A 144,179-nucleotide genomic window follows, 5' to 3' on the forward strand; every position below is an offset into this window, starting at 1 on the left:
TAGAAACGGGGTATACCGGGTGGGGATGGAGAGAGGGCAATAGAATGTGTCATGGAGGATAGAAGCTGGAACAGAGAAAAGGGGCGGGTGTGGGGGGGTTTGCTTGGGGTAAAGAAGCTGAGCACAGTAAATCCTGGAGCATTAATATAACTCCAAAAGTGTAAAAATTTACCCTTATGGGTTTTGCAATTATAGCAAAAAAAAAAAATAGATACAGGAGTATAGTCAAGTTATAGCAAGTAGCACGTTGTAGGCATATGTGAGACACTGATACTATAAGTGAGGAACTCCCATTCGTTTTTTTGGGCCGTGTGTGAAATGTGTGTCTTTAGATACAGGCAGCATTCCTGTAGAGATAAACCCCCAGGCCCCCCCTCATCCCCCCTAACCCCCCTCCAAACACCCACCCTCCCTCGTCTCCCCTCCCACTAGGGCCCTGCTTACTCAAGTGTGGTTGTCTGGGTGTGAGAGCGTGTTTACGTGGGACAGGGTCTCTGTGCCCAGTGCCACAGCACTCGCAGGGGGGGCAACAGAAAGACAGTCGCATATTTGCGGAAAAAGGAAACAGAGAAAAAGACGGTGAAGTGGGAAGAGAAGGAGAGTGCTGGGCCAACAGGCATGCCAGTCAAGACTGTCACCTTTGGAGTGAGTACTAGAAACTCTGCTCTGTTCTCCATCTCACCTTTTATTCCCCCCTACCCCGCTCACCTCTAGATCTCTTTCACCTCTTGCTCTTTCTCTCTGTCTGATTCCCTTATTGTCTTTGTCTTAGTCATTCGATTGTGTTTTCCTGTTTATTATTATTATTATTATTATTATTATTATTATTATTATTATTATTATTATTATTATTATTATTATTATTATTATTATTATATTGAGCATAAGCATATTTGAATGTTTTGATTCTCAGTCCATTTTAGGGTGTCCTAATGTTTTATTCAGCACACATGCTTCTCTGTTTGCACTGTTCCAATTCGGTACCATGCTGCTCTCTGTTTTCTATCCCTTTCCGTACACACAGCTATTTAGAGACTACTCCCTTACTCAGAACCTTGCTGTTTGGTCTTCTTTTCATTCATCAATATGCCCTTGTCCTTTCTGACTAGTAACTGACAGAGAAAAATGAGAGAGGGAAAGAGAGAGAGAGAGAGAGAGAGAGACGGATGGAGGGCAAATGAGATGATGCCACACAGTGTAAACACTGGCTCTGCTCAATAGGAAGGTGAAGTGTCTCAAGGTTTCACCAGACTAACCGTATAAGGCAAAGGGACATCAACTTTTAATTAAATAAGTAGAATTGTTAAATTAATTGTTCGCTACACGCAGAACCAGGGCAGAACTCTTCTACACTTGGCCTCCCATAGCAACGTGAGGGGTGGGAGCCTGGTTGCTTGGGAGTATCTCAGGGAGTTGTTATGCGTGTGTGTCAAAGATTAGCAAGCTGCATCTTAAGTGTACGAACATGGCTCTGCAACCTGTTTTGTCCTCCCTAATCTTGTTTCGGACTTCCTTGGGTTATCTGCTTCATATTCAGATTGTTAAGATGTTGACCTAGTATTATGTTTGGTGGTCGGTGCACTGATTAGTGGGTCATTAATGGTTTGTTTTATTATTGTTTCGCTAAGGTATTCCTCAGTGTTAATTTAACTGTGAGAGTGTAAAAACCTATCCGTAAACATGGACCCAAATGGAAATGATCTGTAATCCATTTTGTCCATTTTGACTCGCCCAAAGTTATGAGTTATTTTGGGCCAATAGATTTGGTGACACACAACAGGCCTTACTTACCCAAGTGAGATTGCTGATGCGGCACTTCCCAGTGCTAGCACAGTACTGCAGACAGATGCAAGGTTCTAGATGATGCAACCTGAAGAAATAAGAATTCACCAACTATATGTGGTGGACTTAATCTGACGTATTCCTGATTTCCTGTAGAGCCAGTTTACTACAATATCTCCAGATTACATTTATCTCACATCATGGGCAAATTTAATCATGTTAAATGTCCAGCAAAGATCCAAGTATAAACAAAGTAAACACAGTTGTTGGAATTTCTAAAGCAATTCAAACGGTTTCATTCCTTTAAGAAATAAGCAAAATATTGATAAAAAAGAGACTAGCCAATTATCCCCCCACCCTTTTTCCTTCCGATGTAGTCAATGTGCCAATGAATTTCTCCCACTGCTTGCCACTGCTTTTACCTTACTGGCTCGCTCACCTGCCAGGGAGGAGTCCCCATGGGGAGGACGTAGTGCTTCTCTCCTACTCCTCCCGCTCAACATTCCCTGACAGGCTCCACCCCACATCGCGTATAGAGTACGTGCAACCTCTCCACCCGGCTTCCCTCCCCAAAGATAGCCAATTGTGTTCATAGACGCTCGGCCAAGCCAGATGCACCACAGTGGATTGCCCCCTAGACCGCAGTGGTGGGCTTACCCCTGCGCCACCAAAGGGCCCTAAGCAAAACATTCATAACAAAGAGCCTGCCCAATGCTCATCGGAGTTGTTAGTTTCAAACTCATATAACTGAGGCTGAAGCAACTAATAACTGCTCAAGACAACTGCACTAGTTTATATGGATTTCTGTGGTCTTTATTGGGTCTAGCACTGTTGTTATATTTAGGTACCAGTATAGACCTGAACTTTAGTTATTCCCTTGATTTCACAGATGGCAACAGGCTTGTATCACGGCATGTCTTGCCAGTGGCCATGTTTACACTCAAACATCTAACTGCAGCACAAGCAGCCAATTCGGAATTTCATGCACATTTTAATTTGGTACAAGTCCTGCGCTTGTACATTAATTATCTCCCACCTGCTTTATTTGGTTTAATTACTTTTGATTAATTAAATAAAACACAGTATGTTTACCACCACTTTCCCCCACACCCTAGCTTCTATCACCACTCTATAGCTCAGTCTCGCTTTATCGCTACACAAAAGAATTCAATAACCATGACAATCTCATCTACAACTGTGGAGGCCAGAATGGGGGTGTGTATATAAAGAGACAATCAGAGAGTAAGAAGCAGAGAAGCAGTGGAATACAGGGAGGGAGGGAGAGAGGGAGGACTGCGAGAAGGTAAATAATAAAACTAGGACAAGATTCTTTGCCAGATACAGGGGGTGGAAGCATATATGGAGACAAAAAGACAGATGGACACTTGGACAGACAGACCAACGGAGATGAGTGGGAGTGGATTTAACAGCTCCACCTCAGAGCTTCCTGTAAATATGTCCATATTGTAGCTGAAGGATCCCAATGGCCTCAAGCAGACTGACTCTATACTTACTACATCAGTACGGGCGGAAACAGAACCTTGGCTATACAACCACTTCTGAACATTTGAGAGATGAAGGGAGGGACAGAGGCCAGAGGGAAGTAAAAAAAGGAAATCAATTTCCAGAACGAATGCTAGTCAGCAAGATCAGGAGATGAAATAGCTGTTTAAACCGTAACAGTGCTTTATGACCTGGACAGAATTTCCAATCATATTGAGTGTATACTATAAAGACATTCTGATTTTAAACCAGCTATTTCTGCACCTCAAATTCACCTCTTTCCTGTGTGCACAAGAAGCTTCTCCGCCACTTCAAATATTTATGATTTGCACCTGGTGCTGTCCTTGCAAATTCATAGTGTTCCGTAATGTGTGCGTACACGCATGTATCTATTTGTGTGCAAATGCAGAGGCATGCACAAACTGTGTATGTACGTAATATATGCATGTATTTAAAAATAACTTTAACAACTTTAACAATTGAACAAACTATCTATCTCACATGTGCACGCGCACACATGCACACATGTGCGCGCATGCACAGCATGCATAAGCTTGTCCTTTCAAGGAGCATTGATTAATTCACCAGTGTTAATGTATCTTTATGTACTCCAGCCCTTTGCAGACTCACCAATGGTGGTTCCATCCGCTGGGAGCAGGTCAGTGGTTGTGGTGGTTGTACTGTAGTGTCAGCTGCACATAGAGGTCTATGGGGACCAGCGGAGGAGGGGTGGCTTCAGCTGCACATAGAGGTCTATGGGGACCAGCGGAGGAGTGTATAGGAGGGGTGGCTTCATTAGGAGGTCTATGGGGACCAGCGGAGGAGGGGTGGCTTCATTAGGAGGTCTATGGGGACCAGCGGAGGAGGGGTGGCTTCATTAGGAGGTCTATGGGGACCAGCGGAGGAGGGGTGGAGGTCTATGGGGACCAGCGGAGGAGGGGTGGAGGTCTATGGGGACCAGCGGAGGAGGGGTGGCTTCATAGAGGTCTATGGGGACCAGCGGAGGAGGGGTGGCTTCACATAGAGGTCTATGGGGACCAGTGGAGGAGGGGTGGCTGCACATAGAGGTCTATGGGGACCAGCGGAGGAGGGGTGGCTTCATTAAGATCAATATGTTGCTGTCCGGTGGAAACCTTGTATGTCCAAAACTGTTACTTTTCAGTATAGTTACTATTTTGTTACTCTTGTTACTAGTATTTTTCATTGGTAATACATATTTATGAGCTCCACAGACTCACTTAACTACTTTCACAATTTTAAATAGCGAAAATAGCTGATCTACACTAATGTTTCAGTGCGACACATTGTGAGCTTGTAGATATGCTATTTTTGTTACTTTTCTGTGACACTAGTATGATGAAGTAGGGCATTCATTTACGAAAACAAACCCCCCCAAATTTTACGGTTGAAATATGGAGATACAAGGTTCCTGCCCGACAGAAACTAATAGCCCAGCCCCTGTGCCCGTCCATGGGGAACGAACCATTGACAACAAGACAGCTTGATACTGTTTCTCCACTTCCTACTCCCCTAATCAATGCAGCCTACTGCTCCTCAAAATACACTCACACTGTCCCATCTCTAACTGAGCACACACACGTGAGCACGCACACACGTGAGCATGCACACACTTGTGCACGGGCCCACTTGTGCACGAGCGCACATACACTCACACTAGATTCGGTGTGAAAATAATCATCCCTCAGGTGTCACACGTATTACTACGGTGAGAAACAGTATTCCCTGGGTGAGAATTCTCATGCCTTGGATGCTAATCTTGTGTGTGAAACTCAATTCTGTTCAGCAAAGCACACGCACACGCACACGCACATGCACGCACACACACACACACACACACACACACACACACACACACACACACACACACACACACACACACACACACACACACACACACACACACTCACAAACACGTCACACACACACTCACAGTACACACATAACTGGGTTTTCTCACTGCAGTCTAGCAGCGGGAGATGATGTCATTGAGTCTGCTGCAGTACTAGCAGATTAAGCTAGTGAGTGAGAGAGAGGAATGAAAGGAGCACCGGGATGCAGAGGGAGAGGAGGGAAGGAATTGATAACAGATTTAAGTACTGTAAGAGAAGGGAGGCTGAAAATGGAAGTGAGACCAGGGGATTTTCCGTAATGTGATGAGGGATGAATTTTCCTCTGTAATACTGAGCCTCAGTGCAGTATAAACTCCCAATCGAATGAACGAAGACATTTTGTGTAGAGGGAAAAAGGAAGCAAATGGATCAATTAACACGGAGGACTTCACTGTTTGTGAGAGATGCACAGCAACATTCTTATCCCGGGGACCTAGCTGCTCTGTGTTGGTGTTGCTCATGTTAATGTTAGTGCTGACGAGCAGGTCATTGTCTGTTTCTTTGCCTCCAAGCCGTATGATTAATGTGCTCGCTCAGCTCCTCTCAGCCCCAGAGCCCAAAGCCTGTCCCGTCTCTGTGGGACTAATAAGAAAGAGTCACATTCATCTAACTCACACTGGAATGTAGCGAATGTAGAGTCACCACAGAGCATCTTTTAGGCTGCTATTTGAGTTACGTGTGTAATGGGGGGAGGGGGGGGGGGGGGGTGGGGGGTATGCATGCGTATGTGTGATTGTGTGTGCATCTGACCATGCTTTAGGCTGGGTGTGGGCCTCCTATGTCCTTATCTCAGTGGACCACACATTGAGCTCTCCTCAACACACGCATTGCATGCACATGATGATATATTAATGTTACTACAGTAGAGTACGTTCCATTCAGTAGTACTGTTCTACATTTCTGTTTGACCGTGTTCACATGCAATGAAACATTGCACTTTTTACACAGCTGAGACTTGGCCTGAACCCATGTTGAGCTACAGTACCTGCCTTTTGAAAGACGGCTAATGTTGATGTTGATGGACATTGTGACAGTAGCTCTCATACCCATGTCAACAGATGACCGTATTGCACATTTGTTGACCACTTGAACTTAATGACCTGGCTGTGAACAGGCTGACCTCATATGGTGGATTCTACAGTGTGACTAGCAGTACATCTCCTTAATGCCAGCCGACCGCTCTTGTTGGGGGGTGGAATTGCTTGTGTCCGAGGAATTGAGAGGCCATCAGAGGGGGCCTGCAACTATGGTTGGTCACCATGGCGCTACAATGACACCATTTGCTCTTTGCTTGGGAGTGTGAGGGTGTGTGTGGGTGCGTGTGCGTGAGTGTGTGGGTGCGTATGCGTGTGTGCGAGTGCACCTGTTTTCTCTGCATCCCATGCATGGCACGGCCTGAAAACCTTTTACACTGCCTGGTGCAAAAATCAACTGAATTAGTATCTGCACCATGATATCATCAATATAAAGCATCATATGTGGGCAAATCCTCACTGTTATAGGTCCATTTATAGTTTAATTTTGTACACTCGGGCGCCTGCTGGCCTAGTGGTCCTGGCTGTCGGGACTCGAGACTGGGAAAGCCCACTGCATGCACACTCGCCACAGACACTTCTGAGTTCTGACTTCCTTCACGTTATTAGCTTACAGCCTGGGAACGAGGCTACACTCTACTAGAGGAGAGCTGTTGGGGGAGGAGGGGCACATGTGTGCCTATGCATATGGTATGGTGTGGCTGTGTGTGCTAGCAGCAGCCACCACCAGGCTCCGCCAAACTTTGTTCAACTCAACTGTCATTGCATCTCTGTATTTTATTTTACAGGCGGCATGGGTGGGCGGCCGTGTGCCCCACTTGCCTCTGGGCCCCCACGCAGTCGCGTTGTCTGCGTCACGGTAGTTACGCCCCTGACGTTGCGTGTTCGAGTCCCGTTCATGCATGTCTCTCCCCTTCTCTCTCTGCCTCTTTCCTGTCCGTCTTCACTGTACAGTAACTATCAATAAAAGGCACAAAAGCCAAAAAAAACTAATCTTTAAAAGAAAAATACATTGCACACTCAGTTACACATGGATAAATGAACAGGATGTTACTGTGTAGGCCTCTTTGAGGATAATTGGCTTCTCAGGCCCATGGGCACGCACACACACACACGCACGCACACACACACACACACACGCACGCACGCACGCACGCACGCACGCACGCACGCACGCACACACACACACACACACACACACACACACACACACATACACACACATCTATCACCACACAATGAGTCTGTTTGCATGCATTGATTGATTGATTGATTGAAGAATTTATTAACAGTTTGCAGAATTACAGTACATTTCAAGCACAAACTCAATACAAAGGCTGTTAACTGTGAGTGGACGACCCAATTAAGCATTACACTTGTTTCCAACAGGGTCCACCATGTTCAAATCATCAAAACATTTAGAGACGTACAAATAGACACTTCTATAGACAGAACAGGAATTCATCAAAAAGGACAGCGTCATTAAAGATGTTGAAACAATGTCTATTTCTGTGTGTGTGTGTGTGTGTGTGTGTGTGTGTGTGTGTGTGTGTGTGTGTGTGTGTGTGTGTGTGTGTGTGTGTGTGTGTGTGTGTGTGTGTGTGTGTGTGTGTGTGTGTGTGTGTGTGTGTGTGTGTACATGCAGGCTGGTGTGTACAGAACATGGAAGTGAAAGGATTGGAGGTATTTTGTGGTCAGTTTGCTGTCCTGTAACAGTTTGGAGGGAGGGGATTGGGTGAAAAAGTAAAAGTGAATGAAGGAGAGAGAGAGAGAGAGAGAGAGAGAGAGAGAGAGGAGTATGGTCGTAAGAAGAGGGAGAAACTATGACTGACCAAGAGAGCTTAGCCACTGTGAGTAAATGAATGGGTTTTAATGTTACACAGAGCACATTAGAATACCAACTAGAAAGACACAATAGGCCTACTACTGGGTATTTTTCCTTCATTAGTTACATATAGTGGTTTGAATGTTGAATGATTAGAATATGTATGGCTTTTCGGTTGGAGCACTGTGAGAAACACTGGCGAACATTTGTTATTGTTATTTGCCAGTTTGTGTGAATTGAATAGGGGGGGGGGTGCTGATGATTAGTTTTGGGAAAGTCTCTATATACTTCCTAAAAAGCAACAGGATTTGTGTGTGTGTGTGTGTGTGTGTGTGTGTGTGTGTGTGTACAGTCTGATGGGGTTTGTATGACTGCAACTCGGCTATCATGCTTTAAGGTCTTCAAATGTATCACTGAGATCTTTAGTAGATAAAATGCTAAAAATGCTAAAATGTGCCTTTTTTTACACATTGGATTAAAGTGGTTTAAAATGATGAGGAGATCCTCCTGTACAAATGTTTTTTAACCACTTCAACCCAGCCGTCATTATATTCGGGGAAAAATGTAAAATAAATACGTGTGATGCGTTAAATGGTTAAAGTGGTCTCTATTTGCACAGTGCCGTGCCACTGGTGTCATGCTGAGAGTGGGCTGGTGTCATTTGTTGCTATGCCTCCAGCTCGGGCATGCAGACCTTTCTCCTCTTTACCCAGACTGATTCAGCGGAGGACTTATTAGATCTCATGTGATTGTTGGTTTGTGTTTATGGTCATATACAGTAAGGCATGAATAGCAGCCTTTACTCTAGATGAGGATGAGATGGACTTTCCTGACCAGAGTGTTGAGATGACTCTGCTGAATAAAGGTAGAAGATTTGCCGCAGAAAGATTTCTCTCTCTCTCTCTCTCTCTCTCTCTCTCGCTCTCTCTCTCTCTCTCTCTCTCTCTCTCTCTCTCTCTCCATCTCTCTCCCTCTACCATCCCCCCTCTGGTTCTCCCTTCTCATTCTCTCTCTTTCCCTCAGTCCTCCTCTTCCTCTCCTCCCTCTCTCTTCCCCCTGTGCCGCATGAGTGATCCATTTTCTGCAGCAGCCCTTCCTGGGGGAGGCATGCAGCCCTCAGACCCCTTCCTGGGGGAGGCAAGCAGCCCTCAGACACAAACAAAACCCTGAAACACAAGGCATGTGCTGCCGGACCACGAGCCAAGACACTCACCAAAATAATGCTCTTGTTTTTGCAATCTCAACATCTCTCAGTCCCACTATGTCTCTGTCACTCTGTCTCTCTCTCTGTCTGTCTGTCTGTCGGTCTCTCTCTCTCTCTCTCTCTCTCTCTCTCTCTCCCTCTCTCTCTCTGTCTCTCTCTCCTTTTTATCACATACAAGCACACACACAACATGAGCCCACGTACCGTATACGTCTGAGCAGAGCAGGTGCAGTGGCAATCATATGATCCCAGTTGTCTTATCACCTGCATGGCTCCATCTGTGGATGGATGTTTGAGGCTGAAGAGGGGACAGGATAGTCTGATTGGTTTACATATGGAGTCAGGGGGACATCTGTATGTGCTTCTATCATGCATGCACCGTTACAAACAGTACGCGCACGCACGCACGCACGCACGCACGCACGCACACACGCACACACACACACACACACACACACACACACACACACACACACACACACACACACACACACACACACACACACACACACACACACACACACACACACTCTGTACACAAGTACAGTATGCATGGTCTCCTGCACTTCAGCCTTCGTCTGTGTGCCTAGTAGGAATTTGGTACTGCTCTCTAACTGAACATTCCAAAACCTCATGAGGGGGGCTGAAATGAGAGGAAAATCAGTTATTTGGCTTCTGATATAGGTTTAAGTCCTGTAAATGTTTATTTATTTATTTTAAATGAAAATAATAGACCTCTCTACCTATCTCCTTCTTCCTCTTCCCTTACACCTCTGCCCTGTTCCTATCCCACTTTACGTGTGTCTCACTCTCTGGTACACTCCTGTCCCTATATGTCTTCTCCTCCTCTCTCTGTCTCGCTTGCAGGCAGATGCTGGCAACAGTTTTCTGCGGGCAGCCCGTTCTGGAAACCTGGACAAAGCTTTGGACCACATCAAGAATGGCATTGATGTCAACACAGCCAATCAGGTGAGAGAATTAAACGGACTGAAGCTCCAGTAATAATATACTGGCAATTCATCGTTTTCCATTTGTATTGACGACAATCTCCTATGAATTGATCCTCCATAAAATTGCATCATAGATGCATGCAAACAGACTCATTGTGTGTGTGTGTGTGTGTGTGTGTGTGTGTGTGCGTGTGTGTGTGCGTGTGTGTGTGTGTGTGTGTGTGTGTGTGTGTGTGTGCGTGTGTGTGTGCGTGTGTGTGTGTGTGTGTGTGTGTGTGTGTGTGTGTGCGTGTGTGTGTGCGTGCGTGCGTGCGCCACAATATGTGTGATACTAAGGCACTAAAACATGAGAATGTGACAATAGAGCATTTCTCAGCATCAGATCCAAACTGAAATGCTACAAGCTTGATGAACAACTAGATATTTCACAATTCTGGGTAATTGCAAGTGTGGTGGTTGCTAAGTACAGTATAATGATGATGTATGATGATGATGTATTAACCCACATGACGTCACAAGGTTGCTCTATAAATGAAGTCTGGGAATTACCCTGTTTTTGCCCAGTTAGGCAACCAGACTAACTAGTCAATTAATACCTATATACATGATTAGTCTTGGTATTTAGTGTCTGAAGTTGTGCTCTGTTCACCAACATTAGTATGAGGCAAGGAATATTTTGAAATCTGCCAAGATTTCTGTTTCGAGCAGAACATACAATGTTCTGCTCAAATATGTCCTGTGTATGCTACTACTACTATACTGTACATTGTGTGTTTCTACTATATTGTACATTGTTTTGTTTTGTTTTGTGTGTGTGTGTGTGTGTGTGTGTGTGTGTGTGTGTGTGTGTGTGTGTGTGTGTGTGTGTGTGTGTGTGTGTGTGTGTGTGTGTGTGTGTGTGTGTGTGTGTGTGTGTGTGTGTGTGTGTGTTTTCTAAAAGAGCATCTAATGTGCATGACATGTCTATAACCATACCGATTGTTATGTGTTTACGTGTACCCTTGCATTAATTCAACTGTATATAATGCATGCTGCTCAGGTAGGTAGCTTATCAGTAGTATGACAGGTACAGGGTCTCCCGGGAAGTTTTTAAATAGGGCAGGGGCTTCTCCTCCGCCCCATCTCCTCCATCCTGGCTCTTTTATCCTGACGGCAGATCCCAGGGTGGTCAGGGCCAAGCACACTGCTAGTGGACTAGGGCTACTGCTGCCCACAGGCTACTGAAACAGGGCCAAGAAGTGTGTATGATTGTCTGTGTGAGTGTGTGCATATGATTCTTTGGGTCATTAATCTAACATAGACATGGTTTCCCTACCATTCACCAAGGCTGTCCCCAGCATTTTGCCATAATTGTTGTACAGTATTGCCGCTATCACAGGATAGTAAACTCATTCACAAGAGGAGGGCACACAACAACAGTGTTTTATGTAAACTGACATTTTATACCATTATCTACTGTATAGCTATTACTGGCAATTTCCCCCAAGCTGATGAAGGGTGACACCCTATGGACAAAATTAGAACTACAGACAAAATAATAAATTCTCACAAATTTCTCATTTTGTCTTATTGACAGCATGTTCATATACTAGTCATTTTAAATGATATTGTTTTGATGTGGAATGTGCCTGTGTTATGTGTGGTGGTGGTGTAGTAGTGTATTGGCTATGTGACCATGTCGTTTTGTGACGCTGTGTGTAATATCTATGAGGTGTCCGTCTCCTGGGAGCAAGGCCAGGTGGAGGCTTGGGTGGCAACCACATCTTTAGTTGTTGTCCCCTAGTCCCTGTGAGTGGATACCTCCTACCGCCATGGCTACAGCCACTGGCCAACCACACTGCCTTACTCCCTCGCTTCCTCCACAGTCCCTCACTTCCTAATCTCTCTCTCTCTCTCTGTCACGTTTATCATCCTCTCTGTTCTGTCTCTCTACGTCTCTGCTATCCTTTCTTCTACTGTGTGTGTGTGTGTGTGTGTGTGTGTGTGTGTGTGTGTGTGTGTGTGTGTGTGTGTGTGTGTGTGTGTGTGTGTGTGTGTGCGCGTGTGCGTGTGTGTGTGTGTGCTGTCTTCTATCATGGCCATGTTTTATTTAGTTTGTATTATTTTCACGTTCCTTTTTGTCATTCCTATCCCTCATCTCATTCTCTCTCTCCCTCTCTCTCGCTTTCTCTCTCTCTCCCTCTCCCTCTCTCTCGCTCTCTCTCTCTCCCTCCCCCTCTCTCTCTCTCTCTCTCTCCCTCTCTCTCGCTCTCTCTCTCTCTCTCTCTCTCTCCCTCCCCCCCTCTCTCTCTCTCTCTCTCTCCCTCCCCCCCTCTCTCTCTCTCTCTCTCTCTCCCTCTCTCTCTCTCTCTCTCTCCCCCTCCTCCCTCTCTCCTCTGTCTGCAGTAGAGTGATGGTGTGCTGTGGTCTCCCCCACTCAGAGGAATAATATCAGTGATGTGGGAAAGGTCCAACCTCACATGTCCTGTGCGGCTGAAGGAAGGCTGTGTGAGGTCAGACCTATCCCACACGGCTCGTATTCTTCCCGGCCACGAGACCGGCGGCGTGCCATCCCCCTCCCTAACCCCTACCCCCTCCTCCTTCCTCCGACCCGCTCCCCCTTCGTCTCTGTCACCATTAATGGAGTGATAACGTTCTCCATGCCGTCATCATGCACCATGGATGTTGTTAATGCTAATGACTGCATTTGGTTTTGGAGAGCACTGCATGTGTGGTGTATTATTAGGTGGATTGTCGTTCCAGTGTAAGTACTTGTTGTCTGTTATGGTTTGTGTGTTCACTTACTTTGTGGAGGTTTTTTTTCTTCTTGTGTGTGATGTTGATGAGCTTTTTCATTAACCCATTAAAGCCGGGCATCTGTGTCATTTTAGATCTTAGCTATATATATAGCAACGTAGGTTTTTCAGAAAACAAAACAAAAATAGCAGATATACAGTACAGATATACAGATATACAGATATACAGATATACAGATATACAGTACAAGGCAAGTTCACAGATACAAGATGTGAGCTTGTACATCTGCCATTTTTCAGATGTTCTCCCTATTTTTCTAGAAAAATAGGGAAAAAAGTGTTATATATATATATAAATATATATCATGTCAGGGATCAACCTTGGCAAAATTTAGAAGGCATTTGTAGAATTGGCCTCAGGTCTTAATGGGTTAAGATGCTACAGTATAATGTATAGTGTATACAGTATGTACTGTACACTTATGTGTATGTGTTTGAATATGCAGCAGATCCAGGCCTTCAGTCTGTTTAGGTCTCTTCAGTGTGGGGTTTTGCTTTGCTCTCTCACTCAGAATGGCCTCAACGGATTGCATTTGGCCTCTAAGGAGGGCCACGTCAAAATGGTGCTGGAGCTGCTCCACAATGATATCATACTGGAGACCACCACCAAGGTAACCACACCACGGTTCATTTAGTTTATGGCCATAATATTTCGAATAACATTTATTTTCATTTAGTCATATTTTTGTCATCTAAATGGTTTTTCTTTCAGTCTAGTTTTAATCGAATAAACAGTGGACCACTTGGCCAGCAGGTGCCCCTCCCCTAACATTTTTGTCTAGTTTCTATTTGTTGACGAAATTGTCAATATATTTAGTTTTTTTATTTATCCGTTTTAGTCATCATAGCGTAGTATTTTTTTCCCGTTTTCGTCAGTGAAAAAGACGAACATTTTTTGTCATCGATTTATTCAATGAAATTAACACTGAACCACACTTACCAACAACACCAACAGTTCTTCTCAGCTCAAGCCATCACAATTTCTCTTTCTCTCTCTCTCTCTCTCTCTCTCTCTCTCTCTCTCTCTCTCTGTTTACTTGCACTTTCAACAGAAAGGGAACACAGCGCTGCATATCGCAGCCCTGGCAGGGCAAGAGCAAGTGGTCGCAGAGCTGGTTAACTTTGGGGCCAATGTCAACGCTCAGTCGCAGGTGAGACCCCCAAGCTTCTCTGCTACCCCAATACAGCCATGGTCACAGGACAATCACTCTATATTGCAATTGCAGAATTGGACTTGAAACCAACTGGATGTCATGTCTGCCATTCTTTCTATTAACGTGTCCTTCTGCCTTCCTATGTCTGTCTGTCTGGGCTTTGTTCCAATCATTGTGTGTGTATCTGTTGTGTTGTTGTGCTGCTGCTGCCGTGCTGTGCTTGTGGCTCCTGCTGGCATATGGGGTGTGTGTGTGTGTGTGTGTGTGTGTGTGTGTGTGTGTGTGTGTGTGTGTGTGTGTGTGTGTGTGTGTGTGTGTGTGTGTGTGTGTGTGTGTGTGTGTGTGTGTGTGTGTGTGTGTGTGTGTGTGTGTGTGTGTGTGTGTGTGTGTGTGTGTGTGTGTGTGTGTGTGTGTGTGTGTGTGTGTGTGTGTGTGTGTCCATACATGTGTTTGTCTACAACAGAAGGGCTTCACTCCACTCTACATGGCTGCACAAGAGAATCATCTAGAGGTTGTGAAGTTTCTACTGGAGAACGGGGCAAACCAGAGCATTCCAACTGAGGTAGCAGAGGAAAAAATGATTTTGATAAATGATCTTCCAAGTAGCACTTTGCTTGCTTTTTTGCAGGCTCATTCTCTTCTATTCCCTCGTTTTCTTGCAATACCGTACTGTCCGAGTCAGCATTGTCTTCATTCCTTATACCCTGTGTGTGTGTGTGTGTGTGTGTGTGTGTGTGTGTGTGTGTGTGTGTGTGTGTGTGTGTCCTGTATGTACCCTGTGTGTGTGTGTGTGTGTGTGTGTGTGTGTGTGTGTGTGTGTGTGTGTGTGTGTGTGTGTGTGTGTGTGTGTATGCACGTGTGTGCGTGCGTGCACGTGTGTGTATTTTCCAGGACGGCTTTACCCCTCTGGCCGTGGCTCTTCAGCAGGGACATGAGAATGTCGTCGCCCTGCTCATCAACTACGGCACCAAGGGCAAGGTCCGCCTCCCGGCACTGCACATCGCGGCGCGCAACGATGACACGCGCACCGCCGCAGTGCTTCTACAGAATGACCCCAATCCTGATGTACTCAGCAAGGTACTGTACACATTCAGTCTGCATACCAGGGGGGGTCAGATGTGCTAGGAGTAGGAGTGTGTGTGTGTGTGTGTGTGTGTGTGTGTGTGTGTGTGTGTGTGTGTGTGTGTGTGTGTGTGTGTGTGTGTGTGTGTGTGTGTGTGTGTGTGTGTGTGTGTGTGTGTGTGTGTGTGTGTGTGTGTGTGTGTGTGTGTGTGTGTGTGTGTGCGTGCGCGCATGCATGCATGCATGTGTGTTTGTGCTTAGTGAATAATTAAATAAGTAACAGCCTCAGGTACATTTTAAAGGTGTTCGTGAATGACATACAGTGTGTGTCCCTGCAGACGGGGTTCACACCTCTCCACATTGCTGCACACTATGAGAACCTGAACGTAGCTCAACTGCTGCTCAACAGAGGAGCCAATGTCAACTTCACCCCTAAGGTACTACAGGGAATTATTCTCGTCTAAAGTTTATGGCCGATTATTTCAGTTGCTGCGATGTGTGTCCCTGTGGTCTTATACCGCCAGTTCCTGGCTAACTGTCTTGCTGGATGTGTGTCTGTGTGTCTGTCTGTCTGTCTAGAATGGAATCACACCTCTGCACATTGCGGCTAGACGGGGGAATGTCATCATGGTCAGACTGCTGCTGGACAGAGGGGCCGAGATTGATGCCAAGACCAAGGTGCTTATTACCTTCATGCAATGTCTTCTCTCCATAAATCCTCCATTCTCACACACACTGACTGTCATTTCTGTCCAGGATGAGTTGACTCCTCTGCACTGTGCATCGAGAAACGGGCACGTGAGGATCATCGAGATCCTCCTGGACCATGGAGCTCCCATCCAGGCCAAGACCAAGGTACAAAGAGTCACCTCAACTGCTGTTGCTATAAACATTGTATAAGTCCTGGGTTTTGTCTCTCAGAACCGGAGGACGTTTGGAGTAGATCAACACCTCATCTCACTCATGTGTTTGTTTGTTTGTTTTGCACCTTGCAGAACGGCTTGTCTCCAATCCACATGTCGGCCCAGGGCGACCACATGGACTGTGTCAAGCAGCTACTGCAGTACAATGCAGAGATTGATGACATGACCCTGGACCACCTCACCCCTCTGCATGTCGCGGCCCACTGTGGACACCACAAAATGGCCAGAGTACTGCTGGACAAGGGCGCCAAGCCAAACTCCAGAGCCTTGGTTAGTTAGAGGAACATATGCCCTCGACAGACCCACACACACACACACACACACACACACACACACACACACACACACACACACACACACACACACACACACACACAATTGATCGATTTATTGCATCCAACTATAATGCTTTGTGGTAATGGTAAGTTGTTCCTCTGTGTTTTCAGAATGGCTTTACTCCTCTGCATATTGCCTGTAAAAAAAACCACATGCGGGTGATGGATCTCTTGCTCAAACACTCTGCATCACTAGAGGCTGTGACTGAGGTGAGGGAACAGGAAGGGAGAGCGACATTGAGGCAAACAGATGCTAAACATTGATCAAAGAACAAAAACATGGTTAGAGGGTTCTTGGTGTGATTACTGGATGAATTCATTGACTTTCATCTCCCCTCTCTGTATAGTCTGGCCTGACTCCCTTGCATGTGGCTTCATTCATGGGTCATCTCAAGATAGTCACGATCTTGCTGCAAAAGGGAGCATCCCCCAGTGCCTCCAATGTGGTGAGTTCACATCAAAAGGTTTATCACAGCTGTAGTAACCGGCTCTCTGTTATAATGAATACCGCTTATTTGATTGTGTTTTTGCCTGAATGTGCTCAGAAAGTGGAGACTCCTCTCCATATGGCCTCTCGGGCGGGACACTGTAAGGTGGCGGAGTTCTTACTTGAGAATGCGGCACCAGTGGACGCAAAAGCTAAGGTAGAGATTTCATTTTAACAAATGCACAGCACAATTCACACCCATGCATGAACATGAACAACGCTCATACTTGAAGCATGGTATAAGTGAAGTATACAACACAGACTAGGAACAACCACATATCTGTCAAAACTGTCAATTGAAAACCTGTCATTTGGGGCGTCCGGGTGGCACAAGTTCCTGCCCACCATAGTGGAGTCTGGGGTTTGATTTCTCCTTGAGGTTGGGAAGGAAGGTGGAGAGGGCAATCTTTTTGCTCTACTAGCGCCTCCTGCAGGGGGAAGAACTGGTGACTGCCTGAGACTGGCAAGTAGGGGGTTGGCAGTGACAGCGTATGTACACATGGCATTGAATTGGCAATGAATGAATGAATGAATTGGTTTAGTTTCACACATGACAGAAAAAGGTACTCTGCAGTCTTTAGAACGGCATCTGGATGTGAATGAATCAAGTCTATACCAGAGAAGCTATATAAGCTTTTAGAAGGTAGCCTGAAACAGCCTAAACAAAATTGGAAAAACTAAAACTGTTGAAATCCTGTTGAAACAAAACCAAAACCATCTAATCCAGTACCAAACTTGTGAGTTGTCCTTGTTATTACTCTTCCTTCCCCTGACAGGATGACCAGACACCACTGCATTGTGCATCTCGGATGGGCCACCAAGAGCTGGTGAAGCTGCTATTGGAGCATAAAGCCAATCCCAACGCCACCACCACGGCAGGACATACTCCCCTGCACATTGCTGCCCGTGAGGGTCATGCACAGACAATAAGCATCCTCCTGGAAATGGAGGCTCAACAAACCAAGATGACCAAGGTAAAACCTTACAGACATTCAGGTTATTTCCATGCTGTTTTATCTAGGGCCATATTTTACCTGAATTAATGTCTACCTTTATGTATTTTGGACCATGTGCTCCCAAATTGTTAGTGTTCTCTTAATATCCTGCATGTCCATTCCCATTGGTATCTCTGCAGAAAGGCTTCACCGCACTCCATGTGGCCTCCAAATATGGCAAAGTGGACGTGGCAGAGCTATTGTTGGAGAGCGGCGCCAATCCTAACGCTGCCGGCAAGGTAGTAGTAAAAGTGTAGTGAGGCTTAAAGGACACATCTGTGTGGGATAAATGGGTGTAGAGATGAAAGTGTGCTGTGATAAACAAACCTTTGCACAGTGCAAATGGTGTAGTAATGTGTACCACTTTTACTCTCCAGAATGGTCTGACTCCGCTACATGTTGCTGTGCATCACAATAACTTGGATGTCGTTAACCTGCTGGTCAGCAAGGGAGGCTCTCCACACAGTGCAGCCAGAGTAAGATAGTCCCCAAAAACACGCACGCACGCACATGTACACACACACACACACACACACACACACACACACACACACACACACACACACACACACACACACACACACACACACACACACACACACACACACACACACACACACACACACACACTGCTGAAAAGCCATTTTCTGTTCACAAATAGCTCTTCCTTGTCTCTCTGTAGTCATGCATATGCGCATTGCACAACATACTGTATTGTGTGTTTCAGAATGGCTACACTCCACTACACATAGCATCCAAGCAGAACCAGGTGGAAGTGGCCAACAGTCTGCTGCAGTACGGAGCTTCAGCCAATGCCGAGTCCCTCCAGGGGGTCACGCCTCTACACCTGGCTTCACAGGAGGGACGGCCCGACATGGTCACCCTGCTCATCTCCAAACAGGCCAACGTCAACCTGGGCAACAAGGCAAGCACTCTGGAGATGATGCAGGGGTTGATGGACTTTCTTTGTTGATTTGGTGATTTAAGTAAAACATAATTAAAAGTCATTATATCTGTGAAATGATCTTTACTTCTGGCTGTGTTTTTAAGTATTTGTCCGTTTTACCCCCTCCAGAGTGGACTGACCCCACTCCACCTGGTGTGCCAGGAAGGGCATGTCGGCATTGCCGACATCTTGATGAAGCAAGGAGCCTCAGTCTACGCTGCAACGCGGGTATGGCCCTTTTAACAAGCATATTTTGGGAAAGATGACGTGAGGGAGTTCCAGGGGGTCTAAATGATAGTTTGGAACCAAATGTGGGTCTGTACTGTACTGTACTGTACTGTACTGTACTGTACTGTACTGTACTGTACTGTACTGTACTGTACTGTACTGTACTGTACTCCATTGTACTGTATTCCATTGTACTGTACTGTACTGTACTGTACTGTACCCACTATTTCAAAGTCGATTTTGAAATAGTCGACTTTTAAATTTCAAAGTCGACTTTGAAAGTTCAAAGTCAGAGACAGTGACGCAGAGACAGTGACGCAGAGACAGTGACGCAGAGAGAGTGACGCAGAGACAGTGACGCAGAGACAGTGACGCAGAGACAGTGACGCAGAGACAGTGACGGTGACGCAGAGAGAGTGACGCAGAGACAGTGACGCAGAGACAGTGACGCAGAGACAGTGACGCAGAGAGAGTGACGCAGAGACAGTGTATAGCATGCCGTTTTTTCATCGTTTTTGAGGATTTGAAAAAAAGATGAAAATCACTCCGAGTCACTATATATAGCCCATGGACTTGTAATACACACACGCACGTGCGCACACACATACACAGGGCACAGCAGCACGGTACAGCACAGTATGCTACAGTACAGTACAGTACCGTATAGTACAGTATGGCACAGTTCAGTACGGTACAGTACAGTACAGAAGAGAAGAGAGCAGAACAGAGGAGTACAGCACAGTGGAGTACAGTACAGTACAGTGAAGTACAGTACAGTGGAGTACAGTACAGTACAGTACAGTACAGTACAGTACAGTGGAGTACAGTACAGTGGAGTACGGTACAGTACAGTACAGTGCAGTGCAGTACAGTACAGTACAGTACAGCACAGTACAGTACAGTACAGTACAGTACAGTACAGTACAGTACAGTGGAGTACAGTGGAGTACAGTACAGTACAGTGGAGTACAGTACAGTACAGTACAGTACAGTACAGTACAGTACAGTACAGTACAGTACAGTACAGTACAGTACAGTACAGTACAGTATAGCATTGAAGTGAATGACTGGCATAGAAGTTTTTGAACACTAGATGGCAGTAAAGGATTTAATAACATTATTATTGCAACAGAGGATAAACCAGGGGAGAAGTATAATTTTTATATATATATACATTTTTGATAAATTGTGAGAAGGAGGCACTCAAATAAACAGAAGGATAAAACCCTACACAAAGCAAAACGTGGTGCATGTTAGCAGCCCTAAAATGGTTACTTTTGTCTTCTGTGCTCATTTGTGTCTAGATGGGCTACACTCCTCTCCATGTAGCATGTCACTATGGCAACATCAAAATGGTGAAGTTCCTCCTGACGCAACAGGCCAACGTCAACAGCAAAACTAGAGTGAGTCTCTCCAACTTCATGAATGTACGTACAGTAGAGTCTGGCAGTTACACAGTCAAATATTAATTAACTAGTCTATGAGAGTCCACAAGGGATACCAAATTGACATGTAATGGTCATTTGGTTACCTTTGTACAGGGTACAAATCATATGGTACAACTGTAAGGGTACATTTGTACACTCTCAGGATTACAAATGGGTCAATTCATTTTTACTGCTAAGGCCCCAAACTACAGACATGCATAGTGATTCACTGAAATGAAAAGGAATTAAATAATGTATTACCTTAAAACGTTTTTCATTTGATAGGAGAAATGGTGGTCTGCAAAAGTAATTTTAGACGACACCGAAATAATAATTATGAAATATTGAGCTGTAGAAGAAGTGTATATCTGTACGTCTTTAAATGTTCTAAATGTTCTGTTCCTCATAGCAGTTTTTGTATTGACTTGTGCTTTTGTTTGAAATGTGCCCATTCTACATACTGTGAATAAATATTTCAATCAATCAATCAATCAATCAGAGTCATGAATGTGACATTTGTAGCTGATCAGAAGAAAAATAAACATTATAAACATACCCCCTTTTCCCTTCCAGATTGGTTACACTCCCCTGCATCAGGCAGCTCAGCAGGGACACACAGAAATTGTGACTTTACTTCTGAAACATGGAGCTGAGCCCAATGAGATCTCAACAGTGAGTAACTATGTATAACCCAGTAAATGTGGGAATGTCTAGATTTCGTTCCTAGCAGACTGGGGAATGTGGATTAAATAAAGCTCTAAGCACGGTGACACTGGATGACATGACACTCACTGACACCCACAAGAGAGTGGTCTGTCAGAATGCTCTGAGGCAGTCATGGCTTCAATTGGATGGGCCGTAGAGATTTGGAGAGCTCATTTGGATACACTCTCAGCTAAATAGAGAATGGTTTTATATGCAATACTTTATACATCGAGAAGGTAAGCCATGGTGGAAGGAATATGTTATTATCAGCTATTTCAAAATACATACGCAGGAAGTTTTAGTGAAAAATGTTTTTGAGTGGTGCTAACCACACATACGTATACGCAGTAATGTGTGTCCCTCTGTATGTATGTATGTACTGTATGTATGTATGTCTAAGCACGGAAATACCGTTTTTTCACCACCAAGTGTCACTGGTGCGCACCCTAGCACGCACGCACGCACGCACGCACGCACGCACGCACGCACACACACACACACACACACGTACAAGTACAAGTACAAGTACAGTACAGCACCACTCAGTTCAGACGAGTCTGATTTTTTTATATGACTAGTAAAATGATTGCTCCTCTCACTTGTCTTTGTGTGATAGAACGGTCTATCAGCCTTGGCCATCGCTAAGAGGTTGGGGTACATATCTGTTATTGATGTCCTGAAGCTGGTCACAGAGGAGACGGCTTCAATGGTGAGAAGTTCTGCCGCTGTGTGCAGTCTTAACACTCCAATGGCATTTATTGTAGAATATGATAATCATACTACTGTAGATACGCAATCAACCAATGCATTACCTTACACCTCTCTCTTACTCTTTGTGCCCTCAGACTACCACAGAGAAGCATCGTATGAGTTTCCCAGAAACAGTGGATGAGATATTAGATGTATCCGAGGATGAAGGTAACACACACACACACACACACACACACACACACACACACACACACGCACACGCACACGCGCGCGCGTGTATTACGCGTGCACGCTTTATGCCAAACAATGTCTTTTTTTGAGAAGTACATTTCTTGAATTGTTGCTGCACCTTATTTTGCTTTCAGTTTATGAGGCTTAATTCATGATATTTGAACTGAACACATAAATGCATCCATCTATGTGTGCAGAGCCTCCTAAACGAGTCCTTTTTTGCCTTTCACTTCCCTTTTTTTGTAGGAATTGCACAGCTAACCATAGGTATGACGGTCTCCTTCTCTCTTCTCTGTGCGGTGCTTATAGGTCGTAATGGTCGCGTTTGTCTGGCTCCATTTCAAGCTCTCCCTCTCCATCTTTATCTGCTGTCTGTCTGTCTGTCTGTCTGTCTGTCTGTCTGTCTGTCTGTCTGTCTGTCTGTCTGTCTCTGTCTCTGTCTCTGTCTCTGCCTCTGCCTCTGCCTCTGTCTCTCTCTCTCTCTCTCTCTCTCTCTCTCTCTCTCTCTCTCTCTCTCTCTCTCTCTCTCTCTCTCTCTCTCTCTCTCTCTCTCTCTCTCTCTCTCTCTCTCTCTCTCTCTGGTGGCGCTCACTGCGAAAGTGGCTCTGGTTTCTCATTGGCATGCACCGACAGCACTCGTGTCTGTCCGCTCAATGACATCCTCATTCACTAACTCTGTAGATATTTTTCCTCCATGTTACTGAGACTGGCAACAGGACTGTCGTTCCCAGTAATGTTTCCCCATCAGTGACATGACCTTCACAATCTTCACCAAGAGAAAACCTGTGTTGTTGGGTCCACACTTTTACGCTTAATCTCACAACCCTTTTGAAAGGAGACGAGGTATAAATTATTAAAACCATGACTTTAAAGAAAATGAACTTAGAGACAGGCTTCTTTGGTAAAACAAAAATGCAAATGTTCCAAAGCTGCTCTGTATCAGCAGTGTGTTCACACTGGTATGTTGTCATTGTTTTGATGTGTGCAATAGGTATGTGTATCCATTGTGTTGTGGATCATCTTCTGCATCAGTTTAGGAGTGCATGTCTCATTTGTTCTAGTTTGTGCGTGTGTGTGGAGGGGGGGTGGAATTGTTTCTTATCAATGGGCAAAACAATTAAAACACACCCTTGTGACAATAATAAGCCTCTGATAATTTAACTGACAGATTGTCGCCGTTGAGCTAAATTTAGAAAGTAGACTTGTTGCTGTCTTATAGACACATCTCACATCCGGATTGCGGAAGGGTGAAACTATAGCGGTACATTCGTCTTACTCAGACGCACGCACGCACGCACGCACGCACGCACGCACGCACGCACGCACACACGCACACACACACACACACACAGAGAGTCAAACATAGCATCCATGACTCTGGACGGCATACAGTATAGGAACACACTTAAAACTGCACACAGGCTATGCTAACTCTTCTCACGCTGATACTGTACATTCACAAATTCTCAACAGTTTTGTTTCTTTTGAGGGGGTAAGTAAAGGGTATAACACACATTCTGGGTATATCTATACATCAGTTACTAGCAAGACAGCCAAATAAGTGGAGTAAGATGAATAGAGTAAAGTCTTGAGACAAGAGAAAATGCTGTTTTGTTCTGATTATTTTGGTTTAGTTTTGTCAATTTCTGATGTTTTGGGGTATTTTGTGTGTGTGTGTGTGTGTGTGTGTGTGTGTGTGTGTGTGTGTGTGTGCGTGCGCTCGTGCGAAATAATTATGTATATTAATTAGAAAACTGAATGTATTTATTTGTTATCTTCATGACGCACACTTATGAATGACTATGAGTCTACCGCTGCTGTTCACCTATACACAATGTTATATTCTCTGACTGGACTTTTTGTGTTACTCTAGATTTGGTATGTTTAACTGTACAGTGAAGTGAATACAGAAGTGAATATAGTGGTCTACTCTAGTGCCTTCTCCATGTCTAAATGTCCATCTGTTTTGGAAGTCTGTATATTATGTAGCCAATATTGGATGTTTTGCCATTGACCTCACCGTATGTAGCATTGTCACTAATCGCTACGCTCGGCAACAGCCATAACTCCTTAAATCCTGGATTATGTATGTCGTCTAACTGTTCTAACAGCTTATTAACACTGCTTGTTCTGTTTTTTTTCCTCCTTCTCTCCCTCTTGCTGTTTCACCAACCTGACCACGGTCTGTTGGCTCTCTTTGGCATGTTGTTCTCTGAAGGAGAGGAGCTGTTGGGGACGGAAGGGGCCAGGTACATGAAGACGGATGACATGAAAGACCACGATGACGATTTCCTCTCCCCCAAGAAATCACTGGAGTACGAGAGAGGGATGGGCACTGGCTAAGGGGGCAGGGCGGGGAGCAGGGGGAGAGTTATTAACATAATATACTGTAACAACTACTAGACGGACAGATTGAAATGACACCATAGATGGATGGGATGAGGAAGACTAGGTTGAGGGGGGTGTGGAAATATCAGGACGGTCTATTGTTTTTCACTTGTTTTATTGTTTCATTTTTTTCCTCGACAGGAACTATTCCCCATCCATTCCCAGGATCCCCTGTGTCTCTCCAGAGACCGTTATATTGCAGGAGCATGCGGTGGATCAGGTATAACACTGGTTCCCAAACCTTTTCGCTCGTGAACCAACCGATACATTTGGTGTCTGCCAGGGACCCAAACTAGCCCTTTATCAAAAATTGTTAAAATTGCCTATACAAGCTCATAAGTCATAACGCATCACAACGTGTCACATCGCAACGCAATGTGACACATTGTGGAAATTGCATCAAGTGTTGGGTATCAATATATTATTATTTGTATACGGTTTTGGTAGATATAAGTAAAAAAATATAAAAACAACTACCGGTATACTTCAACTTGTATGAATGTGTTTTACATGATAAATTTATTTGTATTAGTGCGGTCTGCCTCAAAAACAATAAGGTTCCAAATGTAGTGGCTTTTGTCTTCAATGCCTATTGATAACCTGAAATGCTTTACAAAATTTGTCCAACAAATGTATGATAAAGGTATAATTTGATTTTGTTTTAAATATATCACTTTTGGGGCAACAACAGCAAACAACCTAAAATGTTGCTTAGGTTTTTACATTGCCATAAACAACAAGACTTTCTTTCCGTCTCTCTTAGCAACACACTCCACTTCCACTACCAAAGGAATATGATGATGATTCCTTGATCCCCAGCAGCCCAGCAACAGAGACATCGGATAATGTCAGCCCGGTGGCCAGTCCCATACACACAGGGTCAGAACAGTAAATATGCAGCCCATCAATTTCTTAACCACATTCACCCTAGTGGCCCACTTTTGGGCATATAGTTACGAAATAATTGAAGAAATTTGATATGAATAGATCTATAAACTCACAGTGATTCGCGCTGTGACACATTGTCAGCTTGTAGATGTGCTATTTTTGGGAGACTTTTGTCATTTTTGGTGGTTGAAGGTTCATTGGTTAAAGGACAAGCTTGTTTGTGATGAGCTTTGTATGAGCATGAGCTTGGCCTGTTCTAGGTTCCTGGTCAGTTTCATGGTAGATGCTCGTGGTGGCTCCATGAGAGGCAGCAGACACAACGGGCTCCGTGTCATTATACCTCCGCGAACATGTGCCGCCCCCACCCGCATCACCTGCCGCCTGGTCAAGCCCCAGAAATTGACCACCCCACCCCCACTTGTTGAAGGAGAAGGACTGGCCAGCAGAATCATCTCCTTGGGACCAGCCAGCATGCAGTTCCTGGGGTGAGAATATTGTTTAAACTCCCAATCCTCTGTTGAGGTGCAAATAGCATAATGAAAACAATTTTTTCACATGCTCATGCTCAAACACAACCTGTGTGTCCGTGCATCAGACCGGTCATCGTTGAGATCCCGCACTTCGCTGCTCTGGGTCGTGGAGACCGCGAGCTAGTGGTGCTGAGGAGTGAGAACGGCTCCGTCTGGAAGGAACACCGTAATCGCTATGGTGACGATGTGCTAGAGACCATCCTCAATGGAATGGATGAGGGTAAGGAGACCAATGTATTGTGACACATTTGTCTGACATTTTCTGACACTACAACTGACCTCATTGAGACAGTGACCATTTTGCTCTTATATCTTACATCACCCTGATGAGATTTCTAACCTTTCAGAACTGGAGAGTCAGGAGGAGCTTGTGAAGAAACGTATCCGTCGCATCATCTCCACCGACTTCCCGCTGTACTTCGCGGTCGTGTCACGTGTCCAGCAGGAGAGTGACCTGATCGGACCGGAGGGAGGCTCGCTGACGAGCAAGCTGGTGCCCCTGGTGCAGGCCTCTTTTCCTGAGACAGCGGTCACCAAACGCGTCCGCCTGGGACTGCAGGTGAGATGGGAGGATGATGAGGAGGAAGGAGAAGGAAGACAGAATCCTTAATACCTGAAAACATGTTCGGTGTACTTAAGTTGAGCTGTGGGCAGCTTATCAGAACAGGTTGCGTTAGGATTTATTTTCTTTTTTCTTTGCATTTTTAAGAATTGTTTTCTGGACCTTTTTGTTTTGTATTTCACATAATGCACCTTCACGTTTTGTCTTCTTATGTGTTTTGTGTTCATCCTACACCATTTTCACATGTTACAAATATCTGTTTTTAATTTACTATTTTCCGATATCTTTTTTCTGATTCAGTGAAATCATTTTTTTATCAGTTTAAGCATGTTTTATAATTTCCCAGGATAATTGATTTAGTTTGGGTATATTCCTGTTGCTCAAAGGTTTTAGGTCTGCATAATGTCTGGTGGACACATGTGGCCATGGAATTATAAGGCTTCATTTGCCTGCAGTTATGTTGAGATAATGACCATTTCCACATTATCCCACATACTGTAGCAAAACTGATACAGTAAAGGCACTTAATAATGAACTTAGGTAACTTACCAGGGCAACTATCCCAACTCGATATTGTAAGCTGGCTAAACCAATAAGAATCATATAAGGATCCAACTAAGGGGGAAATTATGAATTGAACAGACAATTAATTCAATTCAAGTTTAGTAATTGAATAATGATATGACCAAATCATATATCATGTAAAACTTTCTAGTTTTGCTAATTACAATTGAATCCAATCGGAAATGCTTCTCTTTGTTGCATATGATAATTTGAAAAGTTATGTTTTTGAATGCTGGGTAAACACCAATCAATTTCTTTATTACATTATCTTATTCTCATTTTATGGTCTACTTGATAGCATAGATTAGTTGACTATTTGGGAAAAGAAAATAATACGATATTGTGATATTCAAATTTGGTTAACTACAATATAAAATATCTAGTATATAACTTAATATATCATCAGATTTATTCCTTTGTTCTATAAAATGGTTATGTAGTTATCTGTCCTTGGAATAGTGAACACCTAAATCACCATGAAACATTCATTACAGCAGTGGGCCTATAGGAAATGGAATATGATTTACCATACAAATCAAGCTGTAGCTACATTATCCTTTTCCATAATTACCTTATTCAGCATTTCTTGAGAAATATTCTTGGATCACAAATAAAAAAGTAATAAGTATCTATAGATACCAGTAAGACGCCCTAAAGGGCGAGGTCGCGTGCATGCATCCGCCTGGGCGATGGCAGACTGCTGGGCGAGCTCTGGCGCTTTGGCATGGGGGTCCGATCAACATATGGAATGTCAGAACAGGTCAGCTCCATATATGGAGATCTAAGGGTGGCAGCGGGGGCAGTGCAGTGTACAGGGTTTCATGAGGTCTGGCCATATGGATCGTGTCTTGAGTCTACAGGGTTTTATGAGGTCAGATCAACATATGGAATGTCAGAACAGGTCAGCTCCATATATGGAGATCTAACGTTGGCAGCGGGGGCAGTGTCTTTAGTGTATTTGATGAGGGCCCAGGTTGGCGCGGCTGCACTAATAACTTTGGGGCGGGCCTGGCTAGTGGGAATGGACAGGTATCAGTCAAAAGATCGAAGAGGAAGGACAGGTGGGAAAGGATCAACATATAGATTGTCAGAACAGGTCAGCTCCATATATGGAGATCTAAAGGTTTGAGGTTTGAGGTCAGGTTTGAGGTTAGATGTAGAATTGCTGGCCGGCTCCATATACCGTATGCAGATCTAGGTGATGATCCAGTCTTCTCCATGTATGGCTATCCAGGGTTTGATAAAGTCATTCTCGTGATTATTATATTATATATATGGAGATGGACATATATGGAGCGTGTCACAAGGCGTGATAGACTGACGGCCATATATGGTGGTGTGACGTGTCTGACGTGAATTTCAAGGTCATATGCAATAAATATGGTCATATACAATACATTGTAAGGGCATAAAATATATGTAAACGTCACTTGAATGGGGAGCACAGGATAAATATAAATGGACCTTCAGTTTTATATTTAAATATATATTTATAAATATTATATTATTATATATATTATATATATTATTTCAACAGCTGTCTTTCAGTTGAACGTAGACATAGCTCTATTTATAGCTTTATAAGCCATGTATTCCATGCATGGCGCATTGATTGCATACATACAGTACTATGCTCTCAACTTTCAAAACTAAATACAGTGACAGTTAAACTGAATGTAAATAAAGATAAATAGATATGGTTATAATTATCTTTATTCCCTCATATGGCTTTCCCCTGACCTGTTACAGTATATTGTATTATTTTATCTATGTTCTACATTAGATGTGCATATACAAATTTTATTACATTAACATGTTTATTTTGTCTGCTTGTTTTGTGCAAAACACCTATGCCTTTTTATTTTATATTTGTTTTGTATGAATATTTGTAGAATTATAATGTTAACACGTTTTGTTACATTTACAATAAACACATCTAAAAAAAAGAGAAGCAATTTGTGTTGAAATGATCTTTTAGATAGATTGTATAGCACAATCAAAGTAGGACACATTCTATTCACTATGGAACTCTTTCTCTCCCATTTGGTTGTCCTTTCTTCATCTTTTTTTACTCTTCCGTTGAACCATCGGACATACACATCCCACCATCTCCTGTTCTCACTTCTTTACCAAACTTTGTGTCTGTCAACATTCTATGTTGCCCTTTATTTCACCACCACCGCCACCACCACATCATCATCATCATGATGGTGCCTATATCATGCACTCCCTTCCCCAAAATGTCTTCTGTCCTCAGGCTCAGCCAGTTCCAGATGATCTGGTTGCCAAGTTGCTGGGTAACCAGGCAAACTTTAGCCCTGTGGTGACGGTTGAGCCCAGACGACGCAAGTTTCACCGGCCCATCGGCCTTCGCATCCCCCTACCTCCATCCTGGAAGGAGAGCCCCCGAGACTCTGGGGAGGGGGACACAACCAGTCTACGTTTGCTTTGCTCCGTCATAGGTACTGTGCACTGGGGCTGTGTGTAAGAAGAGGGATCTGATTAACTCAACAGTGTAATTCTTTGAGACACACATACAAGTTTGGTGGCGTGTACAAATCCGCCATTGCCTTGGAAGTGCAAACAACACAGGTATTAGCGTTGCGTTTGTGAGTATATAATGTTAAATACACGGTAGATATATTTTTCTGTCCTACAGTGTTTTTCAAGTTCACAAGCCATGAAAAGGAGCCGAATCCATACAAGAAACACCTCCAACTCTTTTGCAACACACGCATATGACAATTAATTCCCTTTTTCTTTCCTGAGAGTGAAGATTTATGTATCAAAAGAATCGTTTTACTATCGTGAAACTTGTCAGTTTGCAAAAAAACATAATTTGTCTTTCATTCCAGGACATGTCGGCATAAAAAGCATGCTCCATAAATCAAGCGCAACCTCTCACCGGAAATAACGGATTTCCATGTGTCCCTATTTTGGGCATATCACGCAAAAAACGCCTAGGCTTATATCGTCTCTGTCGGACAGAAACCTTCCAAAACCGTTACTTTTCAGGAAATGGAAAAAAGAATCTGTGTTTCACTGGATCCAATGTAGTTATTATTTAGTCACAAATCTCTGGTTCTTATAGAACTTTATACTTAACCACTTACACTTACACTTACACTTTAAAAAAACCAAACATAAAATAGCAAAAAATAGCCAATCTACAAGCTCACACGTGAGCTTGTAGATTTAGCTAATTTCGCGTGACACTGCAGTATGACGAAGTTTCTGCCCGACAGCAACAATATGCTTAATTTATACTCGTCTTACGCCAGTGTCGTGCGGCGAAAATAGCAGATCTACAAGTTCACAACGTGTCGTATATGGCGATGTGTTGTGAGCTTGTAGATCACCTATTTTCGGAATACAACGGTGTCAGGCTTAGGTGGTTAACCAATATGTCCCTCCTGCTTGCGCCACAGGTGGCACAGCTCCAGCCCAATGGGAGGACATCACTGGAACCACAAAGCTCATGTATGCCAATGACTGTGCCAGTTTCACAACCAATGTGTCAGCAAGGTAGGTCAAAGGACCTACAGTACACCTGTCTTATATCTATATATTTATCTAGGTGTATTACCAAGCGTTTGACATTTCCCAAACAGCAGCTAGGATATAGCTATTTCCTGACAAGTTCAAAAACAAACTCAAAATTTAGTTTTATGTGTGATGGTTAAAACACGTATTGTTATTCCCTCTCAGATTCTGGCTGGCAGACTGTCCGCGAACAGCCGAGGCTGTTTCTTTTGCTAACCTGCTCTACAGGGAGCTGTCAGCTGTACCCTACATGGCCAAGTTTGTGGTGTTTGCTAAGATGAATGAGATCCGAGAGGGCCGCCTACGCTGCTATTGCATGACCGATGACAAGATGGACAAAACCCTGGAACAACATGAGAACTTCACAGAGGTGGCTCGAAGCAGAGACATAGAGGTCAGTAGGCAGGCAGAAATACAGACATAGAGGTCAGTAGGCAGGCAGAAATACAGTGTAGTTACAAACCAAGTATAAAACAAAGTGGTTAATCAGAATAATGTCAGGACCACGCCCATGCCCTCATTCCAGAGATCATCTTCTCCAACCTACTAACTATACACACCTGCTCCTCATTAGTCCACACCTATATAATCACCCCCTCTGCCACTCCACTTCAGTCAGTATTGTTTGCCTGCACTAGACACTAGCCACTCCACACGGTCCCGGCCATTTATAGCTTTTGTCAGTGTTTGTTGCTTATTCTAACTTTGCCTTTGACTACGCCTTTTGCCTATTCCCTTGCACCTTTGCCTGGATTTATTAAACCTGCGCCTGCATCCAAGAATGTCATTACAAATAATCTATTTTGTCGACGAAAAATCTACGAATTGTATTGTGTCAATTCATTGATATATGAGAAAATTAAATGGCAATATTAAAAATATCGGTTTCAATATATTTTCAGTAAATTGCCCAGCACTAAATTGAAATGAAAGCATCCTGCTTCACTGAATGGGTTTACAGACCAATCCTCAATTCTAATCCTGATGTCTGTAAAGAAACTAGGCCTATAGGCAGCAATGTATGTATTTTTTTGTATTATTATTTTTTAACTTTGTCAGCTGCGCTGGCTGAAAAGGAACAAAATATGGAGTGACAGAAGGATAGACATAAAGGAATTATGGAAAGGCTGCAAGTTGAAATCCTAGAAAAGCTGAGAAACATTTGCCAGGGAAACTCTCCTTCTTCACCAACTGTTTCAAGGTGCCCATGCAACAAGCCATGTGACCCCTTGTAGTGCTGCTCAAGGGCCAGCAGTGAAGAATATATTTCCTCAAAAGAATATAGGTTTAAAATTCCCACTGTATATAGCTTATCTTTATACAATTTCCTGTTCAAACCAACACCTAAGAAGATTGATGTCACAGTTTGTCACTGATGTCCATTGCTGTGGACATCAGTGATAAGGACACCTAATGTTATTATTTATTTAGTTTAGATTCGGAATCGTGAATGTTTCTCACACTATTGCTTCCTGCCGGAGCCATTTTGTGCTGTCTGTGTCCTCCACATTGGTTGATGCTAGTATCGCCCTCTACAGGTGATGGAGGGTATGCCGCTTCACCTGGAATGTTCAGGGAACCTTGTGCCGGTGAGGAAGGCCACCCAGCAGCCTCGCAGCTTCTGCTTCCAGGCTTTCAAAGACAACCGGCTCCCTGTCTCTGTCAAGGTGTTGTTCACATTAGACCTCACAACAAATTCCCCCTGTGTCTGAGGCTTAATAATGCCCAGCACCCACCCCTGATGAGTGTGTATACTGTATGTCTCGAGCATGCTTCTGCTGTTTGTTTGTCAAATTAAGGTGAGAGACAGCAGTAAGGATCCGACTGGATTTCTGTCTTTCCTGCGCAAGTCCACCAAGTATGAAGACAGTCAACATGTGCTTTGTAACCTCAACATTACCATGCCTCCGTGTATCAAGGTACCGACCTAGTCAAACACAGACATGATGATATTGCATCTCGTGTTCCTTGAGAAGACAGATTTCAGTGCTTGCTTGTGTTTGGCAGATTGTAGGGAGTGAAGACAGGAGGCGAACTCTGACACCGCTTGCCCTAAGGGAAAGATACAGTGCCCTGAATGAGCCTGCTATGGGTATGAGACTCTCCCAACTGAAAATGCCTGCACATGCTTATTTGCTTATGATGTCATCTATAGCTAGATGACAATAAGTAAAATGCCTGTTTTGTTTTTCCTTTAAAGTTGCACGTTTCTAATCTTACTACTGTATATACATATCTGTCCAGAGCAGCACTACAGCATTTTACAGCATTTAAGATCCCTGCATGAGGCATGTGCCTCATGCAGTGAAAATCACTACTTTGATTGTATTGTCTCACAATGTTGAAGATCAGTTGTGGTCTGGTTTCTGCAGCATCAATGAGTGCCATGGAAAGGACAGAGTTGAAGATGGCTTTGATTGCAGAACAGTTGGGGCTGAGCTGGGCTGGTGAGTGAGCGAGCGAGCGTGCGTGCGTGCGTGCGTGCGTGCGTGCGTGCGTGCATGTGTGTTTTCCAAACATGTTCCAGAATATTGCAAAATATAAAATTATTTGTATAATTCCCTCTCTTGCTAAATCTTACCCTTCCGTATCCCTGTCTAAACAGAGTTGGCACGAGAGCTTCAGTTTAGCGTTGATGACATCAACAAGATCCGTGTGGAGAATCCTAACTCACTGCTGGAGCAGAGCTCTACACTGCTCAACCTCTGGGCTACTCGTGAAGGAAAGAGGGCAAAGAGTCAGTATAAGAGATGTGAGACTGTTCTAAACTCCATTTGACCTCCCATATCCTCCCTGATAGTCATATGTATAACTTTAACAACTTGTCCATGATGTCTTTTTTTGTGTCCCCTTAATGGTATTGCTATTTATCCTCGGATACCCCAACTTTTTTCTCAGTTTTGGTACGGACCCACCCTGCTTCTTTGTCTTGCCGTGCCTCCCCCCCTCTGTCCACGCCTGCCCCCGCCCCCTCTCTCTTCCATCTCCTCTCTCACCATCTCTCTTTCTGTCTTCTTTCTCTATTCCATCTGTCTCCATGTTTCTTCATCACAGTGGAGAGCTTGTACGTGGCTCTAAAGAGCATCGACCGCATGGATATAGTCAGCATGTTGGAGGGCCAGCCTCCTCAGGCTGGGAGACAAGGCCGTGAGCCTAGCAGACGCAGACACAATGACAGAGACCACCTGTCCCCAGGCATCACCAATGGTAAGTGCCCCCGTCCTCCCAAAATGCAGCCCTTTTTGCATACTCTTTGTCAAGTCCCACCCTTCCAGTACAAACGTTCCGCCTCCCCAAATGCATACCGTGGATGGTTTTGCTCTGTATCTATCTATCTCTCTTTTTTTTGCCTGTTGCTCCTGTTATGTATTCTTCATAAACACAGTTCTGTACAAACACTGCCACAAATGTCAGACTTCTACAGGTTTTTACCCCTTCAACCTGGAGAGAGACTCAGGACACTCCTACAAATGCCTCTGTTGTACTTCCATGATGTGTTTATTCACTGGGTGGTTGTTTAAGACAAATACAGTGAAATAATAAATAGAAAACCTTTAAAGTTGTCAATGAGGCTAAGATCTTACTGATGTAAAGACAGGTCAGATTTGACGCTGTCAAAGAATCAGTCAGATGAATTACTTCTTTTTGAACATCCACTAAAACCACAAAGTCCCTTTTATCTTTTATATGTCATAACCTATTGTAATGCACCATTTTAATTAATATTTAATACAGGAATATGTTTTTCATCAATTATTTGAAAAGTAATTGATATGGTAATTGATGTGGTAAACATTTCAGTATGTTATATGGACTGTAAAATGACTCATAAAATGACTCATAAAATGAATCATTGCCATACATGATATGAATCTGCCTTTAGCGTTAAGTGTACCCTAACTGGCGCTCACACCAGTTGTCAGAACTCAGTCTTTTACTCCTTTACCTCATGGTTTCCTTTACCACATGCATAACATACATCTGATTGACTCCAGTTTCACCTCTGGACCCGTGTGAGCTCCTTCATCACTGGACTGACCCTCACTGGAGAGCACTGGCCTCTCTTCTCTGCTCTCGTGTCCAGTGTGGCCGTGGGTCATTCCAACAGGTGCCAGGTCCTCTCTGTGCAAACTGGAGCAATACCTGGTGATGTAATGATGCATAGAGACATGACCATGAGGCACAAAGGTTCAAAAGGGAGACATTCAGATCACAGCTGCAGTGAATCTGATACCTGTCCGTCTGTCTGGCTGCCTGTCTTATCTGTGTTGTCTATACCTGCCTCCCAAAGGTCTTTTGCTTTGACATAACTTTTGTCGCACATTTACCGGACAATACCTCCATCAAGGCTGGGAGTTGACCACATCCACACGGTGGCCATTTCTGCTCTTGTGTCATACTCGTAACATGTCCCACACACCTGCCACCCTCCAAAGTATGCTGTAAGAGCACAATGGCACACATGCAAATTTGGTCAACTGCATCTTCAGCTAATCACACCATGATTACAAAGTGGTTTATGATTTTCTATCCAGGTTTATGAATCAAATGGCAGGTGCACATTTGTATCATCTGAGGAACAGTGTGTTTCAGCTGCAGCAAGTTTTAAGTATCATCTAGAGTAGGAGAATCCGTTTTACAGTTCCATTCAGACTAGCCATCTGTATCTCTTATCTTTATTCATTACCAGTTTTTTCAGTGACTCTTCCTTAAGTCTAGTAGTTCACTGTCGTCGGTATAAGCAATTCCAGGTTAAGATTCCAGGTTTCCTTCACAAGCGTTGGCAGTTTTCAAAGTAATAAGTGAATAAGATCGTTACAGAGACAACAGGACAGCTTACAGACTTAGCCTTCTCTAATGGGATATTTCAACTCTGTCTGCCTGTGTTTGCATGGGGTGTAGTTTGAGTCTCGTCAGGGTTGCTGATGTCCTGTTGGGAGCCCTGTACCGGTCCCTGTGAATTTCTATCCCTCTCTCTCTGTGTGTGTTTCTCTGGACATGTCATCTGCAGCCCAGCCGCCCTACTCTTCCTCCTTCTCAATCCTCCTCTTCGAACTCTGACCTCATGCTGACCTCATGTTGACCTATGGCCCTCTTTTTTTTTAAACCAGTTGTTGCATTTTATTCCTTTTTCTTATTATTATTTTTACTCCTGAAAACTCCACTTTTTTAATTGTCTGCTCTGTGACCAATTCCCCTCACACACTGTGTATTCAGCACCCCCTGGGAAGGGGGAGGTGTCCCTCGCTCTCTCACTCTTTCTGTCTGTGTCCATCTCCCCTTTTAATCTCTCGCTCTGCCTCTTTCCTCTTCTTTTCTCTGTTCCCTCTTTTCTGTACCTGTCTTTCTGACTATACCCCTTCCTGTCCTATCCGTCCTCTTTTCCCATTCCCTTCTACCCCTGCATTCTTGCCTGTCTGCATGTTGGATGAAACCTAGCCTCATTTCCTGCCTTCGCCCATGTTTGCCCTGGAGACAAACAGTAGTGCAGGCACAGTGGCTTAATGGGAGATGACATCTAGGTTGTCTGGATGCATTTTAGGCATGACCTAGAGTTTTTCTTGTTGTTGTTGCATGGCATGCATGTCTGAGAATGACCTTACAGCCTGGCACCTCCGTCGTCTTCAAATTTCTGTCCTCTATGGGGGGGGGTTAAAATAATAATAAAAAAAGGTTATCAGAAAACCTTTTTTTGAGAATTGTGACTGCTCTGTTCATGTATGAATGTTGTGACCTGTTTTGTACACCTTTGATTCTATGTACTGTATATCCATTTCTAAGTATTTTGTGTCTTTGAGGTACATAGCCAACAGAATAGTGTCCACCCATGGTTTAGTTCCCCCTTACTGTACATGTGTTTAGAGTGTCTGTGTCTGCTCATGTGAGTGTGTTTAAGTGTATTTCAATTGTAATTTGGAGATTGTCCTGTGTTTCTGTATTTGTTTGTGTTCATGTGCCGTTATTTATTTTTTCTGTGTGTGTGTGTGTGTGTGTGTGTGTGCGTGTGTGTGTGCGTGCGTGCATGTGTGTGTGTGTGTGTGTGTGTGCGTGTGTGCGTGTGTGCGTGCGTGCGTGCGTGCGTGCGTGCGTGCGTGCGTGCGTGCGTGCGTGCGTGCGTGCGTGCGTGCGTGCGTGATTGCGTCTCTTCACTGTATTTGTATGTGAGCTTCAGGTGCATTTCTTCCCTGTGTTTTTTGTTTGTCTTTGTCTCATGAGGGTCAGGTCATCACATCCATGTATAATCACCACCACTGACTGCATGACTCCACCTTTCCTCACTGTCTTTTCTTTCTACTCACAGGAAGAGAGACGATTCACAAATACATAGTCATACATGAATTCAAAATTGTCATACATTAAAAAAAAACACACAAATACAGTTCAGTCAGATAACTCTAGATAACTAGATTGAACCAATATTTTATTATATCATGAAAATACAAGTGTGGATATAATCTTTTATCTTGGCGTTCAGGCTCTGCTAAATTTTTCTTCCTGCTCAGCACAATTTCAGATAGATAAAAACAATAACAACCCCCATGGGTAACAGAACTAATAGCACTGGTGGTGCTGGGGTGGCGGTGGGAGCAAACATACGCATATGCAGAAGGAACGCACAAAGAACACAGACTCCTGTGAGCTTAAATAACCTGATTGCCACGTCAGCACAGTATATGACGTATGCCGTATGGGACTTGCAGAACACTGTATACACCCACATAGACAGTAATGCACAATCATGTTACCCTCTCTGCCTGAACTAACATCGCAAGCTATGTATCATTAATCACATTTACATCAGCAATATAAACTGTCAGGCTCACACCGACGCAGCCAAGTTTTAGCAACCTTACGCAAACTTCCAGTTGAATTTAGAATTAATTTTTAGATTTTGACTTCATTTAATGCTTTAAATCAAATTTACAGATATTCAAAACTTCCTAAGCCTTTGCAGGGGCGAAACGGCAAAATTGAGGTGTGCATACTTGAGCTGCAGCACCCTCTGATAGTCAAATATGCAGTCAGTCACAGTGTTCAAGGTTCAAGTTCAAGTTCAGACATGACATGACATGACATGACATGACATGACATGACATGACATGACATGACAGATTACAATAATCTTGCACTGAGCCACTTTGCAGCTCAACCAACAATTCTAACAAGGGAACATTGTAACAAACTGGCTGAACAAATTTGATCAGAAAGCTTTATATTAAGATACAACTTTACAGTACTTTAAACAAACTTGCTTTGGTGTTGTGCTTCATATTATGCTGTAGTCATATTAGTGTTTTGTGAGTCAGGGGGTTTGTGAGTTAGGGACAGTGACACTAATATCCTCTGCACTCTCAGCAGTACTCACTGACAGTAATACATCTCTCTCTCTCTCTCTCTCTCGCACGCACGCACGCACGCACGCACGCACGCACGCACGCACGCGCGTCGCCACATGTTGCCACATGCCATGCACACATGTCAGATTAATGGCCACATAGCTGCAGACCTCTCTCTTTTATATTCTTCACAACTTCATCCGTTGTTCCGTGTATGTCCCCTCCGACATGTCACAATGCTTCCTTGCCATTTATCACTACACAAAATGTATTTACTTCCAGTTTGTGTGCTCAGTATCACTTGGATACAAAATGGATGCAAAATAGATCATTTGTGGTTAATGGATAATAGGATTGAAAATCTAAATTACTAAGCCATTCAAATGAGGGTTTCTGAAAATAGCATTTTCCGTAGCGGAGAGTTCACAGAACTCTACTGTGCAGTTTTTATCTGACGTCTACCAACAAACAACATACAGTTGCAACACCATGAAAAAACTGCACCCGTGCCTTGCTTTCTGTGTGAGATGTCTCTGAATGCATTACAGATGGTTGTGGAGTGACCTGAGTCTGTTAATTAACTTTTTGAAGTCTCACTGTTAGATATAGTTATATACCTGTATATATATATTTTTAAACTGTCTACAATGATGGCACTAATATAAGATTGTTGTTATAGTGTGTGAGTGAATTTGTATCCAGTGAACACCAAAAATATATGTAAATAGTTTTTCTCGAATAGTTTTTTTTTTTTTTTACATTTCCGTGTATGGATGAGTGAGGGGCGTGCCGTGAAACTGCAATTATAATTGTGTGACAGATAACAGGAGAATGAAATAATGCTCGCAGGAGAGAGAATGACTTTGCCTGCATGCATGCAATCCAGCCTGACTACAATATGTAAAAAAATAAATAATAATAATCTACTACATGCTTGTATGCGTGCATGCGTGCGTGTGAGTGAGTGAGAAAGAGAGACAAAAGAGAGCCGGAGAGAGAGAGAAAGATGTATGTATGGCATGAGTACGTGTGAAGAAGTGTTTTCCCTGCTGGACAGGTGTGTGTCCCGGCCCCAGGATGGGGGCAGAGGCAGTAAACCCTGGTCCTCTACCTGCAGTCAGCAGAGCAGCATCAGCCACTGCTGGGTCAGCCTGGCTGTGACTGCTGCTGCTATACTGCTGCACTCACTGTCAGTGCTGGCAGATCTGGCTTGACACACCCCTCTCCCCCCTTCCCCCTAAAAGCTGCCCTTGCTCCCCTGCCCTAAGTCCCCTGCCCCTTTTATTCCCCATTTTCCCCATGAATCCCCCGGGCTCCCCTCTGCCCCCTCCCCTAAGTTGGGGGCACTTCCCCCCCCACCCATGGGGTTCCGGTGCTGTGGGGGTGAGGTGGGGAGCGAGGCGGGGGGCCCGTGTCAGTGTGCCTCTCTCTGTCTCGCTCCAGGTTACGGAATGGTGCCGGAAGAACTACTCTCACCCGCCTCCATGCAGTACAGCCTGCCCTCCCCGCTGGGCGCCGAGCCCTACTGGCAGGAAGTCTCCAGCCTAGACTGTGCGCCCATTGCCACCACAGAGGAGGACACACTCATGGAGATGTCTGATGTGCAGGTGTGGCCCTCAGGTAACAGCCCCTCCCTGGTGGCTGTGGAGGACTCCTCACTGGAGTGCAGCAATGCTGATGATTCAGAAGGCCTGCTGGGGCTGCCGTACGGGAGCCTGGGCCGACCGGCCAGTGCGGCCAGTGCGGCCAGCGGAGGGGGTGGGGGCTCCATGGATCTGGCCGAGGATGATTCAGAGATGGGCGTTGACTCACTCAGCACTGCCACGCCGGCCTCACTCGGGGGCACCCTCCCCGGGATCAACCTAAACGGGCTGAACAATGGTCAGGGGTCAGAGGCGGGTTCGGAGACGTCAGCACTCACTAACACAACACAAGGTGGAGCTGGAGGAGTAGGAGGCGGAGGGGCAGGCTCAGAAGAAGGGCTTTCTCTTGTTGCAGGACAACAAAGGGTGTACGCCCGGCTGAGCGAGTCACCTGGTCTGAGCTGTGTAGCAGATCGAAATGGAGACAGGTGAGCCAGACTCCCATGCATCTACTTCTCACCTGGATATTGAAATATCAATCATCTCTCTGGTAGGCGCTCACACAGCTGACAAAAAAATCACTATAGTTAAATCGTGTTGGGGTCCGCTTGTAATTCCGACATCCCATTATTCCGACTACATTGGTAGAACAAACATTCCAACCTGACACTAAAAAAATATAAATGTCAAAAGCATAAAGAGCCATTCATTAGATAAATCCTATATCAATGCAAATAGAAATTTAACATCATTGTAATGGTTTGAGCGGTTTGAGAGGTGTGGTTTTTAACTAATATCAAATTGATATTTGTTGGTCTAATGTATGAATTTGTTTGTGTTTTGACACTTTGCACCAAAGGATGGGTATGAAAAATAAGCAGTCCGCACTCCACAGTGGAAAGTGTATTGTTGTGTTTGTCCGCTGAAATATTAGTACATAATGTAATGTACACCGTACATTTCAGGATTTATACACAGTAAAATCCTCAGTGTTCATTTATCCATTTACACGACCTGATAGCCGAGTGGTTAGAGCTCCATGTCACTCGCCTACTAGGTTGGAGGAACGAGCCATTTCCAAGGACTAGAGGGGTGGTTTCGCTGGAATCCAACACCGGCTCCCTATTGCCTTACCAACTTATGTGTCCCAGTCAGCCCACCTAGCACCTTGAACTTATTAACAATTCTAGGATATATTATTAACCCAGCAAGCCAAATTATGACGTTATGATAACGTCCTCCGGTGACGTTCAGGACGTTCAGGACTAGGCCAGATCACAGCCACTATGGGGATGATATTTACATCATTTCCACAACGTCTTCACCAGTTGAAATAATATAGCTTATTCTGGGCCAGACCTGACTAGTTATGATATGACTTAAGTTGATCAGACTCTCTCTGATTCATCCAGGGACATCCGTCTTATTGGGCAGATTTTATGTTGGTTGAAATCAAGTGATATTCTGGGCCAGATCTGACTAGTCATGGTTTGACTTGATCTGGCCCCAATCGAGACTAATTCACTAATTTGTCCAGGTCCTGACTGTGCTTGCTGGGAATTATGCCATTATGCCACGCCTGCAGGAACAGCCCCTCATGATGAATATGCTAATATGCAATGCAACATCCCTGGAATCAACTAAACAAACAAACAAACAAACTGAGCCTATAGAAGTAAAAAAGTCTACACAAAGTTTTTACACAATCACAGCCAACAACGTGCCACGCTCGCACACAAAAACACACACGCACGCACACACGCACACACACACACACACACACACACACACACACACACACACACACACACACACACACACACACACACACACACACACACACACACACACACACACACACACACACACACACACGACTAGATTCTTTCACGTGTTTCTATTTACTTCCTAGTACCAAGTCTGCTTCCTGCTCTTGCTGTCATGTGGGAATATGGCAATCAGAGGCTGAGTACAGCCATGAATTATGCAAGGAATTTCAGGAACACTGTATGCATGCCTTTGAAAAGGATTTGATTGGCATGTCCCTGATGACGCTAACGCAGTACCTGAATTTCATGTCACGTGCCACACCTGCTTTCACAGAGAGGGCAGTCTTAATTTTGGAGGTAAAAATCCATATATGCTTTAGAGAAAAGCAGAGTGCTAATAGCCACCAGGATTATATTAGATAAGCTTCAAAAACACACTAAAAACTCCACCCAAAAACATGATTTTGGGTGGAGTGTGAGCAATGAGGATTGTACTGTGCAGTGTGCACCAACAAATCCTCTGCCATTTCCTCACTGTTCCCTTCTGTCCTTCTAGGTCATCTAATGGTAGCAATGGAAGTGGGAGTGGCGGTGGCTCCTTCCTGTCCTACCTGCAGGAGCAGACAGGCCCTGGCTGGGTCCCCGTCACTGACCCTACTCAGGCCTGGGTGGGCTCCCAACCCAAGCCCAGACAGGCCATGGATACCATGATGTCATCAGTACGCAATGCAATGGATGGAGACCAGTCCCGGGTATCCCAAGAGGCTTTGCTTCAGCCAGTACGGGACATGGGACATTCGGAAATCCTCAGAGGGCACTTCAGAGGTACCCAGCCATTTGAGAAGGGGCTGGGCTTCCCTCACAGGGTACCAGAGCTGAGAGCCTGGGACGATGTGCGCATGAGGGGGCAGGTGAGCAAATCACACACACACACACACACACACACACACACACACACACACACACACACACACACACACACACACACACAAACACACAGACACACACACACACACACACACACACACACACACACACACACACACACACACACACACACACACACACACACACACACACACACACACACACACACACACACACACGAGCGGCGGTGGCTCAGGGGTAGAGTGGTTGGATGGTAACCATAAGGTTGCCAGTTCCTCCCAGAGTTAGTGTTGAAGTGTCCTTGAGCAAGACACTGAACCCCTAATTGCTCCTGATGTGCTGGTTGGTGCCTTGCATGGTTTCCGCCGCCATCGGTGTATGAATGTGTGTGCGAATGGGTGAATGTAATGCACAGAATCTATGTAAAGCGCCTTGGATAATTTACCACACACCTGCAAGCAGCGACGGCTCCAGAAAATTGTGAATGGGGGTGCTATGGAGGGGCTGGCTATTTAGAGGGGGGGCTAATGAATCTTGGTTTACATAGAAGTCAGTCAATTTGGCTTGTTTGGAGGGGGGCTTGGGGGGGGGGGGGGGGGGGGGGGGCTAAGCCTCCACCAGAGGGGGCTAAAGCACCCCCTTGCCCCCCCCTGGAGCCGTCCCTGCCTGCAAGGTGTGATTAAAACAGTTGCAGCACAGTTGCAGCACACACACACTGGGCCCAAGATGGGCACAGACAGCAGCATATCTTGCTAAATATAGCTTGCATTCTCACTTTACCACTCTGTAACATGATCCCCTATCCCAGCCCATCACATGTGTCAACTTTCTGACACTCCAGCACCACCACCACAGTGCCCTTCTCACTGGGTGAGGGGGTGCACAGTACAATCTTGAGTGTTCATTAAACTCTGAGGAGTGTATAAATGGTATGTTTTGTTACCATTTACACTGCCTGTATTATGTTTACTTTTAGATTATATTTTTTTCATTCATCTCATCCTTCCGCAGCTCTGCATGTTGTACATTTTTTGTTTTTTTTTAATAACAAGAGACGTGCAGTGTTCTGGTTAATTCCTCCACGGAGGTCACAATGGAAGTCAAAGTTGACCTTCAACGTCATTTTATCAATAGTTATTGTTTCTACCTTATGGCTTTGTATGATTCGTAGCCTAATTTTTTTTAATGGACTGTATGAAGGCATTAGACTCCAATCAGACTGATTTGAGCTGCCTGTTTTACAAATATACCATACCATAACTATACCATCCTGTGTTTAAACTTTAAGTAGAGTACATGAGAGAGACCATTCCACACTACACTGAACCTCACAGGAGCAGCCAGGGGTATTTAAAGCTGACACGTCACATGTATACGAGAGAGAGAGAGAGAGAGAGAGAGAGAGAGAGAGAGAGAGAGAAGAAGGGGAGAGGGGTGTTTTTAGAAGTGTGGAAAAGAGAGGTTGACGGGGTGGAGAGGGAGAAACAGAGCAGGATTGAGAGAGCAAGAGGGAGAGAGAGAGGGTGGAGAGAAACAGAAGCCTCCCAAGATTGCTGATGCCGGATTTGATGTCATGGGTCGGCCATTCCTCTGTACCAACTAACAAAGGGAAACCCAGAGCGGGAGAGAAGGACCAGAGACCAGTGGAAAGGGCCCACTGCCCCAACTAATGGACCAAGGATAGGAGTTGAAGGGCAAAAACGTTGTGCCACTGACGTGCGTCAGAATCACTGAGACAAGGCACGGGATTGCAGCAGCTCGCTTTTTGTTAACGACAAATTTGTTGAAATTGGGAATCACAAGTGAGACCAGGGTGTGTGGGTGTGGGGCCGTGTTGGTTTACCATTGACTGACAACGGTGGTGCAATGTGGGCCCTGGTGACCGAGCTTCTCTTCAGCTTTGTGCTGCTGGCTTTTCTGGTTATCAGCTGCCAGAATGTCATTCATATAGCCAGTTCTTCTTTGCGTTCGGTACTTGCCTTCATACACGCTCAGCTGGACCGAGAGCTGGGGGAGGTGGATGGACTGGCCGATGAGGAGGAGAATGTTACCACCAGAGTGGTCCGACGGAGAGTCATCCTCAAGGTACCAGCGAACCATACAACCACGGAAAACAATTGACAGTGGTAGAAAGGGGACCAAGTCACTAAATATAACGGAAGTAGAAAGGAATAAAAACACATTTGGGGAAACCTGAGGGGCGCAGTGCGTATTTAAGTACTATAACGAAGAGATGATACAGGGATTTTCTGGATAAATGTTTGGACAAGACTCTGTTGAGTTGAGGGGCATGTTCCAGCTGGCAGTATTTCTAACTATTTAATAATAATGGAAATGCTTTAATTGGCAATAACATACAAATGGACATGAACATTATAAGGATTAATGGAGGCTGATTAAGTCAATCTAATATAATGATTTTTTTTTGTCATGCACTAAAATGATATACAACCACAGAAGGGGTCAAATTTAGACTGTGGCTAAGTTTGTCTTATTCTGTTATGGATGTGAACAGATTTTCCCTGGCTCAACCAGTTGGGATTCCAGCCTTATGGCATTTTGCTTCCTTTCCCACCCCCCACCCTGGTCTCAACAAAGATAATGACCCATGACTCTGTGGATTTTGGAGGATAGTGAGGCTTTACCTCGGCCTATACTACTCCCTGTGGACTTGGAGTGCTGCATTTGTTTTTGATCTCATAAATAGCCATGTTGGCACCCTAATTATTAGGAGGAATAATTGTATCATCATGAACCTCATCAGCTGTAATTACAGGTCCTAATGCCACAGAACAGCACCATTTAAGTGAGCTCATGATATTGTTGCTTCTAAATACAACCCCCTCTCCCCCTATTATCTCTGTCTCTCTTGGGAGTGGGTTTTTTGCCATGACGGAGCAGCTGTATACAAAAATAACTATGCGATTACTGATTTTCATACTAACTACGCAATACAGTCTGTCGCAGGGTTATTATACCGGTAGTTAATTAACTAACGAAAACTAGAAGCTAACGAAAACTAGAATTGACAAACCATTTTAGTTCAGTCAGAAAACTCCTGAATAGATTGAGACCATTAATAGCTTCAGAACATTTTATTTATGAAATGTTAATTAAAGTGTGAATATTATATTTGATATTTGCATTCAGGCTCTGCTATACATTACTCCCTGCTCAGCATAAATAAAAGACCATTAGAGCAGGGAGATAATACATCTACTGTACAACACCCTCCCCCCCAGGGGAAAACGGAACCCGGCTTAAGCCAAGAAAGCAGAGCTTACTGGTGGTGCTGGCCTGGGGTGGTGGTGGGAGCAAACAAAGTGCATACAAACATTCAGTGGTAGCACTGACAGTGAGAGGAAGTACAATAAAGCAGGTGAGCTTAAGAAGTCCTCCAATTTGGTGATCTGCTTGACACGTCACATACAACATTGCCCACGTAATGCTGCACATGCATATAAACCTCTCGAATCTATCTGCCTCTACTAGTTCTCAAGCTACGTGTCATTTAACAGAAGAAAAAAAGAGGCTTAACAAAAAAAAGAACTAACTGAAACTATATCTTGTGATAACAGAAGGAACTAAAACTAGCTCAAATCTGAGAGAAAATGTCCTTCGTTTTAGCATGTCTTTGTCAATTGCCAATATCTTTCTTCAAGAGTAGTGAAAATAGTGAAAATAGTCATCGTCCCTGACTACCCCATATTGCAATGGAAAACTAACACAAAAACTATTAATTGAATACAAAAAGGTCTAAACAACTAACGCAAAATGATAACCTTTGTTTGTTGATCCAAAATATTCAAGCGCTGCCACAGTTCAAACCCATTGATGGATTGATGGACCCATTGAAACGTGTAACGTTTTAACTTGGATCTAAATGTATTGAAAAACATGGCAGACTTTGTAACTTTGTAATATGAATCACGTGCTTGTTGACATGTAAATGATGACGCTTACTACAGAGGCATTTTAAGGGTCTCTCTAGATTCCACTTTGATTATGTTTGCTGACACCAGACTTTGCATTGTCACCAGATAACCTACAAGGCAGTTAAGAGTCAACTGTCTTATACATTATGCATAAGAAAGGTTTCATCACTGAAGTATGGCTTATTCAATTCAATTAGCCTTTATTGTCTCCGAGGAGAAATTTGTCTTGGGCACCAAGAGACAGCATTATACATTACATACATACACACACAGTTCATAGTACGTGGCAGCGGTGGCCGAACGGATAGCGGCGCGGTCTAGATACCGGAAGGTTCCCAGTTCGAATCAGCCGTCCGACACGTTAAAATTACCACCGCTGAAATGCCCTTGAACAAGGCATCAACCACTACGATGAAATGTGTTCTATGAGCAGGGCCTGAAACAAGTTCTTGAGCTTAGCCCAGATACCCTGGGTAAATATAGATTTCATTTCATTTCATTTCACAAAAAATACAGTTCATAGTACAAAAAATTATTATCCTACCCACACTGTGCAAATATATCAAGAGGTTCAAGTATTACAGTATTGCACTCTCCCATCATAAGGTCTTCCCCGTTCCCCCCAGTAGTTAGTTATCTGTTATTGAGTGCTTTGATTGACAGTGGAACAAAAGAGAATTTATATCTGTTGAGCTTATAGTATGGTGATCTGTACTGTCTGCCAGATGGCATCAACTCATATTCACCTTATATTCCATTCCATTTCATTCCATCGTGTAGAGGTGGTGATTTGTGCTTTTGCAAATGGCAATATTTAACATGACAAGTGCTTTTTTCATCCACAGGGTGATGAGGCAGAAGACCTTCCTGGAGAACATGTCAGTGAGGAGCAGTTCACAGATGAGCATGGAAACATTGTCACAAAGAAGGTCAGTCATACTAGGATGCTGTCTGTATTGTAGACTGCCGGTCTGGTCAGAGCCATAGAGTAAGACAGAGTTACGACAACTCTGTTCACTTCATGGGGCCAGACCTACTACATAGACTTATATTGAATGGGGACATCCAGAGGTTTACAGAATGCATTGGAGTCTATGGGCTCACGCGAGTACATGAACCACGTGACCAGACTGTTTTCTGCCCCCTCAATATCGTAACTCTGTCTTACTCTATGGCTCTGGGTAAACGGTTTCCTCACAATGCCTCACAAACCAGCCAATACAAATAATTATACCATTAATTATCATGAGCTGTTCATTAGTAATAATCATGTTCATTGCCACATCACAGCATGGGAAGATGTCCTTTTTATGGCGTGTAGTGCATAGCAAGAGAGGTGCCTCTTCCCCTTTAGATTTGTAGATGATTGGCTCATCATCATCTAAAATGTATTGATTGATTCATTGCTTGATTGATTGATTGATTGATTGACTGACTGACTGACTGATTGATTATTTCCATTAGCTTAACTGTACTATGTGTACAATGTTAACTACAATGCTATAAATTCAACATAGCTTTCCTTCTCGTCACATTCTCACTTGTATTGTCTTCCATCTACTATTCTCTCTCTCCTCACTACTCAATGCTTTCATCATCAATCTCTCCTTCACCTCTCTGTATGCTTGTGTCTGATTCGTGTACGTACGTGTGCTTGTGGTCGATGTGGCAGATTGTGCGGAAGGTTGTGCGCAGGGGAAAGGGTTCGGGTGAGGAAGGGGTTCAAGAGGTGAGCGTGGAGAGCTCTCTGCAGGATGCTAACGAGATGGAGATCGATGCTGAGCAGTTCATGAATTACGCCATCCTGGGTCGCGACAGCAGCAAGGTGGGCTACTGGTCTGGCCTGTCTGTCTCCCAGCCAATGACGGGCTGAGGCCTCAGAACATCTGAGGCTCCCCATTTGCTATAATTGTGGGGGAGGGGGTAGATGGACGGAGTTGTCCAATGGACTGAGTTGAGTTGCATTATATCGCCTTATGGTGGCCTCCTTTCTAGAATCTGTTGAATTCATGTTGTAGATGGGTTGGACTATATTGAATGTTGAAGTCATTGCCTGCAGCAAATTACTAGTGTGTGGTTTTAAACAAGAAACTGTGTGCCACACTGAGCTTGAAAGATTTGCCTGACCCTGCTTTGCCAGCCTACTACTATCTATAGGTGGCTTAACCTGCATGAGCTATGGAACAGTGTAGGCCAAGCACAGTGTTTGTACTGTGATTATAATGCTGTTTCATTTGACATCAGTCCTAAATCTGTACAGATTGAATGAGTATTGTGGTTGGATTGTTGTGTGCTTGTTGACCATATTCCTTCCTTGTTGGCCCATATCATTCTGTAAGACACACTCACCCCTGCTTAATTTTATCATGTTTACTAGTGTCTGCATTTAGGCAAACTTACTGAACCTGCTTTTGCGCTTTGCTGTAGCATCATAGCATTAGCTCACCTGTTGTTTCACTGGGTCGGCTGAAACAACAAACAGGGCTCATACATTATTGGCTTCATATAACCCCATGCAGTATTCCTGGATATCAGTAATATTTGTGGCCTGAAAACAGAGTGAGTTCATACTGTATTGTAAGATTGAATGTATGGATTGTGGTTCTTGTTGCTCTGGTAATGTAATCCATTTTCTTCCCATCAGTAATCCCATTGACTGACTCTTCTGTCCACTAAGCCTCCATTAAAGTTTGTGGTCCTATAACTGTAACTGTGTGCTGTATCACTCCGACCTGCAGGACTCTCTAAATAAAACCTGAGTCCAATTTTATTTGTAAATAATTATTGGATATTGTTTTAATTTATACTGGTGTACCAGGATACAAGGCAATTGTGCCCGAATTAGGACGATATTCAGTAACTATAGTCTCAGTTAAGTTGTCAAATGTCAATTGCAGAAAACTGTCCTCTGTTTCCAGCATTTTCTGTGATTGTATAACGTCGACCTTTCTGGCACTTAATCATATCCATATGGCACCTAAGTAATCTAAAACAAATAGGATAAATCATTTGCAAATACTATTTGACCCAGGTATTTTTCATATCCAATCTGGATGTTTCTGATACAGTTTCCCTCTTATCTTATCTCCTGTCTTTCCTACTATCTATCCTATTTGTCCACACTTGGCTGTCTGTATATAATTTCTCCCTGCATGCTCTCCTTCACTCACCTATATTTGAAAACAATTCTATCTTCTTTTTACTCCTCCTTTTTTTCTGTTCTATTTATGTCCCCTTGTTTATCATCTCACTGTGGCGCTCATCTGCTCTCCCCATCTTCCTTTCTTTTCTTGCTCCATTTTATTATCTTCCCATTATTTTAAACTACTAATATCCCCCACCTCTCCTTGTACTTCCATCAATCCTCCTCTCCTCCATTCTGGCTCTCTTGCATCACTCCTGCTGCCCTTCCCACCTGATGTAGCCGGATATTGTGGATGTGAAGAAGGGTGCTCAGATAGTGAAATGTGCCAGTCTGCGGAGAGTAAAGCAGTGAGGCAGACAGAATGCCACTTCCCCGCAGGTACGGGACTGACCCACAGAGCCTCGTCTGACCTGTGGGCTAGACCATTTAATCCTGTCTCTCTGGATTAAATGCTCCTGTATGTGCCTTTAATTCAGCACTAATACTGACAGTGAAGTTATTAATACAGGATGACATTTGATGTGAATCAATAATTTAACTACTGGTTAAGAATGTTAACATTACTGGCAAGAGTGCAAAAGCACCCTTTCCAGTGCTTGAAATTGTGGATTGGCACTTTTCTTATGCCTCCAGATTAGTCTTCAATTTATTTTTGACTTATTCTGCTTTGGTTAGGAAACATGTACCGGTATGGATATATTCAAATAGATTTTGTTTGGTCCGGACAGCTGGCGTAGTGGTCCGGACACCTAGCCTAACAGCATGTCGTGTGTTTGAATCCCGACTACCTCTATTTTACTTTAAATGTTGTGAACCAGTGAAGCTCTCATAGGCTCAAAATACACTTTGACCTCCCTTGAACCATAAAGAATACTAGAAGGTTAGGGTTATTATAAAATGATCTATAAATGTGCGGAATCTCTGCGTTCTTGACTGTCCCTATTAAACAGGGAAAGCGTATCTCGAGAACCGTTTAACTAACTGATCGATTTCAAACTTGGTGTGTATATCGCTGAGGACCGGAGGGGGAGTCAGTGGTCCTTGAACATATCTATAAACCCACAAATCCCATACATGAAGATCCCTGATGTCATGAATATGATGTCAGAGTAATGGCATAATAGGCTGGCCTCCAAGTACTATGATAATGGGTACTGTACTAATATAAGTACTCTGACAACGGTAATTGGTTATTCTGACAACAGGTACTATGGATATTGCATAACCGGGGAACATGCATTCCCAACAAGCATAATTACAATTTCCGGCAGCTGTGAAAACCAATGATATATTTGGACATTTGCATTCTGGATTTTGACAGCACCAGTCTTTTAATGCCGACATTGGTGACATTTACAGACTTGATTTGTTGGACTTCAGTGCAGCTTTTGATACCACTGGTCATAATAATTCTTATCAATAGAGCGTCGCAGTCCCGCCCCCTTTCATGACGACGCCAGGCCCAGGAAATGATTCCCAATGCATTTTTCCCATAGACATTTCAAAAAGTATTTATTTAAAGATGGTTACGCCAAAGCCAACTCGAGTCGTGACAACTCATGACAACAAACACAATATTTTGGACCAAACAAATAATTACAAAGAAGAAAAACAACAAAAAAAGTGTTGTAACCTGCCATATATTTCTCCTTGGTCACATTATGGAGGCAAGACATCTCCTTCCATTGTTATGCAGACTATACACAATTATATCTTCCAGTGAAGCCTGATAAAATCCTTTCCTTTAATTGAACATATTACTCCTATTTTAACTTCCTTAGATGCTAGCCTGTCTGTTCTAGGATTGATTTGGAGGTTAAGGCACATGGCCTGGCCAAAATTACAATTTGGAGCAAACCTATCCCTCAGATATCGTCAGGCAGGAAACTTCTGTCTGTTCTTGAGTTTGGTGTGATTTTGCTTTCAGAGCCCCTCTGCTCAGGTATTACCTGCTAGAGGAGCTCAGGCTAGTTAAATCTGTGTCTTTGTTCAAATCACTTCTAAAAACATGCTTTTATCAAAAGATCATTCATAATTGAAAGTTGTTCATATCTCACTGTACATTTTATTTGTTCAGTTTTATGTAAAACAAAAAACAAAAAAAACGTTTTAATCTTGTTTTGAAAAGTGCTTTATAGAGTTATATTATTAGTGATTATAATCATCATCATCATCATCAATTAGAAATGCTAAATGTTGTGGCAATTATAATACGAAGAGGTTGTTTGCTTTGTTTTCTACTGCTCTAATGCTACATGAGTGCCATAAAGCATGTTGTGCAAACTGTCTGAAGCTGAACAGAATGCTAGTGAGGACTGTGTGTGTGTGTGTGTGTGTGTGTGTGTGTGTGTGTGTGTGTGTGTGTGTGTGTGTGTGTGTGTGTGTGTGTGTGTGTGTGTGTGCGCGCGCGCGCGTGCATGTACATGTGTAAATGTGTAATCTACTATTCTATTTTTTAGACTGACCTGTCCTTTCTAAGTTTAAGCCCCTGGCATTCCTCACTGGCATTTCACAGTACTGAATGGTAACCTCCGTTGTCTCAACTTACAACGATATTTAGCAAAGGTAAACTGCAGTGACAAGTTAGCTGCAGTAACATTGTGTTACAGACTCCGGGAAGTGCTGTTTGGCCTTTAGCTGAGAACATTTGTAAGACAGACAGATTGATAGCAACACATGGGTCTGTTTTTAGACTATGTCTAATTACAGACTGAAAGGCTCACACACACTTTTAAACCAAATTTATATTTTGTTGTACAACTGTGTCACTTAACCCATTTTTGAGTGAAACGGTTGGGTGACAAAGTATAAATTATCCCTTTTATCGACTAAAAGTTTGTGTTTTGCAATATAGATGCATGTGACAGCTTTGATAGATTTCTTACGGATGCATATATGTTTGCACAGGTGTTGTTTATTAATGAAATGTATGTCTTTATCAGACTTTTTCTCCTCTATCCACAGGGTTCTCCACAGGACACAACCCCCTCACCAAAATCACCGTACTTAGACACATGACCGGCAGCAGGTGACCGGAGGATGAAGGCCCATGAAGAGGCAGACAAAGAGAAATGAACAGCAACTCAATCATAAAAAATCCAGACGGCTATGTCAACTATCAGCACGCACCAGAAGAGAAGGATATGGATTTACTTGTAGTTTTTCTTACCTTTTTTTTTCTTTTTTTAAAGAAAAGTCAAAACATCTAAAACAAAGCTATAGAAGCATGATTGTTTCATATAAAACAAAAACCAAACAGAAAAAACAACAACAAAAAAACGAGCAACCAAAACGTGCTTCCTGTTATCTGTATCAGCATGAGTGACTGCTGCCGCATGGCCTGTCTTTAAAATAATGAGGGAATATGGGGTGGGAAAAGGGTGGGGAGGGATGGGAAAAGGGTGGGGAGGGATGGGAACAGCCGAACAGGCCACTCCTGTATGGGACGGGCAATCGGGCATGCAATGTAGGGTAGGCCTACGGCGACACTTGCCCGTTTTTGAAATAAACAGGACAAGTCTGTCAAATTTAAGGAAAAGTGAAGCTGTAAAGTGTAAATTAATGAGAATTGCATAATCTCTAGGCAACAGGTTACTCCCCCTCCTCCCTGCCACACTGAAGCCTAATTTATCCTTCGCTGTATGTCCATGTTCACTTGGAAATCAGTTATTTTGGGCCAGAGCACGGTCATACAGCATAGTATAAATTAGGCTTAATATGACTCTTCCAGCTACAAACTTCACAAACAAGTTTCAAACTACTAAATGTCCCAGTGCTCAAACGTCAGTATGCTACACTATCACCCAAGGTTATCGGTGTTGTATATAATATGGTATGCACTAAAATGCTATACGTGACTGTGTGTTACGTGCGTGTTGTTTGTGTTATAAGAACCCTATGCGATGCCAATGATGCTGCTGTTCCAGATACTTACGGTATTCCTCCCTGTTTTTCTCGTTTGGTTCATTCAATCTGAACCTATATATTATTCTATATATCTTGAGGTCTTTGTGGGTATGAGAACAAACAATTCAAACTGTTGTGTCGCTCTGCCTGTTTTATCCGTCAGTTTTTTGTGTGGCAGGTTGTTTGTTGATTTGTGATTTCCATGTGCTTCCACCCTTTTGCTTCTGACATGTCGGAGTTTAGAGGGCACTAACAGAACAGAACAGGTGGTTCTGTGAGTTTCAAGGGCGGGGCAGGCTTCTGGGTTACAATTCTACCTATCTGTCCAGAGAGGTTCCTTTTTGTAGAGTGTGATACGAGAGACAGGTGTCGTGAAATATTATCTCTAACTCCTTGCGTTAATGTGTACTGTGTCCTCATGGTACCTGTAATGATCAAGTCTCATATATGAGCCAAAAATCTGTTACCTGTGTTCTCTCCCTTCTTTTGTTTGAATTCTGCCCTGCCCAGTCCTCTTCCCCAGCCCAGCCCAGCCCAGCCCAGGCAGCCTCTCAGAGTAGATGTAGCAGTCCTGTCCTGTCCTTGTCCAGCAGGGGTCAGGATCACCTTCATTTTAGTAGCAGTGTCTCGGTGTTGGGCCATAATGACCTCATCATTACCTGTGGGTAGAGGAACTGATGAAACACTGGGAATAATGTAGCGTTGAGTCCGCTGGAGAGAGGAGAGAGCGTTGTGTTGTGGATGTGTTGAGTTCGATGTTTGTTTTCTTGGCTCCGTGGAGTGTAGCAAAGACAGCCAGTCACCAATCACTGTGATGAGAAACTGTAATACTGACCCCACGACTGTGAGCCCGAGTAGCTCTTCCCAAAACCCAACAACACCTGTCTCTTGTCTCAGTCCTTTCCTTATTGTTATGCCCTCCTACATGATTTACTGTCTTAACTTCACTACAGAAGAAGCAATAACACTTATAAAAGGAGTAGAACTCACGTGTGTGTGTGTGTGTGTGTGTGTGTGTGTGTGTGTGTGTGTGTGTGTGTGTGTGTGTGTGTGTGTGTGTGTGTTTGAGTGTGCATGCATGTGTGTGTGCTCACTTGCGCATGTGTGTGCGTGTCTGTCATGATTTCATTATCATAGTTCATCATCTCCTTAAGCTTGGGCGTTCGATCTGTTAATCATAGCTTTACTTCAATCAGAGATGATGTCAAAACATTAGTATACACTTTGTTACTTTGCTTGTTTGGAGAAAAAAAAAATATATTTTAGTCATAAGAAAGACAAATCAACATATACTGTAGTAAGACACTGCTGCTCTTGTCCTCACAGAATTTAGGGTTTTATTCCTGTGTGTTCTGTGGACTCAAAGGATTAAAGGTATAGAACTTCATACCAGCCATCCCATCTGTTTTTGTTACTCATTAAGTGAATGGAGATTTGTGTCCGTCACACCCATACTTTATTTAAGCCTTAACGACATTCATATTCACCAGAAGACAAATTATTACTTGTGTGTGTGTGACTGTATGTCTTGACTGTATGACTGTATGACTGTGTGACTGTGTGACTGTGTGTGTGACTGTGTGTGTGTGTGTGTGTGTGTGTGTGTGTGTGTGTGTGTGTGTGTGCGTGTGCGTGTGTGCGTGCGTGCGTGCGTGCGTGCGTGCGCGAGAGAGAGAGAGAGAGAGAGAGAGAAAGATGTATTCAGTATTGGGTATGCAGAGATAGATTATGATGTGATATTACAATTGGGTGTACAGAAGAGACTCCCAGAATATATATAATATATATTTCAGATTCACAAAACATTTTTTTTTACTGTTGATTTACCTCAATAAGTGTGCCATCCATTCTTATTACCATTACACATTGCTTCCTAACTTTACATTAGATCTCCAATATCATCATAGAGACACGTGTAATCCATCAACAGTCCATTGAAATGTTGCAATAAATAACCATCTATTAGTCAGGTTTTGTAGCCAGAAACTATGAATGTAAGGTCTGTGTATAAGCTACAGTAGGTATACATTACACAGTATGTTAGAATGATGATGGCTATCAATTCTATTATTTCAACTCAGGTTCTGCTGTTCCTCAAACATTTGTCTTAATTCCTAGTTCATCTGAAGCATACATGCATAAGAATAACATATCACCCATGCAAAGTAAGTGGAGAGAGTAAAATGGAGTAGCCTCAAAATAGGTTGTTATATTTTAACAAGTTACTTTCATCAAAGATTATCTTCATTTTTAACCCTGCTCCACAGAGTTTGGAAAAATCGTAAAGTAAACTGTTTACTGTAATGTAAATCCTTTGCTTCTAGACAGTAAAATCCACATTGGTAAATCTGTGTGTATAAATGGAACCAAGTAAGGTTACGGGTAAATGTGGTTCCTTTTGTACACTATCAGTTAAATGAACACTGAACAGTTTACTGTGTAAGTGTGTTTTGTTTAACCAGGGGCCACTTAACCTATGAATCCAATGCTGATAGGGGACATCTACAGATTTAATGAGGGCAGTCTCAGCAGCCACTGTTTGTGGTGAGGTAAAAGTTAGATAGCACTGTGGGGCGACGTGGTGGCTTCAATGGCTAGGCTTTCAAGACGACAAGCATTTTCCCTCAACACAGCCCACCCCTGATCGATTGTTGCCCCCCTACCGAATAGGACATTGAGCCAGTTCTAAGGCTTCCACATGGTGACGGCTATAGAGGAGTTTGGAGGAGTCCATTTAAGTGCAAGAAGAGTGGTTACATTAGACAAAATGACATGTAATAATGGAAAACCCTGCACTGAAGGACTACTGAGGTGATGACATGCACCAAGTTCATGCAAAAATATTTACTGTTGCAAAAACTAGAGGACACATGTATATTCGTTTAGAATGAATTGAAGACATTATTAACGCAATAGCATATTACTCAATACTAAGGAATGCAAATGCGCACATGCACAGAAAGTGTTTTTAACATAAAAGGCTATATATATGGAATATATGAAAAAGTATATATATATTTACTTAGAATGCTATGCACCCTTACTTGTCAACTGGGATTCTAGTTATGTTATGGATGTACTTTTAGCATCATACAGCTGTAGCTACCAAGAGACTGTTGAGTTCTGGGTAATGCCTGCAACATGGGGAAAAGAGGGGCCTTGTGGGTATTTTAAATTATTTTGTTTGCTTTTTTTTATTGTTATGGAGGTCAACATGAAAAAATACATGTAAAAGCCTTTTAATTCAATGAAATCAGAAGATATCTATTGACAATTTACCCTGTACACCAGCTCAACATTTACAAAATTAATAAAGAAATGAAATGTCTTTTTGTTTAGTGTATATGTTGTTTAGTCATGTGACATCACATGATTATGTGTAACTACTAACTTTTAACTAGACATTGTGGTTCAAATAAATTATTACAAAAACAAACATTATAAACAAAAACATAAATTGGCCCTATCCCTTCACCTTAACAGGCCCCTGCTCTGAGGTTTCCACTCTAGAATAACATTGGGTCGTACCACGCTAGAGCCCACATGAAAATAAAATAAAATAAAAAAGCTTTCTAGGAATTGATAGCTAGTTGAGTCATCCTGTCTGTAAGTTTGATTGATGTATGTGTACATTTTCAATATCTCTCCATTGGCTATTATTAATTTAATTTGTCAAAATGAAATGCACTTAAAAGTTCATGCCACAATAGTACAATGTTCTTACTTATGTGGTGTATGCAGACCATTTACCTTGTATCTCTTCAGAATGGAATAGAGTAGAGTACAGTAGACTACAGTCACACACACGAGCACGCACGCACGCACGCACGCACGCACGCACGCACGCACGCACGCACGCACGCACGCACGCACGCACACACACACACACACACACACACACACACACACACACACACACACACACATTCATTCATTCCAATCATCAGAATAAAAAATGCTCATGTAAACACCTCAATTGGAATAGAATATCCCATTCCGAATGAATTTTCATTCCGGTCTGGAGGGGTGATAGGCCTATATATATCGTTTGAATCGGTATAGATCACCATATAAACACTTTATTCCGAATGCTACTGGGAGTTTGGAAAACATGTATTATTTTACACATGTCTGCCAATGGGAGTGCTTTATGCCCATGTCCAAGCAGGGATGGCCATTTGGAGACATTTTATGTGTGCAGAAATGCGGTATTTTACCCATTGGAAAAATACAAATACACCAGTTTTTTTCCCCATAATAAAATGGGCTATTTACAAACCCATCGGCGGTGCCAATTGCCAATTGCAGGGTGTATGGATGCTGTGTTTTTTAGTTTTTTTGATTGATTGATTGAAATATTTATTAACCGTTTGCAGAATTACAGTACATTTCAAGCACAAACTCAATACAAAGACTGTTAACTGTGAGTGGACGACCCAATTAAGCATTACACTTGTTTACAAGAGGGTCCACCATGTTCAATTCATCAAAACATTTAGAGACGTACAAATAGACACTTCTATATAGTCAAAGAACAGAACAGGAATTCATCATAGAGGTAAAAAGGGAAAAGAGACATATACAGTGAGGGGGAAAAAAAGGGGGGGGGGGGATTCAGATTTTTACGGGGGCCAGTTTCGAATTGCAGCCGGTGCCCTTTGAGAGCGGTTTTGAAGGAGTCAAGGGATTTGCATGTCTTAATGACTGTTGGTAGGGCGTTCCACTTTTTGGTGGCATAGGAGCGAAAAGAATTTAGTCCCTTGTTTGTGCCGAATCTGGGTTGTACATGGTTCGTTGCACTCCCTCTGGTGTTATGGGTGTGGACTTTGTTAACATTAAGGAAGTATCTGTACATGGGTATCTTGGTGGAGTATCGAATCTTGTGGACCAGACCCATTGCAAGATGCTGTACTCTGGCGTCGACCCTAAGCCATTCCAGTCTGTCAAAGTAGGCAGGGGTGGGGTGGGTTCGGGGGGTGAGGCCAACTAGGAGCCTGACCAGTTTGTTTTGGGAAGTCTGGAGCCTAGTTTTAAGGGCCTTTGAGGTGCTGTGGAAGTTCTGAGTTGTTTTGGGTGGAGGTCGCGTACTGTGTTTGCAGGGACAAAATATATTTTTATTTTATTTGATCAGATAATAGCTGTTAGTGTTTGTCGGTTATTCATTTCTTAAGGGATAACGGTTATGGGTTGGCCATCTCTATAGTCCAAACTTATATTCCGAATGAATGTTTTGGTCATAAACAATTGAGGAATAGGAATACTTGTATTCAGGTTCCATGTAAACAGTTGGGTATGAATCTCTGTTCGGAATGAATTCATTCATTCTGAATACATTTTGTGCATGTAACTGAGGCCAGTGAGTAGACTACATAATATCTCAAGGTGATACTATTCACATTGTATTCCATTACAGTACATGACCTACAGGTGGTGTAGAGTCACAACTCACAAGGCCAATTTTCTCCCACGATATCAGATCAACACTTTTTGAGAGTGCTTTAGATACTTTTATATTTGAAAGCGAGGTTAAATAAATGCATTCATTTCATTTATGACACTGACACCCCTGGCCCCTGGGTGTTTTAAAAGGGTGATTTGATACGAGTAGCCTCGGAAACCCAGCTGTTTTATTTCCTGGAAGAAAGAAGATACGGAGTTATCACAATCTTTAAGACACGCTTTACCATTCTACATCAACAGGGGGCGATATGACTCTAGTTTTGTCAATCCCACGAGTCTGAAGCATAGAGTGTCTGAAGACTGAAAACGTTTTCCTGTCTTGTCTGTGTTGTTTTTGTGTGCGTGTAGCGCGAGAGTGGAGGAACGTGTGTTCAGGTCCTTTTAACAAAGAACCTGGCCACTTATGAGTTTGCATGTTGTAGTATGAAAAGCTTAGATATTATTTGCACTTATGAAAAAGAGGTATTTATTTTTATTTATCAGAAAGTAGCCATTTTATTGAGCCAAAGCTGAACCAGGCGCGATAAGTGGCTTTGTTTGTGAAAGAAAATATTTCTGTCTGATAGTATTTAGTTAGCTAGATATATAGTTTATTAAAGTGAACGAAGATGTCTACAGGCTGCCAGCAGACCAGTGCCACCAAGGCCATTCCAACGACCAGACGGGTGGCTATCAACGACGCAGAGCACATGCCCCACGACTACTGCACTACTCCTGGAGGAACACTGTTTAGCACGACCCCCGGCGGTACGTTTAAGCACAACTACTTTACTGTCTGCACAAAGACTTGAAATTGGTTATTAGTCGAGCAAACCAAACGTTTGAGTTACTTTTCCAAACAGTCACGTGGAAATCGATTGCCATTTAAAACCCCATCGCCCACGAGGTGCGCCTACTGTCAACAACAGCACTTTTGCCCATCTGGGGCAGCTAACGGTGCTAAGCTTAGCTAACCGTAGCCCTTGCTGTATGGATGTAGCCTAAGATTTAAACTAGGCTAGTGTGGCTGCAAGCTATACATCAAACAAAAGCCTGGCCATGATTTGGCAAAATTGGCATGATGGAGATGGATGCAAGCATCCAGCTGTACAGCAGTGCATTACCTACAACAACACGGCCGTCCAGACTCACTCCACGGCAATAACATGAATGCATTTGCTTGCTATCACTACCGTATACATTTTATTTAACAGCTGGCAGCAGCCATCAGTGCATGCGCATGTTGTATCCTATGCTACACACAGGCGCGCGTGGGTGACCGTGGCGTTCTTCAGCAACGTTTGCTTAGTGAATTATGATTGGTCAAAGCCAACATGATCACCATGAGTTTGGGTTTTTAAGTCGTTTATTATGGTCAATGGCCAATGCGTCTCCTGGCGCATAAAGCCGCATCAGCGTGTGCGATCCCCGTTGAAAGTTTGTGTACGCATTTAACTTTACACTTCCTCATTCTTGTCACGTAGGCCCACTTTCCTCTTGCAGCTTGGCACAGGGATGATTAACAGCACCTAAAAAAGCATCCACCATCTGTTTATGAATCATTATGAGTATGACCCTGCTGTTGCAACAAACTGGTCGCCTACTTAACTATAGGATTGTAGGAACACATGGCCTACTTCTGAAGTCAAGTATCTATCTGTCTGTCTGTCTGTTTTTTTTGATTGATTGAAATATTTATTAACTGTTTGCAGAATTACAGTACATTTCAAGCACAAACTCAATACAAAGACTGTTAACTGTGAGTGGACGACCCAATTAAGCATTACACTTGTTTACAAGAGGGTCCACCATGTTCAATTCATCAAAACATTTAGAGACGTACAAATAGACACTTCTATATAGTCAAAGAACAGAACAGGAATTCATCATAGAGGTAAAAAGGGAAAAGAGACATATACAGTGAGGGGAAAAAAAGGGAGGGGGGGCGGTGGGGGATTCAGATTTTTACAGGGGCCAGTTTCAAATTGCAGCCGTCCGTAGGTGCCCTTTGAGAGCTGTCCAAAGCTGTCTGTCTGTCTATCTGTCTAGTGAAACATTTCCAGTTTGAATAACATGACATGAGTACTATCATGTAGATTTTTTTTATTGACCCCCCCCTTCTTCCTCCTTTTCTCTTAACAAAATAACGAAATGATGTAGCTTGCACAAACATGGATTTTACCCACTGTTTTGCACCTGTGATGTGTGACATTAAAGTAAGTTGTATCTGATTAGGTAGGGTAGATTTACATAATTGTCTAATTACCTTTACTCTGGGTGTTTGATTTGTTTATTTAATTTTATTTTAAAGCTTATAAATCTATAGTAGCAAACATGCTGCCCTGTAGCCCTTCTATACTGTTATCTATAAAATGTGGGAATATCAGGCCCTGGACACACCTGACCTTGCAAAGCTTACGCAAAATATCGCCTGCCCGTTCTCTTAACATGAACCCTAGCGTTCCTATTTGGAGGGCAAACATTCAACAAATAGCAGATCTACTATTTCAATGCAATTATGTGTTGTCTGATACATATGATTGTAGACTGGCCATTTTCACCGAACATGTTTAGAGGCACCCGCTTCGAATGTTATCAATATCTACTGATAATCACCAGTATGTCACTAGTAGAGGGAAAAATCACTTGTGTGAAGTGAAGGACGCCTCAATTATTTAATCAAACATTGTACTCTGTTTAAAGTGCTCTAAACAAACATTAGAAAAAGTTCATAGACTTGGCTGCCATATGGCGTAATTTCCAAAAGCAGACGTTGGAGGGTCTAGCGCCCCTCAAGAAAGGAGCCACAGATCTGACTGCTGGCAATGTGCATATACTGTATATGGGACCAACCGAACTTCAAACTCAGCGCATGGGACCAACCGACTTTGGACATCTCCTTGGCCACAAAAGGGACACAGACGGGTACAAGCGGTACTCTGACAAAGCCCCCAACATTATGACTCAGGCATATTGGTCGGATCAGCAGTACGATGTAGGTGTGAGGTGTGCACGCCGTGAGTGCATCTGTTTGGTCCGACTAGTCATTGGTCCGAAACACGACAACCCACCTCAAACCCTAACCTAACCATAACCGCAAGCACGGGAGCAGGCGCTAGTCCGAGGTGCGGATGCATGTCGAACCAATGCTCCGTCGGACCATAGTATGCCTCCCGCACGCCGCATGGTGGCCTGAACCTCTGCTATACTGTATATCTCACAAGGTCCCAATACTCCTAGGTATGTACAGTTTGGCGCCCTCTTATGTATTCTTACTTCTTAACCAAAGGTACGAGGATCATTTACGACCGAAAGTTCCTGCTGGAGTGTCGTAGCTCCCCAGTGACCAAGACCCCCCCACGTGGCCTGCCTGACATTCCAGGGGTGACCAGCCCCACCTCTAAAGACCTCATCAATGAGAAGGCCCATACGGGAGAACCACTGAATAACAACATCATCACTGCACCTGATAACAAGAGCACTGGTAAGTCCATTGACACTGATACAGGCTAGACGGGTCTACACTGACTACGCTTTGTACACTACACAGGAAAATCTTCAGTGTTAATTTAACACTGAAGATAATAAACAAGAATAAACAAATGTTGGATTTGTTTTTGAGGGGCGCTAGCCCCTCCTATATACATCTTTTTGTCCTTAACATTTGCCATTGACAATGAAAGGAGAATTTACGTCATATGTGTCTGATCAAAGCGGCTTTTTGTGGCAACACAAACATTAAATGCCATTGACAATGAAAGAAGAATTTACGTCATATGTGGACGAGCAAATTGGCTTTTCTAAACACAGTGCAACTGTTTTAATTTCAGTTTGGGGCATATATATATATATATATATATATATCACATAAATTCAGTTGTCCTCTTACATGATCATGGTGAAAAGATGAGGTTTTTTAAAAACATTGTATCATGGTTAAAAGATAATAACATAAGTTGACAAATAAATTCATGAAGTATATTCATTTTTTATTGGATGATGTAGGACGACAAGCGCCCCTCACTTCACATGGGTGTGATTCTTTTTTAGACTCTAGACACTGAGATGTGGACACTTTAAAGTAGGTTATGTAAGGTGCACATGAAATTAACATCCCTAAGAGGTCTGTAACTGGGATATCTGGGATAGTATTCCAGATATTGTGTGCATCTGACCTGTCAACTAACAGAATAGATCACTATCACTAATAAATAAACATTTGTTTTAAATATACATACAAAAAAGGCAAATGAAATCCCAGATAGCCATTTAGATGGATAATTGTGACTAGGGATGATTGTATTTGTGATAATTGTAAATTAAAATATTGCCATTAATCATGAGTCGTCATTACTGAGAACAATATTATTTTAAATTGCATTATGAGAAAGTTGCTGTAGGTATATTCCTTTTTACAAGCACTATGCTTTTTCATGTAATCATCTATGCTTTTATTTGCATATGGTGTTATGTAGTGTACTAAAGTATGTGAATCATTTGTCATTTTTAAGGTGACGATGCACAGTTTGAAATGGATATCTAGCTTAAGCTGGAATTTGCTGTTGGCTGAAGAGATGTGAGCCGCCTTATTACCCACAAGATGCTGTAGAGGAGAGAGACTCAGGAGCTTCTGCTTTCCCATCCTTCATTCCATGCTCACAGAGCAACTCTCTAGTCTACACAGTACAATCCTCAGTGGCCCTTGTAGGTCCATTTGGTTCCATTTGTACACTCTCTGAATAATAAATGGACAAATTAACACTGAGGATTTTACTGTGTACTGTCTTTGTAAGAATGTGTGTTTAATCCCATTTGAAGTAAGCTTCAGTAATATTTCCCTGGCTGCCTAAACAGAACAAACTGGTTCCAATGTGAGCATCAGCTGTGCCTTCTTAAAGTTACACATTTATGTTAAACAGTTCGAAAGACTTTGTTAATACCTGCAAATTCAAGCAGATTCTTTGACTTGTAGCTAAGGGGCTATGCATGTCTACCCGTTTTCTGTTAGCTCTCTTCAAATATTGCTTTCAGATTCTCATAATACTTCATAATTTGTTAATCAACCTTTCATACAGAGAATGTAAAATGTGCTGTGATGGTGCTTAAACACAGATTTTTCCACACAATTTCTAAGGTGACAAAGCATTAAAGCAACAGAAAACGTACTGTATGTTTTCCTCTCGTGTCAATTCATTTTAATGCAGATTGAATTACATGAAATCTGTTTTGAACAGGCAAAGTGCTGTCCTTGCGAAATTGGAAGAATATCTTACGACCTGTCCCCGTCCCCCCCCCCCTTCCCGTCCCACCCTCACTAACCAGGGTAGTGTCATTGGATCAGCTGGCAGTGTCACCCAAATACACATTTACTCAGGGCAGTATTATCTGTGAAAGTTAATGACTCGTGAAGTGTTTATTCTGACGTTGATAGTCTTGCAATAAAACGCCACTTTAAACAGGATGAGATGCCACATTTACAGTACCTGTATATTGGCTGTTCATTTATGTATTTGAACTAATATAGTGCCTCATGACGTACTATAGGAAACTTCCATGGTGCTCTTCTGGTACAGTGAAAACAATAATGGAATTAGCTAGGACGGGCACTAGCTATTGATAACCTTTCTTGTCCAGTGGCCTAGGAGGAGAAAGGTCAATATACAGCTATCCCAATTCACAACCAAAATCCACATACACAGGGTGCATAGTTGGGAGAATTCCTGTGATAGCAAATTTCATTATGTAGTGTCCACTTGTATGATTGTGTAGTGATGCACAAATGCTCATGTCAGGCTTGAACAGGTGTTTGCAATGTATAGTAGTTTGAAATAAACGGGGATAGAACATGCACAGAACATGTTTTCAGTTCTGCTGCTTAATGGCTTCAAGATTGACCAAATGTTTTTATGTTCACAATATTTTACATAATTTATGTTCAAACATGATAATTTTCCCATTCACTGTTACATGTGTATAATATGCAGAAAAACAACCAGACTGAAAAGAAAAGGAGCATTTCCCAAAAGACTAAACAAATACATGCTTACAGCCTATAGCACTCTTGCTGAGCAGGACGTTTGGCATAAACTTGTTTGTAGGATTTCAAGTATAGTGTGACAGTGTGACTACAGTTTTCTTCATTTCAACTTGTATATTCGAGCCTTGCACCGTAAGGACTTTATTCTAACCTGGAGTGTTGCAGGTTGTCTGCTTCGGCAGTACTTTCTTGCTCTGACTACAGTTACCTCAATAGATACAGGAGAATAAAAACCTGAGGATTGTACCATGTAGGGCTAGGTGCACTGGTTATCAGTGTAAATGGTGGACACTAATTGGTACTAATCCCTGCACTGTAAATCTATTCAGTTCTTTGCCCACCAGGGTATTAGGCAGGGTGAGGGACTCCAGAGGTATGTGAGAACTGACACATGATTTTAAAGCTTGTAACACTTAACTCCTGCTACTGTAAATTCCATACTGGCAGTCACAACCATAAGATTCTATATAAGTGTTATCAACTTATTACATATCATGTTTGTTGTGTTTTCATTTTTGATTATCTAGACAATTTTTCAATAGCGCAGGTGAAAAGAAAAATCACCTATCGTTATTTGGTTAATTTAGGAGAAATCCTGAAATCACCAGTTTCTCAAATTTCAAAATTCTCTCAGCATCATGTTTTCTATGACAATAAAATTCATGACCAAATGAGAGTGGTAAATCTATGGATGGGTGGTGGTGGACTGGACAGTTCTTAAATTATATCCCACCCTATCTTCACAGTAGCTTCAGCATCTTGATGTTTACTCTTCCTTACTCATTGCTTTCCAGTCTAGTAGTCATAGTCTAGTAGGTCTCCTTGTCACCTCTGCTTCCTTACACCCCCTAAAATAAACACACCCTACTGCTTTCTCTTCATCATTCCTCCATCCCTGTCTCCTTCAATTTGCTTTTTTTTGTTTTTCCCCCCCACTCTGTCCGCCTGTTTGATCACAATCAACAAAATAATGTCCATCAGCCTGTCTCCTTCAATTTGCTTTTATTTTATTTTTCTTCACCCTACTCTGTCTGCCTGATCACAATCAACAAAAAGTCTGATCCTTTATTTTGGAAGAGCCGCCCACCTTGAGATGTGTATTCAGTAATAAAGCAAATATAAACAAAGATGTGAATTTGAGGTGATGGGGCAAACAATAACCATTAGTCAGCAGTTGTCAGTTGAAGCCATAAATGTGCAAAGTGGACTGAGGTATTAGAGTATCTAGGAAAGAATAGGTTCAAGCGCCTCAATAGCCCTATATTCTGATAGTAACCATTTCGGTAAGACTTCATATTTAAGTCGGGTCTATAATCACATTTATTATGCATTATAATGCACTTATAATATGTTATAGCACTTTATTTATAATTATGCATTACATAACCATGTTTATAAAGTATTCTAATTTATGCAAGTGATAATCTACCCGGCACCGGTCGTTGTAGATAAATAACCCCGACAGGATGATTAAAACACTGAGGCAAAAGCAGAGGTGTATTATCCCGCTTATTACACGGCTAGTGTTCCATAACGGTCGCATTGGAAAACTAGTGTTGATAAAATAGAACACATCGTCTATTTCTCGCTCCAAATGTTTTCAAAAACATTCTTGAGAGAGCAAGGTATTATGTTTAACTGTAAATGACATTGTGTGTTTGTTTACATGGCTATCATGTTGGATACAGCATACAATTCAAGCAGTGCAGCAGGTGCTGTGAGCCTTTGATTTATACAACGGGCTATTATTGAATCCATCAAACATTATTCAGAAATAAACACTGAATTCAGCTATTGACTAATCAAAATCAAGCATTCAACCAAGCCACGTAATGAAATAATATAATTTAGTGCTGATCATAATAATCCTCATAAGCTACCAGGTAACACTTTATTTAAAGGTTGGGTCTATAATGCATTAAGCTTCATGACACTCATTATGTAAATGTTGCTTATAAATGTTATAAGCAAGAGATGATATACGGTAGTTGCTGAGAAATAATGCCCAACAGGATGATTAAACACAGCCGAGGTGTTTAATCATCCTGGCGGGTGTTATTTCTCAGCAATAAATAAATATACATGTGCGTGTGCATGTGTGTGTATATATACACACATATATATATATATATATATATATATATGCGCCAATTTCAGCATAGAATACACATTTATCAGCTTCAAATTTAAACATTTCCAGTTCCAATTTTGTCTGTTCATTTCTTTGTGTTATCACTTCCAATTGAATACTTTATAATAGACAGAAATGCAAACAGCACGAGTCTACACTTGGTCTAAAAAGGGTAACCCAAAAGGTCCTGTGGACTTGTTTCCATTGAGGTCCTAGGAAAGAAGACAAGTGAAAAAGATTTCACTTGTTTAATCTGTGTCCTATGTGAGTTTTCTCCCCTGATTGGATAGAATTGGCTTATGAAAAATAAAGAGCTTCAGAGACATGGAGACTCCTGTTACTCTAGCAATGAGTACTATCAGAACATACCTGATTCTGATCATTGATTGGTTAGACAATGAAAGTGAAATATGACATCTCTGATATCAAAATAAATTGCTTTAATATATATTTTTACATTGTATGTACAGAAATATATAATCTAATGCATATGCATGCATACAGTATTTACAAAACATTTGCATGGCACCTTGTAATTCTTGCTGACAACAAAAGACTGGGTGAAAGTGTTCCTTTTTTCAATTCAACCAACTTAAAATGTGATGAGTCCATGTGATACCATGACAAAAAAAAACCATTTTAAAGTTTGTGCATCTGTGTACACACAGAAACTAGGCTGTGTTTGCAACGGGTCAATTATAGTAATTTAATGTTTGGATTGTTTTCCCCACGAGTCATTTTTATGCTTGATGAAGAGCCAATAATGGGAGGTCAGTGACAACCACACTCCTCCACAACCATGTCCTCATGATGCCGTAGGACCACGTCATCGTCATTGTAATCATAGTACAGCATGGACAGTGAGCTGAGACGAGTGGGCACACAGGATGGGCAAGACACTCTTGCTGGATGGTGAAGTTTCAGGAGGCTCTGCAAAATAAATGAGAAGCACATGAGCAACGATACAAAATGTTGCAACTCAATATATTTCAAGCAATACATGTGTAACAAAGTCTTATGCACACCTGGTCGGCTCATAGACTGGTGCGTAGGCATCAGGGATTAACGTATTAAAAAAATGTACACAATGACCAAAACGTTGCTTAAATAATAGTGTTCATATTGCAAGTGTACACGGTGTGCAGGTCATTGTATACACTGTGCATTTATTGAATAAGCCAAATACCAATATTTTATCTCACCTGCATGTATGCATGGTTTGTTGGCTTGAAGGATTCGTCCACTGGAGTAGGGCATTCTCCCTCACAGCGATAGGCGTTGTAGCGCTTAGGATGCACAATCCAGGCATCCCAGCCAAGTTGGTCAAAGTCTACCCACATGTCTACCTTACGACAGAGTGGTCGCTGGATGGTTTCTTGTGGTGGCCTGGTAGCCGGAATTGAACCGGTTAGTCGCATCCTCTCCATTCGCTTGTGACGTCTGCCTTGCATGTCACTTCTGAGCCTGTGCATCATGACATATTTTGAGTGCTGCACAGTTTGGATTAGACTGTGTGCTCCATGGCCTTCCTGAGGCAGGTCATGTTTGGAGAAAACTACCATAATGACACGGTCCACTGTTGGATAGCTTGTCTTTCTTTGCCTCCCTAGATACCTGAATTGGGTCTTGCCAATGACCTCTCCATCATCCCCTGAACCGCTGCCATGGTCCGCCTCCTGTGCACGTTTTAATGTAGCGTCTTGGTTCATCACAGCGTCTCCCTGGTACAGCCAGTATTTCAGAAGGGCGGTAACATTAAAAACCTTCCACGATGGCCTTGTGCTATTGGGAGATGCACCAAAGCTCCCCAAGAAAAGGCGCTCCTCCGGGCATGTTGAGCTGTCCCCCTCACAGCTTTGCTTTCGGGAGTGATATATGTCCAAGGTGACATGCTTGGAGGCAGAGAATTCTGGTATTCTGATCCGTAGCTCTGCTAGCTGGACAAGGTCGCTAGCGGAGATGGAGGACATGTCGAAAGCAACGGTCCATTTCTCACCAACTTGATGGCAACCTAAAAGAGTGGAGTGACAGTTTATTGGCATGACAAAGTGACACAAAACCAGTCATCCTCCTCCTTATAATTCTAGACAAACCATATTCCTGGACAAAACACCAGAGTGAGTGGGTGGACAGGATGTGTATTGAAACCCCCTGTGCAAAGACGTCTGAGGAGCTAATACACACACACTCTCTCACACATAAAACAGAGAAAGCCTTTTAAGTTGAATAAGCAGTTTGACACTTCTGGGTTGTAAAAGGCCAGGGTCTGATAACACAGATAAGGCATTAACCACAGAGCTGGTGGTGAAGCATGAAATAGGCTACAGAGAAACTAACACACAAAACTGACAAATCTGTGTAAAAAGCATTGAATTCGATTGCATACAAATTAAATGAATTAAACTGAACCAAGAATGTTAATGCTTTACATGTCAAATATGTAATAGCAGTCTAAATAGTTACAAATGTACAGAAAGGTGCAAACATTGTACACATGTACATCCTATATAAAGATGACTAATGCAAAGCTTTTAAATTAGCTCACCTTTTGCCATCAAACTTAAGATGGAATCAGAATTGTGTAGCGAGGGCTTGCCGTTATGTGAACTAATGCTGTTGAAAGCTATGGATGATGGAGAATCTGCTGTCCTTAAGGAGTGGTACAATTGCATCATGTACATAGGAAAGCTGGTGTGATGGTGAGGGGTATTCACATATCCCAAACGTGTCTGAAGATCTCTTGGAAAGCTGTGATCCTGTGCTGACACAACTTTGAAAACGCAGATCAAGAGAGTGCAGAATCGTGTGAGCGCTCCACCTTCCATGCTGTATCAGTTCCAACTAGTTAACAAAAGACAGTTCTAACAAAGATGAGATTGAGAGTCAGAAATGAGCTCCTTCCTCCAGCTCGTCCGAGTCTGAAATGATGCTGTCCTGTGGTGTCGTGTGCAGAGTGAACCCGACAGTCCCTTTTATAGTGGACAGCTGCCCTTTGATGACCCCTGGCCATTCCAGACATCTGGACAGCCCTCTGATCTTCAGAGCATGTCAGACAAGGAAGAACTACATTTAGCCAAGGTCATTGTCCTGTCACACTGTGTAGGCTTTTATATTACTAGACCATAATTCCATGTAAAGCAGAAATGGACTAATATACGTTAACTTAGCCCATTCAAACCTGAGGATGATTCTACCAATGCCTTCTAAATCAGTAGTTCCCAGCCTTTTAGTGCCAAGGACCCCCCAAATTGATGTGTATTTGGCTATCTGAAAATGTCTTGTGCCAGCTAGGGACCGCCAGAAGATTTGTGTATTCAATATTTTTTTAACACTTTCAAGATTTTTCAAAAATAGAAGATGTACAAGCTCGTTAGCGCTCACATTATTGAGAATCACTGTTCTAAAGAAGTTTTCTGACAAACGTATGTTGCTATATATGTATATAGCTAAAATCTAAAATGACAGGTGCTTTCCCGGGTTTAATGGGCTAAACTACAATAAAACTAAAGAAAGACGGGGTTAAATGTGCTGTCACAATAATACTGTCAATATGAACAAATAATTACTAGGAGTCAAATATTAAAATGTGTGTGGATTAATAATTGCAAATATAGTACTGATGAATACAAGACTTTGGCATTTGGGACATCTGGGCACCATGTTTTTGGGATGACTGCATGCGCACCTGGATGAGTGGGCACCAAACCCATTTGGGCACTAGGGACATGTGGGCACCTGAACGAGTGGGCACTTATAGGGGTGGAGACAACTGGGCACCAAACCCATCTGGGCATTAGGGACATGTGGGCACCTGGAGGGGTAAAGACAACTGGGTACCTGGACGAGTGAGCACCTGAATTACCTGATTTTTTTTAAAGTTTACATAGCATGCTCCTTTGTTGTTGGTAAGTGATATTTTACCCACTATTATTTAAACCCTGAAACAACACAAGGTCAAAAGTACAATATAACAGTTTATTTGCCGAAATAGTACTGAGGTCAAGGTGCATTATAACAAATTGAACTTTAAAGAACTATTGTCCTGAAACAAACAAACAAAAAACTCTCCAAAGAGCACCGGACCCATGAAGCGCTTCTTTTTTCTGTAAATTATAACAATGTTTCAAAATACGAGTGCCCACTCATCCAGGTGCCCAGTTATGTCCACCCCTAAGTGCCCACTCGTCCAGTTGCCCACATGTCTCTAGTGTCCAGATGGTTTTGGTGCCCATGCAGTTGTCCCTAGTGTCCAGATGGCTTTGGTGTCCTGTTACCCTTGTGATCCATTGAGTCTAGGATCTACCAGTGGGCAGCAAATGAGACAATTGGCCACTTGACAGCTAAGAAACCATACAGCCATGGAGGTAATGACAGCTATGCCTGACAGCTAAGCCATGTAGTTTAACAGAACTTTCATTCGGTAGCTGTAAAATATTGATTCTTCAGTGTTGCAATCATACATCAATTATACACTATAAATCTAAATCAGTGTGATGCTGTAAAAAACAAAACTCTTTTCTTAAGTGTCCTTTTGGAATGTTAATACACAGTGAATTCCTAAACTAATTCACATTATGTAAATGAGTAACCACTCACAGTAACAACACAATATATAAGCAAACAATGAAAGCAAATAATTATTTTGTGGCAGATAATACACTAACATTGTCTTTTTTATACTCTCAGGCAACACAATCTCACTGAACTGCAATTAGTCCGGCAGCCAGGGTTGCGCAGTGGGACATTTGATATATAGTCTCTTTATTTTTATTTTTATGTCTATATACATACATTCATGATGAATCCACTTGCTGACCGGCATTGAGCAATGTTTTTATAGGGGTTTATATGTGACCATACCATTAACATCCTACATGAGGCAAGATTTTCAAAATTTCATTTTGCTTTATGTAGCATGTGACATATCAAACTAGGGGGTTTTCATGATTTTGAATCCACTTCAAGCATTAGTTTTGCAAACACTCCTTGGGCTAAAACGGCCAAATGTGCTGACCTCATCACATTTGTGATGACGGCGATGGTTTTTTGTGCAAATCTGTGTGGAATGGATGGAATCATGAAAACCCCCTAGTTTGACATGTCACATGCTACTTAAAGCATAATGAAATTTTGACATTTTTTATGTGGTATGGTCACATAAACCCCTATAAAATAAATTATTCAATGCTGACAGCCGGTCAGCAAGTGGATTCATGAATGTATGTATATAGACAATATTTTAGGCCAACAAAAAAAGACTATATACCAAATCTCAAAAAAAAGAAAAAAAAAGAAGCCTGTTGACTGATGGACTAAATTATGGTGCATCAGAGTTGTGGTACAGTTGTGGTCAATCAGAATTATTTGTTTTTATTATTTATTAATTAAAACTTTAAATAATAATCAAGTCCAGAAAACTTCACAAAGCAGCCACACGTCCATCCAGATGACTGACTGAGGTCAGGCACATTCACAGCTTGATCCAACAGGTTGGTGCAGTCAGTTGACTTTTCATAACCTTTCGAAGAAGGTCTTCACCTGAGTACAGAGTACAAGATACCTGTTCTTAAGGATCTATTTGGATGATCTGAAACTTTTATATTAGGAATGTTAATAGTTAATCAATGAATCGCTATTAAGAAATTAGTCGGTTAAACTTAATAACTAATAGAATTAACTTTTCATTTGATTCTATTGCACTTTCCATTTGATTCTATTTCTCATACAAAGATGCCATTGCCTCATTTGCCTGGCCCTGTATTACAAATGGTCAAATAACTATTTGATTAAGGAAAGCCTTTTGTATTCTTTCTGTATATCAGCAAAGTGTAGTTTTATGTTAGACACTGAGGGAAATTAAGATTCTCCAATATATATTTTTTAAACGCCACTTATCAACTAACCAGTTAATCAATTGATAAGCTTATCAAAACGTATCGATTAACTATTAATGCATTGATCGATAATTCCCATCCCCAATTTGAATCACATCAAACATAATGCCAGATTGCAGAAATCCAGTTTGCACTGGTCTGAGATGAAAGATCAGTCCACAGAAAGTAGTTAGACCAGTGCCCCCATGTGGTTAACTGTGGTATAATAAGGTGCATTATGACACCTCTCTTAACAGTCATTTTACATACCTTTGTTACAAGTTCCTCCTGCACCTTGGGGTCGTTCTCAAACTCTACACCAGCATCCAGTATTAATACAGGTACCTGTCCCAACCTTTCAAAATGTAATCTGAAATGACAGAACCAGTCCTCACCTCAGTGTTGATTTATCCATTTGTAATGCTGCGTACAAATGTATACGGTGTATACTTATTGGGTTAGGGTTACTGTATGTTTAAGTTTGTTATTTTCATATCTCAAACAAGTAGTGTAATATATCATAATGCAGCAGCTAAACAAGTCTTATATGTTAAACTGTAATTTACATTTGTATTGTGCATTTGATCAAACAGCAAGTACTGCTCTTGAACTGAAGAAACAAATATGGTGAAGTAAGAAAATGCCATACTTCAATGGTCTTCAGTTTCACCTTGATTTTAGGTTTGCATTTCAGTGGAGGTCTTGTTTAGTCTTACATTTAAGTATTATTCAAGCATAAAGACATACAGTATTTAACAATAACCAGTTCACACTCATTAGCACATACTTAGTGCTTTTCTCAATGAGCCACTTTTCATGCTGAGTGTGCAGTTTATCTAGGTAGTCCAATTGCACTCCTTCCTCCTCTATCCTCCCCCGACTGCCCAGACGTTCCATACATTTCTGAGGAGACAATGTAATTACATAAAGTATCACACAACTATTTCCTCTGCAAAAATGTCTTGTTACAACCATGTTGTTTATAAGTGCACAGCACACAATAAGTGTGAATATAAAATGATCCCTTTGTGATGTGGATGTACTATACCTGAGGTGGGGCTCTGAGATAGATAATGCCCTCCAGCTCCACCTGGTGTCCAAACTGCTCCACTAGGAAGGAGTGCCATTCCTGGTAAACTGCCCACTCTGTTGAGTTGATACATCCCAACTCAAACATGGTTAGGGCAAAAATATACCTGGTGGGAAGAATGGCATGTATAAGGTACTGTATGTCACTTCCCCCTATATCAATGGCACCCATAGCTGAATGGGTAGCGACTTGTGGGTCTAGTGACTGACTTGCCCACCTGGGAAGCATAAGGTCCCCTGATTCAATTCCTGGCTGCTTATTATTTATTCCCCCTAAATGCTCCAACCCCTGTGCTCCCCATATTTCCCCTGTGGGCTGAAATAGGTCTAATAAAATGATTAACTTCAAGGTTATGTTTTCTTTTCACCCCATTTGTTTGTTTGTCTGTGACTGACCAACATCTTGAAAAGTAACCGCTGCATTGTCATAAGATTTACCATGCACAAGAACATTTTTCAGGGACATCCTTTAGTGCCACTGTGAAGCCTAACTAACTACTACTTTAAATAAGAAAACCGGGGAGATCTTTTTTTTATGGTCTGCAATCTACTGGGTGCCTTCTTGTTTTTTGTGTGTGTGTGTGTGTGCGCACGCGCGTGTGTATCTTAAATACAATGCTTTATATGTAAGTAAGTAATGCATTTAATATTGCAATTAGTACACAGGCATCATTTTCATGTATTTTTCTGTCTGGTCCACACTTGCTCACCTGTCACTGTAAATGGAGCGCTCAAACACCTGTACAGGTGTTTTCTCTGAGCTAAGGAGTTCAGCTGGAGGAGGCTGCAACTGTGCTCTCAGGCGGCTCATGCATGAGTATGTCTGGAAGGTGTACGACCAACGCTGAGGTTCCTGGTACATCATCTGGAGCAGGTTACTGACTGTTTTCTGAGTGCAGAAGATATCATAAGATCAAAGATGTCTGTCATTTAATCATTTATTTATTACCCTGGGCATACGTGAACCTGACCTTCGTGCCATCACCGTCGATGCTCTGCCACTTGCCCACGGGCTCAGGGACCAACTGCCAGTCCTGGTTTGCCGACTGTAACATCCTCACAAAGGTCGACTTCCCAACAGCTGATGAAGGTATTAAGTGTGGGACTATTTTAGCAGAGGACGTTCATTTATTAACATGAGTTTATTTTATATACATGCTTAATTACTGTAGCACTAGCAGCACATATCTTACCGATATTCCCCTCTATAGATACCCGCTTCACTCGAGTTGTTCCATGTAGAGTTGATGCACCACCAAATGCAGTACTTGAATTTAACCGTAGCTTACATGCCATGTTGGCCATGCTTAACAAATGACTTGTACTGACAATAACTGACTGTCCAACACGTCTGCAGCTTAATTCACGTCCCTTCCACTCTTGAGGATGCCGATTATAAACAGATCCGTTCCTAATTGAAGGTGCTTGGGGTTTAATAACTCTGGAAACCAAGCTGAACAAAGTGAACCGATAACACAAGGAGGAACACATTATGGAATGTCTGCGTCTGCTTGCATGTGTCTGTCGATTAGTGCTAGCTAAAGTTGGAAAACAGTAGATCAATTAAAATTTGCTAACCGAATGGCTTGCTCACCCTCTCTGTGATGTCTGCTATTATTAAATATGCTAGTAACAGTATATTATCAGTGGCTCCTTTCGCACATGCACACTCTGTGGGCATAGCAGCACTGCCTCCGCCAGAGCGCTCCAACAGCTTCCAACACTAAACTTCCGGTACGAACTTTCAAAATAAAATATAAAGTGATAAAAAAAGAACGTAAGTATTAAAGTAGGGAAAGAAACACATGATTTGGTGTTTTAAAAAACACCAAAGTAATTTTTTCACAATGTATTCACAGAACCTTGGGCCTAACCCTCTGATGGAACCACATAGGCATAATGAATGCACTGACTTGAAAAATCTATAGCCTACAAACTAAATTCAGAGAAAATATAACTTTATTCAAGTACTCAAAATAATGTACAGTAAGTAAATGTACTTTCCTTACTGTCCATCACTGGAGATGACAATTAACCATATTTGAATACCAGACGACTCGCCCCTTTACCAACTCGCCCCCGCGAAGTGTTAATGTAGTTAACAGTTAATTTAGTATTTCCCTCCCTCCCTGAAATCTGAAATTATCTTGTATACAGATTTATTTGATTGTATAGTAGTCGATCTCTATACTATATTGTAAAATCAAGGAATAACATGAGACAGAGAAGGTGACTGCTTCATTAAGTTAATTTAGGACCTTCTAGCAGTTAATTTCGTTTTTATTAAACACATTTCTTCCATATGTAGCCCATGTTTTGTTATGGAATCATGATGCTATTATGCCCATGGATATACAGAGTGAACTTAACAATTATAAATTCATATAATACCTTTTATATAATCACCAACATGAATTTATGTTTGTTATTTACAGCTAGGTAGAGTAGTGGGGCGAGATGGAAAAGGGGTGACTGTACCTGTTACCCCATATTTAAGGCACACAGGCTCAAGGTTTACGTCAGAGAGGGCATGTGACAGAATTGTGGCATATGGTGTAACAATACTTGACTGTAAGAGGATAGAGATGCCCTCCCCGTACTCCTGCAGAGCAAGATGATGCAACCTCTTAAATAAAACATGTTTTGTAGCCTATTTACTTATGTTTTATTTGGAAGTTAAATAGAAGGTTTTCGTTTGGCTCCTTCATTTCTTCATTTCCTGCAAATACAAATTAAAGAGCATGTTTTTAATTTCTTAAATGGATAGTTCACCAAAAAAATGATCATTTCCTTTTATACTCGCTCTATGAGCCCTTGAATTCATGGAGATTATTTCATTTTTGTTCCATTCCTGAGCCAATAATCCAATATTTGACTAATGAAACTAGATTTTAAATCCAGTCCCACTGATCAGAGCAATGTTCACTGAGTTATGTCCATTTGAAGTGTTATAGCCTACTGATGCAACACTGGCATCAGTAGGCACTAGGCAGTGGTCAGACGTGAATCTGACGTGAATCTTTATTTTTTTGCCTCCGGCCAAAAAAAGTCTGGTCGAATAGCCAGACTAACACTGCTGTAGCGTGCCATGTGTGTGCATTTGAGGGTTTTTTGTGTGGCTATTCTTTGTCTGGGGGCCCCTAACCTAGCCCCTGGGGACACACATGGCCCCTGGTGTGACTATTTTCATGCCAGACCCCTGGGGTGGCTATACTGATGGCAGACCCCTTCAGTGTTTGTGCCATGGTGTGGATCGGAGGAGCGGTGCACCTCCCAAATTTGCAGGTTACATTTGTGATGTCCACTGTCCACCCAGGATGAGGCCAAACTTCGCAAGAGCAAAACTATTGACCCTGGACCATCAGTAGGCCTCCCATTGATTACACTGAGTTGTTTTGGAGCCCCTCCTATATACAGGTTTAATGTCTTTAGTTCAATGTTTGTTTAATAAACACCATTGACAATGAAGGGAAAACTTATGTCATTTTGTAACTCATTACGTCATATTGTCTCTTTATTGTCAATGGCATTTAATGTTTGTGTTGGCACTGTTTGTTTTACATCACCATTACATCACCTAATCAACATGAGTTAGACTTTAATATATTAGCGCCCCTCACTTCACACGGGTGTGATTTTTTTGATAGGATATAGTTTTCGAACTACTGACCCTAGGTGATCAAATATTGGAATATTGTTTCAGGAATGCGACGAAAAAACAAAATCTAAATTAAATCATGGCTTCATGGGGTGAGTAATTTGAGTGAACTATTCCTTTAACACATTCACTCTAATGAAAGGAAAGAAAATTATATATAAACTCACCTTTAACCTGTACTCCAGTAATTCAATTTCCAGTTGTGTTTTTCTTATTTTAAGTTGTATATGGTCCATGTCAAGGTCACAATGTTTTATTTGCTTTTCCAGATGGACTTTGTACAACTCATTTACAGGCATCTGGGCAGGGATTAGACAGACATATTGTTAATCATGAACTCAACTAAATTAAAAATAAGATATTAAAAATAAGATAAATGATTCATTGATATTATATATATATATATATATATATATATATATATATATATATATATATATATATATATAAATGAATGTGCTTCGACAGAATAATAAACTGAATATTGCTATTGCAGCCATATGTGTCTCATTTAATGATTTAAGTTAAAACAGTGATTAAGAGACTAATCTTACCGTGCTGAGGTGGTCTCTGGAGTTGCATGGCGATTCTTCATCCACAGGAGAAGGAGAATTGCTGGTCTTGATGACTCCTTCAGTCACTGCAGGAAAATAGTGGTTATTATTATTATTATTGATTGTTGATGTTATTATAATTATAAACCTACCGATTATAAAGGCGTTTGTGTCCTGGGGCTGGGGGGTAGTTGACGCTGATGAATTGTCCCCTGGGAATAGGATGCCATCCATAACTTGACTTTTTATGATCTCCTCTTCAACTGGACTGAAAGGTGATGTTGGAGACCCTGGCCCTCTATGGGCCAACTTCCTCCTGTTGGCTATAAAGTGAAATTCAACTTTAATGCCCATATGCTGCCTATATTTATTAATGGAAAATGACCATAAAGCGAAATATACCTGTTTGAAGTATGTTTTTGTACTTGACTTTTATCTGCTGCCAAGTGCGTTTCACACCACCTGGGTTGCATCTGATTAAAAAATAAAAAATAAAATGCATGTTAGTAGGATGGCTATTAATTACAGCGTACAGCTGCTAAACACTGCGTCCAAATTCGCATAAATAACTTCAAAAATGTAATGCAAGATTCAACTTGATCATCTTACGCATTAACTCGGTCTGCAATTTTTTGCCATGCCATCTCCCTTTCCTTTGATGCTACTGTCGTATTACTTTTCATTAAAAAAATAGGCCGGTAGTCTTGATATGCTCTAATAAGAACTTCTTGCTCTGCTGCTGAGAAAAATGCAGCACGCTGTTTTTCTCCATTGGACGACATGGTTTTGACTGATGCTGCTGCACAATTCCGACTCATCCGAGGTTGAGTCTGGCTTCCTCTGTGATAAAGTCTGGATTAATCTCTCAAATTGTGATGAGCTATGGGACCAGAAATCCTGCATGAAGCCTATATCCTACCGCGTTTCGCTTCAATTTAAACTGTACGATTTTTCAAACCTTTCTTGAATATCCCCTGGAAATGCAACACAAAGAGATTTTACAAAAATAAATTACCAAAACAGAAATCATTACGTTTCACAAAACGGAAAGGGTAGGTACAACCGCGGTAAAAAGAAAACAGTAAGTATGGAAACTCGATGCCGATTTGACGTCTTTTGTGTCACTCTAGCTCACAAGAGGAAGTAGGATTATGATACTCGGCGGTGGATTTGTCTTCAAAATAAAAGGCTATAATCGGGCGCTTTCCTCCGAGGTGGATAGCCTGGTGCAGAGCCATAGAGTAAGACAGGGTTACGACAACTCCGTTCACTTCATGGGGCCAGTTCAATGGCGGCTTTTCTACATGGAAGTTGGCAGAATGCACTAGACCTAGACGCGAGTTTTTTTTCCCCTAGGAGTTGGAAAGCCTGGTGAGTTGACGCTCATTTACCCTCATCACTGACAAGCTAGATATAGCCAACTACTTAAACATCTTCTTTAAATCTTTACAAACATTGCAACAACGCTGGTTAACAAACTGCCCTCCCACTCTGGGCGTTTTGGTGTAGAGCACATCAAAGCCTTCTACAAAAACCTAGATGATTTTAAACTGAAAATGGTAACAACTGAGGAGGTACTTAAAAGACTGTGTGCCCTTCAACCCCACAAGGCCACTGGCCATGACAATATTCCCTCCAAATTTCTCAGAGACTGCCATCTCTATAGCTCCAATCATCACCCACATAATAAACAGGTCCCCCAAGATTTCAAACTGGCCAAAGTAACCCCCAAAGTAACCCCCCTGCACAAGAAAGGGAGCAAATTAGACCCCGGCAACTACCGCCCTATTTCTATTCTTAGCTCCATCTCGAAAGTGATGGAAAAATTAGTCTATGAACAGGTTGAAAAGTATCTTGCCACAAAAAAACAAATGTATGAATTCCAATCTGGCTTCAGAACATCCCACTCCACTGACACATGCCTCCTCTATTTGAGCGACCACATCAAACAAGAGGTGGATGCTGGCAAATACTGCGGCATGGTCATGCTGGACCTCCAAAAGGCTTTTGACACTGAACCACTCCATACTGGTAAACAAGCTGAAAGCAATTGGTTTTGATAGCACTTCAGTGAGCTGGATGCAATCCTACCTGGAGGGGAGAGAACAGATGGTGAAGGTGAACGGAACACTGCGGCACAAACAAGGGACTAAATTCATTTCGCTCCTATGCCACCAAAATGTGGAATGCCCTACCAACAGTCATTAAGACATGCGAATCCCGTGACTCCTTCAAAACCGCCCTCAAAGGGCACCTACGGACGGCTGCAATTAGAAACTGGCCCCCGTAAAATCTGAATCTCGCACCCACCCCTTTTTCCCCTCACTGAGTCACTATATGTTTCTTTTCCCTTTTTACCTCTTCTATGATGATTTCCTGTTTTGACTATATAGTTGCGTATATTCATACGTCTCTAATTGTTTTGATGAATTGAAAATGGTGGGCCCTATTGTAAACAAGTGTAATGCTTTATGTCGTCCACTCACAGTTAACAGTTGTTACTGTGTACTGTAATTCTGCAAACTGTTAATAAATCAATCAATCAATCAAAAAACGCGAGGTTACCCTAGGAGTAGGAGCGCTGCGGTAAGGAGCGCTTGTTTTACCCTGAGGAAAGCACCGCCCGCGCGGGCGGAGCTTCACCTTCTAATACAAACTCAAAACCCTGTTCTGCCAGCTGCCCCGCTAGTCTAGTGGACTCGAGTTCAAATCCCACTGCCAACGCTGTTTTTTCAACAACCACTTGTGTGCGGTCCAAAACACAGCCCAGTGCTCCCTACTCCACCGACAACCAATCACAAGCCGTAAAAAATGCAGCTATCCTAGGGAAAAAAACTTGCGCACTGGACTCGTGACACGTCAGGCAACATCCCAGCTTTAATGATCAGTAAATCCCTTTATTTTAGATGTGTAGTGTAGGGAGTGTACAGTGTACAAAATCAGTTGTCATGTTGCACACATCACACATGCCTAAATAGCTCTTATTTGCGTCGCCCCCATTGAAAATGTATTTCAAACTCCAGCTTGTCACTGTGCAGTGTGCAGGCGGCGAGTTTTTTCCCCCTAGCACCCCGCCGACTAGGCCTACCTACTACTAGTAGGGTGCCCTACTAGTAGGGTGCCCGGGACCGGGTGCCCTGATACTAGTAGTACTAGCTGGTAGTAATGACAAAAACTCGCGTCCAGGGCAGCGCCAGTGTGAGTGTGATGTTTGGCAAAATGTTTAGGAGCAATATAAACGTGTGTGCGCGTGCGTACATGCGTGCGTGTGTGTGACGTGGCTTGGCCTGTTGTAGCGCCACCATGAGGCTGATTTGAAAACTGTCAAGTGGCATTTCTTCCAAAGCCTAGTGGGAATATGCATGCACAGTTTCACCACAATCGGACGCTGCGTTGAGTAGTTGTGGCGATTTGTACAAAGCGGGCTACTCCTGAAAAGTTTAGAAGCCAATCGTAGCCATAATCCAAACCTCAGATTATGAGAAATCAAACAAACCCGTCTTGATCACATGACTATGGAGAGCATGTGTACCGATTTGCGTGAAATTTGGATAAAATCTGAAGGAGTAATATTAGAAAATGTGTTTTACATATGTCGGCCTCCTGGTGGCGCTATAAAGAGCAGATGTGAAAAATTCCAGGCAAAGGTTTTTCCTTGGCCTCTAGGGAGTTGGCATACAAAGTTATCCACAGATCCGTGCAGTTAGAGGTAAAAACACTTTTCTGCCAGTTATAGCGCCACCATGAGGCTGAGTTGAAAATGTTCATGTGGCATTTCTTCCTCGGCCTAGTGGGAATGTGCGTGCACAATTTCACGGAAATCACACGATTTGTTCATGATTTGCAGCACTCCTGCTTGCTTTGGAAGCCAATCTTAGCCAATCAGGATGGAGTCTGAGAAATCTGAAAGACCCGTTTTGTTGAATGGCTCTAGAGAGACTGTGTACCAATTTGCGTGATGTTTGGACAAAATCTGTAGGTGTACTGTCCAAAAACTTATTTTGTACAAAGCGGCCTCCTGGTGGCGCTATAACAGGCCGTTCTGGAAATTTTGGGGCAGAGGTTCATCGTTGGAATCCAGGGAGTGTGTGTGCGCAAAATTTGGCATCAACCGGGTTAACGGTGCCGGAGATTAGCTGATCACAGACGGACGGACGGACGGACGGACACACACACACACGGACGGACGGAGTGCAAAACATACTCTCTCCCCATGCCTTCGGCCTGGTGGAGACAAAAAGGCACCTCTTTACGTTGTATGTCTGTATTAAAATCGACCATGTTATTTATGCCTCTAAGTATTTTTTTTCGTATCTGTGTTGTGTGTTGACTGTTGACACACATTTTGAAAGATGTGTTGTTCATACCCATATAGGTCTGTGAATTACATACAGATCTAAACTAAATACAGACAAATTTGAGTCTTTTGCAATTTTTATTTTCATTTGGTTATAAAAATGAAAAACATACATGGTGACAAAGGTATTTGAACAATTAACTTCTGCGATATAACCCTATATTGCTGTGGTATGGGGCAAAGTGATTCAGACAGTAATACAGTATACATAAACAAAGTGCTTTAAAACCTGCTTGAAATGCATTCATCCTCGGTGGGCCTAATCTTGAAGACTAATGAGCCGTCCACACCAAGCACTAACTATAAAGATAATATAGTTTAAAAATGTATTCTAAGTCAACAGCTTTAACAACAACAATGGTGAACCCTATAGTTATGGTGCTTGGTGTGCAGACGTTCCTTAACTGTCAGATAATGAAGATAGCCAAATTAAATATTATTCATAAGTGAAAATCACACAGAACAGAAAGCACGCTTTCCAGTTGAACTTTCGGTGCAACGCTGCCACATAACCTCAGTAGGTTGTATTTTTAATGGTGATCTTTTGAGCTCGCTCAATCTTATAATCGCTGATACCTGTAGGAGTGAAAAATCACCACGTTTATTAGTAAGTCACAATAGAATCTGTGATGTGTGTGTGTGTGTGTGTGTGTGTGTGTGTTTTCTCACCCTGAGTGAGAGCGGTGTCATCTGAAGCAATGTGCCAGTACCTCCGGTCGCTTATTCTGGCCTGTTCTCCATTCACAACACTTAGGAAATCCCCCCACAGGCTGCGCTCAAACACAAACCTACAACACAGGATGGATTCCTTTCATCTCAATGAAGCACACTGGATTTTTACCACAATGCACAGTGTACAATTAACTCACATGAAGCCAGTATTGCTCTGGAGAAGTTCCAGAGTTTCCAAAAGGGTGCTGCTCTTTGGCACATTTACTGAATAGATAGTAGGTGATCCACTGATTTTCATCACCACCACATTTACTGCCACAGTACTCTGGCTAGGTAATGCCAACACAACAGACTGCCTGGGCTCCACCACCAGACTGTCTGTAGGAAAGAACGTTTAGTGTATAGACATGCCCTAAACAAACATAAGCTACCAATGACATGCATGGAAAAACTGCATTTACCATCCTCATTGGAGCACTCCTTGCTCTTGACATCCAAGTACGATCTATGCTGGAGAGCTGGTAGTGTCTGGGATATGGCCATGACGTTGTGATACGTGTTCCTTCTGGCATCTGCCCTCATAGCCTCCATGGATGCAGCACACTCCTCAACCTGGCTGCCCATTGCCAACAAGGCCTAGGACACAGTGTGCAAGTACAACCAACTGGTACATACCTGCCTGACACTCTGCTATTTGATATTTTAGCCGAATGTTGGCCCCAGAAAAGGGGATGGAGTGGTTATGTGAGCTCTATAAATTGAAATACGTATTTTGAGCTTTGTAACTAAGTACCGTACATATAAATAAAAGTGACCATTACCTGAACTGCTAGCCCTGTGCTGAATTCGTTGCCCATATGACCGTCAGCCCGTTGGGAAGCCAGGAGTTTCTGCTTAACAGTGCTCAGGGCTGTGTCAAGATCAGCTGTATTCTGCACATGGGAGCCAGCATCCTTCACACACTGAAGTGCCATCCCAGCCATGGCAAGTGTGTCTAAGATATGGGATAGATGCATACAGTAAAATTGTAATGTTAATTTAACTCTGGGAGTGTACACATGTAACCAAATATACCAGTAAGTGTCCATTTGGTTACATTTGTAGAGTCTCTGAGTTACATACAAGTGGATAAAGTAACATTATACTGAGAAATAACACAAACACCACACCACACACAACTGTTGTTTTATACATGACATACATACACGTATGTGCAACACACTATACAAATAAAGTTCATGGTTATTGTTATTTTAATATAAATATTTATACTCCAGTGTGAGGACAATTTAGTGCCATTCACAATGTGTTCTGGTCTGTTTGCAACCATTGGACACTTCTTTCTACAGATAGAGTTCTACATTCTACAAACACTCATGACCTGAAGAAGATGAAACATTGTCACTCTGTTTGCTTGCAGTTCACCCTGTGAATAAAAAGGCTTTAATTGTCGTTTGCGCCAGTGCCTTCCTTCTACATGTACCAGTCAGTCCCACTCCTGAGATGCACCGGACCAGCCTAAAGTTGTCTTGAGGTGCAGTGGGTATATCTAGTTTGCGTCCAAGCATAGACATGGTAACGCCCCGCCTGCCTCTGATTGGCCTACCGACACTGCCCGTCTTGACTGTCCTACACTATGCTGGATAGTCTGATGCGAGGTTACTCCGTGGTGGAAAATAATACAAGGTGGAACCCCATTGAGTAGTTCTGCAGACACTTTGCATTTAACCTCTTAAACCCTCTATAATTAGTAAACTCGTATTTAGTTGATTGTGGTTAGCTATGTACTTAGTCCGCTTTTCTCCCTCTCTACCCCAAATTTCTTGGAAAAGTAGCTGATCTACAACTCACGAGTCATTATACAACATGTGGTGAACTTGTAGATCTACTATTTTCATGGAATGTTCCCCCCATAATAGGGATGGTAGACCATCTTTGGAAGTAGTAGTAGAAGTAAAAAGTACAAAATCTACTTTTCAAAGTGCAGATGAGTCTACACAAAAGATTAATATCAAATCATTTTAACAGCTAATTCTATGATCGGTTAATGAGTGTGAAGACACTACTTGCTAATGAGAGCCCCGATCAAATTCAAGATTTGTTTTAGTTAAAATCTGTTATTTTTGTTGAGTCAATCAGTCGCTCAAAAAATACATGTTAAAAAAATGTGCAATTTACGTGTCTTGTGCAGCAAAGTATACATTTGCTGTAAGATTGAAATGCCTTTGTGTTTGTTCTGCTTTCACTCACCAATAGATTCAAAGCCTCCATGGTTGATGTGGCCCTGTTGTACAGCTTTCATGAGCTTGTTACTGACATGGTGGTTGACCCTGATGCCACTGACACAAAGAGCCAACACACCCAGTGAGTACTGGTAATAATTAGTCAGAGGACGGTGGCTGACTGCAAATGAGGCAAGAAATAAATGTCAAGGGGTAAAACAGATGTATTAATGGAGATAACACATGGAAGAGTTTAAACTTAACCTTTCACTGAATTAAAGGGTCGAGAAATAAATGTAAGTCTTCAAATGACAAGAAGAAGAGATTACAGGCAATGTGGTCCTTTTCTTGTTCCATCTGTCTCTTGAGGTGGATCAGCAGAGAGTCTTTCCTGTTGTTGACTGTGAAGGTGATTGTGTTGAGGTCATAACATGAGGCCTTCAAAGCCAGACTGTACAGAGCCAATAGACCAACCGCTGATTGACTATTCGAAAGAGAGCTAGGGGAATTGAGGAGGACTTGAGGTCAGTTAAAATGGAAATGCAAGATATAAATGAAAACATACTGTAAATCCAGTTAGGCCTACATAGACTTTAGCTGCAACAATGAATATAATAGAATAGAAATTTTAATAGAAATATAGAACATTACTTTTGGATGTCATTGTGTAAACGTGTTTTCAGTTTATTCAGGTGTTCGCTCTCCTTGACAAGATTGTGGTGATCAGAAAGCCGCAATGCCAGATGCACACTAGGATTAGGGATTCCTTCTTGTGTTTCCAGAGAGTACAGGAGCTCCTTGTTGAGTGAAAGGAGCAGCTCTCTGGTAGAGCCCTCAGAATCTGGGGAAACATCATCAGACATAGGAGGAAAAAATAAATAAATAAACACTGTATGAACATGAACTTTCAGAGTTCCCAAACCACAGTTGCTACATCAGCAATCACATGCGACAAGAGGAAAGAAAGGCAACTTAATTTCCACCAATAGTATCCATTATTTCTCCTTAATATTGCCACCCTGACACTGAAGACGTTTTTATTATTATTATAAATATACCGCTAACCTCTGAATGAGCCTGAGGTGAGGAAGCAATCTCAGGCATAATCAGCCTTATGTAAGTTGCAAAATCAGTGATTGATCAAGTGTGTCATATGAATGATGGGCACATTGTGAAATGCCACAGAGTTTGGACATTTGAAATGGACACAGGAAGGACTATAAACTTTAGAATGAATGACTTACCAAATGGTTTGCTGGAGACAAAAGCCAGTAGTCCCGAGATAACAATCAATATGTACATTCTGAAAACCCTGGATGGTACAAATAATTTAATAATTGCATAATAAAAAAGACAGTATTGAACAAACAGCAAAGAGGGAAGAAAATCACAAGCAAGCACATTACTTACACATTAATAACACAATAAACGGCACCAACAGAGCAGAGGTTTTTTTGTGTGTGAAATATCCTTAACAACAATAATAATAATAATAATCGTGTTACCGTGCCAGAGAGAGCGACTCCGCAGTGACAGCTGACTCAGCTGAGCTGTGAGAAGAAACAAAACAGACAACATGAGCAATAGGGTTTCATTGTCACATGACCCGTTAACTTCATGGCGGTCCCTTTAAGAACAGGCTGATTGGGTCTCTATCTTTTCAATTCAACTGTGTTTTTGCTGGTGGTATGATCCACGTAACGTTTGTGTAAATCATTTGTTTTTTTTTACATATTCCCCGTGTTTTAGTTAAAGCAGTGTTAACGCTGACTTTATATGAGTGAAATGAGCCAGCCAGTTAATTTAACTACAAGTCCCAAAATCCTCGCAAGGAAACGATACGTCATTTCTATAGCAGCTTGACGACATTCTACTGCGACAGACCCGAGATGAAATGGTTTAGCTATATATAACTCTATGGTTTAGCTCTGTCAAAAGTATCTTCTTTGGGAAAACTTTTGCAGCAAATAAGAGTATGTAGCTGCACGTGAACGTAGTTTTAAATCTGTGGTGTCCATACATGATACTACAAACGTGAAATGGCAGCTAATGGAAATCAACAATAGACCAACACAACATCAACATCAAGGGGCGGGTCAGTAGTTTCACGTTATTTCTTGAATAATACTGAAGTTGTTGTTCAATACAAGAATGAGCTTCTCCTATTTGCCAAGATATAATGAATAGTGAATGTTGCCTTTGTAGCCATTTGGTGCTTTGTAAACCTATTTGTGTTTCTAGCTATAATATGCAGTACACATTTATTATGTGTAGTCCTATTATAATTACTTGTAGCCTCTTCAATATAATAAATGCTTATGTTGTTTGATATTTGTCCACCATATTTCAATCTTACCTTCATATATTCATGCAGCTATTGAGTTGGGGAGTGTGCCGGCTATGTATTCATTCTCAGCCCTCACCAGCCTTCCTGAAATGAGGATTGACCTTGGTCCACCAAGCTTCTCCAGTCAACAGCAGAGTGGAGCACTTTCTAATATGTATGCAGTTCACGGAATCACTCCACACACTTCTATCATTATTTCACTGCAATCAATGTTCCACAGTCGGCTCATTGAAGTGCTTGTATTGACTTAAACGTATATTGAATGCATTGGTGAAAAGCTGTGGATAGTACTCCAGAATTATTACATATTTTGATATGGCTTTTTTCTCTGTACTTGTCTGACAGGAGCTGGGAGAGGCGATGCCTTAGAAAGCATAGGAGGAGAGCTGATGATGAGTGAGTTAGACATGTAAAAGAAACAACTGTTTGTGGTTTATTAGCATGACCTCAAACATGCATTCATACCTCAGTTGTTAGCCGCAATTTGCAACTCTAGATTTTTGAGTGGTGTAAACCACTCCTACAACTGGCTTTGTTAGTCTGTCTGTCTGTCTGTCTGTGCAAAAAAAAATGAGCATGGTTGATGCTGATTGGTTGATACTGATTTCATTACGTCAGACATTACGTCAGAACACAGCTGATCAGGCTATATAATACCGTACACCACTCAGTTCACACGGGTGTGATTTTTTTATAATGGGATGAATCTAGAGTTGCAATACCCTCCATTGACTCCCTACTCCCCGCCAAGCTTGAATTATCCTCTTTCAATCTGCCGAGCTTGTTTTTTATAAAAATCCACCGTAGACATGTTATGAGCTACTTTCTGTCAAGAAATTCTAAGCGTGTGATTCTTTTTCTAAGTGTTGCAGTTTGGAAGCACTCGTTTTTATTAACGGGCCACGTTGCTGCCTCCTGCATTATGTGCAAATTCGAAACAGGGCCGTTCAGTGACTTACGACGAGTGCTTCCAAACTCCAGCACTTAGAAAAAGAATCACCTGCACAGAATTTCTTGACAGAAAGTAGCTCATAACACCGGGGCTCCACCGGGCGCGTCAGCGTCGCGTCTCCGTCACCGTCAGGGAATGTTCCCTTTTTAATCAATGAAGGGTGGCTCCACTGCCCGCGTTGCGTTGACGGAGACGCGACGCGTGCATTAAAATTGAACCGGTGCGTTTTTTGACGCACGCGACGGAGACGCAACACGTCCGGTGGAGCCCTGGCGTAACATGTCTACGGTGGATTTTCATGAAAATCAAGCTCGGCAGATTGAAAGAGGTTAATTCAAGCTTGGCCTAGAGCTGCAATGTTGGTGAGTTTAACGTTGTTTAATACAAGCAGATCGCAAACGCAATTTGGATGAGTAGGGAGTCAATGAAGGGTATTGCAACTCTAGATTCATCCCATTATAAAAGAATCTAGAGTTGCAAATTGCGTCTACCTCAGTTGTATGATAGTTGTATGATAACATTGAATTTGATTTGTTTTTCCAGAGGATGTAGTGCCAAAAAAAGGAGACTGATGGTAGAGGCAGAATCTGGCCTTCTGGAGAATTCCAGCATTTGTAATGACTGGCTTCTAGGCAGAAGTTATCCTCCGTCTGCACAACTATCCAGCCCTGTACTTCCACAAACCTGCCAAAACATTCCCTTGCCTGAATCCTCCTCCACTCTAACCCGTCCAGAGACGGAAGGTTCCTGCATGGAGATAGAAGCAGCTCAGAGGAAACTTCGGGAGATTGAGGATAGGTGAGCGGTGCGAAGCTTACAGGGAATCCTGTAACTCTTTACTAAAGCAATAAGACTCGAGCATGACTTTGCATACAACTATTGCACTTGTGCTGGTCTGCTGGATACTGAGTATTTCTTTTGTATCACAGAATAACACTAGAGGATGATGATGAGGATGAAGACCTGGATGTGGAGCCAGCTCCCAGACGACCAGTTCTGGTGATGTCAGACAGCTTGAAGGAGGGGTTACAACGTGGGATCAGCGACATCCTCCCCCACACAGTAGCCCAATCTGTGTAAATGCTTGTCTCATTGTCCTCTTCAGAAACAGTCCAAACACATTCATATTAAGTTTGTCAACCAACCACGAGAGGGTCTCATCTCTTGTGATGCTTCCTGAGGTTTCTTCTTTTTTACTTAGGTGTTTTTCCTTGCCCGATTGAGTGTCTAAGGACAGGGGGTGACATTTTGTTTTGTTTGTTAAATGTGGGCGTATAATTTATTGAAGCGGTTTTGCTCGGTGTTACTTGCCGACGAGAAGATTGCAATGCATTGCACGTGTGCTTGACAATCGGCTCCTGTCAGCAAGTGGCATGAGAATAAATCAGGTTTAACACTGTTAACAGATGTACAAATAAATTTGACATAACAGACTAAATTGGGTTCCTAGGTAAAACAATTATTTAAAAAAAGAGTGCTGTCGCTTCATTTCGGAGCATGAGTTATTACTTTGTTCTGTTCACCTGCTCCTCTTATCTCCCTAGGAGTCATTCCTGCATGGAGTTGGTGGTTTGGAGGCCACCGGAGGATGCCTTGTCCCGGAGGATGAGGGACTCACTGCTACAGAGACAGCGTAAACATCAGATAGCGTGCCGGCAGCCCCCAGTCCCCTGTTCCTCTCCATCCCCTCAGAGTTCCATCAACCCAACAAGGTCCTCTTCTGCACACACATACTCAACTCTGTACAACATGCCTGTGGCCAACAGCTCCGGTGAGGAGGACATGGAACTTTAACTGTGTTGGCTCCTTTTTAACAGCAAAGCAGGAAAGACTGCAGATACAGAGTAGAGACATTGGGCTGTACACACAGTCCTTGTTGTTTGTTAGCTTTGCAAAACATTTTGGTTTACATGAATATTTTGTTATTGTTTGCGAACTTTGCAGCACATAATTTGCAATACAATCACTTGGTTGGTCTTCTGACTATAAGCTACAACAATCACAAGGTGCAAGCAGGGACCACAAAGCTGCAGACCTTTTGAAATGGGTATATTAATTTCCCAGTTGTTAAAATTCTAATACTTGTTGACTATAGTTTCTGTTGTATAGAGTGGAGTATGTTGACTATAGTTTCTGTAGACACCCTTATGTAACAATGTCATATTATGAAACTATGTTTCATAGTATATGGAAAAGAACAGACTCAACTGAAGTCTTCACAATATGTAGGTATGGTTTTAATTGTCCGAAGCTTGGCCTACGTTCAGTACATGAGTTTGACTTTGTACTTTGTTTAATGACAGATTAAAGCACTTGATTTTTGCACAATTTTTATACTCTGCTTTAGGATATACATAGTTACTAGGGTTTTGAAAGTTATTCTGATTGTACACATTTATTAAGAACTTGCTGTGTAACTCGTTGCTAGACCTTATGGAGTGTATATATTGCACCAAATACAGCAATGCTTATTTGTTTTGCAGGGATCAGCCTCCTTCCATAAGGCTACTTAAGCCAGCATTCTGTGAACAAACAAAAGCCCACTCTTCATTTGGCTGTATTATCCAATGTTCTTTACCAGAAACCTTGAACAAGTATAAAGTGTTAATACTTTATATTTGTTTTTAATTAAAATGTTACTTATGTGGCTATATTCGTAATGTTTTACTTCAAGACACATTGTGTGTCATAATGTATAGTGTGGTATTTAACAAATACCTGAATGAAATGTAATACAAGTTTCTTAGTTTGGATATTGAATGTTAATTGCACAATTCAACATGTGAGGGAAAATAAATCCCTGTTTATTCATTGCAATTTTCACAAGTGTACAAGATGAAGACTAGAAGACATGTGATAACATACCACACTAAAATCCTTAGTGTTAATGTATCCATTTGTGTACAAATGTAAGCAAATACGTTTTACACTCCTAACAGTGAGGATTTTACTTTGTCTGGATTCCTACACAAGAGTAATGTCAGCCTTAAGAAGCTGTCCTTCTGATGCATGCAGATCACATGATCTAAGCTCACATGATCTACCCTCTACGGTTAGTCTAACCTTAAGTTGAGCAGTAAAACTGCTTCAAACCATGGGTGCATGAACTTTAACAGACACATTTTTGATTGTGACACTGACCTGTAAGTGTTAATTACCCATCACGTGGAGAAGTACAGTACATAGGTTATAGTGGATGATTCAGGTCTTAAGGTCTACAGCATTTCTAGGAATTTGTGTAGACTACACAAATTCCTAGAAATGCTTGTGGCTCTGACTTTGGGATATATATTCTTCAAACAGATAGTCTTCCACATAGTCATTTAATAGTGAAGTTCAACATGCTGTATTCAGCTCAGGGCTGTGCTGATAGAGGAGTGGGTCCAAATGTGAGCACCGTCTTCAGTGTCTTGGGATGGTGTGATCTAGTTTGGAGATAACCAGTTTAGCTAATTATATACAAACACAAGGACAGCCATAATATGTGAATCATAGTTCTGTTAAAATGGCAGCATTTTCATTATCATAATACAAAATGCTCAGGAGTAAGTTTAGAAGTACAAAAATAACATTGAAATAACTAATAACCTCTTAAGGGAGTCTGATTATATCAGTTTACCAAGTTACCTTTCCTACCTAAGTTCTTTACCTCAAAAGGTAAAAGTACAGTTCACGTTGAGAGGCAGGGAGGCCTTCACATGTGCAGCATATTTATAAACTTTATAAAGCTTGTGTAGATAAAGTTAATGAAATTGTCCCACAGTCATTAGCTTAATATAATTGTGAATGGACCCAATGAAAATGCATACGCGTTATTCACTGGATAACCCTCCAAGAGGATAGATTAGGTTACACACCAAAGATCACTCACTGTCTCAAGATAACTCAGACAAATCCAAAGACATCTTTTTCAGAGGAGAACTGCAGCTGTAGGCCTGATTCTCTGCCCGGAGCTGCCTGACTCGGCTCTGGAGGTGACGCAATATCTTGAAAGAGGCCATATCTGAGGTGGGCCCAGGGGTTGCAACAGAGTCCCCAACATGGAAGGAAGGAGAGGGGACTGAGCACTGAGCTCCACAGTCGTTGCCTTCCTGATGGGACTGAGAGAGGCCACGTTTGAAAACTGAGCAGATTACTAAGGGTTATTAAACATTAATGGATCATCATGTTATCAGTCTGAGACCGGACGAGTATACAAATGTTTCCAAATGGATCTGTAATCCATTTGGCAACATTTGTTCTCAGAGGATGTGTGTGTGATGTTCATTATTCCTCAGGTTTCACACAATGCAAGTTTACATTTACCCTAGCAATGAGTCTCATGTCTCCTTCAAGTATCTCACGGTTGCTCTGCTTCTCTTCTTGTGACTTTGATGTCTTTCTGAAGCACAAACATATCCAGACAGTAAGTTAGAAATTTGCATTGCTTTGGAGATATGGATATGGAGGAGTTCACCATCTCAATCTCTCACATGTTACTCTACGCATGGTGTAAGTAAGCGACTGCAGTGAACTGAGATGAGATCATCGTTTGTCATGAGGACAACAAAAGCACCAGTTAGTATTGCATCTAGTGTAGGTTTAGTCCTGACAGACATGCTATCTCTATGAAAACCATTTACCTTCCCTTTAATAACTTTGCCTTGCACCTGGGAAATGTCAGAAATGAGAACACAACTTATTTACAAAATATAACATGAATTCAATTCTATCAATAATGGACCACAATGGAAACAAGCACCCTGTGGCTTTTTGTGTTATTCTTTTAGCATAACCTTTTGGCATAACCTACCTGTACTGTTAACAAACCTGCTAATACAGTATTCATTCAATCAATCAATCTACAAGCTACAGGGCTTCCAGGTCACTATGAACGAATTCCCTGGTAGAATGAAATCAGACATTTAATTGCTTTATTTAGTTGCACCTGCAATGACAAATACAAGAATTGTATTAAATTGTAATGCCATTTAATGAGATGGAATTCTTGTCCAAAGAACATTAATAATGATATAATAATAATAATACATATTATTATTATTATTATTATTATTATAACTTTATTTATATAGCACTTTTTAAAACATGCGTTACAAAGTGCTGAACAACAACAAGAAGTTGAGCTACGCAATAGACAATTAGTAAACTAAGAAAGTTAAAAACAGTGCAGGTGTCAATGACTAAAACAGATATAAACATACAATGCAATTATGGTAGTCTAGGGGAAGGCTTTCCTGAATAGATGGGTTTTCAAAAGTGTTTTAAAAGATGCCAGAGAATTAGCCTTTCTAATTGCCAGGGGTAGTGCGTTCCACAATTTAAGTGCTTGTGCGGCAAAAGCCCGGTAACCTTTGGTGACTAGATGTGTTGCACGAATTTGTAGGAGGGCCTCCTCTGAGGATCTCAGAGTGCGAGGTGGAATATAGGGGGCAGCAGATCCTTAATGTACTGGGGGGCAAGACCATTTTGGGCCTTAAAAGCTATTACAAGTATTTTAAAATCGATTCTAAAACCCACAGGCAGCCAGTGGAGAGTGGCCAGGATGGGGGTGATATGGGCGTGTTTTCTGGTGTTGGTCAGGAGCCTGGCAGCGGCATTCTGGACCAGTTGTAGGCTGAAGATAGATCTTTGTGATAAACAGGTGTACAGACCGTTGCAGTAATCTAAACCGGAGGTTATAAAGGCATGAATGATCTTCTCTAAATCTGCAAATGACAGGACAGATTTGATTTTTGCAAATCAAATCTGACTTAAACAGGATAAATAAACTATAATAGTATATTACCTCTCGAGCTCTGCTGTCATTTCTTCCTCAAATTTGCATGCCAGGCGGTTCGCTGTATGTTCTTTCCACTGGCTCATGCTCCTCTGGACATCTCTCAGCTCTTGGTCTTTGGCCTGCAGCTGCCTGCGCAGAGAGGCTGCCACTCCCCCCCCACCGTACCCTTTGTCACACATCTGGGCCCGATTCAGAGTGCTGAGCTCCTCGATGTGCTCCTGTAGAAATAAGAGACCAGATGTAACAACGCTGTAGTGGGTGCGGTGCATTCATATAACAGTAAAGTCTGGAGTGTTAAAGGCGCTGTAAGTAGTGATATTTATTGGTTACGTTACAACAAAAAGGTGTTTTGTTATAAAGTTAAGACTCAAAATTCTGATATAAAGTAGAGTTGAGTAACAGTTTTCTCCCCATCTCTCCAGTTCTGTAATAAAGAGACAATACATTTTCAGGTGGGACATCAATTTCATCCAATCAGGAGAGAGAACCTATTTTTAATTTCAGAGCGTTTCAGTTCCAATTATATGCCTGATACATTTTTTTTTGTTTAAAGAGATAGTTTGATTTGTGGGTATTCAGCTGTATGAAATACTTACCAGTAGAAAGGTGTTAGTTTATTACCTGACAGATTACACATGGTCGAACTTTTTGACAATAAAGATGATTCTGATTCTGATTGGCAGGGTTCATGAAATACAAAGGTTTTACTCCACAAAACGCTTGCAGTTGCAATGTTGACATGTTTTTACCCCAACCACCATCATTAAAATATTCCTCGAATCACTTTTAATTTCAATTGTCCAGCATATAGCCAGTAGTTCTCCCTTCTGATTAGATAAACTGGTATACACTACAGACCTGAACCTTTGGTAAAGAGCTGGAGAGATCAAAAAGATTAAAAAAAAATAATACTACAGCAATACTTACTATGGGAATAAAGAGCTATTTCACACTAAATTGTCCTTTAACTGTGAGATAGCAAGAACTGATCTGTAAGGGTCCGTTTTTAAAAGAACACTCCAAATGTTACTCTGTATGTTAGGTCCACCTTCATCGTCTTCACGTTGATTCTCAAAGAGTGCTACTGTACTAACATGAGGTCAATGCTCATACCTGAATCAGCCTTGCCTTCAGGGCGTCCAACGCCTGGTCTTTCTCAATCTCCATCATCTTCCTCTGAATGTTTAACTCCCACTCCTGAATAACAACAAATCTAAAGTTGTAAACACATGAACGTCCATGCATTCTGAATGGAGACTATGTCCAGTGAAGCATACCTTATCTCGACTCAGCTGCTGTGCGGTTCGCTTGTGAGACTCGAGATCCTGATGCAGATGGTAAATTAAGTGTTTTACCTGATCTGTGAGGGCTTGAAGGTTTGTGACCGCTTGGGCAACTGTAGGGCTGCACAAAGAAAGCAAAAACAACCAAATCAACAGCTGAACATCACATGACCATGACATATCCATATTAAAATGTACAATATGTTTCCCTTTTTGGAATCAAAAGTGCAGGTATTGATGGGCACCTGTGGAGGTATGTGTACCTGTGAGGGAGTTGTGTATTATTTTCTCTTGGTCCAGTCTGTTTCAGTATGAGTTGAAGATGCTGGCATTCTGACATTAGTTCTTGGGCCCAGTGCCTAAGCTGCTGTTCCATATGAGTTGCGGTTCGCTTTTGACTGTTCTGCATCTCTTCCAGCACCATGCGGAGTCTGCCAGCCTCTTCCTCAGCCATCTGAACAGCCTGTTCCATCCTCAATACCCTTTGCTCAGTCTCCTATGACCATAGAACACCATAATTACATTACACTTTCTCAACTTTTGTGTGTAACTTGTGGGAGGATGCATGTTGAGAACGTTTACTGTGCCCTTCCACCTGTTCCGTGTGTCTTCGTAGCTGCTGCAGCTCATCACGAGTTCTCGTCATTTCAGCCAGCATCGACTCCTGCTCTCTCTGCTGTGCACAGCGCTCACTCTCCAAATCCTGCACTTTCTTATACAGATGTGAAATATTGTAAATAAGACATGGGAGGTACATTTATTCTAATAGCAATGTTGCATGTCATGATTGAGGGCAATCTTACCGTCTGCAGTTCCACAACTTTATTTTGAAGAGTTAGTGCGTTCCTCTTCTCTCTCTCCATGTCACTCCTCATGTTCTCCAACCTCTCCCGGGCTTGTTCTTGCAGTAACACACTCTGCACCCGCAGAGCTTCCTCCTTCTCCGGCTCCAACTTCCTTCTTTCCAGCTCTATTGCCTTGAGCACCTGAGTGGGAGTAAACATATCATTTAATATCATGAAATGAGAGAAACTTTTGTTGGCATTTGTCAGATTGTAGTATTTGTGCCTTATTCAGGGTTTCTTCATGCAACTTCTCTTCGTGTTTCCTCATTGCCTCCTTCTGCTGCTCAAGAGATTCTCTTAGCATCCTCCCTTCTTTCTCTTTTTGCTGTCAACAAGGTGGGGGGAAGGGGTCAGAGCAGAGGATTACTTTGAAGAAACAAACCCCACACACTAAGACCAGAGGTTTTCACTTTTTTCTTTATAGGGACCTGTACAGAGCACCGAAGTCTGACTCAAATGTATGCATTCTACCTGGGTCACATTTTTTCCCCCCATTCTGAATTCCCATTTCCCGACGGATTGACTCATATGGGTATGAAGCATCAACTGATGGTGAGAAAACGCTAATGTCACTGCTGCCAAATTAATTACATTTTTGCCAGAAACAGACTATCAAATTTGAGTGACTGACTATCGTAAACGATACAGAGCCTCCACCACCCTGACAATAGCACTGGGACATTTGCGATTTTTGGACCACAATTCTTATATGAAACGATCCTTAGATGACCCAATGTTATTTTCCATAGAGAAAAACCTCAGTGACCTAGAGCAGTGGTTTTCAACCAGTGGTCCGGGGACCACCAGTGGTCAGGGTTAAAAAAATTAATGTAATGGTTCAGCATAGTGAGTATTACGAGATCCTTCATTACCTTCAGGATCTCTTGCTCATGAACCGAAGCCAACTCAGCTTTCAGCTGCTCAATTTCAGTTTCCTGAAAAGGAGAGGATCATATTGGTTTGTTACGTGAAGTTGATTATTGACAATATTCACAAAATGGGCACCGTTTTAATATAATCATAGACACATCTGTATAGGGCATAGCCGTGGCGACCATTTTTGTGCCACAGATAAAAAAAAGGATTACATTTTCCCATAGAGATTTCAGAACATTTTTATGGTCATGATTCACCAGGAGCCAGGATGGCTTGGTTCCAGGCTTAAAATAAATGGGTTTTATATCTGTAGCACCACTGCTACCACACATACTGACCATCAGCCTTTGTGCCTGCTCCTGGGTGTCTCTGAGTGCACTGCAGTGTTGCTGTTTAATGCTCTGTAGCGTTTTCTGCAGCCCATCTCTCTCCGCCTGGAGGCGACTCTGTTGCTCCTGGAAATCCAGAAGCTGAAGCTCCTTCTGAGTCAAAATCTTCTCCAGGGCTCCTACCATAAGCTTGCATTCTCCTAAATGTCCCTGTGTCTCCTGCAATTGAAACTCCATAGGTATGAGACAAATAAAGGGCAGAGAGAGTAGAGAAGAGTAGGGTGACAGCTACGTAATAGGCAGGATAGGGCTGTACTGTAGACACAGTTGCTGGAGTTTAAAAGATGAATATCAGGGTTTCATTTTGAGGGGCACTAGCCCCTCCAATGTCTGGATGTCGGAAATTACGTCATATGGGAGCCAAGTCTATGGACTTTTATTGATGTTTGTTTAGAGCAAACATAGGTAGCCAAGTCTATGGATTGGTTTGTTTAAGGCACTAAAAATGACGTGATGTGGCAGCCAAGTCTGTGGACCTTTAATGTTTGTAGTACGATGTTTGTTTAAAGGAGTGTGAAAGTAATTAATGGTTACAATACCTCCATCTGCTGTTGTTTATCATCTATAACAGCACACCTGCTCCTCAGAGAGATCGCCTCCTCTGTTACTTGCTGGAGCTCCTCACGAGCCTCCTCCAACTTCTGCTCCCAACAAATATATCCACACACATAGAAAACAGATGTATTCAAACTATTAACATTGTATGCATGTATGAATGTTGTAAATTAAGTTGTTTTAATTCATAGAGAAGGCATGGCAGTTGCGTTGGAGAATGATGTATCTGTAAGTATCTCACTAATGGCAGATTCGCTAACCCACATCCTTGACAATCAATATGTTCATGTATTCTGTTTGTGGTGTATCTTGGTGTATGTTAATTTTGTGAGTGTCTTGTAAGCCCGTGTGCAGGCTGGGCATCTTGTGGTGCAGGACACTATAATTAAACATATCTACTTATTAAAAATCCCTTTCTCATAGCAAAAAAGAAAAAGCTATAAATCCAAACAAAACCAATTTAACTTCTTCATACATAAAGTTTAAGGTTACTCTACCTCTTGCATTAAATCCATCTTCTCTCTTGAGTGCCTGTGTTCAGCAAACAGCTCTGTTTTGGCATTGTCCAGCTGTCGTTCCATCTCCTCTCTCTCCAGCATGGACACACTCGTTGCTCTCTGTAACAAAACAAATCACACCTGTGTGACGTGAGGGGCGCTCTTATCATCGTGCATCATCATACATCATCTCATTCCGGCCAATCCGAATTTGCTTCCTCACCTTCGTCTTCAATGTTTGTGTTATGCAATGTTTGTGTTTACACGAACACTCAAAATTGTCCATTCATTGTCAATGACATTTAATGTTTGTGTAGGACAAAGTTTGTGTTTGCACACACACTAAAAGTTGGACATATAATAGGAACAATGCTACTATGGTGCTATTGTAGAAGAAGAAAAAACACCACAAACAAACAGATCGACAAGCAGGAATGTGTGAAGGAATCAACGGGACCAAAAAATCAGAGATATCAGGGGTACTATAAATGACTGTCCCACGTCACAAAGGCCCGTTCATGTAGAGCTGTTCTGTGATGGCACAGAGAAGGAGACCTTCACTTCACTCAACTCAAATGAGATCTCTTCAAACATAGTCTGTCTAAGGTAACAAGGTTCAAGTTTATTTAGTGTCCCCGAAGGGCAAATTGGGTTGCAGCATAGACATCAGTACATGAAACAAATGAAACAATACAAATAAAAACATAAACAGTACACATACTGATAGCTAAAACAAACACACATAAAGACAGCGATTTGTTTTCTTGATCGCTATGCTAAGAATGTGATTTTTATTTAGGTGAATTGTTTATTTGGTAATTTGATATCCTAATTTCTTTGAGGTACTACACTGTGATTATTTACCTTGTTGTTAATTGACTAGAGGTCATGCTTAGTCTGCTTATTCCAATCTCGCACTTGCACTGTAAGTCGGTATGGAAAAGAGTGTCTGATAAATGCCTAAATTGTAGCATGTGAGTAAAAACAACATTTCTCTAATGAGTAAACTTAGTGGTTTGTTCTCACATGTTGGAGGGTGGATGGCGACTGGTTCATCTTGACCCAGTCTGACGTCATCTCTGGTGACTTATAAGGCCTACTGATGTGCCTGTTTCTCCAGCAGGAACCTCCCTCATCAGTGTCCTCATCATCCTCACCCAAAGAATGCACATATCTAGAAAAGCATAGAAGAATACGCAGTTGCACTTGAGGTTGTATATTATTGTTGCTGCCGGGTGGAAACCTCATTATGTCGATTCAGAATTCAATTTCTTTATGCTTTTATAAATTAAGGCCCTTCGTCATTCTACAGTGTCACGCAAAAGTAGCAAAAGTAGCCGATCTACAAGGTCAAAATGCACCGTACTGCGACATGCTTTGAGCTTGTAGATCGGCTACTTTTGCTACTTTTGCGTGACACTGTAGAATGATCAAGGGCCTTAAATTTATAAAAGCATAAAAATATGGAGATAAGAGGTTTCTGCCCGACAGCCCATAAATGTAGTCTACATTTTGCAATCTAACCTCACTGGGGTTACCTGGGAGTGACTCTTCTATTATGTCGTGTTCTACGGAGGGATGTATTCACACCAGTCCCAGTTGTAGGCCTATGTGCGGTTGTCAGGACTAGGTGAAAAATCAAAAGCAAGTTGTTGTTGTTTTCTTTTTAAATTATGTCACTATACTATTTTACTGTACATACAGGCCAACTGATCTAAAAGTGATGTCAATAGAGTTAGGAATCAGTTAGATAGAGAATGTATCCCACTTGTACCTGATGTATATGGTTCACTTGGCTCCTGTGTGTGTGTGTCATAATCACTCTGGTCATCCATGTCTCTGACAAACTGAATGACTGAACGCCATCCTATTGGATCACATCTCTCATGTTAATTAAACATGCCATGTTAAAGTTGCTTTTTGAAAATATATTAGCTTACTATACTATATCTAACAGTAGGCTATATCCATTTTGGCAAAACACTATTCTAGCAACTACTTCTTCCCAATAAACTGAAACATTTAAAAGTAGCACTAAGAGTCTGAGCTTTGGCAGATACTGTCACACATTTCAACTCAACAACGTCTTGCCTTTAAGTGGTTTAGTAACTAAAAAAAAATCACACCCGTGTGAAATGATGGGCGCTCTTGTCATTGTACATCAATTTATGTTAGCGGACATTTGACATAGCTACATAAGGTGGTCCCTTATTGGCCAAGCGCTCCCACCAACTCGTTTACATACGTATGATGTAAGTTTTCCCTGCAATGTCAACGGCGTTTAATGTTTTGATGTTTAATTTACGTCATATTTAGCGGAATTATCATCTCTTATCATCATACATCATGTATCATCTTATACTGGCCAATCAGAATGCCTGTTGCCTGTGATAGGTTAGCTGATTTGCTCGTTTACATATGACGTAAATTTTCCCTTCAGTGTCAATGGCGTTACATTTACGTCATATTTAGCGGAATTCTGACGTATTTTCTCCGTTCATTGTCAATGGCAAATCTTGAGACGTGTGGGGACAAAAGCTGTTTATAGAAGGGGCTAGCGCCCCTTAATAATGAAGGTCCATAAAGAATTGTACTAAAACTTACATAAAGGAAACTGAAGGCAAACAAAATGTAAACGGTGATGGTCAACAGAAACAACCATGCCTAGCTCACCCCCTTCACTCACTGACTTACACCTGACATGAATCAAATACAGACCACGGCCCCTGGGGCCTCACCAAGATGATCTCAGACACTGTCAGCATTGATGTTGACACAACAGATTCCATCACCACGGCTGCAGCCCTTGGGGGCCCTCACCAATAAATTTGAGTTAATCCCGGGCTTTATAGTTACTACTGTTGTCACACTGAGATCATGGAACCCATGTTTGGGTACAACTAATTCCATATGGAGTGGACAATATACTGTAAAAGGCACTGCAGACTCAGAGAGACCTAGGGCTCCATTTTTGTCACCGCCGTTTCCCGCGACGCGGCCGAAAATTACGAGTATAGGAGCTTGCTCTGTCCCTTAATGGTATTTTGGACACCGGTATTTGCACCTAGAGGTGTGGTTATGGGCGTGTTGGCACGCTTTCCCCTAAATTGCTATTTTGGTCACATACATACATACACACACACACACACACACACACACACACACACACACACACACACACACACACACACACACACACACACACACACACACACACACACACACACACACACACACACACACACACACACACACACACACACACACACACACACACCGTTCCGTAGAGACGGCCTACACGCACGATCTATCAAGGCAGCAGCACATCACTCTTCCATGGGCTATAGACCGTAAGGCTATGAAGCAATATAGAACTGGGCATAACGGGCAATGGATATGGGATCTCTTAAAGGCAATGGCACGTGGACCAGTGATTGGTTTAATTATTGTAACGCCCAAACCACACCTATGCATAATATAACGGGTAACGGAGGTGTTTTAGGGATTTAGACAGGTAACCAAAATACCAACTTTAGTGGGGGAACACCCCTTCCCCACTGCTAAATCCCCAAACAGTGTATTTAGAAAGATCGAACGAAAATGGAGCCCCTAGAATTCAATCACCGCTCCTGATGGTGCGTTCACACGGGCAGATGTAAAAGATGCAGTCTACCATTCATTGTCAAAGGAAGCCAGCGATAAGACGTTGCAAAGACGCAATGATGCATGGAGCTGCTCCAAATCCAACCAAAGTTGTGTCTGCCCGCGTGAACGCACCATGAGACTCTCCAACAGAAAAGTTTTGTTACTCATTCATCTCTTTCTTGTATTTTATAGTTTTACTCCCATCTCTCACCTGGCTGACTGTGAATGTGGCGTCTGACCTGCTGTGTACTGACAGAGTCCAGATCACTGTCAATGGACACCGTGTCAAAACTGCACACAGGGACTCCTTCAGAGGAAAGAAGCAGCTTTCAATTACTGTTAACGAGGAGTGGATTTTCTTTTGTAATAGTGTGTGAGTACTGAGTGCTGCAGAATGCAGATGCAGTATGTTTCTTTGTGGTACCTGCCAAGCTTCTGATTTTAAGAGAATGGCTCTTATCGTGCCTGCTTCCTTCTGATTCTGTCAAAACCTCTGTTTCACTGCTGCTGCAAGGAGGGCCAGAGACTGAACGTCTCAAAACTGAAGAAAAATTATAAAACACAGGACAGAGACAAATAGGTGAGGCATAGTGGCAAATAATGCCTACAACTAGGCCATGTCATAGCTTTCCTAAACCTTTGACAGGACATCCACTTTCTCCACTTGTGTATTCATCAGATGGTCCCAATCCTCTCACCTGATGGATCATGCAATAATACGGACAGATTTGAGCATGTCTTCATTGATAGTTCTATAGAGTCTCCTACAGGTCTGTCTGGAGAGAGAACACAGTGCTCTCTCTCGTTGTGATTACTAGGCTTCTGTGGTGTTTTGCATCCTTCTCTGAACTCTGGTTCTTCACTCCTGCTTGACATCATCTTTCCAAGATTGTCAGCAATGCATTTGTCCTGCTTGACTCTCTGGCTTTGTTTTTCTGGCTGGTGATGATGAGGTTTAACTCTGTCTCTACTTTTACACCCAAGTGTGTCTGTCTCTCCATTCCTGATGTCAAGATAACGTTCCCTTTTCTGGTCACCCTGATACATTGCGTTGTGTGAGATCTCTGTCTGTCTTCTTTCCCCTGTCACTTCCACTCTGACTGATTGCGTGGTGCGCCCGTCTGGCAAAGTCAGTTCCACCATCTCCTCTCTAAAGCGTTTGACAAAATCCTCCGTGCAGATACTTTCTGAAGGAGGCTGTAGCTCTGCTACCTCCACAACACCTCCACAACAAGTGTTCCCGAGCAGCCTCTCCAGCCTCCAGACAAACTGCTCCCTCCTGGACTCAACACCTTCCTCCTCCTCTCTCATCCCTCCCTCTATCCTCTGTTCCATCTCCTTCTGGACAACAGGGCCCTCCTGGTCACCTGTGCTCCTCTCTGGGGGTAGAGCAGAGGAGAGACGGGTATGGAGAGGTGAGACACATCCAGTCTACAACCGTGGTCCAGGTCATAGTGGGTAGGAGGGAGCATGCAGGACAAGTGATGTAGACAGAGTTGAAAGAGTTCCTGTATACACAGAAAGCATGGTCCAGATATCCAGTACTCTCTGGGGATGTTTTCCCCTCTGATTTTATTATTAAAAGTTTATAAGAGCTATAAAACAGCTTTGAGTTAGGGATTAGGGAATCACACAAAAATGACTTCCATTACAGTGAGGTCAATTTACAATTACAATTTACAATTTAGGCATTTAGCAGACGTAGTGGAGCAGATTAAGTCAATATATCATAAGAATCGTTCACTTGATCATACAAGCACCAAAATTGGCACACACGCGCTTCAGAACCTACTCTCTCAGAAAAGTACGTTGTCCACTTGAAAAAACAAAATGGACACCATTTTGCAAGATGGCCGCCATTCGAGGTGGTTTTAAACGGTGTTTGAGCTATATTGAGTTCTAAAATCCTACTTTGATGGCCTTTACTTCAAAATATATGTTTTTGAGTATCCAATTCTGAATTAAAAAATATATATGTATATATATTTGATGATACAATGGTAATTAAACGATAAAATGGGTCAGATTAAGTCAATATTCCATAATAATCCTTCACTTGGTGGTACAAGCACCAAGTCTGGCACAAATGATGTCCAGGATGTACTTTCTAAGAAAAGTATGTTATCCAGCTGAAAATCCAAGATGGCCACCAGTTTTCAAGATGGCCGCCTCGTCAAATGCACAAAGGTTTTCGATGTAGAACTTGCATGCACAGAAAGGTGTTAATGATCCAAATATCAAAATGAATGTATTTTGATGTGGAAAAACTCAATGGTGTCAATTGAATTCCAATATGGCCACCATTTTTCATGATGGCGCCCATTACGTGACTCAAATTTAGTGTTTTCAGAAGTTGTCTGATCACAGATATTGCAGGGCAACAGCCATGATCATTTATTCACTTTTTATACGAGTGATGTCAAAGCACAACCAGGGCATACTGGTAACGTGATATTATTGTAATCCATTGATTATTTAATGCACAATGAATTAATGAAACTGAACGGACCGATGGCATCCACACGATGCATGGCATAAATAGCCTATTGTCTTATTTTAATAGATTATCATCTTATACAAATACAATTAATTGTGGGGATGTGTAAATGTGTCCAAATGAAAATTGATTAGTATAATTAAATATTAACGATTAATCGAGAAAATAAATTGTCATGTTAAAAAAATGTACCATAAAAAAGCTTCAATTGCAATTGCACCTCAAAGACCACTGGTGGTTTTAAAACAGTCAACCAGTATGAGTTGGCATCACAGGTCAAAGTAGCAAATGAAGATATCAGGCATCATGAGCAGACCATACAGTCTCAGAAGTCCTTCACTGACATGGTCCAGATGTTGTTTAGTGTGATGAAGGATCTGGGCAATCCTTTCCAGGAAGAGTCCAAAGATCTGCTCACATTGGACACAAAAAAACGTTGCACATCCCAGTGCTGCTGAGCTTGTAAGAACTCACTTTGAGAAAGGCCAAGTTGCCTTCAGAGACTTTTTCAATGGTCTGGGTGATGAGGCTTCCTTCTATAGACCCATTAAAAAGAACAAAGCTGACTTATTTCGCCAAGAGGCAGCTGCAGCTTCCAGTGAGGGGAAGAGGCAGGTACTCAAAGACAATTGTCGTCTGTTCTCGCAGCTCTTTATATCCTGCCAATCACGAGAGTGTGACCTGCTTGAGTTCTTTAAGCATGAGAATCAGTCTTTCCCTGCAGCACTGAGCGACACAGGTAAACTCCACTCTTGTCAAAAAATTCTGGAAGATACCATTTCTCCTCCTGACAAACAACCAAAATGTGATGCTATTATCATTGATGGTTCCTCTCTTGTGTATTCATTGTCTCCAAAAGACATCAAAGACCTTTGAGGAATATGCTGTCCAATATCTAGTTCCAAAAATCCTGACATACTCATCAAAGTATGAGCGAACAGACATCATTTTTGATGTCTACTGGACTTCAAGCCTGAAGGCTGAAACAAGGACAAACATAGGTAAGGGAGGACGACGTAGAGTGACAGAAAAATACAAACTACCACCCAACTGGAAAAGCTTCCTTCGAGACGACGACAACAAGACTGAGCTCTTCGGGTTCCTAGCTGACAAGATAGTGACCCTGTGTCCCGACAATGTCGTAGTTGTGACCAAGGGAGAGCAGGCTCTTTCAAACAAACCCATCAGCCTTGAAGGCTTAAGTCCTTGCAACCATGAAGAAGCTGACTCCAGAATCTTCACACATGCTCTTCATGCAGCCAAGCAACAGATGAAGTCTGTGTTGATTGAAGGCATGCGACACAGATATTCTTGTTGTTGCAGTCAATGTTTTTGCGACTCTTCAGGATGCAGGCTTAGAAATGATTTGGGTAGAATTTGGTCAGGGTCAGTCCATTAGGTGGTTGCCAATTCATGATATGGTGGTGAATCTTGGCCCAGAGAAATCCAGTGGCATGCTGTTCTTTCACGCCTTCACTGGCTGTGATGTAGTTTCAGCTTTTCGCGGTAAAGGCAAGAAAACTGCATGGCAAGCATGGCGGGTTTGCCCTGAAGTGAGCCCTGTCTTCAAAAAGCTCAGTCAATACCCACCTATCATAGAAGATGCGGAACTCAACATCCTTGAGAAGTTTGTCATCACCATGTATGACAAGCACAGCACTACATGCAAGGTTGATGAGGCAAGACTGGACTTGTTTGCTCGGAAGCAAAGGTCTTATGATGCCATTCCACCGACAAGCGCATCCCTCGTTCAGCATGTGAAGCGGTCTGCCTTCCAAGCTGCCTGCATATGGGGCCAGGCAACAGTGTGCAAAATGCAAACTGAAAGCCCTGCCAACTGGGGCTGGCAAAAAGATGGTGAGGTCTGGCAGGTTCTCTGGACAACCCTTCCACCCATTGCTCAGTCTTGTGAGCAGTTGACAAAATGCGGCTGCAAGACTGAATGCAGAGGACGATGCAAATGCTATCGCTTCGGCCTGAAGTGTACACGGTTGTGTGCCTGCAAATGTGAGGAGTAAAATAATTAACAACTAATATCTTTAACGCATCTTTTAGAAAAATGCTCCATCATTAGTTATTTGGTGGCCATTTTGGAAAAAAAAATACATCTACGTCTTCTAGCACTGCTGAAATGCAATATGCACAGTGTACTGTCCTACCACATGTGTCTACATTGGGTGGTCACGTACCTAGACGTCACATCGGAAACATCACCAAGAGAGTGTTTTTTCGTTTAATTCCCATTGTATCGTCATAATATTCAATATTTTTTTATTTTCTAAATTCAGAATTGGATTTCTCATACTCAAGAACATATATTTTGAAGTATAGGCCATCAAAATAGAATTTTAGAGCTCAATATAGCTCAAACACTGTTTAAAACTACCTCGAATGGCGGCCATCTTGAAAAATGGCGTCCATTTTGTTTTTTTCAGGTGGACAACGTACTTTTCTGAGAGAGTAGGTTCTGAAGCACCTGTGTGCCAAATTTGGTGCTTGTATGATCAAGTGAACGATCGTTTCAGTAATCTGCTCCACTGCTCTTAATCCAGAGCGATTTACAATAAGGTTGTGAGGACATGACACCCGAAGTGCTGACTCAAATATTGTATCACCTGATCTTTGGTCCTTGTTCTCAGACAGCCCCAAATCAATGAAGAAGATGGTGTCATTTGTTTGTGTTGTACTTCCAAGTCCTGTGTCTTTGCTCACAGATTGGCTCCGGCAAAGAGGTGCTATTGGGGAATACAAATGTAACTGTTGATATAACTGATGTTAAAATCATCCTCAGAAACAAAGTGTATGATACAACATACTACCTGCTTCAGTGTAATGGTGCTTTTTGGAAATCCCCTCAATGTCATGTTTCTGCACCTGCATACATTCAAATTATGTTGAACTTGGAGGACAATCCTTAGTTATTCTGACAAAATGAACAAACGGCAAATACTGTATGTTTGTACAGATATTGTTTAATAGAGTGTTCTATAACTGTAACGGATGTAATGACCTTGATTCTTTCTTTGCAATTAATGTTACAGAAATCACCACTGCATGCAACTGTATCCTACAGATGTGAGCTGGTGGAAATTTAGATGTGTTGTGGTTTTGCTTGATTTTGTGTTTGATGTGTTTTTGTATATTTTGCATGCTTTAGAATAAGATTATTGTCGAGTGGTTTTACTTATTGTTTTGCTTAATATTTCCTTTTTGTTGAGTTGCATGATTTGGTATAACCATATTTTCTTTCCACTGACTGGCTAAATATCCCACTAAGTAATGAGGACATGCAGCTGATTTGCATGTGGGTGTGGCCACTAATGAGGAGGCCTATATAACAGACTTGGAGTGTTTGGAGACAGAAAAAGGGAAGAGGGCTGCAGAACCAGAAGGAAGGTTGAAGGAGGGTGTGAAGAGGGCAGTGACCATGGCTGGGGGCCAAGATGCAGCCGGGGGCCAGTGGTAGCCATGATGCCGACACGAGAAGGGCTGTAAGTGCCACGACCACGACCCCGTGGTAGAGAGACACTACATGCCATCATCACAAGGGCCCAGGGTAAAACCTGGGCTGTCTTGTCGACGGAATGAAGTGGAAGCCTGATGGTCTCAGCACAACTAATTCCCCCTGCTACTTTGCACATGTGACAGTGAAATGTTTTTAAGTCATTGATTGCTTTGTTTTATTTTTGGTTAATTGTTTTGTTTTAGGGTTTAGTTAGTCATTTTAGGATTTTATTAGGGTTTTAGAGTGTGGGTACAAATGTATTTTATGATGGCTTATAGATGCCCCCTTGTATTTTAGTTTAATAAAGTATTTTGTTAACCCGTTCTATACGTTCAAACCTGCCTCTGTTTTAAGTTTGCTTTTTTAATATTTTAAGTTGCCCCACGAACCTGAGTGTCTTGAAGTTTTTAAGAGTGTTTAGACTAGAGGACCAGACCTCTTACAAAGGTGGTGTAGTCGTTGGGTATTTTAAAGCTAAGCACCTTGCACTTTATCACTTGTATTTTATTGGTAATTGTATAAGTATATTTTTTTTAGTGCATTTGTGTTTTTAGCTGGTGCCACACATACAACTCATTTAAATGTTATGTTTATGCTTACGGTATTGGTGGTTACTGTCTGAGATCAAAACTGGATACATGTTGCAATTACTCTCACAAAAAAATTGCCCGGATGGTTAGCTCAACCGTCTGGGCACCTAGGCTGCTGAGCCAGCCTGACGGCATGCCGTGGGTTTGACTCCCGATCCCGTGTCTTCCCCCCCATCTCTCTCCCTATTTCCTAAATAAATAATTAAATTTAATTAACTATTCAATCTCTGAATGCTATAGTATGACGGAAGCAGCTGAAAATTGTGAGTCAACATGCAGTCTGGCTCCAGAGACTACCACCAGTCTACCACAGCACTAAAGGATACTGATGTAACCAGTTAAGTATACTGTATAATAGTATAGTATTTAATAGATAGACTACTTTCAGGTCAACAACACTGAGGAAGACCTGTTTGGTTGAAACGCATCCGTTGTTTCTGTCCGTGAGAGGTAAATAAAACCATGTAAAAATGAATCATTGTGTGTTGGCTATTTCCTCACTTTCATGACATTATATTGAGCCGTGCACCTCAATAGTTTCATTTAATCTGGAGAGTAGCCCTAGTTAGGAAAGGTTTCACACATTTTGACCAATCTGCAAATTAAGCATTAATTTGCAGATTACCATAAAGGTATAGGCCTACTAACACCTCAATTTGTTCCAACCCCACTCCCATGGGAAACTTCAATCAAATTTAGGGTGACCTAATTTAAATTATAATAAAAAACAAAAAAACAATTGGCCAATATGAACTTGTGGGATGTTGGATGTGTTTAGTTGGCGTAATGTGCATAAATACCGTAGCTAATTATTGGCCAAAAACTGGAAAAGTATTGGTTTGGCTGATTTTAAGGACAGGAATACACTTTTACTAAAAACCCATAATTAGACATCCCACAAGTTCATATTCTCAAATTTACCCCAACTTTGATTGGCTTCCGTTCCATGAAGTATAGACACCTTAGGCTTTATTAACACATAATGAAAGCTTTTGGTAAGCAGCAATTATTTCGCAGATTGGTCAAGAATTTATAACCCTCAAACTCCCAGGATATACCAACCTGCAATTGACTCAGCTGAGCATCAATGGCATCAAGGAGGAAATCACAGTGGTCCAGTTTCATAGGAGTGCCCTTCATTCCATGCACATGGTCATCATCATCCAAGTCTGTGATAGAATGTGAGGATCAGCTGAGATTTCCAAATGGTTTTCATAGTTGCTAATATGAATAAAACGGACCTGTCAATGGAAGTTCATCTGTGTGTATTGTAGCTTCTTCAGCAGCTTCATGGCAGCCTCTGGTTATGTCCATTGTCTGAAGCCAGACATCCAAACATTCACTATAGTAGTAACTACATAGACAACATTCCAACATCTATAATGGCCAGCCAGTGGGGTGTGAGGAGTAGGGGTTGTTGGTCAGTTGCCTTGGAAACCCAGGTAATTAAGCCAGTGTATGAGCAAAACAGTCATCTTTTCACAATGGAAACAATAAATCCCTACGACGATCGATCCCTCAGACGCATTACATTTCAGAACGAGGTGCACAATTTAGTTAGTAGCTACACGGTACATACCTTACCCATTTGGTAAAGTCTTAGTCAGGCTTAGTTATTTATGCTGCAGCCCTTAACTAACTCGTTTGATAACTCAAGCATACATTACTTACTTTCAGGGATCAAAGTCAAACTTCTTGACAGGCTACTGTAGACTGTAGTAGAACAGAAGATGGACATCTCTGGTCGGTCCTTCTTTTAAACAAATTAAGCTTCTGCCTTCTGCACTGAGTGAGGCTTGAATTGATTCACGTCTTCACTTGTGCTAGGCAACCATCAAACAGCGCCTGGTCGACTGTGACTCTGACTGCAGCGGGACATCGAGCGCCAAACAGCTCGATCGATGTTTATTGCGTGGCGGGGGGAGAGCCACAGAAGAGGGTTTGTGTCCATCTGTGTCTGTGACTGACAGACAGTGACAGTAATTCGCAGACGTGCTGATTCAGGCTGCGTATCCGCGGGCGGGTGTAGCCCTGGTCCAGTGCGACTTTATGGTGAATTGAACAAGGTGGACCCTCTTGTAAACAAGTGTAAGGGTCGGTCGTAGTTGACAGTTTTTGTATTGAGTTGTGCTTGAAATGTACTGTAATTCTGCAAACTGTTAATAAATACTTCAATCAATTAAAAACTCGCTAACCGAAGCCTATATAGCTGGGACCGAGGCTACTTGCGCGGCTAACGCATTGGACCAGGACTAGTGTGCAGCTGGGATACCGGAGAACTCGCCAGTTTACCAAGTAGCCGCGGCGAAAATTCTTCATCAATGTCTTCATCGTTATGCCAACATGTTTTTTAACATTTTTTTTGTATCATTATCTAGCTGCTAGATAATGATTTAAAAAAATCACACCCGTGTGAAGCGAGGGGCGCTAATATATTAAAGTCTAACTCATGTTGATTACTTGATTAGGTGATGTAATGGTGATGTAAAAGTAAACAAACGGTGACAAAACAAACATTACATTCTCTTCATTGTTAATGGCATATATGTTTGTGTTAGGGACAAGATGACGTAAATGTTCCCTTCATTGTCAAAGGCGTTTTTAAAACAAACATTAAACCTGATACCAATGACATTGATAAGTGGTGTTTAAACTTTTAGCATTCCTACTTTCTCTAGTGTTAACTCTAAACAACTATCCTCTCTCCCTCTCAATTCAATGCAATTTAAATGAAGGTGAAGTAAAACTAAAATGCACTAAATCGCGGCGAGTTGGTAAACTGGCGAGTTCTCCGAATACCGCAGTCTGCAGCCGCCAAACCTCACAACCACTGAATGTCTGGATCAGCGATAGAGTAGCTTAGACACTAGGGACTCCCGGTCTAAGACCGATTAAAAAAGATATAGCTGCAAGCAGCGATAAGGCGGGACCAAGAAAGAATACTCAATAAGAACAATATGCACAAATAAGAATCACAGGCTGAGTTGTCGCTACCCGGATTTGAATCAGTGACCCTGTGCTCCAAAGGTGAGAGCTCTACCAACTGAGCTATGCAGACACAGTCAGTTTTCTCATTATAAACATTCATTGTTTTTGGTAACAAGTATGTGTCCTCGTTTTGGGCATGTCATTATCCATTTCTACAGTGTGTGTGCTCTTCATGTGTTCACGTACAAACTTCTCTTCAACCGGGATTTCAGTTAATGGTCCATAGATTGTGTGTAGGACGTTTCACGCGAATTGCTCAAATATCCAGGCAGAAAATCAGGTATAAGCATTTTTCAAACTGCTCAAAATCGCAGAAAATCTGAGGGCGGAGCTTACTTGTCAAAGTGACAGATGTGTTCCCCATGAGTCAAGGAACATGTGGAAACAAGTGCCATGAATTTTGGCCAAACAATGCATGAGTTATGACAAAGGTTTCATTTTCAAAACATTGCTATAGCGCCCCCCTTTGGCCAATTGGAGTAAGACTGCTTTCAGTGCTATTTGGCATGACCCTCTACTATACTGTAAAGTGACATAAACCAGCAATTTTCATTGGCTCATAAAAACTTAAGTTCAAAGTCCAAAGTTCACGTGTAGAGGTTTTTGTGCATTTTGATCAAAGATCCTGGGAGGAGATACATTTTAACTGTTTTTCATATAATTCAAAATGGCGGGTGATCTAAAGGTCAAAGGTCAAACGTCAGAACACGAAAGTTGTTCGGCATGAGGAGACACATATGTGTATCAAAGTGTCATTGCCAACGGTCAAACGGTTCATGAGCTATGCACGTTCAAAGTTTGCATTTTCAATTGAGTGCTATAGCGCCACCCTTTGGCCAATGGTCATGGGCTTCGCATAGTCACCGTTTGGCATGGCCCTCTACCAGATTACCGCGTTTCGCGAAAAACGACTGCACGGTTCAGCCAGAACAGCTATTTTTGGCGGAAGAAGGAGAAGGAGAAGAAGAAGAGAGTAGGTGGCGGTAATGCACAGATTTGTTTGCCAACCGCCAATAAACCCCACTAGAAGAAGAAGAAGAAGAAGAAGAAGAAGAAGAAAACAATAAGTGACCAAAGTCACTTTGTGACTTCTTGGTCCCTTAAAAAAAAAAAACACAAAAACAAATATAGCTGCAAGCAGCGATAAGGCGGGACCAATAAAGAAGACAATACGCAATAAGAACAATATGCACAAATAAGACTGAATAGCTGAGTTGTCAGTACCCGGATTCAAAAGCATATGACGCTGCATGTATGTATTAGGGACAAAAGAAGAATTTTCACAAACCAGCAATTTTCATTGGCTCATAAAAACGTCATTTTTTCACTTAAAACAAATGTACTACGATTTCTTCAGTGCTATATTCAATTCAGTGCTATAGCGCCACCTTTTGGCCAATCGTCATGGGCTTTGCATAGTTACCGTTTGGCATGGCCCTCTACCAGATTCCTGCGTTTCGCAAAAAACTAATGCACGGTTCAGCCAGAACAGCTATTTTTGGCGGAAGAAGAAGAAGAAGAAGAAGAAGAAGAAGAAGAAGAAGAAGAAGAAGAAGAAGAAGAAGAAGAAGAAAGAACACAAAAACAATAAGTGACCAAAGTCACTTCGTGACTTCTTGGTCCCTTAATAAGTGACCAAAGTCACTTCGTGACTTCTTGATCCCTTAAAAAGTGCTCGGAAATCTCACTCAGTTAGCTGGTAGTGATGGTGCATTTCGTAAAGAAAAGGACCTTGAAGTAAAAAAATAAAAAACTTTCACTTAGAAACTCCATTTACACATTTTATAATTCAGCTTACTGTGGGCACACATGCTGGAACCTTTTACTTTGAAATGTTTTGTAGTTTCGCCCAATGCATTCTCAATGGCAATAGCACAAACTTTGGCATGCTACTAGTCCTACATACTTACACCTAGAAACCCCATTCAAACCTATTTAGGTTCATCTTACGGTGGACATGTTTGCCTGAAAAGGAATCTTTGAAATGTTTCATCGTTTTAGAAATATAGTGCTTTCAAATTTGAGACATTTACAATGGGGCTCAATGGCAGATAGTGGCACGTCAAAAACACTTTCACCTAGAAACTCCATTCACACGTTTTATAATTCAGCTTACTGTGGAGACACATGCTGGAACTTTTTACTTTGAAATGTTTTGTAGTTTCTGAGTTATTTAAGTTAAATGCCCAATGCATTCCCAATGGCAATAGCACAAACTTTGGCATGCTACTAGTCCTACATACTTACACCTAGAAAACCCCATTCAAACCTATTTAGGTTCATCTTACGGTGGACATGTTTGCCTGAAAAGGAATCTTTGAAATGTTTCATCGTTTTAGAAATATAGTGCTTTTAAATTTGAGAAATTCAAAATGGTCAATGGCAGATTTTGGCAAGTAAAGATTTGAGTGGGGTTTGAACCCACAATCTCCAGCGCTGTCCTAAACTTCGGTACCGATGTAAGACGAGATTAATGCCTGGATTCATATATGTCTCTCTGCCTGTTTAATGTTTACGTCACATACATGAAGTCCCGAGCAGCAGCAGAAACTGACAGGTCGGTACAATGCATTGTCTCGACCACAGAAACGCCGATAAAGACGTGTAACATAATGTGTATACATTGACAGATTTTTTATTTTGCACGTCTTTGACAAAGGAAGGGATGCTAATCGAATTAGCGTGTTAGCATCATCGTAAACAGACCCAATGGGGCACGAACAGATCACTTTCTGACTTGTCAAAGGAAACGTTTTAATGCTTATATGTCTTGGTGATTTGGTGAATGTAGTGGATTCGTTTTTAGATCGATCAGGGATCTGTTAATTATGTACTGTGCTGAGCTGTTACTGTACATGGAGCTGAACCCTATAGCAACCAGCAGACAAAATAATAACGCACTGTATCAGTGTTTACTCCTGCTTAGACCCTACAAAAGACCCGATGTTATATTTCATGATGTAACATTTTATTTGACTGAGTTTAATGGTCTGATTTGTTGAAAATAGCTGATCAACAAGCTCGTAGATCGCCTATTTTCAAATAGCCGATGTGTAGTGGCTTTAGTTGATGCTATTTAAAAAACAAAACACAAAATCTGGGGGTCCCCGGGCCCCTCACTGTGCTACTGGAAGCTATATTGTTATTATAGGTCAGTCAATAAACACTGAAGTTGGTGCTTTCATTTAAGTACATTGATTCACAATACCAGAATGCACTTTTAATTATAATACATGAAGCAGACAGCCCTGTGATTAAATCTTTAGCATTACACTGCAACCACACTGGAATGTTTTATTCACAATGCAAAGTTATTGTACTGTGTTCAATGAATTGTCTCATCTGCTACATTAACTGTTATTGCTATTCCTAGAGCATGTTGACATGGACAGGACAGCTTAGTTAATAGCATCTCTGTGTTATAATGAATGGGCTTGGTTGGTTAAATGATTTTATTAGACAAATGTAGAACAGTATAAGTACAGTCAAAACAACATAATTCACATGCAAGTAAAGGCATGGTGTTGCAAAGCAAAAAAAGCACTGGTAGAGTACTATCCGAGCTTCTGCCTGGGTATAAGGTTCGAATCCCTACAGCGCTGTGACCTGCTGACTGCCTCACCTTAGTCCTCTTTGTATGTTTACATTAAATATGAAATGCACTATTTCACTAGAGTGTAAATACGCTGTGTTCAGATTACCACACTTGAAACCCAAATATATTGTCTACCATACAACAGTAATACAACAACATAATTTGTGTGATATAGCAATGCAATTTTAATTGTCATATCAATATTTATAACACCCAGACAGCTAATGCAGTGTTTTCCAAACTGTGGGTCTCTCACTCAACAGTAAACAAGCCAACATACAGTTTAAGTGTACACTGTACACTTGAGTTTTGGTGTTTAGTAAGAGTCATGACTGTACTTTTCAAGGTGTATAGCTTGCTGCAAGCTGATACTTTATTTAGTATTTTCAACAGTTGTAGACCTGAGGACCTATGCTTTCATGTCAGTGGTGCTCAACCTTTTTCATGTCATGGACCCCAGAATTATCTGTATTTCACCGCCGACCCCCATCTAAAAATATGTAGTTCCAGGGACTGGATGATTTTCCAAACATAGCAGATCTACAAGCTCATAGTGCGGCACTCGGTGCCGCGCTATGAGCTTTGAAATGTTTCATCGTTTTAGAAATATAGTGCTTTAAATTTGAGAAATTTATAATGGCAGATAGTGGCACGTCAAAAACACTTTCACCTAGAAACTCCATTCACACGTTTTATAATTCAGCTTTCTGTGGAGACACATGCTGGAACTTTTTACTTTGAAATGTTTTGTAGTTTCTGAGTTATTTAAGTTAAACGCCCAATGCATTCCCAATGGCAATAGCACAAACTTTGGCATGCTACTAGTCCTACATACTTACACCTAGAAACCCCATACAAACCTATTTAGGTTCATCTTACGGTGGACATGTTTGCCTAAAAAGGAATCTTTGAAATGTTTCATCGTTTTAGAAATATAGTGCTTTCAAATTTGAGACATTTACAATGGGGCTCAATGGCAGATATTGGCACGTCAAAAAAGAACTTTCACCTAGAAACTCCATTCACACTTTTTATAATTCAGCTTACTGTGGAGACACATGCTGGAACTTTTTACTTTGAAATGTTTTGTAGTTTCTGAGTTATTTAACTTAAACGCCCAATGCATTCCCATTGGCAATAGCACAAACGTTGGCATGCTACTAGTCCTACATACTTACACCTAGAAACCCCATTCAAACCTATTTAGGTTCATCTTACGGTGGACATGTTTGCCTGAAAAGGAAACTTTGAAATGTTTCATAGTTTTAGAAATATAGTGCTTTTAAATTTGAGAAATTCAGAATGGGGGTCAATGGCAGATTGTGGCAAGTAAAGATTTGAGTTGGGTTTGAACCCACAATCTCCAGATCATGCAGCCAGTGTGCTAAGTCACTGATCTACTTGCTACCTGCCACAACACAGTCTGCTGTTCCCTTTGAGTACAACATTGATACAAAAATAAAATACAAAAAATAAAATAACAGGAGATTTGTCTATTGTTTCTTTTGCTGTTGTTTATCTCTAGACGTTCGAATGTTTATGAACCACGGTCAGGGGACCTTAGTATAATTGCCTTATTTGAATCTGAATCCAACATATGAAAAACATATTTGTGATTTTTGTTTGTTTAATTTGATTCCAGCAAACAGAAATTTGCTAGTTTTTCCTTTTTTTGTTCAGAATTGAAAAATGGGAAAACGTAACTGAAAAATCGCAAAAATGGTGGTGCCTTATTATAATTCTGTTTGAGTCCAGCAAATCGAAATTTGCTAATTTTTACTTTTTTTGTTCAGAATTGAAAAATGGGAAAACGTTAATCGAAAAATCACAAAAACTGTTCAAGGGACCTTAGTATAAGTATGTTTGTTCAATTTAATCCAGCAAACAGAAATTTGCTATTTTTTCCTTTTTTTGTTCAGAATTGAAAAATGTGAAAACGCTAACTGAAAAATTACAACAATGGTGGTGGCTTAGTATAATTCTGTTTGAGTCCAGCAAACAGAAATTTGCTAATTTTTCTTTTTGTTTCCTTATGAATCGAAAAATTATGAAAACACTAATAGAAAAATCACAAAAATGGTCAAGGCACCATATTAAAATGTCTTGGTTCAGTTTGAATCCAACAAACAAATTGTGGTTCGTTTTCCTGTTTTTTAAATATCATTCCCTAAAGTCAGCACTGCTCCATTAGTCCATTTTTTGTTTCTGAATAATAATATTCCCTTGGTCACTTGATTACATCACATGGTCTTGGTCTTTCTACAACTTCAAAATAAAATATATATAAGCCTATAAGTTAGGCAGGCTGACAGACAGACAGATAGTAGACAGATAGATAGATAGATAGATAGATAGATACAGTGTTATTAAATACCTTGATGCCATACTCGCTGAAACTACAGGTCTGGGATGGACCTTTTTAATTGACGTTTTCGGGCTGAGTGGGGCGAAAATTGTGCTAATTAGTAAGACCGATTTCAGGAGCAGAAAACCAACAAAAAAGCAGTGTGAATTGTCGGTCCCAGTGGGACAGTGTGTTAAAATGCTGCCACATGATCGGGAGATGGTGAGTTCAAACCCCACTCAAGTCTTTACTTTCAAGACCGATTTCAGAAGAAGAAAACCAACAAAAAAGCAGTGTGATTTGTCTGGACCCAGTTGGTCAGTGTGTTAGGATGCTGCCACATGATCGGGAGATTGTGAGTTCAAACCCCACTCAAGTTAAAAACCAAAAAAAATAAAGGTCCAGGGTGAGATCCCACCCCAGTCTTGATGATGAAAAACGGCATGCTATAGTATGCCGTCTGAGATGGGCTACAGCCCATGGTCAAAAATGATGAAAAACAAGGATTTGAGAAAAAGACGAAAATCACTCCGAGACCATGGGCTATAGTCCATTGTCTCGAGTGATTTCCGTCTTTTTTTCAAATCCTCAAAAATGATGAAAAACGGCATGCTATAGTATGCCGTCTGAGATGGGCTACAGCCCATGGTCAAAAATGAAAAACGAGGATTTGAAAAAAAGACGAAAATCACTCCGAGACCATGGGCTATAGTCCCCCACTCGTCTTTACTTTCAAGACCAATTTCAGGAGAACTAAACAAACAAAAGCAGTGTGAATTGTCTGGACCCAGTGGCTCAGTGTGTTAGGACGCTGCCACATGAACGGGAGTTGGTGAGTTCTAACCCCACTCAAGTCTTTACTTTCAAGACCGATTTCAGAAGAAGAAAACCAACAAAAAAGCAGTGTGAATTGTCTGGACCCAGTGGCTCAGTGTGTTAGGAAGCTGCCACATGATCGGGAGATGGTGAGTTCTAACCCCACTCAAGTCTTTACTTTCAAGACCGATTTCAGAAGGAGAAAACCAACAAAAAAGTAGTGTGAATTGTCTGGACCCAGTGGCACAGTGTGTTAGGACGCTGCCACATGATCGGGAGATGGTGAGTTCAAACCCCACTCAAGTTCAAAACAAAAGTTTAAGGTCCAGGCTGCAATCCCACCCCAGTCTTGATGATGAAAAACAGCATGCTATAGTATGCCGTCTGAGATGGGCTACAGCCCATGGTCAAAAATGATGAAAAACAAGGATTTGAGAAAAAGACGAAAATCACTCCGAGACCATGGGCTATAGTCCATTGTCTCGAGTGATTTTCGTCTTTTTTTCAAATCCTCAAAAATGATGAAAAACAGCATGCTATAGTATGCCGTCTGAGATGGGCTACAGCCCATGGTCAAAAATAATGTAAATGAGGATTTGAGAAAAAGACGAAAATCACTCCGAGACCATGGGCTATAGTCCATTGTCTCGAGTGATTTCCGTCTTTTTTTCAAATCCTCAAAAATGATGAAAAACGGCATGCTATAGTATGCCGTCTGAGATGGGCTACAACCCATGGTCAAAAATGATGAAAAACAAGGATTTGAGAAAAGACGAAAATCACTCCGAGACCATGGGCTATAGTCCATTGTCTCGAGTGATTTCCGTCTTTTTTTCAAATCCTCAAAAATGATGAAAAACGGCATGCTATAGTATGCCGTCTGAGATGGGCTACAGCCCATGGTCAAAAATGAAAAACGAGGTTTGAAAAAAAGACGAAAATCACTCCGAGACCATGGGCTATAGTCCATTGTCTCGAGTGATTTTCGTCTTTTTTTCAAATCCTCAAAAATGATGAAAAACGGAATGCTATAGTATGCCGTCTGAGATGGGCTACATCCCATGGTCAAAAATGATGTAAATGAGGATTTGAGAAAAAGACGAAAATCACTCCGAGACCATGGGCTATAGTCCATTGTCTCGAGTGATTTTCGTCTTTTTTTCAAATCCTCAAAAATGATGAAAAACGGCATATTATAGTATGCCATCTGAGATGGGCTACAGCCCATGGTCAAAAATGATGTAAATGAGGATTTGAGAAAAAGACGAAAATCACTCCGAGACCATGGGCTATAGTCCATTGTCTCGAGTGATTTCCGTCTTTTTTTCAAATCCTCAAAAATGATGAAAAACGGCATGCTATAGTATGCCGTCTGAGATGGGCTACAGCCCATGGTCAAAAATGATGAAAAACAAGGATTTGAGAAAAGACGAAAATCACTCCGAGACCATGGGCTATAGTCCATTGTCTCGAGTGATTTCCGTCTTTTTTTCAAATCCTCAAAAATGATGAAAAACGGCATGCTATAGTATGCCGTCTGAGATGGGCTACAGCCCATGGTCAAAAATGAAAAACGAGGTTTGAAAAAAAGACGAAAATCACTCCGAGACCATGGGCTATAGTCCATTGTCTCGAGTGATTTTCGTCTTTTTTTCAAATCCTCAAAAATGATGAAAAACGGCATATTATAGTATGCCGTCTGAGATGGGCTACAGCCCATGGTCAAAAATGAAAAACGAGGTTTGAAAAAAAGACGAAAATCACTCCGAGACCATGGGCTATAGTCCATTGTCTCGAGTGATTTTCGTCTTTTTTTCAAATCCTCAAAAATGATGAAAAACGGAATGCTATTACAGTGTTGACTATAGCATGCCGTTTTTCATCATTTTTGAGGATTTGAAAAAAAGAAGAAAATCACTCGAGACAATGGACTATAGCCCATGGTCTCGGAGTGATTTTCGTCTTTTTCTCAAATCCTCATTTACATCATTTTTGACCATGGGATGTAGCCCATCTCAGACGGCATACTATAGCATGCCGTTTTTCATCATTTTTGAGGATTTGAAAAAAAGACGAAAATCACTCCAGACAATGGACTATAGCCCATGGTCTCGGAGTGATTTTCGTCTTTTTCTCAAATCCTCATTTACACAATTTTTTACCATGGGATGTAGCCCATCTCAGACGGCATACTATAGCATGCCGTTTTTCATAATTTTTGAGGATTTGAAAAAAAACGAAAATCAATCGAGACAATGGACTATAGCCCATGGTCTCGGAGTGATTTTCGTCTTTTTCTCAAATCCTCATTTACATCATTTTTGATCATGGGATGTAGCCCATCTCAGACGGCATACTATAGCATGCCGTTTTTCATAATTTTTGAGGATTTGAAAAAAGACGAAAATCACTCGAGACAATGGAATATAGCCCATGGTCTCGGAGTGATTTTCGTCTTTTTCTCAAATCCTTGTTTTTCATCATTTTTGACCATGGGCTGTAGCCCATCTCTGACGGCATACTATAATATGCCGTTTTTCATCATTTTTGAGGATTTGAAAAAAAGACGAAAATCACTCGAGACAATGGACTATAGCCCATGGTCTCGGAGTGATTTTCGTCTTTTTCTCAAATCCTCATTTACACAATTTTTGACCATGGGATGTAGCCCATCTCAGACGGCATACTATAGCATGCCGTTTTTCATCATTTTTGAGGATTTGAAAAAAAGACGAAAATCAATCGAGACAATGGACTATAGCCCATGGTCTCGGAGTGATTTTCGTCTTTTTCTCAAATCCTCATTTACATCATTTTTGATCATGGGATGTAGCCCATCTCAGACGGCATACTATAATATGCCGTTTTTCATCATTTTTGAGGATTTGAAAAAAAGACGAAAATCACTCGAGACAATGGACTATAGCCCATGGTCTCGGAGTAATTTTCGTCTTTTTCTCAAAAACTCATTTACATCATTTTTGACCATGGGATGTAGCCCATCTCAGACGGCATACTATAGCATGTCGTTTTTCATAATTTTTGAGGATTTGAAAAAAAGACGAAAATCACTCGAGACAATGGACTATAGCCCATGGTCTCGGAGTGATTTTCGTCTTTTTCTCAAATCCTTGTTTTTCATCATTTTTGACCATGGGCTGTAGCCCATCTCAGACGGCATACTATAGCATGCCGTTTTTCATCATTTTTGAGGATTTGAAAAAAAGAAGAAAATCACTCGAGACAATGGACTATAGCCCATGGTCTCGGAGTGATTTTCGTCTCTTTCTCAAATCCTCATTTACATCATTTTTGACCATGGGATGTAGCCCATCTCAGACGGCATACTATAGCATGCCGTTTTTCATCATTTTTGAGGATTTGAAAAAAAGACGAAAATCAATCCAGACAATGGACTATAGCCCATGGTCTCGGAGTGATTTTCGTCTTTTTCTCAAATCCTCATTTACACAATTTTTGACCATGGGATGTAGCCCATCTCAGACGGCATACTATAGCATGCCGTTTTTCATCATTTTTGAGGATTTGAAAAAAAGACGAAAATCAATCGAGACAATGGACTATAGCCCATGGTCTCGGAGTGATTTTCGTCTTTTTCTCAAATCCTCATTTACATAATTTTTGAGCATGGGATGTAGCCCATCTCAGACGGCATACTATAGCATGGCGTTTTTCATCATTTTTGAGGATTTGAAAAAAAGACGAAAATCACTCGAGACAATGGACTATAGCCCATGGTCTCGGAGTGATTTTCGTCTTTTTCTCAAATCCTTGTTTTTCATCATTTTTAACCATGGGCTGTAGCCCATCTCAGACGGCATACTATAATATGCCGTTTTTCATCATTTTTGAGGATTTGAAAAAAAGACGAAAATCACTCGAGACAATGGACTATAGCCCATGGTCTCGGAGTGATTTTCGTCTTTTTCTCAAATCCTCATTTACATCATTTTGACCATGGGATGTAGCCCATCTCAGACGGCATACTATAGCATGTCGTTTTTCATAATTTTTGAGGATTTGAAAAAAAGACGAAAATCACTCGAGACAATGGACTATAGCCCATGGTCTCGGAGTGATTTTCGTCTTTTTTTCAAACCTCGTTTTTCATTTTTGACCATGGGCTGTAGCCCATCTCAGACGGTATACTATAGCATGCCGTTTTTCATCATTTTTGAGGATTTGAAAAAAAGACGGAAATCACTCGAGACAATGGACTATAGCCCATGGTCTCGGAGTGATTTTCGTCTTTTTCTCAAATCCTTGTTTTTCATCATTTTTGACCATGGGCTGTAGCCCATCTCAGACGGCATACTATAGCATGCCATTTTTCATCATTTTTGAGGATTTGAAAAAAAGAAGAAAATCACTCGAGACAATGGACTATAGCCCATGGTCTCGGAGTGATTTTCGTCTTTTTTTCAAATCCTCGTTTTTCATTTTTGACCATGGGCTGTAGCCCATCTCAGACGGCATACTATAGCATGCCGTTTTTCATCATTTTTGAGGATTTGAAAAAAAGACGGAAATCACTCGAGACAATGGACTATAGCCCATGGTCTCGGAGTGATTTTCGTCTTTTTCTCAAATCCTTGTTTTTCATCATTTTTGACCATGGGCTGTAGCCCATCTCAGACGGCATACTATAGCATGCCGTTTTTCATCATTTTTGAGGATTTGAAAAAAAGACGAAAATCACTCAAGACAATGGACTATAGGCCATGGTCACGGAGTGATTTTCGTCTTTTTTTCAAACCTCGTTTTTCATTTTTGACCATGGGCTGTAGCCCATCTCAGACGGCATACTATAGCATGCCGTTTTTCATCATTTTTGAGGATTTGAAAAAAAGACGGAAATCACTCGAGACAATGGACTATAGCCCATGGTCTCGGAGTGATTTTCGTCTTTTCTCAAATCCTTGTTTTTCATCATTTTTGACCATGGGCTGTAGCCCATCTCAGACGGCATACTATAGCATGCCGTTTTTCATCATTTTTGAGGATTTGAAAAAAAGACGGAAATCACTCGAGACAATGGACTATAGCCCATGGTCTCGGAGTGATTTTCGTCTTTTCTCAAATCCTTGTTTTTCATCATTTTTGACCATGGGCTGTAGCCCATCTCAGACGGCATACTATAGCATGCTGTTTTTTATCATTTTTGAGGATTTGAAAAAAAAGACGAAAATCACTCGAGACAATGGACTATAGCCCATGGTCTCGGAGTGATTTTCGTCTTTTTCTCAAATCCTCATTTACATCATTTTTGACCATGGGATGTAGCCCATCTCAGACGGCATACTATAGTATGTCGTTTTTCATCATTTTTGAGGATTTGAAAAAAAGACGAAAATCACTCGAGACAATGGACTATAGCCCATGGTCTCGGAGTGATTTTCGTCTTTTTTTCAAACCTCGTTTTTCATTTTTGACCATGGGCTGTAGCCCATCTCAGACGGCATACTATAATATGCCGTTTTTCATCATTTTTGAGGATTTGAAAAAAAGACGAAAATCACTCGAGACAATGGACTATAGCCCATGGTCTCGGAGTGATTTTCGTCTTTTCTCAAATCCTTGTTTTTCATCATTTTTGACCATGGGCTGTAGCCCATCTCAGACGGCATACTATAGCATGCCGTTTTTCATCATTTTTGAGGATTTGAAAAAAAGACGGAAATCACTCGAGACAATGGACTATAGCCCATGGTCTCGGAGTGATTTTCGTCTTTTTCTCAAATCCTTGTTTTTCATCATTTTTGACCATGGGCTGTAGCCCATCTCAGACGGCATACTATAGCATGCCGTTTTTCATAATTTTTGAGGATTTGAAAAAAAGAAGAAAATCACTCGAGACAATGGATTATAGCCCATGGTCTCGGAGTGATTTTCGTCTTTTTTTCAAATCCTCGTTTTTCATTTTTGACCATGGGCTGTAGCCCATCTCAGACGGCATACTATAGCATGCCGTTTTTCATCATTTTTGAGGATTTAAAAAAAAGACGGAAATCACTCGAGACAATGGACTATAGCCCATGGTCTCGGAGTGATTTTCGTCTTTTTCTCAAATCCTTGTTTTTCATCATTTTTGACCATGGGCTGTAGCCCATCTCTGACGGCATACTATAATATGCCGTTTTTCATCATTTTTGAGGATTTGAAAAAAAGACGAAAATCACTCGAGACAATGGACTATAGCCCATGGTCTCGGAGTGATTTTCGTCTTTTTCTCAAATCCTCATTTACACAATTTTTGACCATGGGATGTAGCCCATCTCAGACGGCATACTATAGCATGCCGTTTTTCATCATTTTTGAGGATTTGAAAAAAAGACGAAAATCAATCGAGACAATGGACTATAGCCCATGGTCTCGGAGTGATTTTCGTCTTTTTCTCAAATCCTCATTTACATCATTTTTGATCATGGGATGTAGCCCATCTCAGACGGCATACTATAGCATGCCGTTTTTCATCATTTTTGAGGATTTGAAAAAAAGACGAAAATCACTCGAGACAATGGACTATAGCCCATGGTCTCGGAGTGATTTTCGTCTTTTTCTCAAAAACTCATTTACATCATTTTTGACCATGGGATGTAGCCCATCTCAGACGGCATACTATAATATGCCGTTTTTCATCATTTTTGAGGATTTGAAAAAAAGACGAAAATCACTCGAGACAATGGACTATAGCCCATGGTCTCGGAGTAATTTTCGTCTTTTTCTCAAAAACTCATTTACATCATTTTTGACCATGGGATGTAGCCCATCTCAGACGGCATACTATAGCATGTCGTTTTTCATAATTTTTGAGGATTTGAAAAAAAGACGAAAATCACTCGAGACAATGGACTATAGCCCATGGTCTCGGAGTGATTTTCGTCTTTTTCTCAAATCCTTGTCTTTCATCATTTTTGACCATGGGCTGTAGCCCATCTCAGACGGCATACTATAGCATGCCGTTTTTCATCATTTTTGAGGATTTGAAAAAAAGAAGAAAATCACTCGAGACAATGGACTATAGCCCATGGTCTCGGAGTGATTTTCGTCTCTTTCTCAAATCCTCATTTACATCATTTTTGACCATGGGATGTAGCCCATCTCAGACGGCATACTATAGCATGCCGTTTTTCATCATTTTTGAGGATTTGAAAAAAAGACGAAAATCAATCGAGACAATGGACTATAGCCCATGGTCTCGGAGTGATTTTCGTCTTTTTCTCAAATCCTCATTTACATAATTTTTGAGCATGGGATGTAGCCCATCTCAGACGGCATACTATAGCATGGCGTTTTTCATCATTTTTGAGGATTTGAAAAAAAGACGAAAATCACTCGAGACAATGGACTATAGCCCATGGTCTCGGAGTGATTTTCGTCTTTTTCTCAAATCCTTGTTTTTCATCATTTTTGACCATGGGCTGTAGCCCATCTCAGACGGCATACTATAATATGCCGTTTTTCATCATTTTTGAGGATTTGAAAAAAAGACGAAAATAACTCGAGACAATGGACTATAGCCCATGGTCTCGGAGTGATTTTCGTCTTTTTCTCAAATCCTCATTTACATCATTTTTGACCATGGGATGTAGCCCATCTCAGACGGCATACTATAGCATGTCGTTTTTCATAATTTTTGAGGATTTGAAAAAAAGACGAAAATCACTCGAGACAATGGACTATAGCCCATGGTCTCGGAGTGATTTTCGTCTTTTTTTCAAACCTCGTTTTTCATTTTTGACCATGGGCTGTAGCCCATCTCAGACGGTATACTATAGCATGCCGTTTTTCATCATTTTTGAGGATTTGAAAAAAAGACGGAAATCACTCGAGACAATGGACTATAGCCCATGGTCTCGGAGTGATTTTCGTCTTTTTCTCAAATCCTTGTTTTTCATCATTTTTGACCATGGGCTGTAGCCCATCTCAGACGGCATACTATAGCATGCCATTTTTCATCATTTTTGAGGATTTGAAAAAAAGAAGAAAATCACTCGAGACAATGGACTATAGCCCATGGTCTCGGAGTGATTTTCGTCTTTTTTTCAAATCCTCGTTTTTCATTTTTGACCATGGGCTGTAGCCCATCTCAGACGGCATACTATAGCATGCCGTTTTTCATCATTTTTGAGGATTTGAAAAAAAGACGGAAATCACTCGAGACAATGGACTATAGCCCATGGTCTCGGAGTGATTTTCGTCTTTTTCTCAAATCCTTGTTTTTCATCATTTTTGACCATGGGCTGTAGCCCATCTCAGACGGCATACTATAGCATGCCGTTTTTCATCATTTTTGAGGATTTGAAAAAAAGACGAAAATCACTCAAGACAATGGACTATAGGCCATGGTCACGGAGTGATTTTCGTCTTTTTTTCAAACCTCGTTTTTCATTTTTGACCATGGGCTGTAGCCCATCTCAGACGGCATACTATAGCATGCCGTTTTTCATCATTTTTGAGGATTTGAAAAAAAGACGGAAATCACTCGAGACAATGGACTATAGCCCATGGTCTCGGAGTGATTTTCGTCTTTTCTCAAATCCTTGTTTTTCATCATTTTTGACCATGGGCTGTAGCCCATCTCAGACGGCATACTATAGCATGCCGTTTTTCATCATTTTTGAGGATTTGAAAAAAAGACGGAAATCACTCGAGACAATGGACTATAGCCCATGGTCTCGGAGTGATTTTCGTCTTTTCTCAAATCCTTGTTTTTCATCATTTTTGACCATGGGCTGTAGCCCATCTCAGACGGCATACTATAGCATGCTGTTTTTTATCATTTTTGAGGATTTGAAAAAAAAGACGAAAATCACTCGAGACAATGGACTATAGCCCATGGTCTCGGAGTGATTTTCGTCTTTTTCTCAAATCCTCATTTACATCATTTTTGACCATGGGATGTAGCCCATCTCAGACGGCATACTATAGTATGTCGTTTTTCATCATTTTTGAGGATTTGAAAAAAAGACGAAAATCACTCGAGACAATGGACTATAGCCCATGGTCTCGGAGTGATTTTCGTCTTTTTTTCAAACCTCGTTTTTCATTTTTGACCATGGGCTGTAGCCCATCTCAGACGGCATACTATAATATGCCGTTTTTCATCATTTTTGAGGATTTGAAAAAAAGACGAAAATCACTCGAGACAATGGACTATAGCCCATGGTCTCGGAGTGATTTTCGTCTTTTCTCAAATCCTTGTTTTTCATCATTTTTGACCATGGGCTGTAGCCCATCTCAGACGGCATACTATAGCATGCCGTTTTTCATCATTTTTGAGGATTTGAAAAAAAGACGGAAATCACTCGAGACAATGGACTATAGCCCATGGTCTCGGAGTGATTTTCGTCTTTTTCTCAAATCCTTGTTTTTCATCATTTTTGACCATGGGCTGTAGCCCATCTCAGACGGCATACTATAGCATGCCGTTTTTCATAATTTTTGAGGATTTGAAAAAAAGAAGAAAATCACTCGAGACAATGGACTATAGCCCATGGTCTCGGAGTGATTTTCGTCTTTTTTTCAAATCCTCGTTTTTCATTTTTGACCATGGGCTGTAGCCCATCTCAGACGGCATACTATAGCATGCCGTTTTTCATCATTTTTGAGGATTTAAAAAAAAGACGGAAATCACTCGAGACAATGGACTATAGCCCATGGTCTCGGAGTGATTTTCGTCTTTTTCTCAAATCCTTGTTTTTCATCATTTTTGACCATGGGCTGTAGCCCATCTCAGACGGCATACTATAGCATGCCGTTTTTCATCATTTTTGAGGATTTGAAAAAAAGACGAAAATCACTCGAGACAATGGACTATAGCCCATGGTCTCGGAGTGATTTTCGTCTTTTTTTCAAACCTCGTTTTTAATTTTTGACCATGGGCTGTAGCCCATCTCAGACGGCATACTATAGCATGCCGTTTTTCATCATTTTTGAGGATTTGAAAAAAAGACGGAAATCACTCGAGACAATGGACTATAGCCCATGGTCTCGGAGTGATTTTCGTCTTTTCTCAAATCCTTGTTTTTCATCATTTTTGACCATGGGCTGTAGCCCATCTCAGACGGCATACTATAGCATGCCGTTTTTCATCATTTTTGAGGATTTGAAAAAAAGACGGAAATCACTCGAGACAATGGACTATAGCCCATGGTCTCGGAGTGATTTTCGTCTTTTCTCAAATCCTTGTTTTTCATCATTTTTGACCATGGGCTGTAGCCCATCTCAGACGGCATACTATAGCATGCTGTTTTTCATCATTTTTGAGGATTTGAAAAAAAAGACGAAAATCACTCGAGACAATGGACTATAGCCCATGGTCTCGGAGTGATTTTCGTCTTTTTCTCAAATCCTCATTTACATCATTTTTGACCATGGGATGTAGCCCATCTCAGACGGCATACTATAGCATGTCGTTTTTCATCATTTTTGAGGATTTGAAAAAAAGACGAAAATCACTCGAGACAATGGACTATAGCCCATGGTCTCGGAGTGATTTTCGTCTTTTTTTCAAACCTCGTTTTTCATTTTTGACCATGGGCTGTAGCCCATCTCAGACGGCATACTATAATATGCCGTTTTTCATCATTTTTGAGGATTTGAAAAAAAGACGAAAATCACTCGAGACAATGGACTATAGCCCATGGTCTCGGAGTGATTTTCGTCTTTTCTCAAATCCTTGTTTTTCATCATTTTTGACCATGGGCTGTAGCCCATCTCAGACGGCATACTATAGCATGCCGTTTTTCATCATTTTTGAGGATTTGAAAAAAAGACGGAAATCACTCGAGACAATGGACTATAGCCCATGGCCTCGGAGTGATTTTCGTCTTTTTCTCAAATCCTCATTTACATCATTTTTGACCATGGGCTGTAGCCCATCTCAGACGGCATACTATAGCATGCTGTTTTTCATCATTTTTGAGGATTTTAAAAAAAAGACGAAAATCACTCGAGACAATGGACTATAGCCCATGGTCTCGGAGTGATTTTCGTCTTTTTCTCAAATCCTCATTTACATCATTTTTGACCATGGGATGTAGCCCATCTCAGACGGCATACTATAGCATGTCGTTTTTCATCATTTTTGAGGATTTGAAAAAAAGACGAAAATAACTCGAGACAATGGACTATAGCCCATGGTCTCGGAGTGATTTTCGTCTTTTTTTCAAATCCTCATTTACATCATTTTTGACCATGGGATGTAGCCCATCTCAGACGGCATACTATAGCATGCCGTTTTTCATCATTTTTGAGGATTTGAAAAAAAGACGAAAATCAATCCAGACAATGGACTATAGCCCATGGTCTCGGAGTGATTTTCGTCTTTTCTCAAATCCTCGTTTTTCATTTTTGACCATGGGCTGTAGCCCATCTCAGACGGCATACTATAGCATGCCGTTTTTCATCATTTTTGAGGATTTGAAAAAAAGACGGAAATCACTCGAGACAATGGACTATAGCCCATGGTCTCGGAGTGATTTTCGTCTTTTTCTCAAATCCTTGTTTTTCATCATTTTTGACCATGGGCTGTAGCCCATCTCAGACGGCATACTATAGCATGCCGTTTTTCATCATTTTTGAGGATTTGAAAAAAAGACGAAAATCACTCAAGACAATGGACTATAGGCCATGGTCACGGAGTGATTTTCGTCTTTTTTTCAAACCTCGTTTTTCATTTTTGACCATGGGCTGTAGCCCATCTCAGACGGCATACTATAGCATGCCGTTTTTCATCATTTTTGAGGATTTGAAAAAAAGACGGAAATCACTCGAGACAATGGACTATAGCCCATGGTCTCGGAGTGATTTTCGTCTTTTCTCAAATCCTTGTTTTTCATCATTTTTGACCATGGGCTGTAGCCCATCTCAGACGGCATACTATAGCATGCCGTTTTTCATCATTTTTGAGGATTTGAAAAAAAGACGGAAATCACTCGAGACAATGGACTATAGCCCATGGTCTCGGAGTGATTTTCGTCTTTTCTCAAATCCTTGTTTTTCATCATTTTTGACCATGGGCTGTAGCCCATCTCAGACGGCATACTATAGCATGCTGTTTTTTATCATTTTTGAGGATTTGAAAAAAAAGACGAAAATCACTCGAGACAATGGACTATAGCCCATGGTCTCGGAGTGATTTTCGTCTTTTTCTCAAATCCTTGTTTTTCATCATTTTTGACCATGGGCTGTAGCCCATCTCAGACGGCATACTATAGCATGCCGTTTTTCATAATTTTTGAGGATTTGAAAAAAAGAAGAAAATCACTCGAGACAATGGACTATAGCCCATGGTCTCGGAGTGATTTTCGTCTTTTTTTCAAATCCTCGTTTTTCATTTTTGACCATGGGCTGTAGCCCATCTCAGACGGCATACTATAGCATGCCGTTTTTCATCATTTTTGAGGATTTAAAAAAAAGACGGAAATCACTCGAGACAATGGACTATAGCCCATGGTCTCGGAGTGATTTTCGTCTTTTTTTCAAACCTCGTTTTTCATTTTTGACCATGGGCTGTAGCCCATCTCAGACGGCATACTATAGCATGCCGTTTTTCATCATTTTTGAGGATTTGAAAAAAAGACGGAAATCACTCGAGACAATGGACTATAGCCCATGGTCTCGGAGTGATTTTCGTCTTTTCTCAAATCCTTGTTTTTCATCATTTTTGACCATGGGCTGTAGCCCATCTCAGACGGCATACTATAGCATGCCGTTTTTCATCATTTTTGAGGATTTGAAAAAAAGACGGAAATCACTCGAGACAATGGACTATAGCCCATGGTCTCGGAGTGATTTTCGTCTTTTTCTCAAATCCTTGTTTTTCATCATTTTTGACCATGGGCTGTAGCCCATCTCAGACGGCATACTATAGCATGCCGTTTTTCATAATTTTTGAGGATTTGAAAAAAAGAAGAAAATCACTCGAGACAATGGACTATAGCCCATGGTCTCGGAGTGATTTTCGTCTTTTTTTCAAATCCTCGTTTTTCATTTTTGACCATGGGCTGTAGCCCATCTCAGACGGCATACTATAGCATGCCGTTTTTCATCATTTTTGAGGATTTAAAAAAAAGACGGAAATCACTCGAGACAATGGACTATAGCCCATGGTCTCGGAGTGATTTTCGTCTTTTTCTCAAATCCTTGTTTTTCATCATTTTTGACCATGGGCTGTAGCCCATCTCAGACGGCATACTATAGCATGCCGTTTTTCATCATTTTTGAGGATTTGAAAAAAAGACGAAAATCACTCGAGACAATGGACTATAGCCCATGGTCTCGGAGTGATTTTCGTCTTTTTTTCAAACCTCGTTTTTAATTTTTGACCATGGGCTGTAGCCCATCTCAGACGGCATACTATAGCATGCCGTTTTTCATCATTTTTGAGGATTTGAAAAAAAGACGGAAATCACTCGAGACAATGGACTATAGCCCATGGTCTCGGAGTGATTTTCGTCTTTTCTCAAATCCTTGTTTTTCATCATTTTTGACCATGGGCTGTAGCCCATCTCAGACGGCATACTATAGCATGCCGTTTTTCATCATTTTTGAGGATTTGAAAAAAAGACGGAAATCACTCGAGACAATGGACTATAGCCCATGGTCTCGGAGTGATTTTCGTCTTTTCTCAAATCCTTGTTTTTCATCATTTTTGACCATGGGCTGTAGCCCATCTCAGACGGCATACTATAGCATGCTGTTTTTCATCATTTTTGAGGATTTGAAAAAAAAGACGAAAATCACTCGAGACAATGGACTATAGCCCATGGTCTCGGAGTGATTTTCGTCTTTTTCTCAAATCCTCATTTACATCATTTTTGACCATGGGATGTAGCCCATCTCAGACGGCATACTATAGCATGTCGTTTTTCATCATTTTTGAGGATTTGAAAAAAAGACGAAAATCACTCGAGACAATGGACTATAGCCCATGGTCTCGGAGTGATTTTCGTCTTTTTTTCAAACCTCGTTTTTCATTTTTGACCATGGGCTGTAGCCCATCTCAGACGGCATACTATAATATGCCGTTTTTCATCATTTTTGAGGATTTGAAAAAAAGACGAAAATCACTCGAGACAATGGACTATAGCCCATGGTCTCGGAGTGATTTTCGTCTTTTCTCAAATCCTTGTTTTTCATCATTTTTGACCATGGGCTGTAGCCCATCTCAGACGGCATACTATAGCATGCCGTTTTTCATCATTTTTGAGGATTTGAAAAAAAGACGGAAATCACTCGAGACAATGGACTATAGCCCATGGCCTCGGAGTGATTTTCGTCTTTTTCTCAAATCCTCATTTACATCATTTTTGACCATGGGCTGTAGCCCATCTCAGACGGCATACTATAGCATGCTGTTTTTCATCATTTTTGAGGATTTTAAAAAAAAGACGAAAATCACTCGAGACAATGGACTATAGCCCATGGTCTCGGAGTGATTTTCGTCTTTTTCTCAAATCCTCATTTACATCATTTTTGACCATGGGATGTAGCCCATCTCAGACGGCATACTATAGCATGTCGTTTTTCATCATTTTTGAGGATTTGAAAAAAAGACGAAAATAACTCGAGACAATGGACTATAGCCCATGGTCTCGGAGTGATTTTCGTCTTTTTTTCAAATCCTCATTTACATCATTTTTGACCATGGGATGTAGCCCATCTCAGACGGCATACTATAGCATGCCGTTTTTCATCATTTTTGAGGATTTGAAAAAAAGACGAAAATCAATCCAGACAATGGACTATAGCCCATGGTCTCGGAGTGATTTTCGTCTTTTCTCAAATCCTCGTTTTTCATTTTTGACCATGGGCTGTAGCCCATCTCAGACGGCATACTATAGCATGCCGTTTTTCATCATTTTTGAGGATTTGAAAAAAAGACGGAAATCACTCGAGACAATGGACTATAGCCCATGGTCTCGGAGTGATTTTCGTCTTTTTCTCAAATCCTTGTTTTTCATCATTTTTGACCATGGGCTGTAGCCCATCTCAGACGGCATACTATAGCATGCCGTTTTTCATCATTTTTGAGGATTTGAAAAAAAGACGAAAATCACTCAAGACAATGGACTATAGGCCATGGTCACGGAGTGATTTTCGTCTTTTTTTCAAACCTCGTTTTTCATTTTTGACCATGGGCTGTAGCCCATCTCAGACGGCATACTATAGCATGCCGTTTTTCATCATTTTTGAGGATTTGAAAAAAAGACGGAAATCACTCGAGACAATGGACTATAGCCCATGGTCTCGGAGTGATTTTCGTCTTTTCTCAAATCCTTGTTTTTCATCATTTTTGACCATGGGCTGTAGCCCATCTCAGACGGCATACTATAGCATGCCGTTTTTCATCATTTTTGAGGATTTGAAAAAAAGACGGAAATCACTCGAGACAATGGACTATAGCCCATGGTCTCGGAGTGATTTTCGTCTTTTCTCAAATCCTTGTTTTTCATCATTTTTGACCATGGGCTGTAGCCCATCTCAGACGGCATACTATAGCATGCTGTTTTTTATCATTTTTGAGGATTTGAAAAAAAAGACGAAAATCACTCGAGACAATGGACTATAGCCCATGGTCTCGGAGTGATTTTCGTCTTTTTCTCAAATCCTTGTTTTTCATCATTTTTGACCATGGGCTGTAGCCCATCTCAGACGGCATACTATAGCATGCCGTTTTTCATAATTTTTGAGGATTTGAAAAAAAGAAGAAAATCACTCGAGACAATGGACTATAGCCCATGGTCTCGGAGTGATTTTCGTCTTTTTTTCAAATCCTCGTTTTTCATTTTTGACCATGGGCTGTAGCCCATCTCAGACGGCATACTATAGCATGCCGTTTTTCATCATTTTTGAGGATTTAAAAAAAAGACGGAAATCACTCGAGACAATGGACTATAGCCCATGGTCTCGGAGTGATTTTCGTCTTTTTCTCAAATCCTTGTTTTTCATCATTTTTGACCATGGGCTGTAGCCCATCTCAGACGGCATACTATAGCATGCCGTTTTTCATCATTTTTGAGGATTTGAAAAAAAGACGAAAATCACTCGAGACAATGGACTATAGCCCATGGTCTCGGAGTGATTTTCGTCTTTTTTTCAAACCTCGTTTTTCATTTTTGACCATGGGCTGTAGCCCATCTCAGACGGCATACTATAGCATGCCGTTTTTCATCATTTTTGAGGATTTGAAAAAAAGACGGAAATCACTCGAGACAATGGACTATAGCCCATGGTCTCGGAGTGATTTTCGTCTTTTCTCAAATCCTTGTTTTTCATCATTTTTGACCATGGGCTGTAGCCCATCTCAGACGGCATACTATAGCATGCCGTTTTTCATCATTTTTGAGGATTTGAAAAAAAGACGGAAATCACTCGAGACAATGGACTATAGCCCATGGTCTCGGAGTGATTTTCGTCTTTTCTCAAATCCTTGTTTTTCATCATTTTTGACCATGGGCTGTAGCCCATCTCAGACGGCATACTATAGCATGCTGTTTTTCATCATTTTTGAGGATTTGAAAAAAAAGACGAAAATCACTCAAGACAATGGACTATAGGCCATGGTCACGGAGTGATTTTCGTCTTTTTTTCAAACCTCGTTTTTCATTTTTGACCATGGGCTGTAGCCCATCTCAGACGGCATACTATAGCATGCCGTTTTTCATCATTTTTGAGGATTTGAAAAAAAGACGGAAATCACTCGAGACAATGGACTATAGCCCATGGTCTCGGAGTGATTTTCGTCTTTTCTCAAATCCTTGTTTTTCATCATTTTTGACCATGGGCTGTAGCCCATCTCAGACGGCATACTATAGCATGCCGTTTTTCATCATTTTTGAGGATTTGAAAAAAAGACGGAAATCACTCGAGACAATGGACTATAGCCCATGGTCTCGGAGTGATTTTCGTCTTTTCTCAAATCCTTGTTTTTCATCATTTTTGACCATGGGCTGTAGCCCATCTCAGACGGCATACTATAGCATGCTGTTTTTTATCATTTTTGAGGATTTGAAAAAAAAGACGAAAATCACTCGAGACAATGGACTATAGCCCATGGTCTCGGAGTGATTTTCGTCTTTTTCTCAAATCCTTGTTTTTCATCATTTTTGACCATGGGCTGTAGCCCATCTCAGACGGCATACTATAGCATGCCGTTTTTCATAATTTTTGAGGATTTGAAAAAAAGAAGAAAATCACTCGAGACAATGGACTATAGCCCATGGTCTCGGAGTGATTTTCGTCTTTTTTTCAAATCCTCGTTTTTCATTTTTGACCATGGGCTGTAGCCCATCTCAGACGGCATACTATAGCATGCCGTTTTTCATCATTTTTGAGGATTTAAAAAAAAGACGGAAATCACTCGAGACAATGGACTATAGCCCATGGTCTCGGAGTGATTTTCGTCTTTTTCTCAAATCCTTGTTTTTCATCATTTTTGACCATGGGCTGTAGCCCATCTCAGACGGCATACTATAGCATGCCGTTTTTCATCATTTTTGAGGATTTGAAAAAAAGACGAAAATCACTCGAGACAATGGACTATAGCCCATGGTCTCGGAGTGATTTTCGTCTTTTTTTCAAACCTCGTTTTTCATTTTTGACCATGGGCTGTAGCCCATCTCAGACGGCATACTATAGCATGCCGTTTTTCATCATTTTTGAGGATTTGAAAAAAAGACGGAAATCACTCGAGACAATGGACTATAGCCCATGGTCTCGGAGTGATTTTCGTCTTTTCTCAAATCCTTGTTTTTCATCATTTTTGACCATGGGCTGTAGCCCATCTCAGACGGCATACTATAGCATGCCGTTTTTCATCATTTTTGAGGATTTGAAAAAAAGACGGAAATCACTCGAGACAATGGACTATAGCCCATGGTCTCGGAGTGATTTTCGTCTTTTCTCAAATCCTTGTTTTTCATCATTTTTGACCATGGGCTGTAGCCCATCTCAGACGGCATACTATAGCATGCTGTTTTTCATCATTTTTGAGGATTTGAAAAAAAAGACGAAAATCACTCGAGACAATGGACTATAGCCCATGGTCTCGGAGTGATTTTCGTCTTTTTCTCAAATCCTCATTTACATCATTTTTGACCATGGGATGTAGCCCATCTCAGACGGCATACTATAGCATGTCGTTTTTCATCATTTTTGAGGATTTGAAAAAAAGACGAAAATCACTCGAGACAATGGACTATAGCCCATGGTCTCGGAGTGATTTTCGTCTTTTTTTCAAACCTCGTTTTTCATTTTTGACCATGGGCTGTAGCCCATCTCAGACGGCATACTATAATATGCCGTTTTTCATCATTTTTGAGGATTTGAAAAAAAGACGAAAATCACTCGAGACAATGGACTATAGCCCATGGTCTCGGAGTGATTTTCGTCTTTTCTCAAATCCTTGTTTTTCATCATTTTTGACCATGGGCTGTAGCCCATCTCAGACGGCATACTATAGCATGCCGTTTTTCATCATTTTTGAGGATTTGAAAAAAAGACGGAAATCACTCGAGACAATGGACTATAGCCCATGGCCTCGGAGTTATTTTCGTCTTTTTCTCAAATCCTCATTTACATCATTTTTGACCATGGGCTGTAGCCCATCTCAGACGGCATACTATAGCATGCTGTTTTTCATCATTTTTGAGGATTTTAAAAAAAAGACGAAAATCACTCGAGACAATGGACTATAGCCCATGGTCTCGGAGTGATTTTCGTCTTTTTCTCAAATCCTCATTTACATCATTTTTGACCATGGGATGTAGCCCATCTCAGACGGCATACTATAGCATGTCGTTTTTCATCATTTTTGAGGATTTGAAAAAAAGACGAAAATAACTCGAGACAATGGACTATAGCCCATGGTCTCGGAGTGATTTTCGTCTTTTTTTCAAACCTCGTTTTTCATTTTTGACCATGTGCTGTAGCCCATCTCAGACGGCATACTATAATATGCCGTTTTTCATCATTTTTGAGGATTTGAAAAAAAGACGAAAATCACTCGAGACAATGGACTATAGCCCATGGTCTCGGAGTGATTTTCGTCTTTTTCTCAAATCCTCATTTACATAATTTTTGACCATGGGATGTAGCCCATCTCAGACGGCATACTATAGCATTCCGTTTTTCATCATTTTTGAGGATTTGAAAAAAAGACGAAAATCAATCGAGACAATGGACTATAGCCCATGGTCTCGGAGTGATTTTCGTCTTTTTCTCAAATCCTCATTTACATAATTTTTGAGCATGGGATGTAGCCCATCTCAGACGGCATACTATAGCATGGCGTTTTTCATCATTTTTGAGGATTTGAAAAAAAGACGAAAATCACTCGAGACAATGGACTATAGCCCATGGTCTCGGAGTGATTTTCGTCTTTTTCTCAAATCCTTGTTTTTCATCATTTTTGACCATGGGCTGTAGCCCATCTCAGACGGCATACTATAATATGCCGTTTTTCATCATTTTTGAGGATTTGAAAAAAGGACGAAAATCACTCGAGACAATGGACTATAGCCCATGGTCTCGGAGTGATTTTCGTCTTTTTCTCAAATCCTCATTTACATCATTTTTGACCATGGGATGTAGCCCATCTCAGACGGCATACTATAGCATGTCGTTTTTCATAATTTTTGAGGATTTGAAAAAAAGACGAAAATCACTCGAGACAATGGACTATAGCCCATGGTCTCGGAGTGATTTTCGTCTTTTTTTCAAACCTCGTTTTTCATTTTTGACCATGGGCTGTAGCCCATCTCAGACGGTATACTATAGCATGCCGTTTTTCATCATTTTTGAGGATTTGAAAAAAAGACGGAAATCACTCGAGACAATGGACTATATTATAGCCCATGGTCTCGGAGTGATTTTCGTCTTTTTCTCAAATCCTTGTTTTTCATCATTTTTGACCATGGGCTGTAGCCCATCTCAGACGGCATACTATAGCATGCCATTTTTCATCATTTTTGAGGATTTGAAAAAAAGAAGAAAATCACTCGAGACAATGGACTATAGCCCATGGTCTCGGAGTGATTTTCGTCTTTTTTTCAAATCCTCGTTTTTCATTTTTGACCATGGGCTGTAGCCCATCTCAGACGGCATACTATAGCATGCCGTTTTTCATCATTTTTGAGGATTTGAAAAAAAGACGAAAATCACTCAAGACAATGGACTATAGGCCATGGTCACGGAGTGATTTTCGACTTTTTTTCAAACCTCGTTTTTCATTTTTGACCATGGGCTGTAGCCCATCTCAGACGGCATACTATAGCATGCCGTTTTTCATCATTTTTGAGGATTTGAAAAAAAGACGGAAATCACTCGAGACAATGGACTATAGCCCATGGTCTCGGTTTGATTTTCGTCTTTTCTCAAATCCTTGTTTTTCATCATTTTTGACCATGGGCTGTAGCCCATCTCAGACGGCATACTATAGCATGCCGTTTTTCATCATTTTTGAGGATTTGAAAAAAAGACGGAAATCACTCGAGACAATGGACTATAGCCCATGGTCTCGGAGTGATTTTCGTCTTTTCTCAAATCCTTGTTTTTCATCATTTTTGACCATGGGCTGTAGCCCATCTCAGACGGCATACTATAGCATGCTGTTTTTTATCATTTTTGAGGATTTGAAAAAAAAGACGAAAATCACTCGAGACAATGGACTATAGCCCATGGTCTCGGAGTGATTTTCGTCTTTTTCTCAAATCCTCATTTACATCATTTTTGACCATGGGATGTAGCCCATCTCAGACGGCATACTATAGCATGTCGTTTTTCATCATTTTTGAGGATTTGAAAAAAAGACGAAAATCACTCGAGACAATGGACTATAGCCCATGGTCTCGGAGTGATTTTCGTCTTTTTTTCAAACCTCGTTTTTCATTTTTGACCATGGGCTGTAGCCCATCTCAGACGGCATACTATAATATGCCGTTTTTCATCATTTTTGAGGATTTGAAAAAAAGACGAAAATCACTCGAGACAATGGACTATAGCCCATGGTCTCGGAGTGATTTTCGTCTTTTCTCAAATCCTTGTTTTTCATCATTTTTGACCATGGGCTGTAGCCCATCTCAGACGGCATACTATAGCATGCCGTTTTTCATCATTTTTGAGGATTTGAAAAAAAGACGGAAATCACTCGAGACAATGGACTATAGCCCATGGTCTCGGAGTGATTTTCGTCTTTTTCTCAAATCCTTGTTTTTCGTCATTTTTGACCATGGGCTGTAGCCCATCTCAGACGGCATACTATAGCATGCCGTTTTTCATCATTTTTGAGGATTTGAAAAAAAGAAGAAAATCACTCGAGAAAATGGACTATAGCCCATGGTCTCGGAGTGATTTTCGTCTTTTTTTCAAATCCTCGTTTTTCATTTTTGACCATGGGCTGTAGCCCATCTCAGACGGCATACTATAGCATGCCGTTTTTCATCATTTTTGAGGATTTGAAAAAAAGACGGAAATCACTCGAGACAATGGACTATAGCCCATGGTCTCGGAGTGATTTTCGTCTTTTTCTCAAATCCTTGTTTTTCATCATTTTTGACCATGGGCTGTAGCCCATCTCAGACGGCATACTATAGCATGCCGTTTTTCATCATTTTTGAGGATTTGAAAAAAAGACGAAAATCACTCGAGACAATGGACTATAGCCCATGGTCTCGGAGTGATTTTCGTCTTTTTTTCAAACCTCGTTTTTCATTTTTGACCATGGGCTGTAGCCCATCTCAGACGGCATACTATAGCATGCCGTTTTTCATCATTTTTGAGGATTTGAAAAAAAGACGGAAATCACTTGAGACAATGGACTATAGCCCATGGTCTCGGAGTGATTTTCGTCTTTTCTCAAATCCTTGTTTTTCATCATTTTTGACCATGGGCTGTAGCCCATCTCAGACGGCATACTATAGCATGCCGTTTTTCATCATTTTTGAGGATTTGAAAAAAAGACGGAAATCACTCGAGACAATGGACTATAGCCCATGGTCTCGGAGTGATTTTCGTCTTTTCTCAAATCCTTGTTTTTCATCATTTTTGACCATGGGCTGTAGCCCATCTCAGACGGCATACTATAGCATGCTGTTTTTCATCATTTTTGAGGATTTGAAAAAAAAGACGAAAATCACTCGAGACAATGGACTATAGCCCATGGTCTCGGAGTGATTTTCGTCTTTTTCTCAAATCCTCATTTACATCATTTTTGACCATGGGATGTAGCCCATCTCAGACGGCATACTATAGCATGTCGTTTTTCATCATTTTTGAGGATTTGAAAAAAAGACGAAAATCACTCGAGACAATGGACTATAGCCCATGGTCTCGGAGTGATTTTCGTCTTTTTTTCAAACCTCGTTTTTCATTTTTGACCATGGGCTGTAGCCCATCTCAGACGGCATACTATAATATGCCGTTTTTCATCATTTTTGAGGATTTGAAAAAAAGACGAAAATCACTCGAGACAATGGACTATAGCCCATGGTCTCGGAGTGATTTTCGTCTTTTCTCAAATCCTTGTTTTTCATCATTTTTGACCATGGGCTGTAGCCCATCTCAGACGGCATACTATAGCATGCCGTTTTTCATCATTTTTGAGGATTTGAAAAAAAGACGGAAATCACTCGAGACAATGGACTATAGCCCATGGTCTCGGAGTGATTTTCGTCTTTTTCTCAAATCCTCATTTACATCATTTTTGACCATGGGCTGTAGCCCATCTCAGACGGCATACTATAGCATGCTGTTTTTCATCATTTTTGAGGATTTAAAAAAAAAGAAGAAAATCACTCGAGACAATGGACTATAGCCCATGGTCTCGGAGTGATTTTCGTCTTTTTCTCAAATCCTCATTTACATCATTTTTGACCATGGGATGTAGCCCATCTCAGACGGCATACTATAGCATGTCGTTTTTCATCATTTTTGAGGATTTGAAAAAAAGACGAAAATAACTCGAGACAATGGACTATAGCCCATGGTCTCGGAGTGATTTTCGTCTTTTTTTCAAACCTCGTTTTTCATTTTTGACCATGTGCTGTAGCCCATCTCAGACGGCATACTATAATATGCCGTTTTTCATCATTTTTGAGGATTTGAAAAAAAGACGAAAATCACTCGAGACAATGGACTATAGCCCATGGTCTCGGAGTGATTTTCGTCTTTTTCTCAAATCCTCATTTACATAATTTTTGACCATGGGATGTAGCCCATCTCAGACGGCATACTATAGCATCCCGTTTTTCATCATTTTTGAGGATTTGAAAAAAAGACGAAAATCACTCGAGACAATGGACTATAGCCCATGGTCTCGGAGTGATTTTCGTCTTTTTTTCAAACCTCGTTTTTCATTTTTGACCATGGGCTGTAGCCCATCTCAGACGGCATACTATAGCATGCCGTTTTTCATCATTTTTGAGGATTTGAAAAAAAGACGAAAATCACTCAAGACAATTGACTATAGCCCATGGTCATGGAGTGATTTTCGTCTTTTTCTCAAATCCTCATTTACATCATTTTTGACCATGGGATGTAGCAACAACTTTTGAAAAGTCAAACGGTGACTTTTCCCGGGGTCTGTCAAAAAGTCGAGGTTTGACTTTTAATTGTGATACTGGGCTGGAGTTTTTGAGAAAAAGACGAAAATCACTCCGAGACCATGGGCTATAGTCCATTGTCTCGAGTGATTTTCGTCCTTTTTTCAAATCCTCAAAAATGATGAAAAACGGCATATTATAGTATGCCGTCTGAGATGGGCTACAGCCCATGGTCAAAAATGATGAAAAACAAGGATTTGAGAAAAAGACGAAAATCACTCCGAGACCATGGGCTCTAGTCCATTGTCTCGAGTGATTTTCGTCTTTTTTTCAAATCCTCAAAAATGATGAAAAACGGCATGCTATAGTATGCCGTCTGAGATGGGCTACATCCCATGATCAAAAATGATGTAAATGAGGATTTGAGAAAAAGACGAAAATCACTCCGAGACCATGGGCTATAGTCCATTGTCTCGAGTGATTTTCGTCTTTTTTTCAAATCCTCAAAAATGATGAAAAACGGCATGCTATAGTATGCCGTCTGAGATGGGCTACATCCCATGGTCAAAAATTGTGTAAATGAGGATTTGAGAAAAAGACGAAAATCACTCCGAGACCATGGGCTATAGTCCATTGTCTCGAGTGATTTTCGTCTTTTTATCAAATCCTCAAAAATGATGAAAAACGGCATATTATAGTATGCCGTCTGAGATGGGCTACATCCCATGGTCAAAAATGATGAAAAACAAGGATTTGAGAAAAAGACGAAAATCACTCCGAGACCATGGGCTATAGTCCATTGTCTCGATTGATTTTCGTCTTTTTTTCAAATCCTCAAAAATGATGAAAAACGGCATGCTATAGTATGCCGTCTGAGATGGGCTACATCCCATGGTCAAAAATTGTGTAAATGAGGATTTGAGAAAAAGACGAAAATCACTCCGAGACCATGGGCTATAGTCCATTGTCTCGAGTGATTTTCGTCTTTTTTTCAAATCCTCAAAAATGATGAAAAACGGCATGCTATAGTATGCCGTCTGAGATGGGCTACATCCCATGATCAAAAATGATGTAAATGAGGATTTGAGAAAAAGACGAAAATCACTCCGAGACCATGGGCTATAGTCCATTGTCTCGATTGATTTTCGTCTTTTTTTCAAATCCTCAAAAATGATGAAAAACGGCATGCTATAGTATGCCGTCTGAGATGGGCTACATCCCATGGTCAAAAATTGTGTAAATGAGGATTTGAGAAAAAGACGAAAATCACTCCGAGACCATGGGCTATAGTCCATTGTCTCGAGTGATTTTCGTCTTTTTTTCAAATCCTCAAAAATTATGAAAAACGGCATATTATAGTATGCCGTCTGAGATGGGCTACAGCCCATGGTCAAAAATGATGAAAAACAAGGATTTGAGAAAAAGACGAAAATCACTCCGAGACCATGGGCTATATTCCATTGTCTCGAGTGATTTTCGTCTTTTTTTCAAATCCTCATTTACATCATTTTTGACCATGGGATGTAGCCCATCTCAGACGGCATACTATAGCATGTCGTTTTTCATCATTTTTGAGGATTTGAAAAAAAGACGAAAATCACTCGAGACAATGGACTATAGCCCATGGTCTCGGAGTGATTTTCGTCTTTTTTTCAAACCTCGTTTTTCATTTTTGACCATGGGCTGTAGCCCATCTCAGACGGCATACTATAATATGCCGTTTTTCATCATTTTTGAGGATTTGAAAAAAAGACGAAAATCACTCGAGACAATGGACTATAGCCCATGGTCTCGGAGTGATTTTCGTCTTTTCTCAAATCCTTGTTTTTCAT

At 41.5% G+C, this 144,179-nt stretch overlaps 8 protein-coding genes and 1 long non-coding RNA gene across 12 annotated transcripts; 3 read left to right on the forward strand and 6 right to left on the reverse strand.

Annotated features, from left to right (window-relative positions):
• Positions 1 to 603: 603 nt before the first annotated feature.
• Positions 604 to 52,541, forward strand: ank1a (ankyrin 1, erythrocytic a). The gene is made up of 44 exons (XM_079515471.1): positions 604 to 645; positions 10,126 to 10,227; positions 13,516 to 13,614; positions 14,056 to 14,154; positions 14,621 to 14,719; positions 15,049 to 15,234; positions 15,558 to 15,656; positions 15,799 to 15,897; positions 15,976 to 16,074; positions 16,215 to 16,412; positions 16,589 to 16,687; positions 16,825 to 16,923; positions 17,023 to 17,121; positions 17,741 to 17,938; positions 18,100 to 18,198; positions 18,337 to 18,435; positions 18,687 to 18,884; positions 19,035 to 19,133; positions 20,438 to 20,536; positions 21,134 to 21,232; positions 21,882 to 21,974; positions 22,111 to 22,183; positions 22,454 to 22,474; positions 24,426 to 24,522; positions 24,737 to 24,815; positions 25,359 to 25,474; positions 25,744 to 25,968; positions 26,079 to 26,233; positions 26,361 to 26,572; positions 29,397 to 29,601; positions 30,568 to 30,664; positions 30,848 to 31,076; positions 32,221 to 32,349; positions 32,482 to 32,601; positions 32,690 to 32,774; positions 33,055 to 33,129; positions 33,288 to 33,419; positions 33,737 to 33,889; positions 39,463 to 40,090; positions 41,928 to 42,282; positions 47,040 to 47,123; positions 47,867 to 48,019; positions 49,619 to 49,717; positions 52,304 to 52,541. Exons 1-43 carry the CDS (start codon positions 619 to 621, stop codon positions 49,688 to 49,690), a joined length of 5,883 nt encoding a protein of 1,960 aa, XP_079371597.1. The 5' UTR covers positions 604 to 618; the 3' UTR covers positions 49,691 to 49,717; positions 52,304 to 52,541.
• LOC306933312 lies at positions 26,693 to 29,070 on the reverse strand. The gene is made up of 2 exons (XR_013791211.1): positions 28,426 to 29,070; positions 26,693 to 28,353 (listed from the first exon to the last, which is right to left on the reverse strand). It is a non-coding gene; the product is annotated as an uncharacterized lncRNA (long non-coding RNA).
• Positions 52,542 to 58,996: 6,455 nt separating the features above from the next.
• eif4ebp1 (eukaryotic translation initiation factor 4E binding protein 1) lies at positions 58,997 to 63,854 on the forward strand. Its single transcript, XM_079517230.1, has 3 exons — positions 58,997 to 59,452; positions 61,974 to 62,168; positions 63,196 to 63,854. The coding sequence occupies exons 1-3, from the start codon at positions 59,314 to 59,316 to the stop codon at positions 63,225 to 63,227; spliced, it is 366 nt and encodes a 121-aa protein (XP_079373356.1). The 5' UTR covers positions 58,997 to 59,313; the 3' UTR covers positions 63,228 to 63,854.
• Positions 63,855 to 67,536: 3,682 nt separating this feature from the next.
• On the reverse strand, positions 67,537 to 69,491 carry spaw (southpaw). Its single transcript, XM_079515825.1, has 3 exons — positions 69,398 to 69,491; positions 68,055 to 68,863; positions 67,537 to 67,782 (listed from the first exon to the last, which is right to left on the reverse strand). Exons 1-3 carry the CDS (start codon positions 69,405 to 69,407, stop codon positions 67,624 to 67,626), a joined length of 978 nt encoding a protein of 325 aa, XP_079371951.1. The 5' UTR covers positions 69,408 to 69,491; the 3' UTR covers positions 67,537 to 67,623.
• A 2,664-nt stretch (positions 69,492 to 72,155) lies between these two features.
• Positions 72,156 to 75,530, reverse strand: dguok (deoxyguanosine kinase). 2 transcript variants are annotated; one of them, XM_079515615.1, is made up of 7 exons: positions 75,008 to 75,530; positions 74,786 to 74,919; positions 74,525 to 74,703; positions 73,774 to 73,921; positions 73,513 to 73,628; positions 72,996 to 73,095; positions 72,156 to 72,390 (listed from the first exon to the last, which is right to left on the reverse strand). In XM_079515615.1, the coding sequence occupies exons 1-7, from the start codon at positions 75,303 to 75,305 to the stop codon at positions 72,364 to 72,366; spliced, it is 1,002 nt and encodes a 333-aa protein (XP_079371741.1). In that variant the 5' UTR covers positions 75,306 to 75,530; the 3' UTR covers positions 72,156 to 72,363. The 2 variants fall into 2 exon arrangements, with proteins under 2 accessions (XP_079371741.1, XP_079371742.1); XM_079515616.1 differs by having other exon boundaries at positions 72,157 to 72,390; positions 74,786 to 74,895.
• A 314-nt stretch (positions 75,531 to 75,844) lies between these two features.
• On the reverse strand, positions 75,845 to 79,137 carry LOC306933945 (uncharacterized protein). Its single transcript, XM_079516330.1, has 6 exons — positions 78,636 to 79,137; positions 78,429 to 78,499; positions 78,179 to 78,349; positions 78,027 to 78,112; positions 77,640 to 77,771; positions 75,845 to 76,533 (listed from the first exon to the last, which is right to left on the reverse strand). The coding sequence occupies exons 1-6, from the start codon at positions 78,842 to 78,844 to the stop codon at positions 76,519 to 76,521; spliced, it is 684 nt and encodes a 227-aa protein (XP_079372456.1). The 5' UTR covers positions 78,845 to 79,137; the 3' UTR covers positions 75,845 to 76,518.
• Positions 79,138 to 82,504: 3,367 nt separating this feature from the next.
• On the reverse strand, positions 82,505 to 87,656 carry tcn2 (transcobalamin II). 2 transcript variants are annotated; one of them, XM_079517235.1, is made up of 11 exons: positions 87,634 to 87,656; positions 86,783 to 86,827; positions 86,522 to 86,589; positions 85,929 to 86,118; positions 85,607 to 85,776; positions 85,306 to 85,458; positions 83,877 to 84,049; positions 83,517 to 83,691; positions 83,253 to 83,433; positions 83,053 to 83,171; positions 82,505 to 82,959 (listed from the first exon to the last, which is right to left on the reverse strand). In XM_079517235.1, the coding sequence occupies exons 3-11, from the start codon at positions 86,577 to 86,579 to the stop codon at positions 82,898 to 82,900; spliced, it is 1,281 nt and encodes a 426-aa protein (XP_079373361.1). In that variant the 5' UTR covers positions 86,580 to 86,589; positions 86,783 to 86,827; positions 87,634 to 87,656; the 3' UTR covers positions 82,505 to 82,897. The 2 variants fall into 2 exon arrangements, with proteins under 2 accessions (XP_079373361.1, XP_079373362.1); XM_079517236.1 differs by lacking the exons at positions 86,783 to 86,827; positions 87,634 to 87,656 and adding an exon at positions 86,688 to 86,753.
• On the forward strand, positions 86,919 to 91,225 carry ccdc117 (coiled-coil domain containing 117). 2 transcript variants are annotated; one of them, XM_079517238.1, is made up of 6 exons: positions 86,919 to 87,372; positions 87,694 to 87,778; positions 87,970 to 88,020; positions 89,120 to 89,374; positions 89,506 to 89,652; positions 90,121 to 91,225. In XM_079517238.1, exons 1-6 carry the CDS (start codon positions 87,327 to 87,329, stop codon positions 90,368 to 90,370), a joined length of 834 nt encoding a protein of 277 aa, XP_079373364.1. In that variant the 5' UTR covers positions 86,919 to 87,326; the 3' UTR covers positions 90,371 to 91,225. The 2 variants fall into 2 exon arrangements, with proteins under 2 accessions (XP_079373364.1, XP_079373363.1); XM_079517237.1 differs by having other exon boundaries at positions 86,920 to 87,372; positions 87,652 to 87,778.
• Positions 90,905 to 103,780, reverse strand: LOC306934384 (uncharacterized protein; the record flags this gene model as incomplete). The annotated part of the gene is made up of 20 exons (XM_079516953.1): positions 90,905 to 92,001; positions 92,448 to 92,676; positions 92,882 to 92,957; positions 94,362 to 94,573; positions 95,469 to 95,552; positions 95,633 to 95,759; positions 95,902 to 96,134; positions 96,234 to 96,350; positions 96,442 to 96,624; positions 96,707 to 96,808; positions 97,356 to 97,418; positions 97,698 to 97,907; positions 98,288 to 98,389; positions 98,801 to 98,920; positions 99,827 to 99,974; positions 100,339 to 100,426; positions 100,575 to 100,667; positions 102,657 to 102,752; positions 102,870 to 102,986; positions 103,144 to 103,780. The coding sequence occupies 19 exons, from the start codon at positions 103,778 to 103,780 to the stop codon at positions 92,452 to 92,454; spliced, it is 3,033 nt and encodes a 1,010-aa protein (XP_079373079.1). The 3' UTR covers positions 90,905 to 92,001; positions 92,448 to 92,451.
• Positions 103,781 to 144,179: the final 40,399 nt, after the last annotated feature.

This window comes from Electrona antarctica, assembly GCF_951216825.1.
Source record: "Electrona antarctica genome assembly, chromosome: 12".
NCBI classification, from domain to species: domain Eukaryota; kingdom Metazoa; phylum Chordata; class Actinopteri; order Myctophiformes; family Myctophidae; genus Electrona; species Electrona antarctica.

Excerpts from the sequence above, each read along its gene's own strand:
- spaw (XM_079515825.1), bottom strand. Across the intron at positions 67,783-68,054 it reads CAAACCATGCATACATGCAG|AGCCTCCTGAAACTTCACCA; the intron begins GTGAGATAAAAT and ends TTTATTTTGCAG.
- tcn2 (XM_079517235.1), bottom strand. The coding sequence starts at position 86,579 with ATGTACATATTGATTGTTATCTCGGGACTACTGGCTTTTGTCTCCAGC. Across the intron at positions 86,119-86,521 it reads TGTCTCCAGCAAACCATTTG|ATTCTGAGGGCTCTACCAGA; the intron begins GTAAGTCATTCA and ends ATGTTTCCCCAG. Across the intron at positions 82,960-83,052 it reads TGACACCGCTCTCACTCAGG|GTATCAGCGATTATAAGATT; the intron begins GTGAGAAAACAC and ends TCACTCCTACAG.
- eif4ebp1 (XM_079517230.1), top strand. The coding sequence starts at position 59,314 with ATGTCTACAGGCTGCCAGCAGACCAGTGCCACCAAGGCCATTCCAACG. Across the intron at positions 59,453-61,973 it reads GTTTAGCACGACCCCCGGCG|GTACGAGGATCATTTACGAC; the intron begins GTACGTTTAAGC and ends TCTTAACCAAAG. Across the intron at positions 62,169-63,195 it reads ACCTGATAACAAGAGCACTG|GTGACGATGCACAGTTTGAA; the intron begins GTAAGTCCATTG and ends GTCATTTTTAAG.
- ank1a (XM_079515471.1), top strand. The coding sequence starts at position 619 with ATGCCAGTCAAGACTGTCACCTTTGGA. Across the intron at positions 22,184-22,453 it reads AGATGTATCCGAGGATGAAG|GAATTGCACAGCTAACCATA; the intron begins GTAACACACACA and ends CTTTTTTTGTAG. Across the intron at positions 26,573-29,396 it reads GCGTCCGCCTGGGACTGCAG|GCTCAGCCAGTTCCAGATGA; the intron begins GTGAGATGGGAG and ends TTCTGTCCTCAG.
- dguok (XM_079515615.1), bottom strand. The coding sequence starts at position 75,305 with ATGTGTTCCTCCTTGTGTTATCGGTTCACTTTGTTCAGCTTGGTTTCC. Across the intron at positions 74,920-75,007 it reads ATCTATAGAGGGGAATATCG|TCCCACACTTAATACCTTCA; the intron begins GTAAGATATGTG and ends CTGCTAAAATAG. Across the intron at positions 73,629-73,773 it reads ATCTCAGAGCCCCACCTCAG|AAATGTATGGAACGTCTGGG; the intron begins GTATAGTACATC and ends TTGTCTCCTCAG.
- ccdc117 (XM_079517237.1), top strand. The coding sequence starts at position 87,327 with ATGGAAATCAACAATAGACCAACACAACATCAACATCAAGGGGCGG. Across the intron at positions 88,021-89,119 it reads AGGAGGAGAGCTGATGATGA|AGGATGTAGTGCCAAAAAAA; the intron begins GTGAGTTAGACA and ends TTGTTTTTCCAG. Across the intron at positions 89,375-89,505 it reads CTTCGGGAGATTGAGGATAG|AATAACACTAGAGGATGATG; the intron begins GTGAGCGGTGCG and ends TTTGTATCACAG.
- LOC306933945 (XM_079516330.1), bottom strand. The coding sequence starts at position 78,844 with ATGAGTCGGAATTGTGCAGCAGCATCAGTCAAAACCATGTCGTCCAAT. Across the intron at positions 78,500-78,635 it reads ATTGCAGACCGAGTTAATGC|ATGCAACCCAGGTGGTGTGA; the intron begins GTAAGATGATCA and ends TTTTTTAATCAG. Across the intron at positions 78,350-78,428 it reads CAAAAACATACTTCAAACAG|CCAACAGGAGGAAGTTGGCC; the intron begins GTATATTTCGCT and ends TTCACTTTATAG.